Here is a 144,179-nt window from a genome sequence, read left to right on the forward strand (position 1 = left end):
GAGAGAGAGAGAGCCTGGTCCAATGTGCAGAACATGACGATAGGCAGAGAAATGGAAGGAAGTTGACGACCATGGGTTGCATATCAATCAAGGAGGACTGGACCCATTGGCCAAACCTGACCAAAACATGGAGAAATCGGCCATCTAGTTTCCCAGCTCCGCAGTGAGGGTTTGGTGTGACATTTACTCCCAGAAAGGTGCAGAATTTGGGAATGTGTGGGAATTGGTGGCAGATGGTCAATGTAGGGGAATTCAATGCTGGTCCCAGAAACCTTGTGTAGAATTATTTGAAATTAGCTCGGGAGCAGAAATGAATGAACCCGGGCTGTTGGCTGAGCACAATGTGGAGAAATGGTATACTTATTGGTAATTCAGAAGTTCAGATCTTGTAGCATAGATTCAAACCCAGCCATAGTGGTTTGATGGGATTTAAACTCAAATAATAAATGTGAAAGTGTAAACCTCAGTAATGATGAGGCTAATCAGCCCAGCCTGCATCATCCCTGGACACTATGGACAATTTCCCATGGCCAATCCACCCTGACCTGCACACCTTTGGACTGAGAGAGGATACCGGAGCACCCGGAGGAAACCCACATAGACACAGGTAGGACATGCAAAAAAAAATCTGGTTCACCCAGGGTACAGGAAATCTGATGCCCTGATCTGGTCTGGCCTACGTGTGATTCCTGACCCACAGCGATGTGGTTGATTGTGAAATGCCCCAGGGAGCTAAACAGTCCACGGGCAATTAGGGACGGGCAGCCCAGGATGATCTCACCAATGATGCCCATATCCTGCAAAAGAGAAAAGGAACTTGACCATGTGCGCGTATTTCTGATTCAACGTTTCGGGCATAAGCCCTTCTTCAGGAATGAGGAAAGTGTGTCCAGCAGGCTAAGATAAAAGGTAGGGAGGAGGGACTTGGGGGAGGGGCGATGGAGATGCGATAGGTGGAAGGAGGTCAAGGTGAGGGTGGTAGGCCGGAGTGGGGTGGGGGCGGAGAGGTCAGGAAGAAGATTGCAGGTTAGGAAGGTGGTGCTGAGTTCGATGCGTAGAGATGTTAGGATTTTAAAATCCAGTGACAAGCAGCTTCATACCCATGGAAGGAGACAGATTTTTTCTTCTTGGCAAAGAGCCATTTCTTTTCTCTTCTTGCGTGCTCCATGTTGCTTCCCGACATGTCTCCTTTGCATCTGATCCGCTCCTGGCTGGGATTCTGGAGTCGGCTCAGCTCATCCGATTGCCAGATTGTTTTGAAGACAATCTCAGTCATTGTTCAATGGCAGCCTCACCCTGTCTCGATGGCAGAACTGGGTGAGAGCGAGGTGGCTGCTGGGTTAGATGTGGACACGGTGGGGGACAGTAGTTGCCAGCTAGCTCGATGGACTTGGTGGAGGAAGAGATTAGCTGAATTTAGTCAGTGGGGTACATTGCCTCACATTTTCTGTATTTGCTCTGACAAAACGTGGCCCCATCAACAGAATCCCCTCTAGCCCAGGAGGATAAACGATACAAAGAGCAATAGATCAGTAGTAAGTTTCATTAATTGTATAAAAGAACACAGCAAATCATGTATTATGAGCAACTGAGAAGTGAGGCATCACCATAGTAACACAGGAAATGAGGTGTCACAATGGTGCAAGAACACAGGAAATGAGGTGTCACAATGGTGAAAAGAACACAGGAAATGAGGTGTCACAATGGTGCAAGAACACAGGAAATGAGGTGCCACAATGGTGCAAGAACACAAGAAATGAGGTGCCACAATGATGCAAGAACACAGGAAATGAGGTGTCACAATCACGTAGAAAATACACGGAATGAGATGTCACAACAGTGTAAAAGAAACAACAAATTATGTCTTTAGAATGGGCAGACCTCCAGTTTGTCCTGATAAGTCTGGCTTCATTATATCTAGATAGTGTCCAGTTCCAGTTAGATTCACATCTACTTGGTTAGTAAGTTTGCAGATGACATCAGAATTGGCGGTGTAGTAGACAGCAAGAAGGGGTTACCTCAGAATACAATGGGACCATGATCAACTGGGCCAATGGACCAAGGCTTGGCAGATGGAGTTTGATTTAGATAAATGTGAGGTGCTGCACTTTGGAAAAGCAAATCAGGGCAGGACTTATACACGTAATGGTAAGGTCCTGGGTAATGTTGCTGAACAAAGAGACCTTGGGTACAGGTTCATAGTTCCTTGAAAGTGGAGTTGCAGGTAGACAGGATAGTGAAGAATGCATTTGGTAGACTTGCAATTATTGGTCAGTGTGTTGAGTATAGGATTTGGGTGGCCATGGTACAGCTGTACAGGACAATGATTAGACAACTTTTGGAAATTCTGCATTCAATTCTCATCTCACCACTATAAGAAAGATCTTGTGAAACTTGAAAGGGTTCAGAAAAGATTTACAAGGATGTTGCCTGGATTAGGAATTTGAGTTATAGGGAGAGGCTGTTTTCCCTAGAGCACGGTGGCAGTGGGCGGCACGGTGGCACAGTGGTTAGCACTGCTGCCTCACAGCGCCTGTAGACCCGGGTTCAATTCCCGACTCAGGCAACTGACTGTGTGGAGTTTGCACGTTCTCCCTGTGTCTGCATGGGTTTCCTCCGGGTGCTCCGGTTTCCTCCCACAGTCACAAAGATGTGCGGGTCAGGTGAATTGGCCATGCTAAATTGCCCGTAGTGTTAGGTAAGGGGTAAAATGTAGGGGTATGGGTGGGTTGCGCTTCGGCGGGTCGGTGTGGACTTGTTGGGCCGAAGGGCCTGTTTCCACACTGTAAGTCTAATCTAATCACAGGCTGAGGGGTGACTTGATAGAGGGGCATGTGGGGCATGGATAGGGTAAATAGGCAAAGGTCTTTTCCTTCAAGTGGGGGAGGTAAAAACATGGGGCAGACTGTTAAGGTGAGAGGAGAAAAGTTTAAAACAGATATGGGGGCAATTGTTTTCCACAGCGAGTGGTTAGTGTGTGGAATGAACTGTCAGAGAAAGTAATGGAGGCAGGTGCAGTTATAATGTTTAAGAGACATTTGGATAATTTCTTGAATAGGAAAGGTTTTAGGGGATGTGGACCAAACACAGGCAGGTGGTTCTAGTTTAATTTGGGAAATTGGTCGGTATGGTCTAGTTGGAACGAAGGGTCTGTTTCCATGCTGGATGACTCTATGACTCTAAATTGTTATAGGAAACATCATGACCACCACTTTGGACAGGGTCTTTGCAAAATGGATTTTGTCAGAAGTTATCAATACAGACAATGGCCCACAGTCAGTGTACAGTATTCCTCGTTAATGATAGAATTCACCACCAGCTTCATACCCATGGAAGGAGACAGATTTTTTCTTCTTGGCAAAGAGCCATTTCTTTTCTCTTCTTGCGTGCTCCATGTTGATTCCCGACATGTCTCCTTTGCATCTGATCCACTCCTGGCTGGGATTCTGGAGTCGGCTCAGCTCATCCGATTGCCAGATTGTTTTGAAGACAATCTCAGTCATTCTTCAATGGCAGCCTCACCCTGTCTCGATGGCAGAACTGGATGAGCAAGGTGGCTGCTGGGCTAGATCTGGACATGGTGGGAGGGGGTGGGGAGTGGGGACAGTAGTTGCCAGCTAGCTCGATGGACTTGATGGAGGAAGAGATTAGCTTTTCAGATCAGACAGTGGAATCGCCCTTTTCTACAGCGTGATAAAGGACAGTCCGAGAATTGGTTTGTCAGAGGGAAGGTCCTTTCTTCCTACAGATCAATCCACCTTTTTCACACAGAAAGACACCAGTCAAAATTGTGATTCATTAACTTTGGCAGGCCACAGGCCGTTCTTAAACCGTCGAATGGGAATGTCAGGGTGAAAGCAGCAGAAATTGTAAAGCATACTTCCCCAGTGAACATGCGCAAGGGAACCACAACGTGAGGTTACAGGTTGGGGTCCTATCACTTGGTGAAATTGTGACCAAAACCACATAGCACTCTCTGTGTCAAAGCAGGTCAACAATTGCTCAGTACCAACATTTAACTGCTGGATGATCATGCAAAATAGAACAGGAAATATTTGGTTGTGAACCGATGAGGACAGTGGTTATGAGGATACATTGAATGGCTGTATTGTTGATCTTTCAGAAAGACCACCTTCAGTTTTCAAACATCAGTGCTGTTATATACAGCCTTCCTACCACAAGGACTGTTTCCGTACTGGTGGATATTGCTTGTTCAATAATACACATTCAATATCTGTGTCATCTGTCGAATATCATTCATTCAATTTCCCAAGCGCTAAACGCCAATTCAATATCAAACCCTCTGGGGGGTTTGAATGGTAAATGGAGAGTAAGCAGTTTGGGCCAATACTCACTAGAAGAATGAGAGGAGATCTAATCAAATTTTATAAGAGGCTAAAGGAGACAAAGTAGATGTGCAGAGGGTGTTTCCTCTTGTGTAGCAATCTAGAACAAGGGATCATTCTTTTAGGATATAGATATAGAAGCCCTACAGTGTGGAAACAGGCCCTTCAGCCCAACATGTCCACACTGACCCTGCAAAGAGTAACCCACGCAGACCCATTACCCTACTCTCTCCATTTACCCTTGACTGATGCACCTAACCAACACATCCCTGAACACTACGGGCAATTTTAGCATGGCCAATTCACCTAACCTGCACATCTTTGGACTGTGGGAGGAAACCACAGCACCCAGAGGAAACCCAAGCAGACTCAGGGAGAACATGCAAACTCCACATGGACAGTCGCCCGAGGCTGGAATCAGGTCCCTGGCACTGTGAGACAATAGTGTTAGTCCCCATGCTGCTCTATTGCTAATGGTTGGCAGATTTAAAATAGCGATGAGGAGGAATTACTTCTCTCAAAGGGTCGTGGATTTCAAAGTGAGATGGATGGCAGAGACATTGAGTAAGTTTAGGGAGGACAGAGGGAGATTTGTAAATAGTAATGGATTGAAGGGTTAAGAAGAGAAGGCAGGAAAGTAGAGTTGAGCCCGTGATGAGGTCAGCCATGATGGTAGAGTCGGCTTGAGGGGCTGAATGGTCTACTCCTGCTCCCAGTTCTTATTAGGAATTCCCAATTCATTGGTACTCTGGCAGATTCTAGCAAAACTAGAAGAAAAAATAGATTTCAATATCGTGTTATCATCTACTCAGCTCTCCTGCCCTGGCTTTACTGTGACCAATGCCTATTCTCCCTCTCTCTCTCAGACTTCCTCTCCATCTATCCACTCACTCCTCCCTCCCCCCAGCCCAACTGCCTGCCATCAGCATGAATCCCACCTTTTCCTGGCTGTTGTCAGAAAGGTCAGTGGACTCAAAATGTTAACTCTTGTTTCTCTCTCTCCACAGACCTGCTGAGTTTCTGCAGCAATTTCTGTTTTTATTTGTTTTAAATCTTCAGCTTTCTTGGTTCTTTGTTTCAAGTTAATAGGCCTGTTGGAAGAATACTTGCAAGGCATGCTGATAAAGTTCTTGGGATAGTTCTATATTCAACCAGAGACATTTAGATTTATAACTGCACCAGACTGTCTCTGCTGGTACAAGTGTATATCAAGCAGATAAAATTCAGAGTACAATTTCTCAGGCATCCCAATGATATCCACACACACCAACATGCCAGAAGAAGTAAATTTACCATGATGAGAGGGTGAGAGCTCAGAAAAGCCTTGTGTTCACTCCATTTTAGACTAGGGCTACTGAGGCCAATGGATTTGTCCCAACATCATCCCAACTGAGATCAGTTAATCCAGCAGGAAGCAGGTTTCAAACACGGATCATGTGTTCTGGTTTCAGTTTTGACTGACCTATTGGGAAACTACACATCTAAATTCAACTTTGATTCGAACAACTGAACTATATGAGGTCTGGCCAACATGGTCAATGTTGGTGTTTGTGTGTTATCTGAGCCTTCTCCACCCGACATCACCTCTCTGTATCAGCATTACTTCAATTCCTTGTATTTATTCTGTTTCACCTTAAATCCATCTATTCATCTCAATTGTGCCTAGTGATAGCGAAATCCACATCCTCACCCCTCTCTGCGTTAATAATGCTTCTGGATATTCTGGATAGTCTTGCTGTACTCCACAATTGATAGTGTCCTCTTTACATACAGCTTATCAACCCTTCAGAATTACTGTCAGCCTCTATCAAGTCCCTCCCTTAACCTTTCCCTTTCTGGAGATAAGTGCCTTGCTTTTGATTTAAATAAGTGTCTTTAATAAATTTTCCAGTGACTAATTTGTTTTCATGTAAGTTAAATTTTAAGTGTACATTACAGATCCATATGGCTAACATTCCAATAATAAGGCATTTCTCTAATATTTTGGGGCCTTTATCAATGTTAGTTTATGACTGCAATGTCAGTTTATTGCTGTGAGATTTTTTTTAACGATGGTAATGTTATCATTTCACCTGAAATTTCATGCATAATTACGCTCTCAACTGGTTACAGATTGAAATGAAGTTTGAACTTCCTGACACATCAAGGCTTCATGTTGTAAGAGAACGTTCACTGCATCAATGACAACAAAATCCCCAATTCCTTCATACTAGTTGATCTTTGAAATTGACAACCAGTCTCCTGGAACCAATCAAAAGTGTTTTTCAGCTCTGAAGAGCCTATTTCTGTTCCTTTCTTTTCCCAAAACTGGATGTAGGCTTGCTCGCTGAGCTGGAAGCTTCATTTTCAGATGTTTCGTCACTGTACTAGGTAACATCTTCAGTGAGCCTCCGCATAAAGCACTGGTGGTATAGCCTGCTTTCTCTTATGTGTTTGGATTGCTGATGTCATTTCCTGTAGTGATGTCATTTCCACTGGCGATGTTATTTCCCGCTCTTTTTCTCAGGGAATGGTAAATGGGGTCCAAGTCAATGCATTGGTTCATAGAGTTCCAGTTGGAATGCCATGCTTCTAGATTAGATTCCCTACAGTGTGGAAACAGGCCCTTCGGCCCAACAAGTCCACACCGACCCTCTGAAGAGTAACCCACCCAGACCCATTTCCCTCTGACTAATGCACCTAACACTATGGGCAATTTAGCATGGCCAATCCACCTGGCCCGCACATCTTTGGACTGTGGGAGGAAACCGGAGCACCCAGAAAAAACCCACGCAGACACAGGGAGAATGTGCAAACTCCACACAGACAGTCACCTGAGGCAGGAATTGAACCCGGGCCCCTGATGTTGTGAGGCAGCAGTGCTAACCACTGAGCCACCATTCTAGGAATTCTCGTGTACGTCCCTGTTTGGCTTGTCCAAGGATGGATGTGTTGTCCCAGTTGAAGTGGTGCCCTTCCTTATCTGTATGTAAGGATACTAATGAGAGTGGGTCATGTCTTTTTATGCCTAGTTGATGTTCATGTATCCTGGTGGCTAGATTAGATTAGATTAGATTAGATTTACAGTGTGGAAACAGGCCCTTCGGCCCAACAAGTCCACACCGACCCGCCGAAGCGCAACCCACCCATACCCCTACATTTACCCCTTACCTAACACTACGGGCAATTTAGCTTGGCCAATTCACCTGAACCGCACATCTTTGGACTGTGGGAGGAAACCGGAGCACCCGGAGGAAACCCACGCAGACACGGGGAGAACGTGCAAACTCCACACAGTCAGTCGCCTGAGTCGGGAATTGAACCCGGGTCTACAGGCGCTGTGAGGCAGCAGTGCTAACCACTGTGCCACCATGCCGCCCCCTAGTTTTCTGCCTGTTTGTCCAATGTAGTGTTTGTTACAATTCTTGCACGGTATTTTGTAAAGGACATTAGCCACCCTCCCCTACATCAAAGACATCTCGGAAATGACTGCCAGACTACTCAGATCTCTTGGCATCATGGTGTCCCACAAACCCACCAACACACTAAAACTGCAGCTAATGAACTTAAAAGATCCTATACAGCCAACAAGCAAAACTAATGTCATTTTCAAAATACCGTGCAAGAATTGTAACAAACACGACATTAGATTAACAGGCAGAAAACTAGCCACCAGGATACATAAACATTAACTATCCACAAAAAGACATGACCCACTCTCAATAGTAGCCTTACATATGGATGAGGAAGGACACCACTTCGACTGGGACAACACATCCATCCTAAGACAAGCCAAACAGAGACATGCATGAAAATTCCTAAAAGGATGGCATTCCAACCGGAACTCTATCAACAAACACATTGACTTGGATCCCATTTACTACCCCCGAGAAAAAGAACTGGAGATAACATCACCACAGGAAATGACATTACCAACCCAAGGAAACCCAAAAACATATATAGAAAGCAGGCTATACCACCAGTGCTTTATCTGGAGGCTCACTGAAGATGTTACCTAATATGGTGACGAAATGTCTGAAAATGAATCCTACAGCTCAGCAGACAAACTTTCTTCCAGAACCTCTACCTGAGCTACAAATCTTCTTAAAACATGCTTTTCCCAATACTATGTTCCACTGGCAGAATGTTTCTGGGGAGTCTTCCTCCAGCTTCAGTTAGGCAAATCATCCAGCCTTGTTTTGACTCTTTGCAAACTCTATCTTCAAACTGAGTACATTCTTCCTACAAGCATTCTAGCTGAGGAGCAGGCCTGGGTAACATCTCTCTCCTTTTGTTCTTCTCTTGGCTGCAGATGATCAAAGATTAAGCTGCAATTGCCTTGTGTCTGTGAGATTTCTGGAGATGTTTAGGGAAGCCTGTAACCTGATCTCAAAATGGCTTCCTCTAGCCTCCTCTCTATGGCAATGGGAAGCACACTAGCTTCGTATCTAATTAGAAATCACCCATCTCTGATCACAGCTGCAATAGAAGAACATGTTCCAGCATAACTATTTACGCTTGACAATGATCATGTTTTTCCAGGTCTTAGAGTTTTCTTGTGGATTCAGAAGCAACTGTCACTGTATCTGGGAGTAAACATTTAACATTTGTCCTTTATTAACAAAATTTACATTTTCTTCTGATCTTTAGCAATTAAACCTCCTATGTGTGCTGTCTGATAAACTTGTCATTTAGCTTACATTGACAGATACAGTTACAAATGTTCTAAAGTCCGTGTCATTTTGTTTTTCAGTCATTTTAATTGTGGATTGAAATGGGAAAAAATAATTGTTTTAAAGCTAAAGATTGCTGAAGGATTGCTGCATGTTATGAAAGCAACCCTCCGTGTAAGTACTGTTTACACAGCTGCAGCAGTCTCGTTTACAGCTGAGCTGGCACCAAAACGTTGAGTTCAAATGGACTGTTGAAAATGTGGTGCTGGAAAAGCGCAGCAGGTCAGGCAGCATCCAAGGAGCAGGAGAATCGACGTTTCGGGCATAAGCCCTTCTTCAGGAATAAGGAAAGTGCGTCCAGCAGGCTGAGATAAAAGGTAGGGAGGAGGGACTTGGGGGAGGGGCGTTGGAAATGTGATAGGTGGAAGGAGGTCAAGGTGAGGCTGATAGGCCGGAGTGGGGGTGTGGGTGGAGAGGTCGCATTTCCAACGCCCCTCCCCCAACTCCCTCCTCCCTACCTTTTATCTTAGCCTGCTGGACACACTTTCCTCATTCCTGAAGAAGGGCTTATGTCCGAAACATCGAATCTCCTGTACCTTGGATGCTGCCTGACCTGCTGCGCTTTTCCAGCAACACATTTTCAGCTCTGATCTCCAGCATCTGCAGTCCTCACTTTCAAATGGACTGTTGGTTGGTAATGAGGAGCTGACTGGTTTGTGAGCTGGTGACCAGTTAACAATAACGAAGCCCTTCTGCCTGACGATAGCTATGCGATCAGTTTGCAGATCACTGACGGGATTGGGAGTGTGAACAAAATAGTGAGAAGCCTCAGACCTCCTCGGCTCAGGAGCTCTCTTAGTTTTTGGCAGTTTGAGCCTGAAGAAAACCAGTTCATTTTTCTTCCAGAGGTTGCTGAAGGCTCAGCCTTTTAACAAATAGGTCAGGTGTCTTTAATTAGTGTGAACCAGCCACCCTGTAAACTAGTGAACGCTTTCAGAGTACGAAGGCTGAGAGGCGACATAAGAATTATCTCAGCAATCCCCCATGAACAGGAACCACTAGGCTGTCTTCCCAGTGTTTGCCACCACCCCCCCCCCCCATAACACCCAGTTTTCTTTCCCCTGCCTGTGTCTATTTGTATGAGAGTGTGTGTGTGAGTGTGAATGTGTGTGAGAGAGTGTGTGTATGTACGGGTGTCAGTGTTTGTGTCTGCGCGTGTGAGACTGTGAATGTTTGCAATTTTGAAGAATGTGTATATGTGTGTATGTATGAGTGAGTGTGAGTGAGTATGAATGTGTGTGTGTGGCAGTGTATGTGTGTGTGAGTGTGTGTGTGTGTGTGTGAGCAAGAGAGTGTGAGAAAGCAAGAATGTATGAGAGAGAGAATGTGTTTTTGAGAGAGTGTGTGTGCGTGTGTGAGAGACAGAGAGAGAATGTGTGTATAAAGGGGGAGTTTAAAAGACGGTTAGAGTTTTAACTGGTAGAATTATATGTCGATGGCTCACAATTGTATCCGCAATCCAATTATCTGTAATAAATAACGATTTTCATTAAGGACAGGAATCTGGTATATGCTTTCTCTGAGCTGGGTCTGAAGTCAGGGTATCTAGGCAATTTCTGCATGCTTTTTAAATACCTTAACTTCTGTGATCAGTTTGAAATGACTGGTTTTCAGCCCAGTGAGGTGTAACACCATGATAACCTAATAAACCAAAAGATATAAACCTAAAACATACTAATCCTATAACCTTCACGGTTGTAACAAAGAGCAGATCCGAAAAAAACCTGGGAAACTGGAAATGTCTGGAACCTGCCATCACTCAAAGGGTTAAATTGTCAGAACTTTCAGTGTATTTCATTCCAGTTGGTCAAAAGAAAATTCCAAGATTAAACACCTGTACAGAGTCAAATGATGCCCATTTGCCCATTGTCTTTATACTGCCTCTTTGTTCGAGCATTGAGAACTGGCACCATTTCTCTGCCCCATGGGTACAGAACATAATAAAATCTCAATTACAACTGTGGGCTTCCAACTTCAGAAAGAAGATGCCATTTGGGATCATTAGCTCCAGACTCAGTCCCGCCGGACCTGAAGTTACTCTTGGCTTGTCATCCACAATTGGAAGGCAAAGTGAAGGATTGTGATATTCACGGTGCGGGCTAGCGTTGCTGAGGCAGTTCTCATTTTGAATCGCTACGGCCTGCTGTCCTTTTTCGATGAAGGGTCTGGAAAAGAGGAATCATTATGAATACATCTTGACAGACTTTTGTTGAGTGAGGTTGATAGTACTAAGGTGGGCAGATGGAGTCACGAAAGCGGTCAGGGCTAGCAGAATAAGCTCGAGGGACTGAATGGCTTCTTACGGGGGCATCTCAGGATGTTCCATGGGTGGGACATCTCATCAGAGATGTGAGGTGGCATCAATGCCAAGTGTGCCCGGTGGGTTGGATAAGCCACCTCTGCTTGTTCCATTCTATATGGCAGCCATTGTTAAACTGCCAGTCCCACACTCGGGTTGTGTACGCACCGGGGAGGCTGTTGTCACTTGATCTTTCTGTGCCCTGTCTCCATCTCACACTCAGACATACGCCATTGGTCTATCCTCCAGCCGACACTCCCTTCCCACAGTAATCAGAAAGGTAACGGGCCCTTGCTAATCCAATTGGATTAATCTCGTCTGTTTCACAGTTTATTTTTGTAAACTAATAAGTCAAGGCAGGTTTGGAAAATTACTTGACGTTTCAATAAACCATCTTGCTCTCATGCCAACTTTTCAGTCCAGACCTGTTGCAAGATTCCAATGAGATGCAAAGCAAGTTGGAAGAAGAACACTCTCATTCTCCACTTTGGCATTTTACAGCCTCAAGCTCTCAATACTTAGTTCAGTAACTTCTGAAACTAACCGTTTAACTGACTGAGGCAGCACAATGGTTAGCACTGCTGCCTCACAGCACCAGAGACCCAGGTTCGATCCCAGCCTCAGGGTGACTGTGTGGAGTTTACGCATTCTCCCCCCGTCTGCGTGGGTTTCCTCTGGGTGCTCCTGTTTCCTCCCACAGTCCAAAGATGAGCAGGTCAGGTGGATTGGCTGTGCTAAATTACCCATATCATCCAGGGATGTGCAGGCTCAGTGGATTAGCCATGGGAAATGCAGGATTATAGGGTAGGGTTGTGGGTCTGGGTGTGATGTGTTTCAGAGGGATGTATGGACCTGATAATGAATTGCCTGTTTCCACACTGTCAGGATTCTATGACTATATTATGTCAGTTCTCCATTTTTGCTACATTCTCTCCTTCTCTTCTTGTTCCTTCTTCTTTGCCTTGTCTTGTTCACTTTGTTCTCCAGCTACCTGATGAAGGAGCAGCGCTCCAAAAGCTAGTGCTTCCAAATAAACCTGTTGGACTATAACCTGGTGTGGTGTGATTTTGAACTTTGTCCACCCCAGTCCAACACCAGCTCCTCCACATCACTTTACGCTCAGTGGAGAGGACCCATTCTCTTCCTTTCACACCAAGATTTACATACATTTTACGTCTTTTTAAACTCTTTCACCACCATTCACCACTCCTTTGTTTTTTGCAACAGAAACAGAAATTGCTGGAGAAATTCAGCAGGTCAGGCAGCATCTGTGGAGAGAGAAGCAGAGTTAATGTTTTGGGTTTAGTGACCCTTCTTCAGAATTTTCCTAGCAATTGTTGCTCTTGGGATTCTTTTCCCATGTAACATCACTTCCCATTGCTTGCCCTCAATCTCTGTCAAAAATATATGTAAGAAAACTATTGTCCAACATCTACTTCTGAAGAGAAGTCACCCTGGTAGGCAGCACAGTGGTCAGCACCGCTGCCTGACAGTGTCAGGGACCCAGGTTTGGCTACAGCCTTGGGTGGCTGTTTGTATGGTGTTCACATATTCTCCCCGTGTCTGTGTGGGTGTGCTGTGGTTTCCTCACAATTCAAAGATGTGCAGGTCAGGTGGATTGGCCATAGTGTCCAGGAATGTGCAGGCTAGGCGTGTTAGCCATGGGGAAATGCAAGGTTACAGGACAGGGGGGAATGGGTCTGGGTGGGATGCTCCTTGGAGGATTGGTGCGGATGCAATGGGCCAAATGGCCCGCTTGGAGAAAGTGAGGACTGCAGTTGCTGGAGATCGGAATCGAGAGTGTGGTGCTGGAAAAGCACAGCAGGTCATTCTCTTGCTCACCCGATGCTGCCTGACCAGCTGTGCTTTTCCAGCACCACACTCTAAACAAATAGCCTGCTTCCCCACTGTAGGGATTCTATGTCTTTGTTTAACAGATTCTACTTACATTTGCCTTAGAAATATTCCAACGGGGGAGGATGGGGGATCAAAAGCTTATTCGAGGTAAGTAGGAATGGAGAGTTTATAATCAGATCAGCCATGGTTTTATTAAATGACAGAGAAGGTTCAATAGCCTACAGCTTCTCCTTGTCTGTATGCTGAGTCTGTAAGTTAGCTCGCTGAGCTGGAAGGTTTGTTTTCAGACGTTTCGTCACCATACTCGGTAACATCATCAGTGAGAGTCTCTGGTGAAGCGCTGATGGTATGTCCCACCTCCCCATTGATAAGTCTTGGTTTCTTAAGGTGGGTGATGTCACTTCCACTTTTATTTTCCCAAGAGAAGGTAGATAGGATCTAAATCGATGTATTTATGTCTGGATGTTGGTTTGTTATTGTCGTCACTCTATGGACAACCACAGAGAATCCTGGAATAAGCAACTGAGTCCGACCGGAACCATTTGAGAGGATGCTGTTTGTTATAATGTTGACATTACCTGTAAATGTGGGTGGGGCTCTGGCATTCCTGATGAGGTCACTTTGCAGCAAGGATTCCACTAACCACTGGAAGGCTTCGGTGCAATAATCCATCTACAACAACAACAACAAGTTTCATTTACAGAGCACTTTCAAGGCAGCAAAGTGGCAGCTACTGGTTCTCAGAGTGGACTTGACATGGATTGGGTTCAGGATATCGGTTTTAAGGAGCCACTGAAAGAAGGTTAGGGAGAAAGGCAATGAGGGAAAGAGTTGCATTTACACGGTGCCTTTCCCAAAACCCGTTACAGCCAAGGAAGTACTTTTGGAGGGTCCTCACTGCTGCAATGTAGGGAATGCATTGGACAATTTGTGCACAGCAAGCTCCTATATACCCTTCCGTCTTCTCAACAATAACAAGGCATGAATTGAGAAAGAGCAAGCAAGACCTACACTCCTCCCCTCCCCTTCCCCCATCCTGGTTGCACTGGCCAATACTTCTCCTTCAATCGACAGCTTCGAGAATCAATTGGCTGATCATGAACACATTCGATTTTTGAGGGAACTTGCTGTGAGCAGATTGGCTGCCAGATTTCCTCCGTTACGCCATCACCTCTACTTCGGCAGTTGTGAGGCACCTCTGAGTTTGCTTTGGCCAGGATACCTGGTGGATCTCAAATGCTGGATATCCCATCACAGGGACGGCACCTCAGACAGTGCAGCACTTCCTGAGTACTGCACTAGATTGTCAGCCCGGATTGTTGTATCCAGGTCCTGGATTGGGACTCAGACCCGCAGATTTCTGACTCAAGCTGAGAATTGGTTATTGCTTTCTTGCCTATGAAAGAATTTGAAGTTTAATCCTTATTATCAGCTTCTACCTCCCACCATCCTTAATATTTTTGTTCAATACATCGAGAGGCCCCGTTGGGTGAGTCTAAAACTGTGAGTAGTTCCCAAGTTCTATGTCTGCTCTGAATTGTCAAAACTCTTCGCACCATCACCCACCCTAACAGTGATGATGGTGTAGTGGCAATGCCACTGGACTAGTCATCTAGAATCCTAGGTTAATATTCTGGTGATGTGGGTTCAAATCTCACTAGGGCAGACGGTGAAATCTGAACAATAAAGGTCTTTCAGGGAAAGCTAGCCCGAATGGTGACTGTGTAACTGCTGTGGATTGTTGCAACATTCCAGGCTAAAGATCACAGTGTTGTGAATTGAACATGCTCTCATTCAGAGAACTGAAGACTCTCTATCAAGAAAAGATCTGAGAGATCATGCCAACTGGGAGCATTCAGGTTTTCAGTCAGAGGCCTCCAGGGCTGAACAGGCTGACACACGCATAGGTGTACACACACCCACACACAGAGACAGACCTCGATGAGAGGAAACACTCAGGGAGAATGGAGAAATGGCTGTTGCAGTAAATTGGGTGCATGTGGCACATGAGTGCGTGTGGGTGAGAGTGAGAGAATGTGTGTGTATGTGAGAGAAAGTGAGTGTGTGTATATGAGAGAATGTGTGTGTTTGTGAGAGAACGTGAGTGTGTGTATATGAGGGAATGTGTGTGAGTGTGCGTGTGTGTATTTGAGAGAACGTGAGTGTGTGTATATGAGGGAATGTGTGTGAGTGTGAGTGCGTGTGTGTGTATGTGAGAGAACGTGAGTGTGCGTATATGAGGGAATGTGTGTGAGGGTGAGTGCGTGTGTGTGTTTTAGCAATTCAGTGGAGAGGGCTCCTGGCTTTTTCCTGTGCGCTTGATTAAAGGAGGAATTTGCTGTTTCCACGGATCAAACGTACCTGTTTCTCGATTACCTTCAGCCGCCGGTCATGCTCCCTGATGTCAGTGATGTAACTCAGAACACTGTCAACCCTAAAACACAACATGAAATGTCAAGCAACAAGAAACTGGAACTGATCCCCTCTCTGTTCCACTCATATGGGCATCTGTCACAGTCACATTCCATCTGTCATTCCTTCCATTGGAATTCTGCCTCTCCCTCACTCCCTACTGGGAATCCTGCTTCTTCCCCCACCTCCTCTGGGAATTCTGCCTCTCCCACATTCCGTCCTGATCTATATCTTGGCTAAGCCCTCCTATTGCTTGCTGTAGTTCACCGTCCGAGACTTTTGTTCTAATTTTTTTGGCTCTCCTCTAGAGCAGGTGGGACTTGAATCCAGGCCTCCTCAACCAGAGACAGGGACATTTGCCACTGCGACACAAAAACCCGAAAACAGTGAATCCCAAAGTGCACTCAGAACTGAGGCAATTTCCAAATTTGTTAAAAAAATCACACGACAGCAGGTTATAGTCTAGCAACAGCTTTTGGACCACGGCTTCTTCATCTGGTGAGCACAACCACCTGGTGAAGGAGCAGCGCTCCGAAAGCTAGTGCTTCCAGTTAAACCTGTTGGACTATAACCTGGTGTTGTGTGATTTTTAACTTTGCACACACCAGTCCAACATCGCGTCTCCGAATCCAAATTTGTTGTTCTATCCCCAATCAGACTTTCTCAATGACCTGAAATTGAACCCTCTCCTCTGGCAAGCTACCTGAGGAAGGCTGAAAAATGCCAATCACTCTTCCCAAATATACCGATGTAGAGGGGAGACCCTCATTAGACCTTCATTGGAGTGTGCTTATCCTGGCCGGAATGGCCCAAAATTCAGCCCTGTTAAAATTTTAATCCTGAGATCTCCACAAATCTTTAAAGGAGAAAGTAAGGACTGCCGATGCTGGAGATCAGAGTGCATTTGGGTGGCACTGGAAAAGTGCAGCCGGTCAGGCAGCATCCGAGGAGCAGGAGAGGCGATGTTTTGTGCGTAAGCCCTTCATTAGGAATGTCCGAAATGCCGACTCTCCTGCTCCTCGGATGCTGCCTGACCGGCTGCGCTTTCCCAGTGCCACACCTTTCGACATAAATCTTTAAAGGTTGCGGGTTCCCTTTAAGGAGGATTATTGATCTCAGAGAGAGGGCACTAAGACATCCATAATGAATTTCTAAATATTATTTAGGCCATTTTTGGGAAAGCTAAATTCATTGTTTCCACTGGTTAAACAACTTTGTAATCTTCAGCCAAGGCATGATCCTCTTGGGAATGTAAGAGGACATTTCACACCGAGGGAAATTCAACCTTGGAATGATTCAGCCCAAATGAGTCAGAGATTATAACACTTTTCCAAAAGGGACTGGGTGAACAATTTGAATCAAGGAGATTAAAAATGGATAATTTCAAACAACTGCAACAATTTATACTGTAGGAGCTGATTGGTTAGCAAATCACTTCTGATTGGTCAAGACGTTGCCATGGAGAAAGTAGTGGGGAACTATAGGCCCCCTAAGCCTTGGGTGATCCAATAAATGACTAACTAGTTAGAAGTGAGAAATAGGTAGCTCTGGGGAAATTAATGGGCCAAACAGCCTCCTTCTGTGGTGTAATGCTTTAATTGGTTTCTCAACTAGGGTTGGACTGGGACGAGATTTATTTATAATGCGTTTTTTTAACCATTTTCCATCCCGTTGACCTTAATGAGACGGTCGAGAATCCGTGACCTCACTTTTGCGCGGTCCTCTTCAGTCGTTCCATGTTGCTCTCTCGTTTAATTCGGTTGCGGGACAGTAGGTAGTTCTCTTTCTGCACCGCCTCCCACGTCATCAATCTATTGGCCACTGCCTCCGATAGGTCTGTTACTGGAATGAGGATGAGACCATTAATGCGTTCTGTCTGAGTTGTGGATCAATGAGAGTCAGGCAATGGCCATCTGCTCAACCAATCAGACCTGGTCTTAAAGGTTTATTGACGACCAATTTCAAAATGACCATAATGTGGCAGATTGGCATAATGACACCTTATTGTCGAGATACCATCATCACAATGTCCACAATGACTGTCTATAAATGCACTATAGAAAGCATTCTATCCAGATGGCAGCACGGTGGCACAGTGGTTAGCACTGCTGCCTCACAGCGCCAGGAGACCTGGGTTCAATTCCCGACTCAGGCAACTGACTGTGTGGAGTTTGCACGTTCTACCCGTGTCTGCGTGGGTTTCCTCCGGGTGTGCCGGTTTCCTCCCACAGTCCAAAGATGTGCGGGTCAGGTGAATTGGCCATGCTAAATTGCCCGTAGTGTTAGGTAAGGGGTAAATGAGGGGTATGGGTGGGTTGCGCTTCGGCGGGTCGGTGTGGACTTGTTGGGCTGAAGGGCCTGGTTCCACACTGTAAGTAATCTAATCAGATGCACCACAGCTTGTTCTGGGAACGGCTGTGCCCAAGACTGCAATGAAACGCAGAGAGTTGTGAACACAGCTCAGTCCATCATGCAAACCAGCCTTCCATCTATTGACTCCGTCTATACTTCCCATTGCCTCGGGAAAGCAACCAACATCATCAGAGACCCTCCCACCCTGGCTGTAATCTCTCCCACCCTCTTCCATTAGGCAGAAGATATAAAGTTGAAAACATGTATCAACAGATTCAAGAACAGCTTAAACAGAAGCAAATTACTGCGGATGCTGGAATCTGAAACGAAAAGAGAAAATGCTGGAAAATCCCAGCAGGTCTGGCAGCATTGGTCAGGAGAGATGCTGCCAGACCTGCTGAGATTTTCCAGCATTTTCTCTTTTGGGTTCAAGAATAGCTTCTTCCCCGCTGTTATCAGATTTATGAACCTCTCATATATTAGAGTTTGATCTTTCTCTGCACCATCTCTGTGGCTATAACACTATATTCTGCATCCTGTTCTACTGCCCTGTTGTACTAAATGTAAGGTATGATTTGCCTGGATAGCACACAATGCAATACTTTTCACTGTAATCCGGTACACATGACAATAATAAACCAAGTCAAACCAAAATCAAATTGTGTCTTATTTTCACATGCGATGGGGAAAGGGAGGGTGGTGCCTGATTGTTGGTGGAAGATCTAACCCTTTGTTTCCCCAGATTCGCCTTGAATTTTGAAATGGCCGTCAAAACCTCCTCCTGTTTTCACTTGTCGGAATCCATTTTCAGTTGTGGGTGGGGAGCTGGAGACAGCACGGGTGGGCAGGTTAGAGGAGTCAGTGATGAGGAACAACTAAGCCCCACCTTCCCCCCTCCGCTGCCCAACATCCCCCCCCCACCCACCCCTAACAGACCAATCTGTGTCAATTGAAAACTGTTCACGAGGGACAATGAGCACAACTCAGGGAACAAGCCTGAACCATTCCGAACCCACTTGGCTCCGTTTCAAGCCACACAATGCACCTCACCCGGGGGGATCTGCGGCTCTAATTGCCAGTATTCCTGGCTTGAGATACGGCTACTCATACTCTCTGAGGGCGTGGTCTTACTGAAGAGTTTGCCCTTCACCGTGGGGACCTTCCGGATGTTTCTTTTGATGAAGATGTGGATGTGGCTCAGGATTATGAAGGGAGGAGCGAGTGCGGGCCGCTTGTGATATTCCACGACCAGATTGTAGCGTTGGAATTTCCAATAGGTGTCACTCTTCTCCTGGACTTTGTTGAAGGTGTAGCTGGGGGGTAGAGAAAAAAGAGGAATGGAGGAATGAGACTAGAGAAGAGGAACAGTCAGCCCAAATGGTCCATGCTGGTGGTTTAATGCTCTTACCAATCTCAACATCATTTCCTTCAATTTCTTTCTGTCAGATTCACCTACAATACTCCCTGTGACAGTGATGCCTACGTTTCCATCACTCTCTGGGACCAAGATGTTTCTGCTGAATTCCAGTTAAATCAAGCTTACAATCTTTGGCTTTTCCCATAATTACTATGTTGGATTGAAGTGACAGAAAGAGTCCTTCCCTCCCAGAATTGCTTCATTTACTTTATTTGATGCAGAATCTCACGTTAGCCAGATGGCACTTTTAGCTATCTCCTGACAAAATAAGTCATCTGTCGCCACCGGCAACCTAGCAAAGAATGATGGGACTTTACAGCAGAGAGCAAGGCCACCTTGTGCCTGTGCTAGCTCTCTGAAAACAACAACCAACAATTTCACTCCCTCCTCTACTGACACACAATGCTGCAGGATACACTGCATCGAGTCTCCCTTGACAGCACTTTGCAAACTCCCGGCCCCTACAACCTGTCAAAAATTGGGAGCACCACTGCCCACAACTACCCCTCCGAGCCACACATTGTCCTGACTTTGGGGTATAGGCTGTGGCTTCTGTAGCACTGGGACTCCTCCGCCATTGGGGGTGGACAAACCTTCCACACATCACAGCAAGAACCCACCATCTTCTGAAGGGTGAGTGTGGATGGGCAATAAATACTGGCCTGGCCAGGGATGTCCTCATCAATGAAAGAATAACAAAGAAGCCCTTTGAATCTCTTCCCTGCTGTTCAATTTGATCAGGCTTGACGTCTGGTCAAGCCCCTTAGCCCCACCATTGCCCCATGACCTTTAATACAGCTGGCTAACAAAGATCAATCAATCTCAGATTCAAAATTGACAACTGATCCAGAATCAAGTGCCACTTCTGGAACTGAGTTCCAAATTTCCACCGTTCTGTGCGTGAAGAAGTGTTTCCTCATTTGATTCTCAAATTTTAGATTATAGCCCTAGTTTGAGACTCCTGAACCAGCTAAAGTCATTTCTGTTCAACTCGTACCAGGTCCTGACAAAGGGGCAGTGCTCTGAAAGCTTGTGATTTCAAATAAACCTGTTGGACTGTAATCTGGTGTCGTGTGACTTCTGACTTTATCCACCCCAATCCAACACCGGCACCTCCGCATCAGCTTGTCAGCAATAGAGCTGGACAGTCATAGAGATGTACAGCATGGAAACAGACCCTTCAGTCCAATCCGTCCATGCTGACCAGATGTTCCAACCCAATCTAGTCCCATCTGCCAGCACCCGGCCCATATCCCTCCAAACCCTTCCTATTCATATACCCATCCAAATGCCTCTTAAATGTTGCAGTTGTACCAGCCTCCACCACTTCCTCTGGCAGCTCAATCCATACACGTACCACCCTCTATGGGAAAAAGTTGCCCTGTAGGTCTCTTTTATATCTTTCCCCTCTCACCCTAAACCAATGTCCTCTAGTTCTGGACTCCCCAACCCCAGGGACAAGACTTTGTCTATTTACCCTATCCATGCCCCTCATAATTTTGTAAACCTCTATAAGGTCACCCCCTCAGCCTCCGATGCTCCAGGGAAAACAGCCCCAGCCTGTTCAAGCCTCCCCTTATAAGCTCAAATCCTCCAACCCTGGCAACATCCTTGTAAATCTTTTCTGAACCTTTCAAGTTTCACAACATCAATTGGAAAGATGTTGTGAAACTTGAAAGGGTTCAGAAAGAGCAAAAAAAAAGAGAAGCCAGTAGCCAGTTGGTCTGAGGTAATATTCCAGGGACTGGCCCATTGTGTGGTACAATTAAAACAAAAGAATGCTGAAAATCAGTAACAAAAACAGAAATTGCTGGAGAAACGCAGCAGGTCTGGCAGCATCCGTGGAGAGAGAAAGCAGAGGTAACATTCCAGTGACTCTTCCTCAGAGCTGATGACAGCTGAGAAAAGAATAAGAACATAAAAAAAAAAGAGCCTGCTCTACATTTCTCCTCAGCACAGTCTTAAATGGCCTACCCTATATCCTTAGACTGTGACCCTTGGTAGCAGACTCCTCAGTCATTGAGAACATCCTTGCTGCATGTATCCTGTCTAGTTTTTGGGGGTTTCTATGAGACCCCATCCCTCATCACTTGAGGTGATCACTTCATTTTGGACATTTGAATTCACTAATTAAATACTAAGTGGAGAATAGGGTTGGGTAGCAGTGCTCAGGGTAGCAGGCACAGTGGCTCAGTGGTTAGCACTGCTGCCTCACAGCGCCAGGGGCCTGGGTTCGATTCCCGCCTCAGGCAACTGTCTGTGTGGAGTTTGCACATTCTCCCCGTGTCTGTGTGGATTTCCTCAGAGTGCTGCAGTTTCCTCCCACAGTCCAAAGATGTGCAACTCAAGTGAATTGGCCATGCTAAATTGCCCATAGTGTTAGGTGCATTAGCCAGGGGTATATATAGGGCAGGCGAATTGGTCTGGGTGGGTTGCTCTTCGGAAGGTCGGTGTGGACTTGTTGAGCCGAAGGGCCTGTTTCCACACTGTAGGGAATCTAATCTCATGCAAGGTTAGTGAGTTAGCGATATCCTGAAGCACTAATTGCTACATAACAATAGGCAGAGGCCATTCATCCCCATGAGTCTCTTCTGTCCACCCCTCAGTTTGATCACAGCTGACCTTACTAGCCTCGGTTCCAACACCCACATTCAAATGAAATACCTTTAGCTGATGCCAGCTACTTTGGCGCTGGTGGGCATTGAAACACAATGGGTCAACAGTTACCTGAACATGGCGATGAGCAGATTGACTAGCAGGATGTTGGCGATCAGGAGGAAGATGGTCAGGAGCAGGATGACCAACCAGTTGGCATAGGAGTTGGTGCAAGTAGACAGTTCCTCCTCTGAACCCTCGGTGAGATTATCCGGGCACCTGAATGGAAAGCGGGTCGCTGCCGGAAACAGAGGAATGGACGATGTTTAAGGGTTGAGAGCAAGGAGGGGACATAGGAACACGAGTAGGTTGTTCAGCCCTCAAGCCTGTTTCACCATGCAACTAGACCTCAGCTTGTTTCCTCCCACAGTCCAAAGATGTGCGGGTCAGGTGAATTGGCCATGCTAAATTGCCCATAGTGTTAGGTAAGGGGCAAATGTAGGGGTATGGGTGGGTTGCGCTTCGGCGGGTCGGTGTGGACTTGTTGGGCCGAAGGGCCTGTTTCCACACTGTAAGTAATCTAATCTAATCAGTATCTTAATGACATTTCCTGATCCTGGATCCAAACGGCTTCAGCCTCTCACTGAATACCACCCTGCCAATCCTCCCTTTGACATTTTCAATTGTACCCCCACAAACTGGGAATGGGACAGATTTCTGCCACCCTATCCATAAGGAACTACTTTCTGATGTTACCCCTGAACAGTTTAACTCTCTATGTTAATGTCCTGTGCTCCTCCACCAGCTGTGCCCATACCCCCAAGCTCCTCTGATCCTACACTTCCTCATGACTAAGAAAGCTTCTTTCTCTGGGTCCCAGCAGAACCTAAAATCACCTTAAGCTCCTCGATTTATACTCAGAGGAGTATCAGCCGAGTTCCTGTGACCAATCACCCTAATTTAACCCTTTCAGCGCTGCTTTCATTTGGATGAATCTGAATGACCCCCTCCACAACCAACACATCCACGCCCTCATCTCTACCCTACCCCTGAGGTGTGGTACCCAGAACACAACGCATTATCTACATCACCCCCACCCTTTTACTAATCGATGTTTACAATGGAAAATGAGGCCATTTAGCCCATTGCATCCATATCAGTCAACAAGGATCTGACTACATTACTACCATTTTCCAGCCCTTGGCCCATAGGTTGTGAGGCTATGACAAAGCAAGTGAATACTGTATCTAAATGCTGTTTTAATGCTAGGAGAATTTCTGACTCAACACCCTTTCAGGCACTGAGTTCCAGACTCCCATCATTCTCTGAATGAAAACCTTTCTTAACTTTCCGCTGAGCATTCTATCTTATCCCTAAAATCTATGTGTCTGGTCATTAACCCCTGCCCCACCCACTCCCCACCACCCCCCTCCTCCCACTAATGGAAAAAGTGCTCTCTTATTCACCCTGTCTATGCCTCTGATAATCTTATATATCTCTAGCATAATCTTATATATCATAATCTTATATATCTCTTATATATCTCTGTCTATGCCTCTGATAATCTTATATATCTCTAGCAGGTGCCCTCTCACCCTTTGCTACTGGCTTGGTTTGAGATTATGGTCTTCATGGCTGGACCAAGGGGTCTGTTTCTATGCTGTATGACTGTATCCAATCAATCCCCGTAACTCAGACCCACATTCTGGGAAAACCCTCTCTCGTGCAAGCACATCTCACTCTGTCTCTCACACACACACATACAAATACACACACACATATTTGCACACACTCTCTCTCACGCACACACACAACACACACATATATACTCTCCCTCACATGTACACACACATATACTCTCACACACTGACATACATTCTCACACACACTGTCACACACTCATTTCCTCTCACACACACTCTTACATACATGCACACTCTCATACACATACACAGAAATACAGACACACACACACTCACACACGCTCTCTCTCTCACACACATGTACTCTTGATTTCTCTGTCATGTACACACACATATACTCTCACACACTGACACACACACACTCATGCTCTCTCACACAGATTTACATATATGCACACTCTTACACACACACAGAAATACAGACACACACACATACACATGCAGACACACACACACATATACTCTCTCTCTCATGTACACACACATATACTCACACACTGACATACTCTCACACATTCTCACACACATACTCTTACATACATGCACACTTTCATATGTACATACACACAGAAATACAGACACACTGACACACACTCACACTCATTCTCTCTCACACACTCACTCTTACATACATGCACATTCTCATACACATACACAGAAATACAGACACACACACAGACACACACACACATATACTCTCTCTCTCACGTACACACATATACTTTCACACACTGACACACACTCTCACATACATGCATACTCTGATATATGCACACAGAAGTACAGACACACACATATATACTCTCTCTCTCACGTACACACACACACTCATGCGCACACTCTTACATACACACACACATACACACACACTCATTTTCTGAACTACCATCAATTCAGAAGGACTGGAAACATTAGCTCAGTTTGTCTCTTCACTGCTGCTGCCATACTTGCTGAGATTATCTAGTGCTTTCTGGTTTTGTTACAGAAACAGGCCATTTGGCCTATCAAGTCTATACTGATGATTCTACCCCACATGACCATCCTCATACGATCTTCATCTCAACCTATCCCTTGATGCCTGCCTGTGTTTGTCAGCTGACCACCACTGAACCCCACTGGGAAAAAGACCTCTGTCATGTGCCTCCATTAATGATGAGTTTTACATTCTGTCAACTCTCTGATTAGAGAGGAATCTCCTGAATTTCTTCAGGGATTTATTAGTAACTATCTTATATTTACAGTCACTAGCTCTGTTCTCCACATTGTATTCCAATGGTCACTCCTGACAAGATTAATCTCTTACCGTCCAGTTCATCGAGTGGAATCTGGCCGAAGATCTGTAGGTAGGGTCGGTAGAAGACCCTGCGAAAGATCCAACTGGGACGGGTCTCAACATGATACAGGAGGCCCTGGGTGGCCACTCCGTACGCCATCAACCAGACCCCCAGGAAGAACAGAAAGAAGAACACATCTTTGATCTGCAAAATCAATAAATACTTTAGCTCAACAAGTACATCCCAACACCACGCTCTGTGACACTCTGATATACCCCACACCCCTCGCTATAACAGTCTCTGATATACCTCACATTCCTCACTGTAAAACTCTCTGATTATATGTCACACCCCTCACTGTAACACTGATATACTCCACACCCCTCACTGTAAAACTCTCTGATATACTCCACATCCCTCACTGTAACACTCTCTGATATACCCCACACCCCTCACTGTAACACTCTCTGATATACCCCACACCCCTCACTGTAACACTTTCTGATATACCTCCCACCCCTCGCTATAACAGTCTCTGATATACCTCACATTCCTCACTGTAAAACTCTCTGATTATATGTCACATCCCTCACTGTAACACTCTCTGATATACTCCACACCCCTCACTGTAAAACTCTCTGATATACTCCACATCCCTCACTGTAACACTTTCTGATATATCCCCTACCCCTCGCTATAACACTTTCTGATGTACCCCTCACCCTTCACTGTAACACTCTCTGATGTACCCCACACCCATCGCTGTAACACTCTCTGATACACCCCTCACTGTAATATTTTCTCAAACACCCCTCACTGAGAGACGCTCTGACACACCCCTCTCTCTGACACACTCTGATATACCTCCCACCCCTCACTGTGACACTCACTGATACACCCCTCACTGTGACACTCTCTGATATACACCCCACCCCTCACTGTAACACTCTCTGATGTACGTCACACCCCTCACTTTGAACCTCTGATATTCCCCAGAACCCTTGCTGTAACACTCTGATATACCCTGCACCCCTCACTGTAATACTCTCTGACTTGCCCCTCACTGTAACACTCTCTGATATACTCCACACCCCTCACTGCAACACTTTCTGATATACCCCTCATCCCACACTGTAACACTCTCTGATATACTCCACACCCCTCACTGTAACACTCTCTGAAATACCCCACACCCCTCACTATAAAACTCTCTGAAATACCACACACCCCTCACTGTGACACACTCTAATATACTCCATACCCTTCACTGTAACACTCTCTGATGTATGTCACACCCCTCACTTTGAACCACTGATATTCCCCAGAACCCTTGCTGTAACACTCTCTGATATACCCTGCACCCCTCACTGAAACACTCTCTGATATACTCCGCACCCCTCAGTATACCACTCTCTGATACACCCCTTCCTGTGACACTCTCTGATACACCTCTCACTGTGACACTCTCTGACACACCCCTCACTGTGACACTCTCTGATATACACCCCTCACTGTGACACTCTCTGACACACCCCTCACTGTGACACTCTCTGATATACACCCCTCACTGTGACACTCTCTGACACACCCCTCACTGTGACACTCTCTGATATACACCCCTCACTGTAACACTCTCTGACACACCCCTCACTGTCACTCTCTGATACAACCCTCACTGTGACACTCTCTGATACGCCCCATCCTGTAATACTCTCTGATACACCTCTCACTGTAACACTCTCTGATACGCCCCTCACTGTAACACTCTCTGATGTGCCCCTCCTGCGATGCCCCTCACACCCACAGTCTCCCCCTCACCATCTTGCCGACGATGATGATCTTTGGCCCCAGCTCCTTGTGGACAGCGAAGATGTGAACCAGCCGAAAGCAGAAGACCATGAAATCGAGGCAGAGAATGACCCGGCCCACCTCGTACCACAAGTTGGTCATCCTGCAGGAGGAACACAGTGAAACCCAGGAGTGGACCTCTCACTGACCGGGTATACACACACTCCGCAATCACTCACCGGGGCCTACATGGTTAGAGGGATCAGATGACCCTTTCTTCAACTCCTCAGCCAATTGGAAGTTAGCTGGTCTTAATAGGAATTGGAATCCCAGTTAGCTATTGGACCACCTCTCCCACTCACCCACCACCGTAATCTCACATTTACCATGGTTACCCCACTTGACTAGCACATCACTGGGCAATTATCCATGGCTGATCCACCTGACCTGCACATCTTTGGACTGTGGGAGGAAACCCACACAGACATGGGGAGAATGTGCAAACACCACATAAACAGTCGCCCAAGGGTGGAATCGAACCAGGGTCCCTGGCACTGTGAGGCAGCAGTGCTAACCACTGAGCCATCGTGTCATTTTCCAAAGTTTCCAATTCAATAAGGCCAAAAGGTTGGAGGGGAAAGCCCTTCATAGGGCAGTTATTGGCAACGTTGGGTGTTGGCACAAATGGGCAGAGGAGGGCTTTTCTCACTTGATGGAGCATTTCCCTCACACTCTCCACCACCTCCTACCCGCTCCCTTTCTCCACAAACCCCCACCTCCACCAATCTATCAGTGAGAAGATTTCCAGCACTCCCTGCTGGGTCTTGGTGAAAGTGGTAGGCCAACTGGAAGATTCCAAATGGCTCAACAGACCCTTGGATTGGCCTACATGGGTAAAGCCCAATTGTGGAGCGGTAGGTGTCACCAAACCCTTCCTCCTCAACTGCACCCCCCCTCCCAAGTTGACCTTCCTCCTGAACACCTCACCAATCCTCTCTGAATAAAAATCCCCCCTGACAGTACAATGGTGGGAGACAGGGTGGCCAAGTGTGTGGCAGGAAATGACACGCTGGCCTGGCGCTCCAGTCTCTCGCCTCCAATCTGTCCCCAGTCCGTCCTTCTAACTTCGAAGGTGCTGGAGCTCACCATCCCCAAAGGGAGGGGCTGTTTCCTCTCATTCTCGCTGACCCGCCCCTTCCCCAACAGACAAAAATGGCCACTGACCTGCCCACGACCCCGGCGATGAACATGAGGATGGCCAGAACGTCACACTTGTTCCACATGTCCTGATAATACAACTTCACCTTCTTCCTCAAGGGGATGTTCACGCTGACAAAGAAGGTCTAGGAAGAGACCAAAGAGGTCAGTGTAACAGGAGAAACAGACCTCCCCCATCGTATGAGGGCCCACTGCTGACGTCACCATGGAGAATGGCAGCATCGGATTATTGACTCGTTCACAGGAAGTGAGTATCACTGGCTGGGCCAGCATTTATTGTCCATCCCTGACTGCCCTTGGAAAGGTGGCGGTGAGCTGCCTGTGGTAAACAGAGGCATTGTTCGTGACTTGGAGACGTGAGTTCAAATCCCAACGAGCAAACCAAAGATAGTGTGGGATTCCAAAGTGAATCGATTTAAATTCATTTCAAAGGATTAATGAAATCTGGTGTGAAATCATTTGGCTTGGCAATATTGACTGCAAATCTATTAATGTTTGTTGCTGAAATTTGGCCCTTAGTGCTCTTTCTGGAAGGAAACTAGCACTTTTCCCAGTTCTGCAGTAAATGTCACTATGGGCTAAAGGTCCCTTTATCATGCTATAAAACCTCCAAACTACCCTCCAAAATGGCCTTGTCAACCACTCAGTTTAAAGGCAGTTAGGAATGGATCCCCCCCGGAAAAGATACTGCAATTCTGTCTCCAAAGGCTCCATGACATGTCCTGACTGTAACATTCCCTCTCCCTATCTCTGGAATCTCCTCTGAGATCCTTCTACTCTACAAGTTCTGGCATTGTGTCTACCACGGACAACTGAATGGAATTCAATTCCCTCCTTAGGCCTGTCTACTGCTGTCCTCCTCACACAGGAAGCATAGAGTGATGCAGTTCTGGTCACTGTATTCCATAGAGGCCACTGGAGGGGCTACAGAAGAGGTCTACAAGGAGAATATGCTGGGAATGTGTGGGTTTACACATTGGGAAAGGATTGGTAGTCTGGCTCTCATTTCTCTTGTCCAAATGAGGAGAGACCTAATCAAGGGCTTTAAAATTACAACAAGAGTGGATGCAGAGAGATTGTGAGATTCCTCTTGTGGGGAAAAGCAGACCAAGAGGTGGTCAATGCAAGACTGTCACCAAGAAATCCAATGGGTAACTCAGAAGACACCCCTTCACCCAGAGAATGGGAGACCTCGTGACTGCAGGGAGTGTTGGAGTTGGTTAGCTCAGTTAGCTCAGTGATGCTAATAAAGAGTCATAGAATCATAGGGATGTACTCTTTGGTCCAATTTGCTCATGCCACTCCGATCTACTCCCACCTGCCAGCACCCGGCCCCTATCCCTCCAAACCCTTCCTATTCATATACCCATCCAGATGTCTTTTAAACGTTGCAATTGTACCAGCCTCCACCACATCCTCTGGCAGCTCATTTCATACTCGTATCACCCTCTGTGTGAAAAAGTTGCCCCTTAGGTCTCTTTTATATCTTTCCCCTCTCACCCTAAACCTATGCCCTCTAGTTCTGGACTCCCCGACCCCAGGGAAAAGATTTTGCATATTTACCCCTCATAATTTTGTAAACCTCTATAAGGTCACCCCTCAGCCTCCGATGCTCCAGGGAAAACAGCCCCAGCCTGTTCAGCCTCTCCCTGTAGCTCAAACCCTCCAACCCTGGCAACATCCTTGTAAATCTTTTCTGAACGCTTTCAAGTTTCACAACATCTTTCCGATAGGAAGGAGACCAGAATTGCACACAGTATTTGAACAGTGGCCTAACCAATGTCCTGTACAGCCGCAACATGACCTCCCAACTCCTGTACTCAATACTCTGACCAATAAAGGAAAGCATACCAAACGCCTTCTTCACTATCCTATCTACCTGCGACTCCACTTTCAAGGAGCTATGAACCTGACCATGGCTGCTACTCTCTGCCCATGGCTGTCATGGTACCAGCTTGGTGCCAATGTTAGCAGAGGATAGAGAGGGACTGAATGGTCTGAGGGAAACAGGAAAAAAAGGCCAGTTCCACTCCTGTTGTTTCCAATGGGTGGTCCTAGAGATCCTCCCCGAAATGGATTTGGGTTGGACCAATCCCAATCCCATCAGGGACAGACCAACCCCAATCCCAACAGAGAGAGACCAACCACAATCTCAACAGGGGAGACCAATTCTAATCCTAGCAGAGGAAACCAACCCCATTCCCATTAGGAAGTTACCAATCCAATCCCAACAGGAGAGACCAACCCCAATCCCAAAAGAGCTATACAAAATCCAATCCCAACAGAGGTGACCTACCCCATTCCCATCAGGGAGACACGAATCCCAATAGGAGCGACCAACCCAATGCCAACAGGAGAGACTAACCCCAATCCCAACAGGAAGAGATCATCCCTATTCTCAACAGGAGAGATCAACCCCAATCCCAATAGGGAGAGACCATCCCCATTCTCAACAGGAGAGACCAACCCCAATTCCAACAGGGAGAGACCATCCCCATTCTCAACAGGTGAGACCAACCCCAATTCCAACAGGGAGAGACCAGCCACAATCTCAACAGGAGAGACCAATCCCAATCCCGACAGGGAGAGACCAAGCTCAATCCAAAAAGGAGAGACCAACCTAAATTCCAAAGGGGAGAGGCGAAACCCAATCCCAATGGGGAGAGACCAAGCTCAATCCCAAAAGGGAGAGACCCGCCCCAATCCCAACAGGAGAGAGCAATCCCAATCCCAACAGGGATATAAAAAACCCAATCCCAACAGAGGAGACCAACCCCATTCCCAACAGGGAGTTACCAATCTCAATGCTTAAAGGAAAGACCAGCCCCAATCCCAGCAGGGAGAGACCAAACTCAATCCCAACAGGGAGAGACAAATCCCACTCTCAACAGGGAGAGACCAACCCTGTTCCCAACAGGGACAGAACATTCCCAAACCCACCAGGGAGAGACCAACTCCAATCCCGACAATGAGAGACCAATCCCAATCCCAACAGGGAGAGACCAACACCAATCTCAACAAGGAGAGGCCAATCCCAACCCCAACAGGGAGAGACCCTATCCCAATCCCAAGAGGGGAGTCCAAACCCAATGCCAACAGGGAGAGACCAACCCCAATCCCAACAGGCTTTAAAACAGACCCTAGCTTGGAAATCACTCTCTGCTATATTTCTTTGCTTCTCTCTCTATTTCTTCTATCCTCACCCTCTCTCTCTCTTCCTTTCCCCCTCTCTTCCCACCTCCTTCTCCACCTCCCTTCCCCACTCCTTCTCCCCTTTCCATTCCGCTGTCTGTCTTTCTCTCTCTGTGTCTCCCCTCCCCATCACTTCGCTGCCCACCCCATGCCTTTTCTCCCTCTATTCCACCCACCTCTCTCTCTCCCTCTCTCTCCCTGTCTCTCTCTCTCTCTGACTTCCATCTCTCTTTCTCCCTGTCTCGCTCTGGGCCATTGGATTGGTGTGGAAACTGGGGAGAAGGCTCCAATCCGAATGTGTGCACATTAATGTCGGGAAAGTTGAAGACAATTTTCTCAGCTTCAGTACCAGAAACAGAAAGCGTTCTCGTTTTTAATTTTAATATTTGAATTAGGAGCAGCAGTAGGTCTTTCAGCCCTTCAAGCCTGGTCTGCCGTTCAACAAGAACATGGCTGAGATGTTTGACTTTTGAATTCCTCTTCCCCACCTGGCCTCGATAATCTTCGATTCCCTTCACAAACAAGAATCTATATGCACCATTAAAAAAAATTCAGTGACCTCCAACTCCACTGCTTTCAAAGGCGGAGAGATGTTAAATCTCACAATCTTCTGAGAAAAACCAATAAAATTCTCTTCCTCTCTGTCCAAAAAGGGAGGCTCCTAATTTGAAAACCGTGCCCAACTCGTGCTGAACTCCCCTAGAAGAGGAAATATCCTTTCCACATCCACCTTGCCAGAAAGTAATCAAGATGTGGTCTCAAGCAAAACCCTCTTTAACTGAGGCATAATATCCTTATTTTTATTCCTGATGAAGGGCTTTTTGCCCGAAACATCGATTTTCCTGCTCCTCAGATGCTGCCTGACCTGCTGTGCTTTTCCAGCACCACTCTAGAACATAGAACATTAAAAAACTACAGCGCAGTACAGGCCTTTTGGCCCTTGATGTTGCGCCGACCCAAGCCCACCTAACCTACACTAGCCCACTATCCTCTATATGCCTATCCGATGCCCGTTTAAATGCCCATTAAAAGGGAGAGTCCACCACTGTTACTGGCAGGGCATTCCATGAACTCACGACTCGCTGAGTAAAGAATCTACCCCTAACATCTGTCCTATACCTACCTCCCCTTAATTTAAAGCTATGCCCACTCGTAATAGCTGACTCCATACGTGGAAAAAGGTTCTCATTGTCAACCCTATCTAAACCCCTAATCATCTTGTACACTCTAATCTTGACTCTAATCTCCAGCATCTGCAGTACCCATTTCTGCCTAGTTCATCCTTATTTTTATGTTCAATTCCTCTCCAAATATAGGCTGGTATCCCATTAGCCTTCTTGATTATGCACTGTACCTGTCCACCAACCTTTATTGGCTCATCTTCTGAACACATAGTTCCCTCTGCATTTTGGGGGTTTTGTTGTCATTCTCTGCTTAAGTAATATTCTACCTGTTCACTCTTCCTTCCAAAATGAATGGCTTGACAGTTTTCCACATTGTACTCAATTTATCAGATTTTTTGCCACTCCTGTAGTCTGTCTACACCCTGTCAAAGAATCATCACAGAATCCCTACAGTGTGGAAACAGGCCATTTGGCCCAACACATCCATACTGACCCTCCGAGGAGTAACCCACCCAGAACCATTCCCTCATCCTATTACTCTACATTTATCCCTGACTAATGACCAATCCTACACATCCCTGAATACTATGGGCAATTCATCTAACCTGAACATCTTTGGATTGTGGGAGGAAACCGCAGCACCCAGAGGAAAGCCACACAGACACGGGGAGAATGTGCAAACTCCACACAGACAGTTGCCCCAGGCAGGAATCGAACCTGGGACCCTGGCGCTGTGAGGCAGCAGTGCTAACTGCTGAGCCACTGTGCTGCCCTCACCTTCACGATATACCTTCCTCATATTGGAAACAGAATTCACCAATAATCACTCAGTCACGCAACACTTGAATCTTGTTGAAAAGATGGGCACATTACCAAAGTCTTTTGTATTGCCTTAATCAGGACACCAGCAAGAATGCCCAACTTCAAATGAGCGCAATAATTTGTACTACAGGGGGACAGGGTGCTGACTGTTTGGCAAGTCGGCTCTGATTGGTCCAAGATGGCGACAGAGTAGAGCACTTTAGCCAGAGCTCGTCCATTACATACATTTACTTTTCTCTTTTTTTTCAAATATATTTCAAACATTCCTTTGAAATCAGGCATTCTTGCTGGTGTCCTGATGGGTACACGGCTGTGGCTCTTTTCAGCGAGATTCAAGAAGTCACAAAGTTCAGTTTTCGTTTTGAGGAAGGGAGCGTGGGCTGATTTCATTCCGAATGGCATTTTCCTGTGTACCTGTCGGATCTCCTCGAAGGCAAGTGTGAGGACCCAGAAGTACAGGATGAGCTCCGCTATCGATGGATTCTTCAGAGGCAAATCCAGGATCAAGACGTAGGCAAAGAGGAACAGGAAAGCAAAATACATGATGACATTTCCAAAGAACGAGGTGACAGGAGCTCCCCAGAACTGCTTCCATCGAATCATCCAAAATGGCCGCTTGTTGCCAGATGACACCCTGACATCAGCTTCACTGTCACTGAGGGGAACAGGAAAAAGGAACAGATTTAGAGCTGGAACCGAGTGATAGTCAGCCACAGTTCATTGACAAGTACCGCAACTGGGATGGGACCTTCTCAAGGGCAACTTGGGGTGAGCAATAAACGTTGGCCCACCCAACGACACCCATGTCTGATGAGTGAATTATAACAAAGGACAGATCACATTGCTGTAGGTCTGGAGTCAGTTGTAGGCCCGACCAGGCAAGAATGGCAAATGTCCTTTCCTAATGGGCATTAGTGAACCAAACAAACCAGAGTTTTTTAACAATCAATGAATCATGGTCACCAGAGAATTGCGATCAATTTTATCTTTTTATTGGTTTTAGATATGGAGAAAGGTTAGAGAATTTAAGCTTGTTCTCCTTGGAGCAGAGAAGATTAAGAGGTGACCTGATTGAGTTGTTCAAAACTCTGAACAATTTGGACAGGGTAAAGAAGGATATTCTGTTTCCACTAGCTGCTATGTTATCATCAACGGTTACACTTTCAAGATTGTCAGCAATAGAGCTAGGAGTGAGATGAGGAGAAACTTCTTTACTCAGAGTTTGTTAGGTTTTGAATGCGCTGCCTGGGAGACTGAGGGAGGCAGATTCCATAGGAAGTTTCAAAAGAGAACTGAATATATAGTTGAAGGGGATAAAGGTAGAGAGTTATGGAGATCGGTCTGGATCGTGGGACTAGCTGGGTAGCTAGAGTAGATTAGCTTACTTACAGTGTGGAAACAGGCCCTTCGGCCCAACAAGTCCACACCGACCCACCCATACCCCTTACCTAACACTACGGGCAATTTAGCATGGCCAATTCACCTGACCCGCACATCTTTGGACTGTGGGAGGAAACCGGAGCACCCGGAGGAAACCCACGCAGACACGGGGAGAATGTGCAAACTCCACACAGACAGTCGCCTGAGTCGGGAACTGAACCCGGGTCTCAGGCGCTGTGAGGCAGCAGTGCTAACCACTGTGCCACTCTTTCGGGAGCCAGTGCATACAAAATGGGCCAAATGGCCTCCTTCTGCATAACTGAATTTTTAAATTAATTGAGTATTCCAACAGCTCCCATGGTGGGCTGGGTAATAAATACTGGCCTTGCCAGTGATGCTCTCATCCAACAGGCAAATGCATGAGGAAGAAGACAGCCTCTTACTTTTGGTCAGAAATCAGAAAATTAGTAAGATATTAAAAAGTTCCACTAACTGATAGACGTCAGATTTGTGAAGCAATAAATCACCGTCAATACTGTCCAGATCAGACATGCTCTTCTCTGTCATGTGTTCTTCTCTGCTGTTGCTGTAAATGAAACAGGAATGTCAATGCAGCTGGTGAAACATTTCCCCACGCCCAGTGTTGGGTTTGACTGCCATCATTGGTTGCCAATTTTGTCAAATATTTTACCTCTTCAGAGAAAGCTGGCGCCCTCTAGCAGCAGGAGGAGGATACGTCCAGCTCAACCCTCTACGAGCATCCTCCTAAGATTTCGAGATGCTGGTGTTGGACTGGGGGTGTACAAAGTTAAAAATCAACGAGGTACACCAGGTTATGGTCCAACGGGTTTAATTGGAAGCACACAAGCTTTCGGAGCGACGCTCCTTCATCAGGTGATGGTGGAGGGCTCAATCGTAACACAGAATTTATAGCAGAATGGACCTTGGGTTTATGTCACATTACAGGTGATCACCAATGCACTACACACACACATAGATATTCCTACACACACACACACACACACACACACACACGCTCTCACATACACATGGACACAGGTACACACAGACGCACACACAGACACCCACACACACCCTTATAGACACACACACTCCCACACTCACACATGCACTCCCTCATAGACTTAAGACGCTCTGCACTCACCACACACACACACACTTTCTCACACTCACCAACCCCCACCCCAGACAGACAGACACACACATACAAAGACCCACATGCACACACATATTTTGTGGGGTGAATTTGTACTTGCAGAGTTATATTGCACTTTGCTCAAAAACAGCATACATTCATGTAGAACTCTGAGCTCAAAAACTGCATGAATTTATGTAAAACTCTGTTATTTCACTTCTTAGATTAGAATCAATCTAAACATCAGGTCACAGACAGAGAACACAGGGGGCTAACACCTTCAACATATTGTCTAGCTATCACCATTGTTAACAGCTAACCCGAGAAAGCAACTTTAAAAAAAGGTTTTGTGATTTACACATGAAAGAAGTGAAACTATCACTGTATTCTAACAGATGAAAGGCTGAACAGACAATCAATTTTTCAGTGTATAATTTCAGTTACATCACACTGCAAATTTTTGCTATAAATTCTATGTTACAATCGAGCCCTCCACTATCACCTGATGAAGGAGCATTGCTCTGAAAGCTAGTGTGCTTCCCATTAAACCTGTTGGACTATAATCTGGTGTTGTGTGATTTTTAACCTCCTAAATGATGGCAGTGAAGGTTCTCATGAAAGACCCTCCTCAAACTCCCCTCACCAGAGGTGTGGTGATCTGCAGGTTAAACCATTGTCTCTCACTATTGAGAGAGCAGCCCTTTGGTCTGGCAAGATACTGGCAACTCTATCATGAGGGCTGGTTAGCTGGATAACTGGTCTCTAAATCAAAGTGACACCAATAGCATGGGTACAATTCCCACACTGGCTGAAGTTACCATGAAGGTCCCTCTTTCTTCAGCCAGGGGTGTGGTGACCCTCAGGTTAAGTCACCACCAGTTTACAGAATCCCTACAGTGTGGAAACAGGTTCTTCGGCCCAAGTCCACACCAACCCTCTGAAGAGTAATCCACCCAAGCCTATTCCCCTACATTTACCCCTGGTTAATGCATCTAATCTACACATTCCTGAACACTATGGCCAATTAAACATGCGTGATTCATCCAACTTGCATATCTTTTGTATTGTGGTCGGAAACCGGAGCACCCAGAGGAAAGCCGCGCAGACCTCGGGAAAATCTGCAAACTCCACACAGACATCTCTCTCTCTTGGACAACACCCGGACTATGACTGGGGAGCGATTGCACAGATTGTAGCTGCTCCCTGGTCCTGCAGTGGAGGGGGAAGGATCCCACTCACCTCACGGCCAGGCCACCAGAATTCTGTCCATTTGCATATATACATTTTGATCAAAAAGACAGAGTACTTGAATATAAAACTTCTGAGGCTCTATAAGGCTCTGGTCAGGCCGCATTTGGAGTATTGTGTGCAATTTTGGGCCCCATACTTCAGGAAGGATGTACTGACCCTGCAGTGTATTCAGAGGAGGTTCACAAGAATGGTCCCAGGAATAAAAAGCTTAACGTATGAGGAACGTTTGAGGACTCTTGGTCTATACTCAATGCAGTTTAGAAGGATGATGGGGGAGGGTGCGGGGTGAGGGGGGTGTAATCTAAATGAATCTTATAGAATCCTCAATGCAGATGTTGGGAAGATATTTCCATTGGTAGGAGAGACTAGGACCCAAGCGCACAGTCTTAGAACAGAGACAAAGGGAAACGTCTTCAGCCAGAGAGTGGTGACTCTATGGAATTCATTGCCACAGAAGGCTGTGGAGGCCAGGTCATTGAGTATATTTAAGACTGAGGTGGATAGGATCTTGATTGTCAAGGGGATCAAGGGTTACAGGGAGAAGGTGGGAGAAGGGGGATGAGCAATTTATCAGCCGTGATTGAATGACGGAGCAGAATCGATGGGCTGAATGGCCTAATTTCTGCTCCTATGTCTTATGGTCTTAAATTAGGCTCAACATCCCTTTGCTCTTATTACCCAATGGACTATGGGCGCTGCTGGCAAGGTCAGTACTTACTGAGTGCTTTTTATTATCCCTTGAGAAGGTGGTGGTGAGCTGCCTTCATGAACCACTCAGTCCACATGCTGTAGGCACACCCACAAAGCCCTAAGGGAGGGAATTCCAGAATCTTGACCTAGCGAGACTGAAGGAAAGGCAATATATTTCCAAGGCAGGATGGAGAGAGACTTGGAGGGGAACTTGTGGATGTTGGTGTTCCCATGGAACTGCTGCCATTGATCTTTTAGGTCATTGAGGTCGTAGGTTTGGAAGGTGCAGTCTTGCTAAGTTGTTGTAGCACATTTTGTAGATGGTACACACTGCTGCTACCGAGCATCAGTGATGGAGAGAGTTAATGTTGAAGGTGGTTGATCCAATACCAATCATTTAAGCTACTTTGTCCTGGATGGTGTCGAGCTTCTTGCTTGTTGTTGGAGCTGCACCCATCCAGGCAAGTGGGGAGTATTCCATGACTTGTGCCTTGTCAATGATGGACAGTGTCTGAGGAGTCAGGAGGTGGATTATTCGCTACAGGATTCCTCACCTCAAGCCTGTCCTTACAACCACATTGTTTATATGACAGGTTCAGTTCAGTTTCTGGTCAATGGCAACTCACCGCTACAAGATGATAATGGTGGGGGATTCAACAATGGTAATGCCTTTGAATGTCAAGATTGATTCTGGGGTGACCAACTGCAATGCCAGCTGTCATCCGGAATGCCAACCAGCAAGGTCTGGGGGCTATCTAACACTGACAAATGATTCAGTGCATTTCATTGCACCCTTCCCAATGACAATTCTCAGGCAGTTCACAGAATCATTTTCCAGCCTGGGGCCTAATGGGGAAAATGAGAGGGTGGAAAAGGGGGAATGAGGATCGAGGGCAAGTGGGCAGGAACTGTCCCTTTATCATCATCGTCAGAAGTCAAAGGAGCTTTACCTGAACTTGATGAGGTTGCTGTATATGAAAAGTGGGCAGAAGAAGGCGATGCACAGCTTCCAGGTTTCTGTGTTCCTGTCCATCTCCCCCCACCAGATCTGATTCAGCAGAGCCTGTGGAATAAAACAAAGAATAGCACACAACAGCCCCAACTTACTCTCACCCATTGCGTTTTCCTCCCCCCACCCCTCCCAATCTCGCCCAACCCCAATTTTAGAGACACCCTTGACAGTTCACTTTCTGATATTCCTCAACATATAACCTGTCCAGACTGATGAGGAAGGGATAAACCTTTTCCATTTACATCTAGCCTTGTCAAACTAGCTCTGGCTATTCTATTGCAGCCATTCTGAAGGACCTTTGCAACAACTTAAATTGGCGTCGCAGCCATTTGCTGCACAGCATGATGCCACAAACAGCAACAAAATGTTTTCAGTGTTTTCAGGAAGGGGTGTGAGGTGCTTTTTGGCCTGAACACTATGACAGCAATGGGTCCTCTGATTGTTGTCGGTATTTTATTTAAACACTCCCACCCTGTTGCAATAGTTCATTAGCACACGGACTGCAGCGAGTCTGGGAGGAAAGGCCACCATTTTCTCAAGGGAACCCAGGGACAAGCGATAAATGTTGGCTCCGCCAACAACACCCCACGTCCCACGCAAGAATAAAACTAATGTTTTATTATCACTATCATTTGGGAACGTGAACTCTAAAGTGAACAGAAAATGGGTTTTAGCTTTTTGGTTTTGTGAAGATCTGACCTGTTCTTTTCCGAAAGGTCAGGCGGTCATTTTGAACTTTGAACTCAAAGCAGCAACTACTAGAAGTCATAGAGTCATACAGCACGGAAACAGACCTTTTGGTCCAACTAGTCCACACCGACGATAACCCCAAATTAAACTAGTCCCACCTGCCTGTGTTTCACCCATATCCCTCCAAACCTTTCATATTCATGAACTCATCCAAATGTCTTTTAGATGTTGTAATTGTACCTGCATCCACCATGTTTTCTGGCAGTTCATTCCAGACACAAACCACTCTGTGTATAAATGTTGCCCCTCACACTCTTTTTTAAATCTTTGTCCCCTCACCTTAAAAATATGCCCCCTAGTTTTGAACTCTCCCACCCAAGATAAAAGACCCTTGTCCCTCATCTTATCTATGTCCCTCGTGATTTTATTAACCTCTATAACGTCACCCCTCAACCTCCAACACAGAAAAAACATGAAAGAAGTCCAAGTCTTTCCAGTCTACTTCCATATCTTAAACCCTCCATTCCCAGCAGCATCCTGGTAAATCTTTTTCGAACCCTCTCCAGTTTAATAATATCCTTCCCATAGCATGCCGAGCAGAACTGGACAGAATATTCCAAATGAGGCCTCACCAATGTTCTGTACAATTTCAACATGACGTCCCAACTCTTATACACAAAGGTCTGACCAATGAAGGCAAGCATGCTAAATGCCTTCTTAACTATCTCGTCTACACAAATTTTAAAGGACTATGTACTTGAGCTGCCAGTTCTCTCTGTTTGGAAATAATACCCAGGGCCCTACCATTAAATATATAAGTCCTGTCTTTGTTCGTTTTACCAAAATGGAAGACCTCACATTTATCCAAATAAAACTCCATCTCCCACTCTTTAGCCCATTGATCTAATTGATTAAAGTCTCGTTGCATTCTTTGACAATCTTTTTCACTACACATGGACAAGAAAGCAAGTAGGGATGTGCATGCAAGGTAATTACAAAGGATTAAAAAGATAGGTTAAGTGAGTGACTGAGCAAAGATGTGGCAAATAGAGTATAATGTGAGAAAATGTGAAATTGTTGAGCTTGGCAGGAAGACTAAAAAAGAAGCATATTATCTAAAACGACATTAATCCATGTAAGATTCTGTAAATCCCTTTTTTAGATTAGAATCAGTCTGAACATTGGGACACAGACAGCCTCACACAGGGCACCTCACACCTTCAATGCATTATCTGATCTGACATGGCACCTTTTGTTAAAGTTCACTTGAGAATGTAACTTTAAAAAAAGTTCTGGGATTTACATATGAAAAAACAGAAACCAACATGGTCATTCTAAAAGATGAGAGATGTAACAAACAACCCAGGTCTTTTTCAATGTATCATTTCAGTTTCATCACACTGTAGACATTTGCTAAAATTCTGCGTCTTATGATTTTATACTCCACAACCACGTGATAAAGGAGCAGCACTCCGAAAGCTGGTGCTTCCAAATAAACCGGTTGGACTATAACCTGGTGTTGTGTGATTTTTAACTTTGTCCACCCCAGTCCAACACCGGCATCTCCAAATCATTATCTAAATGGGGAGAGATTGCAGAGTTTGGTGATGTTGAGGGATCTGGGGTGGCTTCATGTATTAAATACAAAAGGTTAGCGTGTAGGTACATCAAGTCATTAGGAAAGATAATCACAGGTCATCATTTAATGTGAGGAGAAGTGAATACAAAAATAAGGAGTTTTACAGGACACTGGTGAGACCTCGTCAGGTCTATTATGTCCAGTGCTGATCTCCTTATTCAGGGAAAGACATAAATGCATTAGTGGCAGTTCAAAGGTTTACTAAATTAATGTTATGGACCAGACCAAACCCACTCAAAATATTCAGAAGACCCTAACTTTTTCTTATTTTAAAGGCAAAAGTAAGGTGTTGCATTCCAGATGCGATTTGATTGGTCAACTAGCAGATTTAAAGCAAAATACACCGTATTCATCCACTAAAGTTAAAGAAAGAAAGAATTGGAATAATTTAACTCTACTGGAAAACTTAACAGAACATTAGATACAGTGATTGTTACTAATTAACTGTTCCAATATAGTAACATCCCATAAGCATAGCCTGGGCAAAAGGCAAATTCAGAAAATAGATTGTCTCACATGTAACCCATATAAGTAGGAAGATAACTCCCCCAGTTTTTGGCCTTAACAAAGAGAGGGAAAAGAATAGCTACCACTTCTTCAAGACCCCAACAGTAACTGCAGCTGGAAAAAACTAAAAATGCTGGATCTGAGAGAGCTTGATCACACCCATTCAGGCTGCTTCTATTGTTCCAAATTTTAAGAAACAACCTAAGGCCTCCCAAACTGTTTACTCAGGTGGTTCTGGTAGACTATTCGGAATGTCTGCCTTAAAACACCTCTTCAAAAAAAAGGACAAAATAACCTCTTAAAGCCGCAGCATAGGCACAACTAGTCCCTGGAATGGATCAGTTGGTTTATGAAGAAAGGTTGGACAAACTAGGCCTCCATTTCCCTGGAGTTTGGAAGAAGAAGAGGTGACTTGATTAAAATGCACAAGATCCTCAGGGGCTTTGACTGGATAGATACGAAGAGCAATAGGGGAGTATGGAACTAATGAGTCTCTCTTTAAAAATCAAGGTCGGGGCCTATTCAAAACAGAGATTAGGTGAATTTGTCAGAGGGTTGTGGGTTTTTGGAACACTTTCCCTGAAAGGGCAGTGGGAGTTCAGTCCTTGAATAGATTCTTGTTAAGCAAAGGGAATGAAAGGTTAGCAGAGGTAGGTGTGCATGTGGATTTAAGATTACAATCAGATCCCATGACCTTATTGAATGGCAAAGCAGGCTTGAGGGGCCGAATGGCCTTCTCCTTCTCCTGATTAAATGCTTGCGGCTTTAACTCCACTTTTCCGCCTGTCTCCCATAACACTTGAACCTTTCTCAACTAAAAATCTATCTCAGTCTTAAACATCTTCAACGATCCAGCCTCCAAAGCGCTGAGGGAGAAAATCGTGACACGGTGGCACAGTGGTTAGCACTGCTGCCTCACAAGCGCCAGAGACCTGGGTTCAGTTCCTGCCTCAGGCAACTGACTGTGTGGAGTTTGCACATTCTCCCCGTGTCTGCGTGGGTTTCCTCCGGGTGCTCCGGTTTCCTCCCACAGTCCAAAGATGTGCAGGTCAGGTGAATTGGCCATGCTAAATTGCCCATAGTGTTAGGTGAAGGGGTATGTGTAGGGGTATGGGTGGGTTGCGCTTCGGCGGGTCGGTGTGGACTTGTTGAGCCGAAGGGCCTGTTTCCACACTGTAGGTAATCTAATCGCAAACACCCAACAACACTCGGAGAAGACATTTCTCCTCATCTCTGTGTCATAGTGTTTGACGCAATCTAAAACAGAGTGGGGTTTTTTTAACAGAAATCGATGACCGTTGTTACGGTCCTGAGAGTTTAAGGTGATGGTTCTGAAGGCATTAACACTCATATTACATTGAACTCCACCCAGTTGGATATTGTCCCATGTAGACATTGTGGGAAAAAGGTAAATTCTCCACCAGCCTTCACAGGATATTCTGCATAGCCCTCAAGAGTCCTAATAAATACCTCACCCCAAAATGTAATGTAAGTTGTATTTATTGATACTATGAAACAAATTATCTTGTTAACTAAAACAATTACATTGTCTGTTTTGATTCAAAAGTAGTCTGTCCTCTACCACTGATCATTAGACAGGACCTATATGAACAAAGGAGCAAATCACCTCAAACAATCCCCACCATGCGCCACATACTGGCAGTAGTGACAGATGCCCTGAGATGCCAGCAGTGGCAATCAGGGTAATGCCATAATCACCAGGTTTTTTAAATTGAATTTTAAAACCCACCAGATGCTGCAGTGGGATTTGAAACTTTGTCCCTCAGGTTAGAGCTTGGAAGAGTTTGGGTAAGTAACTAAAGAGACTGTTGGTAGTTGTCCCCATTTATTTAACATTCTGTTAAACATTTTCATTCTTCAACTTAAAATAAGGCTGTACACAACCATCTCCCTCTAGAGTCGGCTGTCACTATGATGTGGGCTGACTATTACATGCTTAAGAGGTAACCCTTTACTCTTCAGTTTCCATGGCCATTCATTTAGGCATCTGGGTTACCAGGCAAGGCCTATGGAGGCGATCATCTCCGTGTGGTTTCAATGTGGATAAACCTCCGTCCCTCAGAGATCACCCTCTATGTTTCATGTTTAAGTTCCGATCCTTACAGTTATTGCTTTCAAAGCTAACCATTAATCATCAGGGATCTCCCGGATCACAGGGTGAATATTCCTAACTGACCTGCACTCCGTCGTGAGCAAGAAAATTCCGGGCATCCGCCTCGTTGGCGAGCTGTAGGCAGGTGGCACTGCCCCACAGTGGGCACTGCCGCACCAGCAGACGGAATGCACGCTTCTCGTTGTGACGGTAACACTGGTTGAACACATCTGTTGGCACAGGATAAAGACAGGGCATCAATGCTGGCAAGGTGTATGGGCAAGACAACTAACTATGGGTATCAGACTACCAGCCAACCATGCATGCATGCACACACACACACACACACAGACAGCATGGACACAAACATGCGCACACACAGACACGCATGCGCACAGGCACAGACACGCACACAGACACAAACATGCACACATGTACACACACAGACACACGCACACACAAACAGACACAAACATGCACGCACATAAACACACACACATACATGTACACACACACAGACACGTGCACAGACACAAACATGCACAGACAGACATGTACACGTACACACACACAGACACAGGCACGCACACACAGACACACACAAGACACAAATATGCATGCACATAGACACGTGTATACACACACACATGCACATACACAAGACACATGCACACATGTGCACACACACATATACACAATGATTCAGAAAAGATTACGGTGCAAGTAAAGGCCTTTGGGCCCATCAAGACAGAACTGGCAAATTTCTGAGCGGGTTTGTAGGCTGTGTGGGGGCGTAGAGTTGGTAGCATGGTCTCTGGTATAGATTTGGGAGTGGGGATGATCATACTGCACACACAGTGTAGACTTTATTTTGTAGTCGGGGTAGTCAGGATGGTTGGGGGGTATGTAGAGGTGGGGAGTCTGATGGCTAGGGGTGTGTGGAGGGGAAGTCTGGATAGTTGGGGGAGTAAGTGGGGGTGAGAGTCTGGATGGTTGGGGAGGTGTGTGGGGAGGGGGTGTCTAGATAGTTAGGGGGGTATGTGGGGCGGGGAGTCTGGATGGTTGCAGGGGTGTGGGTGTGGGGTTTCTGGGTAGTTACGGGGGTGTGGGTGTGGGGTGTCTGGGTGGTTACGGGGGTGTGGGTGTGGGGAGTCTGGGTGGTTAAGGGGGTGTGGGTGTGGGTAGTCTAGGTGGTTACGGGGATGTGGGTGTGGGGAGTCTGGGTGGTTAAGGGGGTGTGGGTGTGGGGAGTCTGGGTGGTTACAGGGGTGTGGGTGTGGGGAGTCTGGGTGGTTACAGGGGTGTGGGGTGGGGAGTCTGGGTGGTTACAGGGGTGTGGAGTGAGGAGTCTGGGTGGTTACAGGGGTGTGGGGTGGGGAGTCTGGGTGGTTACGGGGAGGTGGGTGTGGGGTGTCTGGGTGGTTACGGGGGTGTGGGTGTGGGGAGTCCGGGTGGTTACGGGGGTGTGGGTGGTTACAGGGGTGTGGGGTGGGGTCTGAGTGGTTACGGGGGTGTGGGGTGGGGAGTCTGGGTGGTTACGGGGGTGTGGGTGTGGGGAGTCTGGGTGGTTACTGGGGTGTGGGTGTGGGGAGTCTGAGTGGTTGGGGTGTATGTGGGGGAAGAGTCTGGATGGTTGGCCGTATGTACGATTGAGTTTCTGGTTGATTGGAGGGTACGTGGTTCGAGGTATTGGGCGTTTAGGAGGTATTTGGGATTGGGGCTTTGGGTGGTTTAAGGGGTTTCTAGAGTCTGTTCGTTTTTAAGCGATTAGGCAGTGAGTGAAGTTGGGGTTTTGTTGTTGTTCAGAAGGGACGTGGGGTTATGTAGCGCATCGATAAATCTGGGGGATTACAATGAGGTGAAGCTTCGTTCACCCTTCAGCAGAACAGTTTAGTTCATTCCTTTGAAACAGCTGCCCTAGGTTTAGCTTCTCTGTCTCTGGGCCGTACCTAGTGACAGTTGAGCAAACTTTGCTGCCATCTCCTTCATGCGTTGGGCTCCTTCTGCTTCTGGCTGGTATCGAGCCATTTCCCTCAGAATTCTACAGGCCACAAGACCAGAAGATACTGACTCTCCACCCTGCGGGGGAGGGGGTTGGAGAGGACAAGTTAAAGAGGAAACGAGAAGATATTACTTTAACCTCTTCCATTACCTCCAATCTGCGTTCAACCCATCAGCATTGTTAGAAATCTGTCAATGCTTCTGCACGGTGCTGTGTGAAGATTTCCAGAACATCTTGAGAGATATTACGGTTGCAGACTGTTGGAAAAACAAAATTGTCTTTGTCTCCCCTCCCGTGGGATGTGGGCATCGCTGACATGACCAGCCTGACCCTAATGGCCCCTGAACTGAGTGACCCATTCAGCCACTTTAGAGGACGGCTAAGAGTCAACCGCATCACTGTGGGGTCTGGAGTCACATGTAGGCCAGACTGGGTAAGGACAACAGATCTCCTTTCCCAAAGACTGAATCCCTACAATGTGAAAAGAGGCCATTCAGCCCATCAAGTTTGCACCGACCTTCCAAAGATCATCCTACCCAGACCCAAACCCCCTCCACCCTACAATCCCATATCTAGCCTACACTTCCCTGGACATAACAGGCAATTTTTGATTAGATTAGATTCCATACAGTATGGAAATAGGTCCTTCGGCCCAACAAGTCCATACTGACACTCCGAAGAGTGACCCAGCCAGACCCATTCCCCTTATTTACCTCTGACTAATGCAGCTCACACTATGGGCAATTTAGCATGGCCAGTTCACCTGACCTGAACATCTTTGGACTGTAGGAGGAGACCTGAGCACCCGAAGGAAACCCACACAGACACGGGGAGAACATGCAAACTCCACACGGACAGTCGCCTGAGGCTGGAATTGAACTCAGCTCCCTGGCACTGTGAGGCAGGAGTGCTAACCACTGAGCCACCCACGAAGTTAGCAAACTGGCTAATTATTTTACAAATAAAAATGCCAGATGCCACTGTCACCATTAACAAGGCTAGCTTTCATTGCTGATTTTTAAAATTCACTAAATTTAAATTCCACCAGTTGACAGAGGGAGACAAGGAATTTTAACCTAAGTCCCTTACCCTTTAGTTGGTGCCTTGTGAATGATGACAGTACCACACCCAAATAAGGGCGAGGGGTCCCAGACTATTATGAATGATTAGATTAGATTACTTACAGCATGGAAACAGGCCCTTCGGCCCAACAAGTCCACACCGACCCGCAACCCACCCAGACCCATTCCCCTACACCTAATACTATGGGCAATTTAACACAGCCAATTCACCTGACCTGCACATTTTTGGACTGTGGGAGGAAACCAGAGTTGTTAGAGGAAACCCACGCAGACACGGGGAGAATGTGCAAACTCCACACAGTCAGTCGCCTGAGGCGGGAATCGAACCCAGGTCCCTGGCGCAGTGAGGCAGCAGTGCTAACCACTGTGCCACTTATTCAATGTTTGAACAGGTGAGCAACTGCATTAGATTACGAAGCTACAGAATAAAGGATTGCGTAGGAAAATATAAATACTACCAACACAAAGAAAAAATATGAACAGAGGGTTTGGAATCCCCTCAGTTTAGGGCACTACCTCTGTGAAAAAGAAATAAAGGACTGCATCTCTTGTGGTGCAGTGGTAATGTTCCACCCCTAGACCAGGAGGCCCAGGATCAAGTCCCACTTGCTCCAGAGCTGTGCAATAATATCTCAGAACCAGCTGATAAGGAAAAATAAGTTAAAAATTAAGGGATCGTGTTAGCACCGTCCTTGTGTTGTCTGCTTCTATTAAATCTCCCATTTCCTCCACCCTCCAAGAACTCAGCATTAATCCAATTCTCATCTCTGCTCCATCCCTATTCTCCTTCACCCGCCAACACACCTTGTTTTGGAGTCCCATCCCGAAACCTTTCCCCCACGACATCCCTCAGGAAAAGATCTTGACATTAAACTGAGGTTTCTCTCTCTCTCTCTCTCTCTCTCTGTCTGCCTCTCTCTCTGCCTGCCTCTCTCTCTCTGCCTGCCTCTCTCTCTCTGCCTGCCCCTCTCTCTCTGCCTGCCCCTCTCTCTCTGTCTGCCTCTCTCTCTCTGCCTGCCTCTCTCTCTCTCTCTGCCTGCCTCTCTCTCTCTCTTTCTCTCTCTCTGTCTGCCTCTCTCTCTGTCTGCCTCTCTCTCTGTCTGCCTCTCTCTCTCTGCCTGCCTCTCTCTCTCTGCCTGCCTCTCTCTCTGCCTCTCTCTCTCTCTCTCTCTGCCTCTCTCTCTGCCTCTCTCTCTCTCTATCTCTCTGCCTCTCTGCCTCTCTCTCTCTCTCTCTCTCTCTGCCTCTCTCTCTCTCAGGTGGAAAACCTGAATCTTTGACTGAACTTTGTGTCAACTTCCTTTACCGCGGCTGGGCATCGAGTTGTGTCTGATCCTGTGATGCAGGGCATTTCTTTAGAGACAGAGAGAGAGTTTCTAAGGTGCGGGTATTTGGCGTTGATGAAGAAAGGGGATAGGATCTCTGATGGAGTGAATGCCCAGCTCTCACCATTTCCCAGAAGTAGGTGGACATCTCATCGCGGCTTTGCAGGACTGCCCAGATGAAGAGGTCTGTCCAAGGAGTGGCACATTTTCTCGTCTGATAGGAGAGTTCCTGAGGTTTCAGTAACTGAAACAGGGAGATGTGATGATTATTTGGTGATATCAGATTCACACTTAACTCAGTTAGGATCAAGCTGAATCCCCAAGGCTAGCAGGTTCTGAGTTCCCAAAGGCCCTCCCTTGGAAGCTCTGTGTTGTGGGTGCCATCTATCGTCCCATGTTCAACTTAAAGCCCTGAGCAAAGTTCAAACCCTGAGACCAACTCGATTCACTGCTTATCCACCTCATGGCAGCTTGTTAAACCGTAGAGACCTACGGTAATATACAGTCATTCTACAAGGAAACAGACCCTTCACTCCAACTCAATTCGACCTGCCCTGATTTGCCAGCACTTAGCCCATATCCCTGTAAACCCCTCTTATCCATATACCCATCTGGATGCCTTTTAAATGTTGTAATTGTACCAGCCTCCACCACTTCCTCTGGCAGCTCATTCCGTACACGTACCACCCTCTCAGTAAACCAGATGCCCCTCAGGTCCCTTGTAGACCTTTCCCCTCTCACCTTAAACCAGACCCTCTAGTTTTGGACTCCCCTGCCCAAGGAAAAAGACCTTGATTATTCACCCTATCTGTGCCCCTCATGATTTTACAAACCTCTATGAGGTCATCCCTCAACCTCCGACACCCCAGGGAAAATAGCCCTAGCCTATTCAGCCTCTCCCTAGAGCTCAAATGTTCCAATCCGAGTAACATCCTTGTAAACCTTTCCTGCAGTTTAACAACACATTCCCTATAGGAGGGCAGCCAGAATTGAACTCAGTTTTCCAAAAGTGGCCTCACCAATGTCCTGTACATCCACAACATGACCTCCCAACTCTGATTCTCAATGTTCTGACCAATGAAGGCAAACATTCCAAATGTCTTAACTATCCTATCTACCTGCCATTCTACTTTCAAGGTAGTGTACCCCAGAGGGTCTTTGTTCGTCAACACTCCCCAGGGCCCTACTATTAACTGTGTAAGTCCTGCCCAGATTTGCCTTGCCAAAATGCAACATCTCACATTTATTTAAATTAAACTCCATCCGCCACACCTATCACAAACACATAGAATCCCTACACAGTGGAAACATACCCTTCAGGTCCACAGCGACCCTCTGTAGATTAATCCACCCAGACCCTTTCCTCTACCCTATATTTACTCCTGACTAATGCACCTAATCTACACATCCCTGAACACTAAGGGCAATTTAGCATGGCCAATTCACCCTCACCTGCACATCTTTGGATTGTGAGAGGGAACCAGAGAAAATCCATGCAGAAACGGGGGGAATATCCAAACTCCACACAGACAGTCGCCCGAGGGTAGAATCGAACCCTGGTGCTGTGAGGCAGCAGTACTAACCACTGAGCCACCCTGCCGCCCCTCAGTGCAGCACTTTGGCATAGGCATTTCAACTCCATGCGCCCCCACCTCCCCCCAGCACTGAACAGCCAGTGGAGTAGCTTTGAAATGCCATCATGACTATAATGTAGGAAATGGGGCAGCCAAGGAGCACACAGCAAGCCCCCAGACCAGCAATGACCCAGGTACTGTGTTTTTGTCACATCCATTGAGGGGTGCATACTGGTCAGGGCCTCAAGGAGAACTCCCATGAGATCATTTATGCAGAGAGAGGTCGGGGAAGGGGCTCAGTTTAACCCCTCACCCAAAAGGTCAGCACCGCTGACAGTGCAGCACTCTGGCACAGGAGATTTACTTCGACGAGCTCATAGGAATGAGGAACGGGCGCATGATCTTTCTGACTCAAAGGCGAGACATCTTTCTCTCAGCAGTTGACAGGACAGGCTCAGGGGGATGAATGGCCTTCGTGTTACTGAATAAGCTGTGCTCCCACAGACTTTGGGCCGGAGTTGGGGGTGGGGGAGGGCGGAAGAGTTTGCGAATGAAACGCACGATGCTAACCGTACCCGGTCAGCGCAAATCCAAAACCGCGGAAGCAAACCCGAAGTCCGACTCTTACTGGCTTGTTCCTCTGAGAGTCAGCCTGCTTGAAGAGTTGTCCATACATGGGCTCGCAAAAGTCTCCCATCAGGTCCTTCAGCACCTTCAGCACCTCGAGGAGCGTGTAACTCTGCTGAGCCCCGCTCAGGTTCGGGTTGTCGGGCAGCAGCGCGGACTCCTTGCCCCCTTGCAAGGACCTCCTCTCCTCCTTCTTCTTCTGAAGGAAGCTGTTGAGGAGGGAGTTGCCCGCCACTGTGTTATAGAGCTCCTCCAGGCGTCGGTATGAGAGGTATTCCACCATGTTTAACCCATTGTCAATGAACAGCTTCACAAACTCCGTCTTGTTGTTCACCAGGGCAGCGGTCATGGGGTCCTCCAGGTCACCAGACTGCAGAGGATGCAAGAGAGGATCAGTCCCTCGGCCTGTTCCTACTGTCTGCTCCTCATCTCTCCTGATGGGACTCTCCAACGTAGAGTCATACAGCATACAAACAGACCCTTCGGCCCAACTCGTCCATGCTGACAAGGTTTCCCAAACTAAACTAGTCCCATTTGCCTGTGTTTGGACCATATCCCTCTAAACCTTTCCATGTACCTTTTAAATGTTGTAACTATACCTGCAGGAGAAAGTGAGGACTGCAGATGCTGGAGGTCAGAGCTGAAAATGTGTTGCTGGAAAAGCGCAGCAGGTCAGGCAGCATCCAAGGAGCAGGAGAATCGATGTTTCGGGCATGATTTCTGAAGAAGGGCTCATGCCCGAAACGTCGATTTTTCTGCTCCTTGGATGCTGCCTGACCTGCTGCGCTTTTCCAGCAACCCATTTTCAGCTCAGTAACTATACCTGCATCCAACACTGCCTCTGGCAGTTTGTCACACACAAGAACCACTCTCTGTGTAAAAACATTGCTCCTCAGGTCCCTTCTAAATCATTTCCCTCTCACCTCAAAATTACACCCTCTAGTTTTGAACTCCCTCGCCGTAGGGAAAGACATTCGCTATTCACCTTATAAATGCTCCTCATGATTTTATTGATTGATTTGATTGATTGATTTATTGTCCCATGTACCAAAGTATAGTGATAACCTTTGTTTATGAGCAGTACATGCAGATCATAGAGTCACACAGTCATAGAGATGTACAGCACTGAAACAGATCCTTTTGTCCAACTCACCCATGCCGACCAGATATCCTACACTAATCTAGTCCCATTTGCCAGCGTTTGGTCCATATCCCTCTAAACCCTTCCTATTCATATACCCATCCAGATGCCTTTTAAATGCTGTAATTGTACCAGCCTCCACCACTTCCTCTGGCAGCTCATTCCATACACACACCACTCTCTGCAGTGAAGGTCCCTTTTAAATTTTTCCCCTCTCACACTAAACCTGTCCCCTCCAGTTCTGGATTCACCCCCACCAGGAAAAGGCCTTGTCTATTTACCCTATCCATGTCCCAACTGCAAGGATGTACAAATCAAAAAGACTTAGACAGAGGCATACAAGATACATAAATCTCTATAAGGTCACCCCTCAGCATCCTGCACACCAGGGAAAAAATTCCCAGCCTATCCAGCCTCTCCTTATGCCTTAACTCCTCCAGACCCAGTAACATCCTTGTCAACGCTGTTGCTGTGGCGCAATTGGTCAGCGCGTTTGGCTGTTATCCGAAAGGTTAGTGGTTCGAACCCACCCTGGGATGCTTAGTTCGCTTGGCTTCGAAGCTGTGTGCTTTTACAGGATAGCTAGGTGGCTCCATGGTTAGCACTGATGCCCCATAGTACAAAGGTCCTGGGTTCAATTCCACCCTCTGAAAAATGGGTGGCATGGTGGCACAGTGGTTAGCACTGCTGCCTCACAGCGCCAGAGACCCGGGTTCAATTCCCGACTCAGGCGACTGACTGTGTGGAGTTTGCACGTTCTCCCCATGTCTGCGTGGGTTTCCTCCGAGTGCTCCGGTTTCCTCCCACAGTCCAAAGATGTGCAGGCCAGGTGAATTGGCCATGCTAAATTGCCTGTAGTGTTAGGTAAAAGGGGGAATGGGTGGGTTGCGATTCGGCGGGTTGATGTGGACTTGTTGGGCCGAAGGGCCTGTTTCCACACTGTAAGTAATCTAATCAATCTTTTCTGCCCCTTTATAATTTAACAATATTCTTTATGGTTACTTCAGTTTTTGTAAAGGCATCATGCTCGGCTGTACCACACCCAGGATTCAGACACTAACAGGCCTCAGTCTCCTTGCTCGGTTAGGCTTGGACTTTGCCTGCTAAAACAGGCCATGTGAATTTCTGGGCCTAGCTGCAGAATGAAATTCTGGGATTGTCCTGATGAGGCTGTACTGGATCTCCATTTTGAAGTAGACAAGACAACTTGGACCAATATGTAAAGATAAACAAAGAACTGCAGATGTTGGCAATCAGAAACAAAAACATAAATTGCTGGAAAAACTCAGCAGACCTGGCAGAACCTGAGGAGTGAAAACAGAGATCACATTTTGGGTCCAATGACCCTTCTTCAGAAAAATGTACATTGTTCACAAATCTTACTGGTTTTTCCTCAGAGTCCTCCAACTACAGGCCTCGTTGGCTGTATTAGGGCCATGGGAAAAAACAATAAAGTTATGTATGGATCGTACAAGTGTTCTATTTTCAGGTATGCAGAACAAGTTGGACCAGTTTACATCATTTTCCAGTTCCACTGGATTTTTCTGAGGTTTAGAGGCCTCGGCAATAGGCCTCAGTGTTGCTAGGCAGCAGCATACAGGGCCAGACTATTATAAGACTCAGTGAAATTGCCAGGCTGTAGATTAAGTTAGGACCCAGAGATCTCCTATAATAAGTCTCAGTATTGCTAGGTTGTAAATAACAAGGCTGGGTTTTAGAGGCTATTAGAAGTGCTGCTAGTTTTTTACAGTAGAGGACTTCTACATGCAAGTCTCAATTTATGAGACTGCATTGGGTCAGTACAGACCTCATTCCTATTGCAGGTTCAATATGTTGCAGAGAATGGGATGTTGCTAACATTGCTACATTCTTGGAAGAGTAATCATCTGAGCTCTGAACCATAAGTTTATATGGGCGTATATATGAAGCTTTCATTTGTTCATGGGATGTGGGCATTGCTAGTTAGATCAGGATTTATTTCCCATTCCAATTAGACTCCTTACAGTGTGGAAATAGGCCTTTCAGCCCAACAAGTCCACACCAATCCTCCGAAGAGTAATCCACTCAGAACCATTTCCTTCTGACTAACGGCACCTAACACTATGGGCAATTTGCCATGGCCAATTCACCTGACCTGCACATCTTTGGACTGTGGGAGGAAATGGGAGCACCCGGAGGAAACCCACCCAGACACGGGGAGAATGTGCAAACTCTACACAGACAGTTGCCCCAGCAGGAATCGAACCTGGGACCCTGGTGCTGTGAGGCAGCAGTGCTAGCCACTGTGCTGCCCCTTGGAGAAGGTAGTACTGAGCTACCTTCTTGAATCATTAGAATCTTTGCGACCTAGGGATGACCACAGTGTTGTGAGAAAAGGATTTCCAGGACTCTGATCCAGTGACACTGAAGGAACAGCAATATATTTCCACGTCAGGCTGGCGGGTGGCTTAGAAGGGGGTTTGCAGTAGTGGTGCTCCCGTGTGTCTGTTGTTGTTCTTCTTCTAGATGTAGAGGTCATGGGTTTGGAAGGTGCAACCCTTGGTGAATTTCTGTAGTTCATCTTATGGATAATACACACTGCTACTACTGTGCATTCCTGGAGAAAGGGGTGAATATTGAGGGTAGTGGACCAATGAAGTGAGCCATATTGTCTTGGATGAAGTTAGATTCTTGAGTGCTGCAGAGGCTCACCCATCCAGGCAAATGGGGATTATTCCATCATGTTCCTGACTTGTATCCTATAGATGGTGGACAGGCTTTAGTCAGGCAGGAGGTGAGCTACTTGCCTCTGAATTCTAATTGTCTGGACCAGTCACAGCGTACAGCTAGTCCACTTCAGTTTCTGGCCAATGTTAAAATGGGGGATTGGGCCATAATAATGCTGGTGAACACCAAGAGACGATGGTTAGATCCACTTTTGTTAGAACTGGTATGCTTTCCTTTATTGGTCAGAGTATTGAGTACAGGAGTTGGGAGGTCATGCTGCGGCTGTATAGAACATTGGTTAGGCCACTGTTCAAATACTGTGTGCAATTCTGGTCTCCTTCCTATCGGAAAGATGTTGTGAAACTTGAAAGCGTTCAGAAAAGATTTACAAGGATGTTGCCTGGGTTGGAGGATTTGAGCTATAGGGAGAGGCTGAACAGGCTGGAGCTGTTTTCCCTGGAGCATCGGAGGTTGAGAGGTGACCTTGCAGAGGTTTACAAAATCATGAGGGGCATAGATAGGGTAAATAGGCAAAGTCTTTTCCCTGGGGTTGGGGAGTCCAGAACTAGAGGACATAGGTTTAGGGTGAGAGGGGAAAGATATAAAAGAGACCAAAGGGGCAACGTTTCCACACAGAGGGTGGTATATGTATGGAATGAGCTGCCAGAGGAAGTGGTGGAGGCTGGTACAATTGCAACATTTAAAAGGCATTTAGATGGGTATATGAATAGGAAGGGTTTGGAGGGATATGGGCTAGGTGCTGGCAGGTGGGACTAGATTGGGTTGGGATATCTGGTCAGCATGGATGGGTTGGACCGAAGGGTCTGTTTCCATGCTGTACATCTCTATGACTCTATGGTCACTGCCCGGCATTTGTGTTACTTGAGTGCTACTTATTATGCCACAATCTTGAATTTTTTTTTAAATGAGTAAGGTTGGTGATTCAAAAGAATGAAAGTCAATCTTTCTTCCCTATTGGGTATTTTAGTCAGGGCAGCGGTCTGAAAATACATCTTTAATTCCTGAAAGTTCCAAGCCTTTCCTGGAGAATTGGTGACCCTTGCTGCACAGTATAAAGAAATTCACTGGGAATTTTCTATTCCAATCACTAGATAGTGATTCCCATTGGAAACAGGTGTGTGGGCTTCAAGGTGGGATTGGGATTTACTGCAAAGTTGATCATGTTGCTCCATGTCTAAACGCCGTTGTGATGCTGGGTATTGGTTGGGGTCCTCAGAGAGTGTCCTTGAACAATGGCCAGGCTAGAAAATGGAGGGGGTTAGTGCAGGAGGGATTGTAAAAAAGGTTCTATTTTTACACTCTTCAACCCTTCCCGTATCCACTACATTTATATAACACCTTGAAAGTCGTTAAACTCCCAAAGACTAATAGGGGTGAATGATATTGATTTGTAAACTTAACAGTTTGTTCTATCTCACAGCTGTAGCCATCCAGCTCCAAGCCTTTTTTGATGTCAACACACACATACACGTATACACACACACACAGACACACAGGCACACACACACACACACAGTTACATAGGCACAGGCACACTCACACAGACGCACACATATGCACACACTGTCTCTCACACGCACACACACACACACACACAAATGGCATGTACACACACACACACACACACACACAGTTACAAACACAGGCAAGCACCTACACACACAGTCATAAACATACACACACAAACACACAGGCACAGGCACACACACAGGTGCATGCAAATGCACACACTGTCACACATACACGCATGGCATGTACGCACACACACACAGTTACAAACACAGGCAAGCACCTACATACAGTCACAAACACACACACAAACACACAGTCTCACACACACACAAACACTGTAGCAAACACACACACATACATTCACATCGATGCATGTACATACACACCCACACGCACACACACAGTCACACACTGTCACACATACACACAGTTACTCACAGACACACACACACAGACACACAGATGGACAGATATAATGTCACAAACACAAACAGACACATCCAGACACTCTCAGACTCACATACACACACACACTCACACAGAGTCACATACACACCTAGACTCTCACACAGACACACCCACATCCATTCTTACCTTCCACTCGATTTCTCCATTAAATAACTGGCTTTTGGCAATATCCACTCGGCTCCACGCCACTGCCAGTTTTAGCTCATCGAGGTAACTCTGGGCATCAATTCTCTCCTTCTTACAGGCTGTGAAGACACAGAGAGCAGGGTTCAATATCTGAGGAACCCCTTGACAAGACTCCCCCACCCCCACCCCCAGCCATTGTACACCCCAAACACACTACTCCAAGAGTTAGTCCTGGCAGTGATCGATAGTGGGAGAAATTAACCTGGAAATGATCCGTAAATACAACTGTCAGTTCTTGGGATAGTCTAAAATAGACAGTTCAGACCCAAGGAGGATCAGTCCTGTGGAGGGTCAGTCATGAAGAATGTTAGACCCAATGAGGGTCAGGCCTGAGGAAGATCTGTCCTGAGAGTAGTCAGTCCTGAGGAGGGCTAGTACTGTGGTTGATCACTTTTGGCAATAGTCAGTATGGAGATTAGCCAACGCTAGGAATAAACACAGTGAGACTGAGCAATGCCAGCACAGAGCAGTGCCAGAATTGAGCAGTGCCAGGTTTGGATAATGCCAAGACTGAGCAGTGCTGGATTGAGCAGTGTAAGGATTGGGCCATGCCAGGACTGGGCAGTGCCGAGTTTGGACAATGCCAAGACTGGGCAGTGCTGGGATTGAATAGTGTTGGCATTGGGCAGTGCGGATTGAGCAGTGTCGGGATTGGGCAGTGCCGAGACTGGGCAGGCCGGAACTGGACAGTGTCAGAATTGGGCAGTGATGGGTTTGGGTAATGCCAGGATTTTGGGCAGTCCCGAGACTGGGCAGTGCCAGGTTCGAGTAGTGCCGAGATTGGGCAATGCTAGAACTGGACAGTCAGGATTGGGCAGCGCTGTATTGGACAGTGCCGAGATTGGTCAGTGCCGAAACTGGGCAGTGTTGCGTTTGGGCAGTGCCAGGTTTGGATAATGCCAGGATTTTGGACAGTGCCGTGATTGGACAGTGCTGGAACTGGGCAGTGCTGGGTTTAGATAATGCCTGGATTTTGGGTAGTGCTGGGTTTGGGCAGTGCCAGATTTGGATAATACTGGGATTTTGGGCAGTGTCGAGATTTTGGGCATTGCCGGGATTTGGCAGTGCCGGGATTGGGCAGTGCCGGGATTGGGCAGTGTCGGGATTGAAAATATGTTGCTGGAAAAGCGCAGCAGGTCAGGCAGCATCCAAGGAGCAGGAGAATCGACGTTTCGGGCATAAGCCCTTCTTCAGGAATGTGGAAAGCGTGCCAAGCTGGCTAAGATAAAAGGTAGGGGGGAGGGACTTGGGGGGGGGGGGCGATGGAGATGTGATAGGTGGAAGGAGATCAAGGTGAGGGTGATAGGCCGGAGCGGGGTGGGGGGCGGAGAGGTCAGGAAGAAGATTGCAGGTTAGGAAGGCGGTGCTGAGTTCGAGGGTTGGGACTGAGACAAGGTGGGGGTAGGGGAAATGAGGAAACTGAAGAAATCTGAGTTCATCCCTTGTGGTTGGAGGGTTCCTAGGCGGAAGATGAGGCGCTCTTCCTCCAACTGTTGTGTTGTTATGGTCTGGCGATGGAGGAGTCCAAGTACCTGCATGTCCTTGGTGGAGTGGGAGGGGCAGTTAAAATGTTGAGCCACGGGGTGGTTGGGTTGGTTGGTCCAGGTGTCCCAGAGGTGTTCTCTGAAACGTTCCACAAGTAGACGGCCTGTCTCCCTAATATAGAGACTTGCGCCCACACCTCCGCCCTTACTTCTCTCCAAGGCCCCAAGGGATCCTTCTATATCCACCACAAATTCACCTGCACCTCCACACATCATTTACTGCATCTGCTGCACCCGATGTGGCCTCCTATATATTGGGGAGATGGGCCGCCTACTTGCGGAACGTTTCAGAGATCATCTCTGGGATCACCCGGACCAACCAACCCAACCACCCTGTGGCTCAACACTTCAACTCCCCCTCTCACTTCACCAAGGACATGCAGGTACTTGGACTGCTCCATCGCCAGACCATAACAACACGACGGTTGGAGGAAGAGCGCCTCATCTTCCGCCTAGGAACCCTCCAACCACAAGGGATGAACTCAGATTTCTCCAGTTTCCTCATTTCCCCTACCCCCACCTTGTCTCAGTCCCAACCCTCGAACTCAGCACTGCCTTCCTAACCTGCAATCTTCTTCCTGACCTCTCCGCCCCCACCCCATTCCGGTCTATCACCCTCACCTTGACCTCCTTCCACCTATCACATCTCCAATGCCCCTCCCCCAAGTCCCTCCTCCCTACCTTTTATCTTAGCCTGCTTGGCACACTCTCCTCATTCCTGAAGAAGGGCTTATGCCCGAAACGTCGAATCCCTGCTCCTTGGATGCTGCCTGACCTGCTGCGCTTTTCCAGCAACACATTTTCAGCTCTGATCTCCAGCATTTGCAGACCTCACTTTCTCCTCCAGTGCCAGGACTGGGCTGTGCTGGGATTGAACAGAACTGGGACTGGAAAGTACGGGAATGAACCTTTTATCTACTGCTGGCATTGTAACAATGTTCAGGTAAAGACTTAAATGATGTTCTCCTCCATAAAAGAATGACTGATTTGCATCCCTATAGCATCTTCCAGAACTCCAGGTTATCCCAAAGCACATTCCAGCCAATGGTGTATTTTTGCAGTTTAATCTCTATTGCAATCCAGGAGACATAGCGGTCGTTGACACGCAGCAAGCTCCCACAGTGATGTGATAATCACCAGATCATTTCAATGATGTTGGCTGAGGGATAAATATCACCCAACCTGTGTGAAGTTTGCATGTTCTCCCTGTGTCTGTGAATTCCCATAGTCCAAAGACGTGCAGGTTAGGCGGATTGGCCAGACTCAAGTGTTCGTGATAGAACTTCTACAATCTTCGCCAGAACAATGCTATATCTTTCACACTCACCCACGAGGACCGGCAGGGCTATGTTTTAATATCACATCCAAAAGACGGCAACTCCGAACAGTGCAGCACCACCCCAGCTTCCACCTCCATTTAGTGTTTAGATAGAGTCATGGAGTCGTACAATACGGATACAGGCCCTTCGGTCCAACCACTCCATGTTGACCATGTTCCCAAACTAAACTTGTCCCGCCTGCCCACATTTGGCCCATATCCCTCCAAATGTTTCCCATTCATGTTCTTTTCCAAATGTCATTTAAACGTTCTAACTGTACCCACATCTATCACTTCCTCAGGCAATTCATTCCACACCCTAACCACTCTCTTGTGTAAGAAAGTTGCTCCTTGTGTCCTCTTTTAATCTTTCCCCTCTCACCTTAAAAATATGTCCCCTAGTTTTGAACTCCCCTCACACATCATTCACCTTATCAATGCACCTCATGATTTTATAAACATCTATAAGGTCACCCCTCAAACTCCAACACACTAGTGAAGAAAGTCCCAGCCTCTCCTTATAACTCAAGCCCTCCATTCCCGGTAACATCCTGGTAAATCCTTTCTGAACCCTCTCCAGTTTATTGAAATCCTTCCTATGACAGGGTGACCAGAACTGCACACAGTACTCTATAAGAGGTCTCACTGATGTCCTGCACAACCTTAACAAGACATCCCAACTCTTCTACTCAAAAATCTGAGCAATAACATGGTCTTAACCTGTGACACAAATCGCAAAGAATTACTGAATATATCTGTGCATAGGTCGAATTTTAAAGATAGTGTTTTTTAAAGCTGAAATTATGGGGTTGACTAATACATGGGCACAAGTTTGGAAGGGCCATAATTCATGCTGCACTTTTTTAACTTTTGGATGTATAGTGAACGAAGTGCGTTAAGTAGGCAAAACTGAGGACTGCAGATGCTGGAGATTAGAGTCGAGAGTGGGTCCCGGGACCAACCTCGAGTGACTGTTTGTGTGGAGTTTGCACAATCTCCCTGTGTCTGCGTGGGTTTCCTCCGGGTGCTCTGGTTTCCTCCCACAGTCCAAAGATGTGCAGGTCAGGTGAATTAGCCATGCTCAAATTGTCAATTAGGTGCATTACTCAGAGGGAAAAAGGGTTTGGGTGGGTTAGTCTTCGGAGAGTCGGTGTGGACCTGTAGGGCCGAAGGGCCTGTTTTCACACTGTAGGGAATCTAATCTTATCTAATCTAAAAGTCAGGCAGCATCCTAGGAGGACAGTTGACGATTCAGGCAAAAGCCCTTCATCAGTAAGTGCGTTAAGTACTAATAGACTTCATTCCAGTCTGAATGAATGAATGAATCAAAACGTGCTGCAGTAAACCAAGTGTGGTAAATAGAGTTATGAATAGTGATGCGATATAGTAAAAAAAAGAGCAATTAATAGAGTTACCCATAAGAATGAATGCGATTTAATGCGATATAGTAGGGTTTATACACAAGATATCTGGAAAATACAAGATATTTTGGCCAAATAAAAGGGGTTTACTTATACATGGGATTGACCTATACATGCGTATATACAGTATGTACCTGTACCCCTAGGTCTGGAGTTGGTCTTGAGCCCAGGCACTTTAGGCTCATAGCCAATGGCACTACCGACTGAACCATGAAAGGCCAGAGCAAATGTAGACTGGACCTTAGGCTCTGCTGCTGGGTCAGTTTTAATCTTGTCAGGGTGCCAGATACTGAACTCTGATTGACCTCAATGACCCCGCTGGAGGGCAGGGTATAAAGCAGGCCAGGGATCCGAGGCCTCTCCTATCCATCACCTTCGAATGTCTGTGTCAGCTGAGGGCAGAATCCTTCAAACAGTGACTCCCGGGATGAGGGTATTATCCAATGGACAAAGGTTGTGCTTTTAGGAGAAAAATATGTCTTCGGTCACAGAGCAGGGAGCCTGTGGAATTCTCTGGAAAGTGGTCGGGGCCAAAACACTGAATGTTCTTAGAATGAGTTAGATACAGCTCTTAGGGCCAAAGGGTATCAGGTGGATTGGCCATGCTAAAACAAAATGCCCCGTAATTTCCAACAATGTGCAGGATAGGTGGATTAGCCATGGGAAATGAAGGGTCACAGGGATCAGAGAGAGGGGCAGGTCTGAGTGGGAAGTTATTTGGAGGATCAGTGTGAACTCGATAGGCTGAATGGCCTCTTTCTGCAGTGTAGGAATCCTATAATTGTAAGGGCACTGGGCGAAAGTGGGAATGGGGTACTGTGCTTGATGATCAGCCATTGATCATATGGAATGATGAAACAGGTTCAAAGGGCCAAATAGCCTTCTCCAGCTCCTATATTTCTATTCGTTGGAATTTCAAAGAACCAAAACGTGACTTGACTGAAATATCCAAGATCCTGAGGGGTAAAAGGCAAGAGGATGTTTCCACTTGCGGAAGAGATTAGAGCTAGGGGACACACCTAGATGTCTCGCTCTGAAGACGGAGATGTAGGGATTTTGTTTCTCTCTGAGAGGTTCATAAGTCTGTGGGATTCTCTGCCCTGGAGAGTGATTGGACACATGACCATTGAATACCTTTAAGAGAAATGTAGAGAGACTCTTGATGGGCAAAGGAGTCAAAGGGGATTGTGGGAGGTAAAAGTGAAGCCACAATCAAATCAGCCATGATCTTATCCAATGGCGGCACAGTGGCACAGTGGTTAGCACTGCTGCCTCACAGCGCCAGAGACCCAGGTTCAATTCCCGACTCAAGCAACAGACTGTGTGGAGTTTGCACGTTCTCCCCGTGCCAGCGTGGGTTTCCTCCGGGTGCTCCGGTTTCCTCCCACTGTCACAAAGATGTACGGGTCAGGTGAATTGGTCATGCTAAATTGCCCGTAGTGTTAGGTAAGGGGTAAATGTAGGGGTATGGGTGGGTTGCGCTTCGGCGGGTCGGTGTGGACTTGTTGGGCCGAAGGGCCTGTTTTCACACTGTAAGTAATCTAAATTACTTTAAATCTAAGTAATCTAAATTACTTTAAAAGGCAGAGCAGGCTCGTGGGGCTGAATTCACATGTGCAAGTGATGCCTTCCAGAGTCGAATAGATTACTGCATTGTGTTGGCTCAAAGGCCATAGCTGTCAACTCCATCCTAGTCGGGTATACGCCATGAAGCTGAAGGGAGGGAGCAGGCCAGGGATTGTTAACAATTTATTCTGCTTGGACATTACCTTTGAAGAGTGCCTTCAAAATCATTGTATCGAACTCTTCCGTCCCATCCAGATCTGCCCTATAGACCGTTATTAAGTGCTTGTTTTCAAAAATCCTCTCCACCTACAAGTAAACATGTGAGGACATGTAAACATTGTGCGGTCAATAAGGTGAAGACTAATTAAATATAACTGATTGGCAACCATCAGCACCCAAACATGGCTGACTAACACAAGGAGGGAAGAAAGAGGGAGAGAGAGAAAAATAGAGAGAGAAATGGAGAGACAAAAAGAAATGTGCTCAGTAGTAGTATCCATGTCTCTGAATAGGAGCACAGAACCCCTACAGTGCAGAAAAAGACCATTCAGCCCATCAAGCCCACACCAACCCTCTGAAGCACATCCCACCCAGACCCAACCCCACATTTTCCACAGCTAATCACCCAACCTGCACATGCCCGGACACTTTAGTATGGCCAATCCACCTAACCTGCACGTCTTTGGACTGTGGGAAGACACAGACGCAGGTGGAACATGCAAAGTTCACACAGACAGTCACCCGAGTGCAATCGAACCCAGATCCCTGGTCCTGTGAGGCAGCAGTGCTAAGCACTGAGTCACCATGCCACCCCATTGTGGGTCCATAGATACATAGGAGACTTCAGTACTTATACCCTTCTGCAGCACTAACAGAGTACTATATTGTCAGGGGAGATGACGGCATTGTAGGACTATCCCTAGTTTATTAATCCAGAGAGTCAGGCAATGTCCTGCAGAGTTAGGTTTGAACTTAAATGGTGGGATTTGAATTTATTTAAAAATCTGGAATTGAGAGTCTAATCATGGCCATAAGACAGATGCCAATTGCTGGGGAAAACCCAGCTGTTTCGCTAATGCCCTTTAGGGAAGGAAACTGCTACATTGTCCAACCTCCAGGTGACACCAGGCACTATGTGGCTGACTCTTAACTGCAATTAGGGATGGAGTATAAACCCACAATTCCACATCCTGTGAATGAATCAAACAAAAAAAGGGGGTTGGATTTGAATATCAGAGGCTCTGCTATTCCCTCAGGTGAATGTGAAAATTTTGAAAAGGAGCATGGTCTGTATCCAATGGTCTTGGCCAATACTTATCCCTCAATCGACATTCGAAAAAAGTCTATGAAAGTATCTGGTTATTCTCACATTGTTGTTTGTGGGCGCTTACTGTGAGCAAATTGGTGGCCACATTTCCTTCACTCCAACAGAGACAATATCAGAAACAAGAATAGAAGTTGCTGGAGAAACTCAGCAGGACTGGCAGCATCTGCAAGAAGAAAGCACAGTTAATGTCAGGAGACGCTTCCTCAGAACCATGACCTGAAACGTTAACCCTGCTTTCTCTCTCCACAGATGTGGCCAGTCCTGCTGTGTTTCTCCAGCAATTTCTGCTTTTGTTTCATATCCCCAGCATCCGCAGTTCCTTGATTTATTTTAGTGATGATAGCTGTGACATGATTCGGGAATTTATGAGGTTGGGACAAGTGGTGGGTGAACGCAAGAGGGACTGTCCCCCATCCCATTCTTGCAAAGGTGCTAATAGATCTTTCAAGCTCACTCAAGAGAGGGCTTAATGTGTCGTGTGAAAGCCAATGTCTCTGACAATGCTGCTCTCCCTCAGTACTGAGTATCAGGCTAGCTCATGTGCTCATGTCTCCGATTGAGGCTCCTGAGAATAACTGTGACCCAGAAGGTGGCACGGTGGCTCAGTGCTGTTGCCTCACAGCGCCAGGGACCTGAGTTCGATTCCAGCCTCGGGCGACTGTCTGTGTGGAGTTTGCATATTCTCCCTATGTCCATGTGGGTTTCCTCACACAATCCAAAGGTGTGCCGGTTAGGGTGAATTGGCCATGCTAAATTGCAGATAGTGTTCAGGGATGTGTATGTTAGGTGCATTAGTCAGGTAAATGTAAAGCAGTAGGGGAGGGGAATGGGTTAGGGTGCATTACTGTTTGAAGGGTCGGAGTGGACTTGTTGGGCCAAATGGCCTATTTCAACACTGTAGGGATTCTATGATAGGAAGAGCTGTTAACCCAGCTCAGGCCTTAGAGGTATTTAACGTTTCAGTTCTCTCCTCAGCCCAGATCAGCTCCCTCACTGCTCCGTACACTCACCAGCTCGACCAACCTCTGGATGTCTTCGGAAGGGAAATGCTTTTGGATCTGCACTTCCACTTCCTTCTTCAGGGTTTCCGGCGTGAAGGATTCCACCATGACCTCAGCCAAGATGTCCGCCAGCCCTCCCGTCCCCGACAGGATGAGCCATGGGATGTTGTTTGTCGTAGCTTTGTAAATTCTCTAAAAAAAGCCCAGGAGTGAACAGCACAGGTTAAAACTGCTCGCCCCAAACAGAACCCAGTCCCTCTGAGCAATGGCTCAATTTGGGGGTCACGACCTTTAAGGCAGCAATGGCTGAATTTGAGGGTCACAACCTCTGAGGCAGTGATAGCTCAATTTGGGGGTCACGACCTCTGAGGCAGCAATGGCTCAATTTGGGCGTCATGACCCCTGAGGCGGTGATAGCTGAATTTGGGGGTCACGACCTCTGAGACAGCGATGGCTCAATTTGGGGGTCATGACCCCTGAGGCAGATGTCCAGCTCTCACCCGATGTGTGGAAAAGCACATCCCATTTAGGTCCTGGTGTTTTTATGTCATGCTGGGGTTGGATCTCTGAGGTCGGATTCCAGCTTCAGAAATGTCAAGGTGTAGCTAGATGACCTTTCAGGACTCTGAGAATCAAACACTTTGCTTCACCCTGCCACAGGCCTCACAACAGTGCCCCACCCCCCCACACCCCCACCCACTCCATTTTCCTACCAGTCGGAGGGTATAAAAACAAAAACAGTCATCCTAGGGAGCAGAAGTTCTGCTCTTATAGAAGTTCCGTTGTGAAGTTACAAGGTGATTTGGACCAGGGTGTAATCATTCACACATTTTACTGGTTTATAACCATTGTGGGGTCATGGCAAATTTCAAATCTTGCAACACAGGGTCATGGTGGGGAAGAAAATATATGCATCCATTATAAATTAGGTGACCTTATCAGGATCCCTTGGAGAAAGCATATCTCAGTCATCGTCACTCAATGATGAATGACTTCAATGAAGACAATTGAAGCAGGAGTAGATCTTTGTTGTAGATCTTTAGCCCTTCAAGCTATTCAGTATGATCATGGCTGATCATCCAACTCAGTATCCTGCTGCTGCTTCTCGACCCCTTCCCTTTGATATTTCTCGTCCCAAGAACTACATCCTTCTTGGAAACATTCAATATTTTGGCCTTAACCACTTTCAGTAGCAGAGAATTCCACAGGCTCTCTGGGTGAAGATATTTCTCCTCATCACCTTTAAGGACGGGATCTCCTTAAAAAGGTCATCGCTTGGGCCATTGGGAACGGGACATCTTCCAGTTATTGGGACAGGTCTGATTATTGGACCTTTGCCACCAACTAGATACTGAGGACTGTTAGTCCCTGCTGGAAGTGCCCAGTCACTGCGGACAGAAGGCCTCACTGCTCACCATACATTCAGATAGAATGGCCTCAATCGACTGCTCACCTCCAGCATGTTGGGCCCCCCTTGGATCAGCATGCACAGCACAGGGATCTCAATGCTTCCTCTCCCTGCAGGCAAGGAACAGAGTTAAAGCACAGTCCTCAATGTTAACGTGAGTTTTTGTCAGTTTGTTTGTGCCTGAGTGCCTCTCTGTACAGTGGTCGGTGCATTATTCTACATCAGAACATAAGAGATAATGGGGAGGCTATGGCCTAATGGTTTTACCACTTGGTTGTTAATCCTGAGACCCAGGTAACACACCAGGGATTGATTCCCACCATGGCAGGGTAGAATTTGAATTCAACAGATATCTGGAATTAAAGGTTTAATGGCGACTGCGAATCCATTGTTGATCGTCAGGAAAAACCCATCTGGTTCATCGATGCCCTTTAGAGAGGGAATCTGCCATCCTCACCTGGTCTGGCCTATATGTGACTCCAGACCCACAACAATGGGGTTGACTCTTAACTGTCATTTGGGAAATTAGGGAGGGGTTAATAAATACTGGCCGAGGCAGCGATGCCCTCATCCTATGGATGGATTTTTAAAAAAGCAACAGTAGGCCTTTCAGCCTTTTAACCTGCTCCACCATTCAACAGAACATGGCTGATCTGACTGCGGGCTTAACTACACCTTCCCCCACACCACCCTTTTCCTGTAACCTTTGACTGCCTTGTCAACTAAAAATCTAACTCAGCTTTGAGCAAACCCAACAATCCACCCTCCCACTGTTCTGTAAAAGAGAATTCCAGAGATTAGCAACCTTCTACGAGGGGCATTTCATAGAGTCATATAACACAAATGAGACCTTTCGACACCAACCCCATCCACACTCACCCCACCTTCTTACATCTGACCCATAGCCTTGGCTGTTACGATATTTCAAGTTCTCATCCAAAGACTGAAGTTTCCTACCTCAACTCCAGTCCCAGGAACCGCATTCCAGACACCCCCACCACCCTCTGGGTGAAAAAAGCCTTTTCTTAAATCCCCTCTAAACCTCTTACCTCTCACCTTCCCATTTCCTACTTAAACAGAACATGCATTGTTGTCAAATTTGACAGAAACGCACGCTCCTGGCTCACTCCCAATGTAACCGCTGGGGTGGCACAGTGGCTCAGTGGTTAGCACTGCTGCCACACAGCACCAGGAACTCGGGTTCAATTCCTGCCTTGGGCAACTGTCTGTGTGGAGTTTGCACATTCTCCCCATATCTGCGTGGGTTTCCTCCCACAATCCAAAGATGTGCAGGTCAGGTGAATTGGCCATGCTAAATTGCCCAAAGTGTTAGCTGCATTCGTCAGGGGGAATGGGTCTGGGCATGTTACTCTTCAGAGGGTGGGTGTGGACTTGTTGGGCCGAAGGGCCTGTTTCCATACCATAAGAAATTTAATCCAATCTAACACTTTCACCTTTCACTTGGGTGGGTTTCCTTTGGGTGCTCCGGTTTCCACCCACAATCTAAAATATGTGTGGGTTAGGTGAATTGGTCATAATAAATTGCCCATTGTGTTCAGGGATGTGTAGAGCAAATGCATTAGTAAGGGGGAAATTTAGCACAATAGGGTAGGGGAATGGGTCCGGGTGGGTTACACTTTGATGGGTCAGTGTGGACTTGTTGGGCCAAATGGCCTGTTTCCACACTGTAGGGGATTCTATGACTTATGGGGTTGAAGGAAATGTTTGTGGGGGAGCAAAGACAAGACCAATGCCTCATGGTGGGTAATAACTGAAAACCAATCATAGTGACTCTCCCAGACTGTTTTAAACAAGGGGACGTTGGGTCAACAACACTCTATAGGCTTGATGCCAGTCAGGACAAAGCAGCCTGTTGTTCCGGTAATACACACCTCCGATTCCTGTCCTCTGTGTCAATATATGTTGCTCCAATTGTGCTTGGAACTGAATTTCTCCTCCCATCCGATTGTTCGTGCCATCATCCACCAGCAGGAAGGCAGAGTAATTATCATCCAGCGTGTACTCTTCCTCTTTGTCACTACTTATTGTGTATTCAACAGGGAAGGAGCCCTGACCAAATGCAAACAGGCGAGTAAGAATCAAATCTGGGCCTACAGACGCATGCCTCACACACACATTGTTACACATACTTTCTCACACACATACACTTTCACACAGGCACACACTCGCACATATATTTTAGTTTAGATTATTTTAGGTTATTTTAGTTTAGATTAGGAATAGTGTTCGACACAACATGATGGGCCAAAAGGCCTGTCTTGTGCTGTGCTTTTCTAAGTTCTACGTTCATATTCACACTCACACAAACACGGACATACGCACAAGTTCTCCCTAAATAAAACTACAGGGAGTCCCTCGTTTACGAACGTCTGATTTATGAATGTTCATACTTACAATCGCAATCCCCTTCCAGGGGTGTAATGTTAAAGATCTGGCACACATTTCCTGTACTTACGAGCAGCTATTTTATATTGTCCTGCATTGTGTTCCAACTTGCATGCAACTCAACTTGCAAACATGGTCAGGAACAGAACCTGTTTGGAACCCAGGGACTGTCGGCATACAAATAACTTTGCTGAAATATGCACATTTAAACAAACATACAGATGCACACCTACATAGATGCAAGACCCACATGCATAAATACAGATACACAACAGTGATAAAAGCTTGATAATAATGGCTCTTTAGCAAAGCAAATTTAAACATAGAACATAGGACCCCAATAGTGCAGAAGCAGGCCATTCAGCCCATCAATCCTCTCCCATCCCAACTTATCCCTATAATCCTGCATTTCCCATGGATAATTCACCCAACCTACACATCTACGGACTGTGGAAGGAAACCAGGAGCAGCTAGAAACTGTAAAGTCTTTGAATGCACAAAAGATAAAAGCAGAACCAGAAATCAGAATCCATCAAGTATAATTGTTAGTATTTATTAAATCATTTAGCAGCGACTGGGCCATCAGATTGAAAGAGCTATGATCAGGGTTGTTGTTATGTTGGCGCTTAGATATGACATCCAAATCTGTCAATGCTGCATTTAATGTTCACTTATAATTTGATTCTGTGTGCGCATCTGGTAATAGTTGTTTAAATTTGTACAATATTTCATAATCACTCTGTACACAGTGATGATATTTATACAAGAATCCATTACACACTTAAAAAGCATGCACTGTCTCACTGACGCGCACACTCATATACACACACACACTTGTACAACACACATTCATGCACACACACACAATCTTATTCTAACATGTGTCAAGTGTAGTCCTTGTATTTGCATTTGTATGTGAGTCTCACAAGGCAATTCACAGCCACCACTAACTGCGTTGAGAGGGAGGTGGTGGCGACTTGCTGCAGTCTGTATGGTTTGGGTGCATCCAATATATTCTCTCTTACAGTTTGCTGGCATTGCCAGTCTTACTGCATCATTTCAAAGGGCAGAGAAGAATTACCCACATTGCTGTGGGTCGAGAGTCACATGAAGGTCAGTTCAGGTAAGGATGGCAGATTTCCTTTCCTCAAGGGATATGGGGGAACCAGATTTTTTTTACAACACTCTTGTATTTTTTCTAGAATCCCTACAGCATGGAAACAGGCCCTTTGGCCCAACAAGTTCCCCCACCGACTCTCCGAAGAGTAACCCACCCAGACTCCTACATTGGCACCCAACCGACACATCCCTAAACATTCTGGACAATTTAGCCTGGCCAACTCACCCAACCTACACATCTTTGGACTTTGGCAGGAAACCAGAACAAACCCGCACAGGCAAGGGGAGATCGTGCAACCTCCACACAGTCAGTCGCTGAGGCTGCAATCAAACCTGGGTCCCTGGCGTTATGAGGCAGCAGTGCTAACCACTGAGGCACCGTGCCACCCTAGATTGGGAGATTCATGGTTGTTGTTCGGATTTATGACTTGAATCTAATTACTCAGGTGTTGTTAGGAATTGAGCCCATGTCTCCAAGTAATTAAGCCAGATGTTCAGCTTATGAGTCTAGAACATTCCAATTCAGCTATCGTGTCCCCAGTAGACACTAATGATGATCATATACCATCCTGCCAATAATATCCCAGTTGACTGGGATGAGGAGATTTTCTTTCTCTCTTTACTCTATGGAATTATCTTTCCCAAAGAGTAGTAGAGTCAGGGTCCTTGAGTCTGAGTTAGGTAGATTTTTGATCAAATGAAGTTAAGGGTTATATGAATCAGGCAAAAAAGTGGCTTGAGACCACAATCTGATAAGATATGGCATTATTGAAAGGCAGACTAAGTCCCTAACCCAATAGCAGTCCAATGGGCTATATGGCCTTCCCCCTCCTCCATGTTCTTATATATAAGCATATGAAGTCACCCCGACTCTTACAAAGCCCCCATCTCTGCCAATCTTACCTTGGGGTTCACCAGACGCTCTTTCTCGTATACTATTCCCCACGGTGCTATCCCCATGGCAACCACCTTGGCAGTTGACCGTGTGTTTGCTGTAGCATGGTCACGCACCGCCTGACCAACGTACTTGCCAATACCAACTTGTAGTCCACTCGTCATAATCCAGGCACCTGTGAGAAGGATCAACATGAACATGATAAACCTGAGACCTGGGAGGTTCAGTGAGTGACGGTTATCAGTGGTGGTGCGGAGGAAAGTAGATTTCAATAACAACAAGTAAAGGGTTCAATCTGAGACTGTTCATAAGAGCAAAGGGAATTGGATGTATATGTGCATTAAAGATGCAAGACAGGTTGAGAGAGTGATTAACAGTGTCCTCTGCACTCATGTGGGCACAGCAATACAGAAAAGGCATGTATGCAATGGACAGACTGCTGAAGCGATTCACAAGTTTTGGTTCCAGGGATGAGAAACTTCAGTTATGAAGACAGTTACAAGATTGAAGAATTTGAGACTCTTCTCCTTGGAGAGAAGAAGAGATGGAGTGGAGGTGCCACTGTTGGACTGGGGTGGACAACATCAGAAGTCACACGACACCAGGTTATAGACTGATAGGTTTATTTGAAATCACAAGCTTTCCGAGCACTGCTCCTTAATCAAAAGACGAAAGAAGAGATGGGGAGGAGATTTGAGAGGGGTTTTCAAAATCCTGAACAGGTTGGAGAGAGTACATAGGGTGCAACAGTTCCTGCTCAGAGAAATGGGTAAACTCAACAACTTTTGATCAAAGGTTGAAACTTTGCAATTGCAGCTGTTTCTATAACTTGTGAAACATAGAGGGACCATGGTTTTCATTTGAATTATGAACCATAATGATATTAGAAAGGGATCATATTGGTCACCCCTCATATCTATGATTGACTGTCATTTCCATAATTGTCAATATAAGGGAAAATCATAGAGTGTACAATCGGGGGTCAAGAGATTTAATCATTTATTTTCCTCATCTTAGAGCAGTGCAGTGATAACACTGGATTATTGATGTTCAACACCTCTATTTACAAGAATGTTAAAATACCCCTGTAATACAAAATACCTGCTTCATATTGCATCTGGTTTCTATTTTGTTTGAAGTCAATGACCAGATGTAACCAATCAAGCACAGTAAGCATAGATCAATTACCAGACTCATGTAACCAAACATAGGTCAATTAAACCATTGACCTCCACATCTGGTCTTGAAAGTTATTAGCAAAAAAGAACAAAAATGGAAGATAAGGAAACAGTGAGATGTCGTAATCTGGAACCCGCTGTCCAAAAGATTTGGTCGTAAGTTCCAAAACAGAATCAGATCAGAACTTAATCAGAATTGTCACTCTCTGGGGAAAGAGCAAAGGGGCATTCGACTATTTGGATTGTGTCAGAGAGCTAGTTCAGACACAGTGGGCTGAATGGCCTCTTAATGATCTCTGTCTTTTACTTTTAATCTTTTAATTTCTTCCCTAATAAAATTTACTTTGAAGATAATCTTTATGAATCTAAAAAACACCACACCTGGTTCAATGCTGCCCATTTTCCACCATCATATAAAGTAAAAATTAACTCCCTTATGTATTTGAAGAATGAAGTAGTCAAGGTCAAAGTATTGTATGATTTCAAGGATCTAATGTAGCACCTGGGACTTAAGTGACCAAGGGCATGGATTGAAAGGTCAGTTGATTCGATGATCAACCATGATCATAATGAATGACTGAGCAGGCTTGAAGGGCCTTCATTTAAAGATTACCTGAGTGAACTTGAACAATTGTACATCCCTGTCTGGCGTAAGAGTCAAAAAAGGAAGGTGGCTCAACCATGGTTAACAAAGGAAATCAGGAGTCATGTTAAATCCAAACAAGAGGCATATAAATTGACAGCAAACCAAAGGATTGGGAGAAATTTTAAAATCAACAGAGGAGGACATAGGGTTTAATTCAGAAATATGAAAGTAAGCTTGCAGAAAACATCAAAACTGACTGCAAAACTTTCTATAGATATGTGAAGAGAAAAAGACTGGTGAAGACAAACGTAAGTCCCTTGCAGGTGAATTCATAATGGACAACAAAAAGATGGCAGAACCAGTTGAATAAATACTTTTGGATCTGTTTTCACTAAGGAGGACCCCAATTACCTTCAGGAAAAGCTCGGGACAGAGGGTCAAACGTAAAGGAGGAACTGGAGGAAATCCTTTTTAGTCAGGAAATGGTATTGGGGAAATTGATGGGATTAAAACCCTATAAGTCCCTATGGCTCTGCATCCCAGAGTACTTAAGGAGGAGGCCTTAGGAATAGTGGACACATTGTTGCTCATTTTCCAGTACTCTGTAGATCCTGGAAGAGTTCCAATGGACTGGAGGGTAGCTAATGTAACTCCACTCTTTAAAAAAGGGAGAGAGAGAAATGGAGAATTATAGGCCAGTTAGCCTGACATCGGTGGTGTAGAAAATGCTGGAATCAATCATTACGGATGTAAATAACTGAACATTTGGAAAACAGTGACAGAAAGAGTCCTAATCAGCATGGATTCACTAAAGGGAAATCATGCTTGACAAATCTTCTGGAACTCTTTGAGGATACAACCAGTAAATTAAACAATGATCAATCTGTATTGTGTATCTGGACTTTCAAAAGGCTTTTGACAAGGCACCACACAAGAGATTAGTAAGGAAAATTAAAGCTCATAGTATCGGAGGTAATGAATTGATGTGATTGAGAACTCATTGGCAGACAGGAAGCAGAGAACTGGAATAAACAGGTCCTTTTCAGAGTGGCAGGTAGTGATGTGTGGGGCACTGCAAGGTTCAGTGCTGGGACCCAAGTTTTCACAATATACATTATGGTTTGGACGAAGGAATTGAATGCCATTATCACTGAATTTGCAGGTGACACTAAGCTGGATGGCAGTGTGTGCTGTGAGGAGGATGATAAGAGGCTGCAGGGTGACTTGGACAGACTGGCTGAGTGGGCAAATAGTTGGCAAGTGCAATATCATGTGGATAAATGTGCGGTTATCCATTTTGGTTGCAAAAACAGCACAGCAGATTATTATCAAAATGGTGGCAATTTAGGAAAAGGTGATGTGCAATGAGACCTGGATGTCATGGTGGAACAGTCGCTGAAGGCTGGTATGCAGGTGCAGCTGGTGGGTGGATATCAAAGTGGAACATGGTCACTGAAAGTTGGCATGCAGGTGCAGCAGGCAGTGAGGAAAGCTAATGGCATGCTGGCCTTCATAATGAGAGGATTTGAGCATCAGAGTAGGGATGTCTTGCTGCAGTTATACAGGGCCTTGGTGAGGCCTCACCTTGAGTATGTGTGCAGTTTTAGTCTCCCAGTCTGAGGAAGGACATTCTTGCTATTGAGGGAGCTCAGTGGAGGGTCACCAGACTGATTCCCCAGAATGGCAGGACTGACATACGAGGAAAGGCTGGGTCAACTGGCCTTACATTCGCTGGAATTTAGAAGAATATGGGAAGATCTCATAGAAACATACAAAATCCTGATGGGATTGGACAGGTTAGATGCAGGAAGACTGTTCCCGACAATGAGGAAGTCCAGAACTAGGGGTCACAGCCTAAGAATAAAGGTGGCCATGATGTGGAGGTGTTGGACTTGGATGGACAAAGTTTAAAATCACACAACACCAGGTTATAGCCCAGCAGGTACATTTGGAAGTACAGGCTTTCGGAGTGCTGTTCCTTCATCAGGTGACTAGTTACCTGACCAAATAGCAGCACCCCCTAAGCTTGTACTTCAAAATGCAACTGTTGGACTATAACCTGGTGTTGTGTGATTTTTAACTAAGAATAAAGGGTAAGCCATTCAGGACTGAGATGAGGAAGAACATCTTCAATCAGGAAACTGTGAACCTGTGGAATTCTCTCCCACAGGAAACTGTTAGGGCCAGTTTGTTAGATGTATTCAAAAGGGAGCCGGGCGTGGTCCCCTGGAGCTAGAGGGATCAAGAGGAATGGAGAGGAAGGGAGAGTGGGATACTGAGACTGCATGATCAGCCATGATCATATTGAATAGGGGTGCAGCATTGAGGGGCTGAATGGCCTACTACTGCACCTATTTTCCATGTTTCTAAAGTATACAGAAAAAAAACATGCTGAAAGTACTCAGCAGAACTGGCAGAGTCTGTGGGGAGAGAGGAAAAGGGTTAATTTCTTCAGATTTGAAGAGTTATGTTGGATTTGAAATGCTGACACACTGTCTGTCCACGGATACTGCCTGACACACCGAGTGCTCCCAGCATTTCCAGCTTTTATTCCAGATTTCCGACGCTTTAATGTAAATGCAGACGAAAGTCGTGCCACACTTGTTACCCAGGGGTTTGGGCAGGGGTTGGGGTGTGGGGAACCTCACCTGTACTTTGTGCAGCTTTGACCAGTCCCCGGCGGAGAATGTCCTTCAGCCAGGTCTTCATCTTTAAGCTCCGTTCCCCCCCGACAACGGACACCACCAGGTTGGGAGGCGGGATCCCCCAGAACTGGGTGATCAGAGTGTAGACGATGGCGGGTTCGGTGTCTGAAGACAGTCGGACAAACTGTCAAAGGGAAGAACCTGCATTTACGTGGCACCGTTCACCAAGCGCTTTGCAGACAATCAAGCGCAGCTGCCGCCGTAACGGAGAAGATCTGACTTGCGCACAGTAAGATCCCACAAACATGGCCAAGTCAGCTGTTTATGAGGTTAGTTAGTTGTCCGCGACCAGGCAACTCCCCTGCTCTTTAAAATAATGCCGTCAGATTTTTAAAAAATCTTCCCGAGCTGGGAGGTAGAGCCGCGGTTTAATACCTCACCCAAAAGGCAGAATGTGTTTGCAATCAGCAGAGATCTCTACACTCAAGCCAAATTTGAACCTAGGACTTCCTAACACCTTTGTTTATTGACTGATGGATGTGGTTGCCATTAATGTGAACACTTTAGTCCCCTGATGATTTGAGACTCTCTCTCTCTCTCTCCTCTGTTTGTGAAGCATTGAAGAGGGCACTGGATGCTAATGGTGTGCAGGGTTTGGGGAAATTGGCACCAGGCAATACCGCCAGTGCAGACACAAAGGGCTGAATGGCCTCCTTCTCTATCATAATAATTCTGTGACACAAACCCACACTGCTAGCAACAGACAGAATTGTTCATAGAATCCCTCCAGTGCAGAAGCAGGCCATTTGGTCCATCAAGTTCCACACTGACCTTCCAAAGAGCATCCACCTCGGCCCACCCCTCTATCCTATTCCCGTGGTTCTGTTCGCCGAGCTGGAAGTTTTTGCTGCAAACGTTTCGTTCCCTGGCTAGGGAACATCATCAGTGCTATTGGAGCCTCCTGTGAAGCGCTGCTTTGATGTTTCTTCCGGTATTTATAGTGGTTTGTTCTTGCCACTTCCGGGTGTCAGTTTCAGCTGTAGTGTTTTGTATATGGGGTCAAGGTCCATGTGTCTGTTAATGGAGTTTGTGGATGAATGCCATGCCTCTAGGAATTCCCTGGCTGTTCTCTGTCTGGCTTGTCCTATGATGGTAGTGTTTTCCCAGTCAAATTCATGTTCCTGGTTGTCTGAGTGTATGGCTACTAGGGATAGCTGGTTGTGTCGTTTTGTGGCTAGCTGATGTTCATGGATGCGGATTGTTAGCTGTCTTCCTGTTTGTCCTATATAGTGTTTTGTGCAGTCCTTGCATGGTATTTTGTAAACTACGTTAGTTTGGCTCGTGCTGGCTATTGGGTCATTTGTTTTAATGAGTTGTTGTCTGAGTGTGGAAGTTGGCTTGTGTGCTGTTATGAGTCCTAAGGGTCGCAGTAGTCTGGCTGTCAGTTCTGAGACGCTCCTGACCTATGGTAGTGTGGCTAGTCCTTTTGGTTGTGGCATGTCCTCGTTCCGTGGTCTATCTCTTAGGCATCTGGTGATAAAGTTGCGTGGGTATCCGTTTTTGGCGAATACCTTGTATAGGTGTTCCTCTTCCTCTTTTCGCAGTTCTGGTGTACTGCAGTGTGTTGTGGCCCTTTTGAATAGTGTCCTGATGCAGCTTCGTTTGTGTGTGTTGGGGTGGTTACTTTCATAGTTTAGGACTTGGTCTGTGTGTGTTGGTTTCCTGTGTACCCTTGTGGTGAATTCTCCGTTGGGTGTTCTCTCTACTAACACGTCTAGGAACTCCCATGTGTTAGTAGAGAGAACACCCAACGGAGAATTCACCACAAGGGTACACAGGAAACCAACACACACAGACCAAGTCCTAAACTATGAAAGTAACCACCCCAACACACACAAACGAAGCTGCATCAGGACACTATTCAAAAGGGCCACAACACACTGCAGTACACCAGAACTGCGAAAAGAGGAAGAGGAACACCTATACAAGGTATTCGCCAAAAACGGATACCCACGCATCTTTATCACCAGATGCCTAAGAGATAGACCACGGAACGAGGACATGCCACAACCAAAAGGACTAGCCACACTACCATACGTCAGGAGCGTCTCAGAACTGACAGCCAGACTACTGCGACCCTTAGGACTCATAACAGCACACAAGCCAACTTCCACACTCAGACAACAACTCACTAAAACAAAGGACCCAATAGCCAGCACGAGCCAAACTAACGTAGTTTACAAAATACCATGCAAGGACTGCACGAAACACTATATAGGACAAACAGGAAGACAGCTAACAATCCGCATCCATGAACATCAGCTAGCCACAAAACGACACGACCAGCTATCCCTAGTAGCCATACACTCAGACAACCAGGAACATGAATTTGACTGGGAAAACACTACCATCATAGGACAAGCCAGACAGAGAACAGCCAGGGAATTCCTAGAGGCATGGCATTCATCCACAAACTCCATTAACAGACACATGGACCTTGACCCCATATACAAACCACTACAGCTGAAACTGACACCCGGAAGCGGCAAGAACATCCATCAACAGACACATCGACCTGGACCCCACATACAAACTACTACAGCTGAAACTGACACCCGGAAGCGGCAAGAACAAACCACTATAAATACCGGAAGAAACATCAAAGCAGCGCTTCACAGGAGGCTCCAATAGCACTGATGATGTTCCCTAGCCAGGGAACGAAACGTTTGCAGCAAAAACTTCCAGCTCGGCGAACAGAACCACAACAACGGACACCCGAGCTACAAATCTTCAACCAGACTTTATCCTATTCCCATACTCCCCACAGCAAATCCACCTGACCTACACATCTTTGGACTGTGGGAGGAAACCGGAGCATGCGGAGGAAACTCACACAGAGACTGGAAGAGTGTGCAAACTCCATACAGACAGTCGCCCGAGGCTGGAATCGAGGCACAGTGCTAACCACTGAGCCACAATGCCATCCCAGGCTATGGTGTTGTAATAGTGGAAAAAATGGCTCCTCGGAGGGAGGATTGGCAGGACAATGGGGAAAGTGAATATGGAGAGTTGAGTTACTCAGAGCGACCTTCTAAAGAGACAGCGCAGCCACCATGGACTGCGTCTTCCTCTGTACGGTAAGATTCTGCAATGCTGCTGATTATTTTCATTAATCTGGGGAGAGGATTTCTTATCCCTAACCTTTGAAATAAGCCCAAGCTACTCCCACCTGCAATATTTGACTCAAGGAACAATGGTTTTGCAAAAGGGATAGAAGCAGCCAGAAAGGACTCTTGTGGCACAGTGGCAGTTTTGATCTAACTGGCTGACCATTAATCACAGAATCACGGAGTTGTTACTAAGCTACTTGGCCCGTCATGTCTGCGCTGAAATGAGACAACACAGAAGGAGGTTATTTGGCCCATCTTGCCCATACTGACCCAAAGACACCCAGGCACTCTTTCTAACCCTGTACCCGGCCCATAGCCCTGCAGCATTCAGCACTTAAGGTGCAGATCCAGGTACCTTTGAAAAGATGTTAGCGTCTCTGCCTCCACCATCAACTCAGGCAACAAACTCCAGCCACCCACCACACTCAGGCTTCCTTCACATCCCCTCTAATCCTGCTGCCATTTCACTTGAATCCATGACCCTTGGTTTTCGAACTTCCTGCCAAAGGAAACAGCTTCCTCCTGTTTCCTCTATCTCCACCCTCACACTTTTGTCTACCCCGATGATGTCAACCATCAGCCTTCTCTTTTTTAAGGAAAGTAACTGCGGCCTCTCCGATCTCTCCTTGTAGCTACAATTCTCCCGCCCTGGCAACATTCTGGTAAATCCTCCCTGCACTCTCTCCAGAGCAAGCACGTCCGTGCTGGAACATGGTGACCAGAACTGCACACAATACTCCAGTTGTGGCCTCACCAGTGTCTGCTACAGTTTTAAAAACCGAAAGAACTGTGGATGCTGTAAATCAGAAACAAAAACAGAAGTTGCTGGAAAAGCTCGGCAGATCGGGCAGCATCTGTGGAGAGAAATCGGAGTTAGCATTTCAGGTCCGGTGAGGACTGAGTTGTAAGGAAGAATGGCAAAAGTGAGGACTGCAGATGCACAGCAGGTCTGATTAGATGAGATCCCCTACAGTGTGGAAACAGGCCCTTCAGCCCAACAAGTCCGTACCGACCTTCCGAAGAGTAACCCGCCCAGACCCATTCCCCTCCTCCCTACTAACACTATGGGCAGTTTAGCATGGCCAATTCACCCTAACCTGCACATCTTTGGACTGTGGGAGGAAACTGGAGCACTCGGAGGAAACCCACACAGACACAGGGAGAATGTGCAAACTCCACACAGACAGTCGCCTGAGGCTGGAATCGAACCCAGGTCCCTGGCGCTGTGAGACAGCCATTGAGTCACCATGCCAACCCTTCGGGCAGGAGCCCTTCATCAGGAATCCTGTCTGAAATGTTGATTTTCCTGCATTTTGGATGCTACCTGACCTGAAGTGCTTTTCCAGCACCACTCTAACCCTGACTCTAAGGAAGAGTGACCCGGCCCGAAATGTTAACTCTGATTCCTCTGACACATTTCATCCTTATGTCCCCATTTTACCTCATTATCCAAATGACCATTTTGAAACAGTGCGATTCTCTCTTTTCCCTCTAAGCTTGCACATTCTTTCTTTTTAACTAATTGTTCAACATTGACTGGAGTGTTTTGATTGAACCTGCCTCCACCACACCTCCAGGCAGAGCGTACCTGATTAAATTACTCGCCACGTGAGAATGGTTTCTCTCACACCGCGTTTAATTCTTTTCCGAATGGTTTGCACCCCCGTTTCCAATCCTTGTCCAAGCAAGAACAGCTTCTCCCTATCTACTCCATCTAGACCTCTCATGACTTTGCAAACAAATCTCTTCTTAGCCCTCTCTTATCCAAGGGGAACATTCCCACCTTATCCAGTCTTGTTTCTTATCTGAAGGTCCTCATTCCAGGAATCATCCTCATAAGCAATTAGCCTGAAGGATTGGAAGTTTCTGCCTGGCGCAGAGTGCCTGACCATTGCACTTGTCATAACAAGTGACCCTTGCTGGAGTCAGAAGGTCATGGGTTCAAATCTCACACTGGAGGGTTTAGGGAATTAAATTTAAGTTGAGATCCCAGTGCGGTTCTAAGGGAGTGCTGCACTATTAGAGGTTTTTCTTTCAAATTATTCTTTCACTGGATGTGGGTGTCAAGGGAGGGTTAGTAATTTTTACCCACCCTCCCGTTGTCCTTAAAAGGAATGGCTAACCAGACCATTATAGAGTCGTTAGTCTGGAGTGACATCTAGAGAGTCAAAAAGTGTGGTGCTGGAAAAACACAGCTGGTCAGGCAGCATCCGAGGAGCAGGAGAGTCAACATTCCTGAAATGCCCGAAACATTGACTCTGCTGCTCCTCGGATGCTGCCTGGCCTGCTGTGCTTTTCCAGTGCCACACTTTTTGACTCTGATCCCCAGCATCTGCAGTCCTCCCTTTCTCCTGGAGTGACGTCTTATCTAGATTAGGGAAGGATAGCAGACTTGCCTCCCTCGAAGGCCCTCATCGATCAGATGGTTTTTATTTGGTAACGGTGATGATAGGGCATGGTCCCTCTTACTAAAAGCACCTCTCAGCTCCTGATTGTGTTGGTGTGGTTGGATTTGAACCCTTACCTCTAGGGGAATTAGCCCAGGATGCCTGCTCAATGACATCACCAATCCCAGCATCCTTCAGATGAAAACTGAGGCCCTATTGCAGCTAGACATTAAAGATCAAGCCGAGCTATTTGGAAGGAGAGCTGGGAATTCCAGCTGGAGGTGGATAGCTCTTTCAACGAGGACAAGACGGGCTGAATGGTCTCCTTCTGTGCTACCGTTTGACCGATGATTCGGGGCCACCTTCACTGAGAGGGGCACCGCTAGGTTCACGAGTGGATGTGAAGGCCCACTCGCTCCTACCTTGCCTTGCCTCCTGCCTTTCCTGAAAAACTCCACGTCTCCAAACGCATCGGTCGGCTCCTCCGTCGTGTGATCAACCGCATTCCACCTGCTGACCACAGCAGCCCCGAAGTTGTCCTCCATTGCCACCTGGTTGTGGCAAGTCTTGGGATAGCCACATTGGCAGAGCTGGTGTTTGCTAAAGAGATTGAGGGATATTAGCCAAACTGATCAACTGAGAGACAAGGAGGAACTTTGAGTTTCCTACACTCCTCAAATTCTGGCTTCTTATCCTGTTCTAATTTCCTTCATCCCTTGGCAGTTCTCTATGTCTTTTGCTGTCTGAAGCTCTAAAGATTCCTCCCCCTAAACCTCTCCACCTCCCCCTCTCCTCCTCAGGAAATTTCTTAAAATCTATCTCTTTAACAAAAAGGTTAATACTTGGGGCAGAAGCAGACTATTTGACCCTTCAAGATTAGAGTGGTGCTGGGAAAGCACAGCAGGTCAGGCAGCATCTGAGGAGCAGGAGAGTCGACGTTTCAAGCAAAAGCCCTTCATCAGGATTCCATCAAAACGTCGATGTTCCTGGTCCTTGGATGCTGCCTGACCTGCTGTGCTTTTCCAGCACCACTCTAATCTTGACTCTAATCTCCAGCATCTGCAGTACCCACCTCTTGACCCTTCAAGGAGAAAGTGAGGACTGCAGATGCTGGAGATCAGACCTGAAAGTGTGTTGCTGGAAAAGCGCAGCAGGTCAGGCAGCATCCAAGGAGCAGGAGAGTTGACGTTTCGGGCATGAGCCCTTCTTCAGGAAGAAGAAGGGTTCATGACCGAAATGTCAACTCTCCTGCTCCTTGGATGCTGCCTGACCTGCTGCGCTTTTCCAGCAACACATTTTCAGCTCTTGGCCCTTCAAGCCTGCTCTTCCATTCAATAAGATCACAAATGATCTGACTGTGGTCTCAACTCCACTTCCATTTCTCTCCCCATAACCCTTGACTCCTTTCTCAATCTAAAATCTGTCCAACTCAGCTTTGTATATAGTCAGTGACCCAACCCAACTGCATTGGGGAAGAAGATCCCACTGACTAATGATCTTCTGAGGTAAAGACATTCTCCTCACCCAAGTGTCAAATGGAAGACCCAAAATGGTGTTCCGTCATTCTAGACCCCTTCCACAAGTGGAGACATCTTCTCAGCGTTCACCTTATCAAGTACCCGCAGAATCTCATCCATTTAAACTCCAATAGGTACAGCCTCAACTGTTCCTCATAAGCAAACCCCTGCATCCCAGAATTCCTACAATGGGGGAAGCAGGCCATTTGGCCCATCGATTCCATACTGACCCTCCAAAGAGCTTCCCACTACCCCCTTATCCTATCCCTGCATTTCCCATGGCTGACCCACCTAGCCTGCACATCTCTGGACACTATTGGGCAATTTAGCATGGCCATTCCACCTGACCTGCACGTCCTTGGACTGTGGGACGAAGCTGGAGGACACTCACACCGACACAGGGAGAACGTGCAAACTTCATAGACAGTCACCCAAGGGTGGAATTGAACCCAGAACCCCAGAGCTGTGAGGCAGCAGTGCTAACCACTGAGCCACCATGTTGCCCAGTCAAGTGTGCCTTCTCTGAGCTGTTTCGAATTCAATTCCGTCATCTCATAGAAGAGGAATTTCTTCAGGCAAAAGGTGGTGAATCTGTGGAACTCATTACCACAGAGGACTGTGGAGGTCAAGTCATTGACTGTATTTAAGACAGAGAGGTTCTTGATTAGTAAGAAGATCAAAGGTTACCGGGAGAAGGCAGGAGAATGGGGTTTGAGAAACATATCAGCCATGGTGGAGCAGAAGAATGGGCCAAATGGGCTAATTCTACTCCAGTATCTTACAGAGACCAAACCAAACATAATACACCAGACACAGGCTTGTGCAGTTGCACCAAAACCTCCCTATTTTTATACTTGATTCTCCTTGTAACAAAGGCTACTATTCCATTTGCATTGTTAAACACTTAATGCACTTGTAAACCAAATTTTTGTGATCCATGCATCACCTGTTCCTTTTGTGGCTGAGTGTCAGATTTTGACAGATTATTTTTTATTAGATTCCCTACAGTGTGGAAACTGGCCCTTCGGCCCAACCAGTCCACACCAACCCTCCAAAGAGTAACCCACCCAGACCCAACTCTGTGCAACTCTCTGGGATGACTTACTGTGTTTAAAACATTGTGTAAATACAAGTTGCTATGGTCGCACATTGTTGGAGGACCCTTTCACTAAACTCAGAGCGATTATTCTTTCCCTTTTTCTGTATCCAACAATACATTTCTATCTATGTATCCCAGACTGTGCACTCTCTTTCTATTCCCAAGTATTATATTACTCATGGCCTGAGTATCACCTAGTTTCCTGTAATTAACCTCCCTACTTCTGTCTTATCGATTCTCTTCATAATTTGATATGTTTCTGTAAGATCCACTCCCCACCCCCAAATTCTTCTAAATTCCAATGAGTATAGTCCCAGTCTACTCAATGTCTCCTCCTAAGCCAACCCCCTCAACTCTGGAATCAACCTAGTCAACCTCCTCTGCACCCTCTCCAGTGCCAGTACATCCTTTCTCAAGAAAGGAGACCAAAACTGTACACAGTACACCAAGCTGTGGCCACACCAGCATCCAACACAGCTATAGCATAACCTCCCAATGTTTAAACTCCATCCAGCTAGCAATGAAGGACAATATGCAAGATTTGTGAAGGTTTGTAGCTCTGGTTGAGGTTTAGGGTGTAGGTTTGCTCACTGAGCTATAGGTTTGATATCCCCATGGAGTTCCCCATCCAGGACAAACATATAAATAGAAAGCAGGAGACAACAGCTTCGCTTCACTTGGAGGTCGCCACTGATGATGTTACCTAGCCAGGTAATGAAACGTCTGGATATCAAACCTACAGCTCAGCGAGCAAACCTACACCCTGAAGGACAATATTCCATTTACTTTCCTAATTACCTGTTGTACCTGCAAACCAACTTCCTGTAATTCATGCACAAGGACACCCAGGTCCCTCTGCACAGCGGCGTGCTGCAATGCTCTTATCTTTACAAACATAGTGCAGACAACCAGCTAAAGAAAGATCAAATGTTTCAAATTCACCATCAAAAAGTACAGCATCATCGACTGCGGCCACAGACATATTTTCAAAATCTGCTCAATGCAACAGTTTCTAACTCTTCATGAGTGATGGATCAGAGCAGACCACAACATATTGTCATTTGTCAGGTGAGGCCCGATCCTAGCCCATCAATCCTTCTAGATTATCCTTTCTACTGTGTTTCCTATTCATCCTTTACCTTTGGGCAGTTGTATCCTCGAGGAAGGTGGAACAGATTTTCTTCTTGATCACCTTGGGGATCCAACTCTGTTGAACAGAAATACACCAATATTCACTGAGTTAGTCCCACACTGCATCCTTCATACAATGAACAGATACTGTGATGAGACTGGCAGTCAATGTAGTTACAGCTGGGATGAGAGCGCGATCTTTTAATAAGGGGCTGATTAAGTTGAATCCATATCTCTTGGAGTTTAGAATAGTGATAAAGTTTATTAGATGTCCTGCTGCTAGAGCTCCTCGATTCACTGGTAGTGAATGATGCTGTTACTACGCCCACAGTGGCAAAATCATCAAATCTCTATCACTGCATTGACGTAAGTCATAGAATCCCGACAGTGTGGAAGGAGGCTGTTTAGCCCATGCTGATCCCCCAGAGAGCATCCCATCAGATCCACTCCCCTATCCTTGTAACCCTGCATTACCCATGACTAATTCACCTAACCTGCACATCTTTGGATTGTGGGAGGAAACCAGAGCAAGCCCACGTAGACACGGGGAGAACGTGCAAACTCCACACAGTCGCCTGAGGTGGGAATCAAATCCCAATCCCTGGCACTGTGAGGCCACCACTAAACCACCATGCCACGCCCAACCAGTAATTTCTATTCCTTCTCTTTCAGCCTGGAGATATTCCAGATGCTGAAATTTACTGGATTGTCTGTGCCCCTCGAACGCTGGTTCGAATTTGGTTAAGTCTGAAGAGTTGATGAGAATTGATTTTCAAATGAATATTGATTCTTGATCATCACAGTGTTGTCCAAAGGGAAATCTTGCTGATTTCTTTGTCTCATTTGAGGAATACATTCAGGGGATCCAACATCAATGACCAAAGGACTGATTACCAATTATCTTAATTTTGGGGTTAAGACCCAAAAAAAACGTCACTTAGGCAACTGATTGTTAAGATGTATGATTGCATTGTCTGCCTTTATTGGTCAGTGCATGGTCTGGAAGAGCTAGGAGGTCATGTTGTGGCTCTACAGGACATTGGTTAGATCATTTTTGGAATACTGCATTCAATTCTGATCTCCCCGCTACAGGAAAGTTGTTGTTAAACTAGAAAGAGTTCAGAAAAGATTTATAAAGATTTTGCCAGAGATTGGAGGGTTTCAACTACAGGGAGAGGCTAAATAGGCTGGGGCTATTTCCCCTGGAGTGTCGGAGGCTCAGGGGTGACCTTATAAAGGTTTATAAAATCATGAGAGGCATGGATAGGGTAAATAGACAAGATCTTTTTCCCAGGGTAGGGTAGTCCAAAACTAGAGGGCATTGGTTTAAGGTGAGAGAGGAAAGATTTAAAAGGGACCTAAGGGCAACTGTTTCACTCAGAGGGTGATATGTAATGAGCTGCCAGAGGAAGTGGTGGAGGCTGGTACAATTACAACATCTAAAAGGCATCTGGATGGTATATGAATAGGAAGGGTTCAAAGAGATATGGGTCAAGTGCTGGCAAAGAGGATTAGATTAATTTGGGATATCTGGTTGGCAGGGACAGGTTGGACTGAAGGGTCTGTTTCCATGCTGTACATCTCTTTGACTCTCTGACAGAATGATGGATTCAGAAGGTGCTTTCAACAGAGATACATAGAGAGCAAAATATACAGGAGCATGGGGAATGAGTGGGGGTAATGGTAATAATATATTGTCCTTTGAAAGATCTGTCACAGGTTTGTTGGGCCGAAGGACTTGCTGCAATACTGTACTATTCTTTCATTCTCAGGAGAGTCGATCTCATCAAGACATACAAGACTCTGAAGGGAATCAACAGAGTCAACGCTGAGAAACATTTCCCGCATGTCTTAGGGATCTAGAACATGGGGCACAGTTCTAGGACTGAGATGGGAGGGGGGTGATGTTTATTCACACTGAGGGTTGTGAATCTTTGGAATTCTCTATCTCAAGGGGTTGAGGATACTCCACCATCGCAAATATTGAAGGTTGGGTGAGATGGAATCTTTTGAGATCGATCTCAGCAACCCATGGAGGGGGGAATAGTTGGCCTGAACACCTAAAATCATCCATGATCATAATGAATGGTAGAGGAGGCTCCATGTCCCAAATGACCTACTGTGCCATCATTCCTTATTAAATAATTCTTATTGTTTCCTAATATTAACAATCCATAAGGCACAACGCAAATTATGATGATATGATGACACAGTGATATTGTTACCTCTTTCGTATTAAGTTCAAGGTTCAAGCCCCTCATCTCAACAGCGGGCAGAATTTATACTCAATTTTATAAATCTGGAATTAATATCTCATCTTGATAATGATTGTTGTGAAACTATTGTCAATTGTTCTGAAAGAACATCTGGTTCGCTAATGTCCTTTAAGGAATGAAGTCTTACCTGGTCTGGTCTACATATGATTCCAGACCCACAGCAATGAGATTGACTCTTAACTTGCTTCTGAAATGATTAGATTCCCTACAGTGTGGAAACAGGCCTTTCGGCCCAACAAGTCCACACTGACCCTCCAAAGAGCCACCGACCCAGACCTATTCCCCTCTGACTAATGCACTTAACATTACAGGCAATATAGCATGGCCAATCCAGCCGACCTGCACATCTTTGGATTGTGAGAGGAAACCCATGCAGACAGTCACCTGGGGCTGGGATTGAACCCGGGTCCCTGGGCACTGTGAGGCTGCAGTGCTAACCACTGAGCCACCATGCCACTCTTAAATGGCCCTAAAAACGTAACATGCTGTCTGGGGAAGAGAAGACCATAGGCTTACAAACCTCAGGGAGAGAGAAATTTCTGTTCATCTCTGTCTTAAAAGGAAGACCTCTTATTTTAACACTGTGTCTCCTAGTCACCCCCACAAGAGGAAGCAGCTCCATGGTAACCATCCAATCTAAAATACTCAGAATCTTCTATCTTTCAATAAGATCATTTCTCATTCTTGTAACCTACATTGGATAAAGTCACAACCTACAAAGAACAGTGCAGCACAGGAACAGGCCCTTCGGCCCACCAAGACTGTGCCAACACATGATGCCTTTCTAAATTAAAAACCCTTTGCCTCTATGTCCCTCTATTCCCTCCCCATTCATATATCTGTCAAGATGCCTCTGAAATGTTGCTATTGTGTCTGCCTCAACCACCTCCCTCTGGCAGTGCATTCCAAACATGTACCATCCTCTTGTGTAAAATACTTGACTCTCACATCTCCTTTAAACCTATTCCCTCTCACCTTAAATCTATGTCCCCTAATAATAGACATTTCTACCTAAGTAAAAGACTCCAACTATCCATTCTATCTGTGTCTGTCATAACTTTGTAAACTTTTGTCAAGTCACCCCTCATTCTTTGATGTCCAAGTGAAAATAATCCAAGTCTGTCTCTTCTCATAGCTAATAACCCTCCAAGCCAGGCAACATCCTGGTAAACCATTTGACTTAGATTACTTACAGAGTGGAAACAGGCCCTTCGGCCCAACAATTCCACACTGGGAGGAAACCGGAGCACCAGGAGGAAACCCACGCAGACACAGGGAGAATGTACAAACTCCACACAGACAGTTGCCTGAGGCGGGACTTGAACCCAGGTCTCTGGTGCTGTGAGGCAGTAGTGCTAACCACTGTGCCAACATTTCTGTCCCCTCTGTAAAGCCTTAACATCCTACAGGTAGGATGGTGACCAGAACTGCACACAATATTCCAAATGTGGCCTAACTAAAGTTCTATATGGCTGCAACATAACTTGCCAATTTTTCTATTCAATGCCGTGACCCAATCATGCCATATGCCTTCGTGACCAACTTATCCACTTGTGTTTGGACATTCACGGACTCTAGACCTGAGTGTCTAGGTCCCTCTGTATGTTAATGCTACTAAGGGTTCTTCCATTTACTGGATACTTCCCTCCTACATCCCATCTTTTAAAACGGGTCACCTCGCATTTGTCTGGATTAAACTCCATCTGCCATTTCTTCACCCACATCTCCAGCCCATCTATATCCTGCTCGATCCCCGGCAATCCTCCTCACTACCTGCAGCTCCCTCAACTTTTGTGTCATCAGCAAACTTACTAATCAATCCACCTACATTGTCTTGCAAATCATTTACACATATTACAAACAACAGGGGGGATCTAGCAGTGACCATTACAGAACATAACTGGTCACAGATCACCAGTCAGAAAAATGCCCTTGACCGCTCTGTATTCTATGATTAGAATACCGTCTCACCAGCTGACCATGGATCCCATGTGATTTCACCTTTTGTAGCAGCCTACCATGAGGGACTTTGCCAAAGGCCTGCTAAAGTCCATATAGACAACATCCACCACACTGCCCGCATCAATCATCTTTGTCACTTCCTCAAAAAGCTCCATCAGGTTTGAGAGACACAACCTTCCCCACACAAAAGCAATAATCACTAGTAAGTCCACATTTTCCCAAATCTGAGTAAATCCTACCCCCAAGAATATTCTCCAATAGTTTTCCTATGAATGATGTAAGGCTCACCAGTATGCGATTTCCTGGATTATCCCTGTTGCCCTTTTTGAATAAAGGAACAACATTGGAGATACTCCAGTCCTCTCCTGTAACTAAAGAATACACAGCCTCAGCAAATTCCTCAACTGCCTCGAATTGAATTGAATTGAATTTATTGTCACAGGTACCGAGGCACAGTGAAAAGCTTTGTCTTGCGAGCAATACAGGCAGCTCACAGAAATAAACAGCATTCTGGGATAGATCCCATCAGGTCCTGGAGACTAGTCTATCTTAATGCTTTTTAAAACACCCAACACCTCCTCTTTAGTATTGACATGCCCTAGAATATCAACATAGCCCTCCTGAGACTCACCACCCATGATATACTTCTTCTTTGTGAGTATTGTTACAAAGTATTTGTTAAGGACCTCACCCACTTCCTCTAGCTCCATACTTAAATTCCCTCCTTTATCCAAAAGGAGAGATGTTCTCCCAGCTCTTGCTGTTATGTGTATATGAAGCGTTTTAGGATTTTCATTAATCCTGTTTGCCAAAGGCATTTCACAGCAGTGTAGTTGACTCTTAACTGCCCTCTGGGCAATTAGTGATGGGCAATAAATGTTGGCCTAGCTAAAGATGCCCACTTGCCGATACCTTGCTTGAGTTTTTTCCTGCTATCTGTATATTCTTTAAGGGCTCTGTTATGTAAATGCCTCCTTATCCTTTTTGACTGAGCTCTCAATTTCTCTTGTCATCCAAGGTACTTGAATCCTTATCCTTCATTTTCACAGGAACACGCTTGTTCCGAACAGTAATTAACTCGCCTTTCAAAGATCCTCACATACCCTCAACCTGAATTGAATTTAATTTGAATTTATTGTCACATGTACTGAGGCACAGTGAAAAGCTTTGTCTTGTGAACACTACAGGCAGATCACATTGTTAAGTAGAATAAATTGTAAATAATAGGTAAATAGCAGCTAAAACAAAAACACAGGTACAGGCAAATGTTAAGAGTTTGTCAGTCCATTCAGTATTCTAACAACAGTAGGGTAGAAACTGTTGCAAAACTGACTGGTGCATGTGTTCAGGCTTCTGCACTTCTCCTCTATGGTATAGGTTGTAGAAAAACATTGCCAGGGTGGGATGGATCTTTGAGAATGCTGGTGGCCTTTCCTTGACAGCGGGACTGGTAGATGGATTCTATAGATGGGAGATTGGGAGCTTTTGCCAGTCTTAATTTACCACTTCCTGCCTATTTTTATGGTAGCTAGCCTTTTCCCCATTTTAGTACTTTCACCCAAGAACTACTCTTATCCTTATCTATAAGTAACTTAAAATGTAAAGAATTAGGGTCACTATTCCCAAAATGCTCCCTCCCTGAAACTTTGATTGCCTGTCTGTGCTCAGTCTGCGATACAAGGTCTAATTTGGCCCCTTCCTTAGTTGGACTATTATCATATTGTCTCAAAAATCCATCTTGGACATACCTAATACATCCACCAACCACTCCCCCCATCCAAGGTTCCTAGCATTAAGTGAGTCCCAGGTAATGTCAGGGAAGTTAAAATCACCCACCACAACTACCCTGTTGTTTTTATGTTTTTTCATAATCTGCCCACACATATGTTCTTCAATCTTCCATTGGCTGTTGAGAGGTCTGTTGAACAATCCCAGTAAAAGTGATTGCACCTTTCCTAGTCCTGAACTGTACCCATAGGGCCTCGCTGGATGAGCCCTCCAACGTGTCCTCCCTCAGTGAAGCTGCGATATACAACCTGTTCACCCTTTCTTCAGAAGACAAGCTCTTCATCCCTGGAATGAGTCAAGTGAATCTTCTCTGAACTCCTTGTAACAGGGAACAATGGACAATCATGGTCACTCCTTCCTTGTACAAAGGAATGATGGACAATCATATTCAATTCTCATTCAGAAAAGCTCTTTCATTCACTCTTCACTATGCCTATTGACACCAGTGTGTCCGTCAACCAGTTGAATGGCCTGTGCCCAAGGCAACTTTCAAAAATTTACTCATGGGACATGGGCATTTCTGGCGGGGCAAGCATTTATTGCCCATCCCTAATTGCCCAGAGGGCAGTTAAGAGTCAACCGCATTGCTGTGGGTCTGGAGTCATATGTTGGCCAGACCAGGTAAGGATGGCAGATTTCCTTCCCTAAAGGATATTAGTGAAGCAGATGGACTTTTCCTATCGATAATGGTTTCACAGCCGTTAATAGACTCTTGGCTCCAGGTACTTTATTGAATTCAAATTCCCACCATCTGCCTTGGTGGGATTTGGACCCAGGTCCCCAGAACTTTAAGCTGAGTTTCTGGGTTAATAGGTGAGCAATAATACCCCTAGGTCATTTGCCTTCCCCATCCTACTCATGCTTTGAAGAAGGGAATGATGCTTATTGCATTCATCAGTGCATCATATCTGGGAAATATGTTCTGCAAATTAGTCGATCACCAGTGTTCATCTCATCATGTCTTAAACCCTGTATGTTTATCCTCTGTTTGGCACAAGTCATGAATCTTCCAACTTCTCCTCCTTGTGGTATCTGCCCTTTCTTGTGTGTGACCTTCTATAAGCTCAGTTAATTAGCAGTACCTGTGACAATGTGCTCAGATTTTGAAAAGTTACATAATGGAATTACACAAACTTGGCTTCCCCTTAAACATTTCTTAAATCAACCTGCCCCGGTAGCAATTTTCACATTCAAACCATTTCTTGGTAAAGCCATTTATTCTGAATTCTTCACTTGAGCGGAAGTCTTATATTCATGAGCCCTAGTCTTGAAGTCACAGTGGAAACATTTTCTCAAAGTCTACCCAGTTGGGATCTTCTGTCATTTTAAAGAACTCAATCAAACCCCACTCTCAGCAATCGCTTTTCTGACAATTATAACCGTTCAGATCGATTATTATTCTTGAAAATTGTTCATGAGCTTTGGGCAGTGCTTCAATTAGCTTTTTTTCATTTCTGGAGATCAGAACTACGCACAGATTCCGGGAAAGTGAAATAAATCTGAAAGGATATGAAGTAAGGACCAGGAAATGGGACTCAATTACAAAACCCTCTCAGAGAGCAAACACAGCTGCAATGGGCCAAATGGCCTCAAACTGCTATCAAATGTTTCTTAATAAAAAGCTTGTACAATTTGCACATCTAAAATATATCCTCTTGAAGAATAAGGGGATTAATCTTTCGATCCACAATATAAAACAAAATAAGAGTAAATTGTCTCCAGCCAACTTCCAAAATTTATTGATGATTAACACTTAGGCATTAAATCCTTTCACTGCAGCCCTCTCCACCATCTCCAAATGCCTTTATCCTCTTGAGGTGACTAATGTTTGCAATAAGGTACAATGCAACCCACGCATAGCAATGTACACACTTATGGCAAACTTGTCCAAACACATAACAGAGTTGTGGAGAAAATCTATCTCCGGACCAATGTTACTGAGAATGGGACAGATATGGTCCAAAGCTTTGAACTGTACAAAACATTGTCCAACTTGGTCAAAGTTTATGACTGATTTAGAGCAGGGTGGGGCATAATGTGTAAAAACACAAATTGCCATCACCAATACTTTAACTCCAATATAGCTGATCAAACAGGGACTCTGTACTGTGACACTGCAGGAGGTAGCTATCTGAATCCATGCAGTTCAGTATGGTCCACCCACCGATCATAGGGTGTGCTGCCCTTATGTACCTCACTGAATCAACAGGAACTCTGAAAATAAGCAAACAGTGAGAAACTCTTATTCTCATGGACCAGAATAAACCCTGTCAGTTTAAAATGGAAATCTCATCCAGTTACACAGAGAATCCTAACTCTGCTGAACAGACAGCACCTCTGTCCATTTACACAGAGAAACCCTACCCTGCTGAATAATTTGAAATTTTGTTCAGTAACAGACAGAATCCTCACCTTGCTGAATAAATTGTAATTCCAGATTGTTGTTGAAAACAGGAAAGCGTATTGTCACAGCTTTTCACCTTGCACTCTTCAGCATAGATGCAAGAATGTTCAAAGGGAGCTGCAATTCATGCAGCGTGATGATTGGTTGGATGGTCAACTCAATTCTGATTGGGCAAAAGTGAGGACTGCAGATCTGGAAGCCAGAGTTGAAATCAGAGTGGTGCTGGAAAAGCACAGCAGTTCAGGCAGCATCCGAGGAGCAGGAACATTGACGTTTCAGGCAAAAGCCCTTCATCAGGAATAGAGGCAGGAAGCCTCCAGGGTGTAGAGATAAATGGGGGGTGGGGGCTGGGGCTGGGGAGAAGGTAGCAAAGAGTAGAATAGGTGAATGGGGGTGGGGATGGAGGTGATAGGTCAGAGAGGAGGGTGGAGTATTTAGGTGGGAAGGGAGATTGGCAGGTAGGACAGGTCATGGGGACGGTGCTGAGCTGGAAGGTTGGAATTGGGTAAGGTGGGGGGAGAGGAAGTGAGGAAACTGGTGAAGTCCACATTGATGCCCTGGGGTTGAAGTGTTCTGAGGTAGAAGATGAGGCATTCTTCCTCTAGATGTTGGGTGGTGGGGGAGCAGCGGTGGAGGAGGCCCAGGACCTGCATGTCCTGGGCAGAGTGGGAAGGGGAGTTGAAATGTTGGGCCACAGGGCGGTGGGGTTGATTGGCGCGGGTGTACCTCACTTCTGATTGGTCAAGGGTTCCCTGTGGATTATACACCAGGGGGCAATTGTTGCCCAAGCTCCTGCTTAATTCAAACTGACTTGTTTCTTAGACATGTTCTTTTTTCTTACGGGGACAGGCCCTGCAGCTGAATGACTATAGCTTCCAGCAAGACACTGATGAGAGTTCATTCAATTAATAAATATGCCAAATAAAGCTAGTCCCAGTAATGGTGACCTTTAAACTATCATCCATTGATGTAAAAACCCATCTGCTTCACTAACATCTTTTAGGGAAGGAAATCTGCCATCAATGAGATTGATTCTTAACTAACTGCTGAAATGCTAAGGTACTTAGGTCAAGGGAGGGCTGGTACAATTGCAACATTTAAGAGGCATTTGGATGGGTATATAAATAGGAAGGGTTTGGAGGGGTATGGGCCGGGTGCTGGCAGGTGGGACTAGATTGGGTTGGGATATCTGGTCGGCATGGACAGGTTGGACCGAAGGGTCTGTTTCCGTGCTGTACATCTCTATGACTCTATCATAGACAACAAATGGTAGTCTTGCCAGCAATACCTATACCTGGGCATAAGCTGTACCCAGTCACTTGATCACTGGCACTGTCTATGGCAGGGAAAAGTTTTCCCAGTCTCTAGACACCACCCTCATACAGTTTTTTTTTCCTTTGTTTCATGTGTTTGACAATGGAAGTTAAACAATGTTTAAGAAAATAGTTCATGATTCATGACTAAGATATATCCTAGTCAGGAAGCGGGATCCTAGGAAGGGTATAAACTAACCAAAGAAGTTAACAATTGTACAAAAGTTAAAACATTCAATGTGGAAAAGATTAGTGGGAAGCCAAAGGACTGGGAAAGTTTTAAAAACCAACAAAGGTGACCAAAACATAAAAGATCATAAACTTTGAGGATAAATTAACAAGTAATTTTGAAAGGATTGTAATAACTCTATTATATACATGAAAAGGGAGAGCGAGAGAGACCAAAGTGAACATAGGTCCTGAGAGCTTGAGGCTGGGGAAATAATGATAGGGGACCAGGAAATGGTAAAGGAGCCCAGTCACCTTATAAATACTCCAGCTGCAAGAGCAGGTCAGAGGGTAGGAATACTGCAGCAAGTGACTCACCTCCTGACTCCGCAAAGCCCGACAGGCTTGGGCTGATAAATAGCAAGTAATATTTGTGCTGCACAGGTGCCTCTCAGTGAACATAAGAGAACCCAACCATGTCCCTTTGACGTTCAATGGCATTCCCATCACTGAATCCCAAACTACCAACATCCTGGGGATTACCATTGACCAGAAACTCAACGGGACTCACCACATAAATGCAGTGGCTACAAGAGTAGGTCAGAGACTCGAATTATTGCAGCGAGTAACTCACCTCCTGGCTCCCCATATTGTGTCCACCATCTAAAAGGCACAAGTCAGGAGTGTGATGGAATACTCCCCACTTGTCTGGATGGGTGCAGCTCCAACAACACTCAAGAAGCAGCTTGATTGGCACCACATCCACAAACATCCACTCCCTCCACCCCTGATCCTCAGCAGCAGCAGTGTGTACCTTCTACACGATGCACTACAGCAACTCACCAAGAATCCTTAGGTAGCACCTTCCAAATTCACCTCCACTTCTGTCTCGAAGATCTAGGGCAGCAGATACATGGGAACACCACCCATGCAAGTTCTCTCCAAGCCACTCACCATCACGACTTGATTATACTCGTTCAGTGTCGCTGGGTTAATATCCTGGAATTCCTTCCCTAAGGCCATTGTGGGTCAACCTACAGCACATGGACTCCACCTCAACACCAATTTCTCAAGGGTAACTATGGAATCAGAGAATCCCAACAGAGTGGATTCTTGGAGTTGAGGGGGTTGGCCCATCGAGTGCACACCGATCCTCCCAAGAGCATCCCACATAATCCCTATAATGCTGCATTTCCCCTTGCTGATCCACCTAGCCTGCTCATCCCTTCTCACTTGGGTAATTTAACACGGCCAATTCCCCCGAACCTGCATATCCTCATTGTGGAGGAAACTGGAGCATCAGGAGGGAACCCACACGGACACACAGGGAGAATATACGAACTGCACACAGACAGTTGCCTGAGGCTAGAATAGAGCCCAGGTCCCTAGCGCTGTGAGGCAGCAGCGCTAACCACTGAGCCACTGTTCCGAGGGACGGGGAAAAATGCTGACCCAGCCAGCGATGCCCACCACCCACTAGTAAATTTTTAAAATGTTGAATAAATATTTTGCATCAGTGCTGTGGCCACAGTTATTTACAAAATATGTTGTTAATGATTCAAATCAGGAAAGTGAATGTATTATTGCCAAGTTCATGGGCGGCACAAAAATAGGTGAGAAGCCAAGTGATCAGGATGGCGCCAAAGAGTCTGCAGAGGGCTACAGACCCAACTGAGTGGGCAACAAACTGGCAGATGGAGTATAATGTGGCAAAATGTGAGTTTAACGGCAGAATAAAGGAGCCGAATATTATTTAAATGGGGAACGAAAAACTGCTGCAGACAGGGATTTAGGAATCATTGTACATAATTATGGAATAGGAGAAAGTGAGGACTGCGTATGCTGGAAATCAGAGCTGAAAAATGTGTTGCTGGAAAACCGCAGCAGGTCAGGCAGCATCAAAGGAGCAGGAGAATTGACATTTCGGGCATAAGCCCTTCTTCAGGAATGTTTAATTACGGAATGTCAATCTCCACGTTCAGCAGGTAATAGGGAAGGCACATGGAATGTTGGCCTCTCTTTCAAAGGGAGCGTCATTCAAAAATAAGGAAGTCTTGCTAAAACTGTGCAACGCACGAGTTGTGGTCCCCTGATCTAAGGAAATGGAGGCAATCCAGAGAAGTTTGATTCTGGGTATGGAAAGATTGCCTCATTGGAGTTTAGAAGCATGAGAGGCAGCCTTATTGAAACATCAAGATTTTAGTGGGTTTGACAGGATAGATGCTGAGAGATTGTTTCCCATTTGTGGGACGTCTAGGACCAAGGGGTATTCTCTCAGAATAAGAAAATGGGAATAAATTTCTTGTTCCAGATATAGTGAAGCTGTGGGATTCTTTACCATAGAGAGGTGTCAAGGCAGGCTCATTAAGTCTATTCAAGGCTGAGATAGGCAGGTTGGGGATTTTTCAGATTAGTCTTAATTCCAATGGCAGAGCTGTCAAAGGGACTGAATGGTCTACTTCCATTCCTTTGTGTTATGGTTTTATGGACACTTCCTGTCAATCCTGTCCCAATAGGTAAACCCACACATTCCCAGGAATCACGTCTGCTTCCCTTCCAATGCTCCTATACCTTTTTTGGTAACAGTCTAAGGGTGCAGAGGAGGTTCTCTAGGTTGATTCTGGAGTTGAGGGGGTTGGCTCTTGAGGAGAGACTGAGTAGATTGGGACTATACACATTGGAATTTAGAAGAATGAAGGGGGAGGATCTTTGAGAAACATATCAAATTATGAAGGGAATAAATAAGATCGACATAGAGAGGATGTTTCCACTGGCAGGTGAAACCAGGACAAGAGGGCCTAGCCTCGCAATCAGGGGGATCAGGTTTAGGACTGAATTGAGAAGGAACTTCTTCACCCAGAGGGTTGTGAATCTGTGGAATTCCCTGCCCAGGGAAGTGGTGGACGCTATTTTAGTCAATGTTTTTAAAGCTATGATAGTAATTTTTTGAACAGTAAAGGAATTAAGGGTTACATTGAGCAGGTGGGTAAGTGGAGCTGAGGCCACAAAGTGATCATCCATGATCTTACTGAATGGTGGAGCAGGCTTGAAGGGCCAGATGGCCTACTCCTGCTCCCAGTTCTTACTTCTTTTTATATAGAATCCGGACAATGTGGAAACAGGAGATTTGGCCCAACACGTCCACATCAACCCACCAAAGATATCCCACCCAGATCTATTCCCCAACCCTACTCTACATTTACCCTGGACTAACCTACCTATGCTGCACATCCCTATACATTATAGGGCAATTTAGCGTGGCCAATCCACCCTAGCCTGCACATCTTTGGACTGCGGGATGAAACCAGTGTACCTGGAAAAAACCCAGGGAGAATGAGTAAGCTCCACACAGACAGACGCCCGAGGCTAGAATTGAACCCAGGTCCCTGGCACAGTGAGATAGTAGAGCTAACCACTGAGCCACCGTGGCATATTCATATTATGCTCTTATCAATAAGGTATAAGCTACTCAGGATTGAGGTGAGGAGGAATCTTTTCACTCAGAGAGTTGAGAACCTGTGGAATTCTCTCCCACAGGAAGCTGTTGGGGCCAGTTTGTTAGATATATTCAAAAGGGAGCTAGATATGGTCCCTGTGGCTAAAGGGATCAAGGGGTCTGGGAAGAAAGGGGAGTGGGATACTGACATTGCATGATCAGGCATGATCATACTGAATGGTGGTGCAGGCTCAAAGGACTGAACAGCATACTCCTGCACCTATTTTCTTTGCTTCGATAATATTGTGACCAGAACAGTATACAATATTGCAATTGTGGTCATTCCAACATTGGATAAACATTTAGAATAGCTTCCTGACTTTCAAAATCTATTCTTCTCGGAATAAAACCGAATGTCTTGTTTCCTTTATCTTTCGCACGGCCTTGCTAACCAGGGGTTAGAGATTCACAGCGATTGTTATCTTTATTTTGTGAGATCTTGATGTTAAATGGTCTACTACACTTGTAGATGAAGAGGATGTAGTGACTGTAACGAGGTCAGCTAGCTGAACCTCATAAAATATGAGCTCGCTGATTGGGGCTGTTAATCTGGTCCAATCAGGGAGCCCTGGCTGACAGATATAAACAGGAGTATCTACATTAGAGCCCGGGTGTCTCTGGAAAAGGAGCACACGGTGGCCACCAACACCCTGGAGTTGTTCAGGGAGAGGTGGGCGCCGCAGGGATTGGAGTGCATCATTTCCCCCTCCAACTCTATTTTGATTTAGTCCCTGCCCTCCCCTTCACTGTTTTGATCACACAGCATTGCCCTTTGATGTGAAGGGCACTGCTTGTCACAGGCCACTCGGGTGTTTTCCTACTTTTCCTGGTGGTGGGAATTGAATAAAGATTTGTACACTTTGTGTCTCTCACCTGCACACACACACCATGGGTGCTGGGGATAAAAATAAGCACTACCGCAGTTAGGCGGTAGTGTGGGGGTTAAAAAAAAGAAAAAAAAAGAAAAAATAAACAGGAGATTACACCTGAAGAAAAAAAAAATAAACAGGAGTATCTACATTAGAGCCCGGGTGTCTCTGGAAAAGGAGCACACGGTGGCCACCAACACCCTGGAGTTGTTCAGGGAGAGGTGGGCGCCGCAGGGAGTGGAGTGCATCATTTCCCCCTCCAACTCTATTTTGATTTAGTCCCTGCCCTCCCCTTCACTGTTTGTTCGCACAGCATTGCCCTTTGATGTGAAGGGCACTGCTTGTCACAGGCCACTCGGGTGTTTTCCTACTTTTCCTGGTGGTGGAAATTGAATAAAGATTTGTACACCTTGTGTCTCTCACTGTGTCTCACACCTGCACACACACACCATGAGAGCTGGGATAAAAATAATAAGCACTACCGTAGTTAGGCGGTAGTGTGGGGGTTAAAGAAAAAAAAATTTAAAAAAATAAACAGGAGTATCTACATTAGAGCCTGGGTGTCTCTGGAAAAGGAGCACGCGGTGGCCACCAACACCCTGGAGTTGTTCAGGGAGAGGTGGGCGCCGCAGGGAGTGGAGTGCATCATTTCCCCCTCCAACGCTATTTTGATTTAGTCCCCGCCCTCTCTTCACTGTTTGATCACACAGCATTGCCCTTGGATGTGAAGGGCACTGCTTGTCGCTGGCCACTCGGGTGTTTTCCTATTTTTCCTGGTGGTGGAAATTAAATAAAGATTTGTGCACTTCGTAAAACAAAAAAAAAGAAACATTGCCCTTTGATGTGAAGGGCACTGCTTGTCACTGACCACTCGGGTGTTTTCCTACTTTTCCTGGTGGTGGATGTTGAATAAAGATTTGTGCACTTTGTGTCTCTCACTGTGTCTCACACCTACACACACACACCATGGGTGCTGGGGAAAAAATAAGCAGAAAAAAAGAAAAAAAAAGAAACAGGAGAAGTATTGCCCTTTAAAAAAAAATTACAAAAAAATAAACAGGAGTATCTACATTAGAGCCCGGGTGTCTCTGGAAAAGGAGCACGTGGTGTCCACCAACACCCTGGTGTTGTTCAGGGAGAGGTGGGCGCCGCAGGGAGTGGAGTGCATTATTTCCCCCTCCAACTCTATTTTGATTTAGTCCTTGCCCTCCCCTTCACTGTTTTGATCACACAGCATTGCCCTTTGATGTGAAGGGCACTGCTTGTCACTGGCCACTCGGGTGTTTCCTTTCTTCCTGGTGGGGGAAACTGAATAAAGATTTGTGCACTTTGTGTCTCTCACTGTGTCTCACACCTGCACACACACACACCATGGGTGCTGGGGGAAATATAAGCACTACCGCAGTTAGGCGGTGTGGGGGTAAAAGAAGAAAAAAATATTTTTAAAAGTAAACAGGAGTATCAGGTCCCGGCAGCGGGATGTGGAGGGGTTCGTTATGGCCAATTGCCTGCCCTTCTCCTGTGTTTATGTGTGTGCTCCGGTGTCTCTGGAGAAGAAGCACATGGTGTCTACCAACTTGCTCGAGCCATTCAGGGAGAGATGGGCACCGCAGGGAGCGGAGCATATTATTTCCCCCCTCCAGGTCTATTTTGATATAATGCCTGCCCTTTCCTTCACTGTTTGATCACGCAGCATTGGCCTCTGAGAAGGGCATGGTTTGTCTCTGGCCACTCGGATGTTTTCTTTCTTCCAGGTGGTGGAATATAAATAAAAATTTACAAACTTGTTGTTGTTCACTTTTCACTCTGACACCTACACACACACACACACACACAGACACACACACACACAGACACACACACACAGACACACAGACAACACACACACACAGACTCTCACTGGGGAATGGGCTCACACACACACACAGACTCACTGGGGTACGGACTCTCACTCACGCACGCGCACGCGCGCACACACACACACACACACATGACATGGGTGCTGGGGAAAAAATAAGCACTACCGCAGTTAGTGTGACGAGAAAAAAGAAAAACAATCAGGAAATTTGAAAACAGAACAACAGGAGTGTCAGAGATGCTAACACCCTGATAGCTATGTTGTGGAGGTGCTGATGTTGGATTGGGATGGACAAGGTCAGAGGTCACGTGACACCAGGTTATAGTCCAACAGGTTTATTTTAAATCACAAGCTTTCAGAGCGCTGCTCCTTTGTCAGGTGACCGAAGGAGCAGCGCTCCAAAAGCTTGTGATTTCAAATCAACCTGTTGGACTATAACATGTGTGACATCTGATTCTGAATGAGTTGATCTCGGTCTTGGTCTCTCTCTCTCTCTCGCTCGGTCTCTCTTTAACACTAAGGCAGTGTTAAAGTCAAGAACTGTTCATGTGTAAATAAGGGGTGACTTGGTGACAGGTACTGTTGTCCGCAGAGTTATTTCAGAGGGGAAGTTCCGCAGCACTCCCAGACAAAAATCCCAATGCTAACCCACTGCAGACAGATCTGCATCTTTGACTTACAATACTGTAGGATGGGCTGCCATAAGTTGGTTCTCTTTAGCCCCTATTTTGCATTTTGACACATACTTGTAACTACTTATCTACTTCAATGTCCACAGCCATACAACCATTTTCTTATTTTGCATTTTGATTTTACGATATAAATTGAAACCATTTCATAGATTGCGACTACTTGTTTTATTTGAATTGCCATCACAATTCGTTTTTTTAATAACCCAATTATTCTTCCATTCGTCTTTCTATCCATCCAACCAGAAACAGACTCACAGCATGTACCATTGACAGTAGGGGCTCTTTGTGGTGCATGGTAATGTCAGTGCCTCTGTACCTAGGAGGCCTAAGTTCAAGAACTACCTGCTCCAGAGGTGTGTGGTAACATCTTCAAACAAGCTGGCTAGAAAATATCTACCGTCTGGGCTCCACACATTTATTGTGATTATTTTTAAAAACGTTGCTGAAATATTTTCTACACATCAGTCAGATTCCTCACTTTGTCGAGAAAACATTATTATGGCCAAGTCATTCACTGCATTCAAGACAGAGATAGATGGGGTCTTGATTCATAAGGAGCTCAAACATTAGGTGGAAAACACAGGAAATGAGGTTGAGAAACATGTCAGCCATGATCAAAAGGCAGAGCAGACTTGATGGGCCAAATGGCCTAATTCTGCTTCTATATCTTATGGTCTTATATAGTCACCAATAAGTAGCTTTTTAACCTTGTCTCCAGGGAATGGCAATTTTCTGGCCACCTCGAGGGTCCTTCACTGTGGACTGTCCTACACAGAAGCTTTCTCTCACCTGGGATTAGTCATGAGTCTTTGGTTTCCTTATCAGGTCACACCCCTTGGACTCACTGGCTCAATGAGTGTGTGAATCCACTCATCGCTTGTTTGCGATTCAGGCTAGTTTTTGGCCTTCCGAAATGTTGAGTCAGTGAACAAAACAGAAAGGTTTATGTTTAAGCTAAAACTCCTTTCCTCTCTGAAAGGAATGGCAACATGAGAAGCTCTGTTTTAAAGGAGTGCTCCACAGTGACACTTTTCCCTTTAAAGGCGGTGGGGGGAGAGGGTGGGTCAGCCACAATCGTTGTCTTGAGCACTGACCTCTCCTTTTATTAATAAGGTGTCAGGGAATCTTCCAGAAGCACTTGACCTGGGTAAAGGACGTCTCAGTTTCATGTCCATCTTGAACAACACCTCCAGCAAGCCGGCCCGCCCTCAGTGCTGCCCTGGGAACCTCAGTGGGGAGATCAGGCTCATATCTCCAAAGTGGGGCTTGAACTCACAACCTTCGGGCTTTGAGAAACGCATATTTCCCTCGGAGTCACAACCATCAGAGCGGGCTGGGGAATGAGAATGGCAATAGGGAAGTCTGTGCTCAGAGCTAGGCAGGCGCCCCCTCCACAGCTTCTCTCTACAAAATAGGGAAATGTCTCCTGACTTACACATTCCTGCTGACCGTAACTTCCTGCCGTCTACTTAGAGACAGCTGTTTGCGTCTAATACAAGAAATGGAATTCAAATGAGCCCTGGTTGAATGCATCTGGTTCAGGAATGTGCCCTGACTCAAGTTGGTGTGTGAACTGAGCATGCCCAGGGCTGTATGCCATTTTGAAGCACTCAGTGATTGTGGGGAGCTGATGGCCTGATGGCTTTATCACTGTGCTTATTTAATCCAAAGGAGCTGTGGTTCAATCCCACCATGGCAGATAGTAGAATTTGAATTCAATATGAAGAAAAATCTGTAATTAAGAGTCTAATGAAATGATTGTCATAAAAATCCATCTAGTTCACTAATGCCTGTTAGGGGAGGAAATCGGCGATCCTTACCTGGTCTGGCCTACATGTGACTCCAGACCACCAGCAATGCGGTTGACTCTTAATGCCCTCCGGGCAATTAGGATGACCAGTGAAACACACCCACCCCCCAAATGAGTTAAAAAAAGGACAGGTTTTATGCCCCAGTCAGGTCTGGGCTCATAGCTGTACCTTTGGAATGATACTCTGAGAAGGCAGGGGATGGTGACTGAATAGTCCATGTACTTAGTCGCCTGGACAAGACACAGTTGTGGGATCCACAACAACAACACTACATCAACTCAAAGGACATGTCACAGAACGGGCTCATGCATGGGATTCTGCACTGTGCCAGCCTCCCAGTGAGCTACTGCCATTCTGTTAATATACCCTCAAGGGACTGTGCCTCAAACTGCTGTCCATCTCTACCCACCGCAAGACAGGATGTGACGTACAACCAGGTGAGAACCCCCATCCACGAGCAGTCTTCCAGCTTAGACATGTCTAAACTTCCTCCTAGTTACCACTTTCTGCATAACTCTCATCTTCAAATAAGCCCACAACACTGTGTTTGCCTTGTGTTGCATTTGGTATGGCTGTGTTCAACCAAAGAACACACCCCTGAGTGCAGGGACGATATATTCTGCAAAGTTGATCTGTTAAATACAGAATAGGACCTACGAGACCTCAAGGATAGAGTTTGTAAGTCAGCATTTAAATGATGTTCCACTCTGGGATCAGTTTAAAACCTACTCTGCATTTTACACCAACAACAATGGAAGAATATAACAGCAGAAACTTTCCACAGAGAAAATCCCTTGAGGGAAAAGCAGGATTAAACAGGGGATAGAGATCTTTTCTAAAGAGTTGCGATGGAAATGGAGTAATTGTCGGATTTGAGTGCTGGCATTTCTCTGCCTGTTGGTTTCAAGCTCAGTCATTCCTGAGCAAGTTGAAACAAACTCCACGGTTTACAGAGAGACTCTTATTTGTATGCTAGCCGTACCTGATCATTCTCCAATGTGCTGTCCATGGTTTCAAGGAGACTGCTCAATGGTCTCTTAGTCTGAGGCTTTCTTGAAGAGGGAATGGTCGGCTGTCGCTCACTGACAGAGGTGGCAGTGATTAGTTTGTGTCTGAGTGTAATCACGACTGAGAGAAGCCAGCACTAGCCACACCTGAGCTGTGTTCCAACCTGTCTGACTGTGAGTAACAAATGTACATTTCTGCAAGAGCTGTTGGGCAAACAAGACTGAAACGTGATAAGAGGGTGACAGAGGCCACAGGCGGGAGGGAACGGGCAGAAGAATGCGAAGCTTCAAGAGCAGTAAATATTACGCGGTGAATTTAATCAAACTCAACATTTATCATGCCCAATGTCAAAATGGAACCTTAATCTCATTGCAGGAGAGCACCTCCGGAAGTATGACTCAACCTTTCTGAATCTGATTTTTTTTTTCTCCCTGCTTTTAAGGCAGTGCCCAAAGCCGCTACAACTGGTGGGAAATTCGACCTGTGGTCTTTGTGTGGATGGCTACCTCATGTTTTGTCATTACTGAGGATGTTAGGTGGCACGGTGGCTCAGTGGTTAGCACTGCTGTCTCACAGTACTAGAGACCCGAGGTTCATTCTCCCCGTGTATGTGCGAGTGTGCTCTGGTTTCCTCCTACAGTCCAAAGATATGCAGGTTAGGTGGATTGGCTGTGGTAAAAGCCCCTTGCAGTGTTATGGGGGTGGGGTGTATCCAGGTGGGATGCTCATCAGTGTGGGCATGATGGACTGAATGGCCTCCTTTTGCCCTGTAGGGACTCTCTGAGTGCACCAGGTTTTCAGTTCTGTCACTTCCAACTGTCTACAGAGCATTTATTTATTTCCCTCCTTTTCTGCAGCGATTCCCATTCCAAATCTTTGACCAGGTGAGTCTGTGTCTAGGAAGCTAGGAGTTCCAATCTGCTTGGTAGGGCACTGGGGATGGTAGCTCAAAGTTTGTGAGAAGATTTGTAGCTCGGGTGCTCGTTGTTGTGGTTCTGTTCGCCGAGCTGGGAGTTTTTGTTGCAAACGTTTCGTCCCCTTTCTAGGTGACATCCTCAGTGCTTCGGAGCCTCCTGTGAAGCGCTTCTGTGCTGATTCCTCCGGCATTTATACTGGTTTGAATCTGCCGCTTCCGGTTGTCAGTTGCTGTCCGCTGCAGTGGCCGGTATATAGGGTCTAGGTCGATGTGTCTGTTGATAGAACTTGTGGATGAGTGCCATGCCTCTAGGAATTCCCTGGCTGTTCTCTTAATGGTAGCCTTTGAACGATAATTGGACCAACACTTGCATTTTGTGGATTTGGTGATGTGTCATGCGGTGGACTTGATTAGGGAGCTGAAGGTGAAGGAACCCCTAGGTATCAGTGATCATAACATGACAGAATTCGCAGTTTGAGGGCAAGAAGTTGGAATCAGATGTAACGGTATTACCCCTGAGTAAAGGGAATTACAAAGACATGAGGGAGGAGCTGGGCAGAGTCTATTGGAAGGGGAGCCATGCAGGGTAGACAGCAGAGCAGAATAGCAATAGTTTCTGGAGGTAAATTGAGAGGCACAGCAGAAACTCATCCCAAAGAAGAAGGAACAGACTAAGAGGAGGATGAGGTAAACATGGCTGACAAGGGAAGTCAGGGACAGCATAAAAGATAAAGGAAAAGCATACAATGTGGTGAAACCAGAGGGTTGGGAAGCCTTTAAAACCCATCAGAGAATAACTGACAAAGCAATAATTGGGCAGAAGATGAAATATGAGGGAAAGCCAACTAGTAATATAAAGCTAGATTACAAGAGCTTTGTTTGGATATCTAAAAGGTAAGAGAAAGGCAAGAGTGGACATTGGAGTGCTGGAAGATGAGGCTGGAGGAGTAGTAATGGGGAATAAAAAAATGGTGGAGGAACTGAACAGGTACTTTGCATCAGTTCCGACAGAGGAAAACACCCAGCAACATGTCAGATTGTCAAGAGAGTCAGGAGGCAAAGGTAAGTGGAGTTGCCATCGCTAAGGAGAAGGTACTAGGGAAGTTGAAAAGTGTGAAGATGGATAAATCACCCAGACCAGATGGACTACACTCCGGGTTCTGTTGGAGGTAGGTGAGGAGATTGTAGAGGCAATGGTGATGATCTTTCAGGTATCACTGGAGTCAGGGAGGGTCCCGGTAAAGTTCCCAATCAAGATCGTGGCTGAGTAGGGCTTTTTGCCAGAGCTTTCGTCCACTCTTCCCACTTCTCTTTCTTTTCTTTCTTCTCCTTTCTTCGTGTCTCACTTTTTTCTCTTCCTTCCCTTTGAATCCTTTAGTCTTTCAAGCTGACGGGTGGAGGTGGCGATGGCAGCAGCTGCAGGTCCTTGATGGTCAGCCATGAAGCTGCAGTTGGTGCCTTCATTGATATCCAAGGCGATACCAGAGCGGCCCTCTGCAGCTTAATGTGGCAACGGAGCGTGGCAATAGCCAATGCCCAGTGCGGGCTCCGATGGACAAGAGCAGCCATCGCTCATGAAGCAGCGGTCACAGCCGAAGCCTTGCGAGCGGCGATGAGGCCTGGTGTGCCCACTGAAGGTCTGCAGTGGTCAGTGGTAAAGGCAGCTGGCGAACACAGGCAGGTCATAACCCAGCGTGGGAAATCATGCCCATTGCGGGAAAACATGCCCAGTGTGAAAAATTATGCCCAGCGCGGGAAATTATGCCCAGTGCAGGAAAGCATGCCCAGTGTGGGAAAACATGCTCAGTGTGGGAAATCATGCCCAGCGCGGGAGAGAGTAAGCCCAGTGCGGGAAATCAAGTCCAGCGCATGGAAATCATGCCCAGCGCAGGAAATCATGTCCAGCGCAGGAAGGCATGCCCAGCGCGGGAAATCATACCCAGTGCGGGAAATCATGCCCAGCGCAGGAAATCATGTCCAGTGCAGGAAATCATGTCCAGCGCAGGAAATCATGTCCAGCGCAGGAAATCATGTCCAGTGCAGGAATCATGTCCAGCGCAGGAAATCATGTCCAGTGCAGGAAATCATGTCCAGTGTGGGAAATCATGTCCAGCGCAGGAAATCATGTCCAGTGCAGGAAATCATGTCCAGCGCAGGAAATCATGTCCAGTGCAGGAAATCATGTCCAGTGTGGGAAATCATGTCCAGTGCAGGAAATCATGTCCAGCATGGGAAATCATGTCCAGTGCGGGAAATCATGTCCAGTGCAGGAAATCATGTCCAGCATGGGAAATCATGCCCAGCGCAGGAAATCATGTCCAGTGTGGGAAATCATGTCCAGCGCAGGAAATCATGCCCAGCGCAAGAAATCATGTCCAGCGCAGGAAGGCATGCCCAGCGCAGGAAATCATATCCAGTGCAGGAAATCATGTCCAGCATGGGAAAGGATGCCCAGCGTGGGAAAGAACAGCTAGCACGGGAGAAAATGCCCAGCACGGGAGAGAGCAAGCCCTCTTGGGAAAAGCCTTGAAGTATCTGCAGGCCTCTGTCTTAAGATAACACAGCAATGTTTGATTTTTTTATCTTCATTTTATTATTTCCCCTCTTTTATACTAAGACCATTGTGTGGAACCTTTCAATCTATATCTTTACTTTTACAGTTCTGCAACTAAGATTTTGCACCTGGGTATCTTTTCACTGTACTTTGTACCCCAACTGGCTCATAGGTAGAAGGCAGAGGGTGGTGGTGGAGTGTTGTTTTTCAGATTGGAGGCCTGTGACCAGTGGTGTGCCATAAGGATCGGTGTAGATCCACTACTTTTCGTTATTTATATAAAGGATTTGGATGTGAACATAAGAGGTATAATTAGTAAGTTTGCAGATGACAACAAAATTGGAGATGTAGTGAACAGCGAAGAAGGTTACTTCACATTACAACGGGATCTTGATCAAATGGGCCAATGGGCTGAGAAGTGGCAGATGGAGTTTAATTTAGATAAATGCGAGGTGCTGCATTGTGGGAAAGAAAATCTTAGCAGGACTTATACACTTCATGGTAAGGTCCCATGGAGTGTTGCTGAACAAACAGACCTTGGAGTGCATGTTCATAGCTCCTTGAAAGTGGAGTCACAGGTAGATAGGATAGTGAAGAAGGCGTTTGGTATGCTTTCCTTTATTGGTCAGAGTATTGAGCACAGGAGTTGAGAGATCATGTTGCGGCTGCACAGGACATTGGTTAGGCCACTTTTGGAATATTGCATGCAATTCTGGTCTCCTTCCTATCGGGAAGATGTTATGAAATTTGGACGGGTTCAGAAAAGACTTTAAAGGATATTGCCAGGATTGGAGGGTTTGAGCTATAGGGAAAGGCTGAATAGGCTGGGGCTGTTTACCCAGGAACATCAGAGGCAGAGGGGTGACCTTATAGAGGTTTATAAAATCATGAGGGACATGGATACGATAAATAGATAAGGTCACTTCCCTGGGGTGGGGGAGTCCAGAACTAGAGGGCATAGGTTTTGGGTGTTAGGGGTAAGATGTAAAAGAAACCTAAGGGACAACTTATTTTCACAGAGGGTGGTGCATGTATGGAATGAGCTGTCAGAGGAAGTGGTGGAGGCTGGTGCAATTGTAACATTTAAAAAGCGCCTGGATGGATATGTAAATAGGAAGGATTTGGACAGGGTGCTGGCAGGTGGGGCTAGATTGGGTTGGGGTATTTGGTCAGCATGGATGAGTTGGACCAAAGGGCCTGTTTCTCTATGACTGTATGACTTCAGTACACGTGACAATAAGAGCTAAATCTAACAAAAAGTGGCTAAAGTAACACTCCTGTTTAAGAAAGGCCAGAGGCAGGAGACAGGAAATTACAGGCCATTTAGCCTGACCTCAGTCATTGGTACAATTTTCAAGTCCATTATTAAGGAAGAGATTGTGGCGTATTTGGAAGAACATGGTAAAATAGTGCTGAGTCTGCATGGCTTCATCAAAGGGAAGTCATACCTGACAAATTTGTTCGAATTTTTTGCTGAGGAAATGAAAACTTAGGCAAAGGAGAGCCAATGAATGTGATCTATTTGTATTTTCAAACGGCCTTTGACAAGGTGCCACACAGGAGGCTGCTAAATGAGAAGGTGTTGGGGCAAGGTGCTGACATGGACGGAGGATTTACTGACTGGCAGCAGGCAGAGAGTGGGGATGGAGGGGTCTTTTTCAGGAATGGCGGCCGGTGACTAGTGGAGGTCCACGTGGGTCAGTGTTGGGACCATAACTATTTCTGTTATACATTATCGATCCGGATGAAGAAACTGAGGGCATTGTTGGTAAATTTGCGAGTGACACAAAGCTAATGGAGGAACAGGTAGTGTTAAGGAAATGGGGAGGTTACAGAAAGAGTTGGACAGGGGGGCAAATAAATGGCAGTTGGAATGTGTGAAGTTAGTGGGAAGAATAGAATCCCTATAGTGTGGGAGCTGATCATTTGGCTCATCAAGTCCACACCAACCCTCCAGAGAGCATTCGAACCAATCTTTGTAACCCGACATTTCCCATGACTAAGCCAATATATCCTTAGGCATTACAGGCAATTTCTCACGGCCAATCCACCTAATATGCACATTTTTGGGCTGTGGGAGGAAACCCATAAAGACACAGGGAGAATGTGCAAACTCTCCACTAATGGTCACCTGAGGCTGGAATCGAACCCAGGTACCTGGCACGGTAAGGCAGCAGTGCTAACCATGAAGCCGCTGTGTCACCCCTGAGAAAAGTGGGAACAACAGACCTTGCTTGGATAATGAGGGAGCAGCTCTATTTCTGTCCAGTAGCATGCGAGTCGAACATGATAGCCACTACACAAACACCTAGAGAGGTAGACTATTTTCTAAATGTGAAGGGGGTTCAGAAATCTGAAGCACAAAGGGACTTAGGAGTCCCAGTTCAGGATTGTCAGAAGGCTAACAGGCAGGTTCAGTTGGCAGTTAGGAAGGCAAATGCAATGTTAACATTCATTTCAGGAGGGCTAGAATACAAGAGCAGAGATATACAGAAATATATAAGACTCTGGTCAATCCACGTTTGGAATATTGTGAGCAGTTTTAGCCCCCAGATTGATGTTGGCGGGATCTGGGCAAGAATGATCCTGGGGATGAAGGGCTCGTCATATGAGGAACAGATGAGGACCCTAGGTCTGGACTTGATGGAGTTTAGAAGGATGAGGGGAGGTTTGATTGAAACTTGCAGGATACTGAGAGGGCTGGATAGAGTGGACCTGGAGAAGACGTGTCCGCTAGTAGGAGAGACAAGGACCTGAGGGCACAGTCTCAGAGTGAAGGGACAACCCTTTAGAACTGAGGTGAAGAGGAATTTCTGCAGCCAGAGGGTGGGGAATCTGCGGGACTGATTGTCATAGAGGGCTGTGGACGTCAAGTCATTAACTGTATTTAAGACAGAGATAGAGAAGTTCTTGATTGGCAAGGGGATCAAGGGTCATGGGGAGAAGGCAGGAAAATGGGATTGAGAAACATATCAGCCATGATCGAATGGTGGAGCAGGTCTTAATGGGCCGAATGGCCTAATTCTGCTCCGATATCATATCTTTGCAGTACCGAGGGAATGATGTACTTTGAAAGGTGACAATTTACAGATACAATGTGCAACTGAGACTCCGTCTGCCTCTCAGATGGGAATAAAAGATCCCATGGCCCCCATTTCAAAGGAATTCTCTCCAGTTCATGCCTGATAGTAATGCCTCCAACAGCATAAAAACAAATCGGTTGCAGGAGCTTGTTGTGCACAAATTGACAGTTACATTCCCTCCATCCCAACAGCAATGACACCTCAAAACGTACTTCATTGACTTTAAGTACCATTTTTACTTATTGGCAATCCCTAATTGCCCAGTGGGATTGTGGGTCTGGAGTCACATGTAGGCCAGACCAAGTAAGAATGGCAAATTTCCTTCTCTTAAAGAACACCAGTGAAGCAGATGGATTTTAGAACAATAATTTCATAGTCATCATTACACTCTTATTCCCAGGTTATTATAGAAGCAAGGCAGTCTTTGTGTAGAGCCGCAGGAGAAAGGGGAGATACTAAATGAGTATTTTGCATCAGTGTTTACTGTGGAGAAGGACATGGAAAATATAGAGTATAGGGAAATAGATGGTGACATCTTGAAAAATGTCTATATTACAGAGGAGCAAGTGCTGGATGTCTTGAAAGCATAAAAGTGGATAAATCCCTAGGACCTGATCAGGTGTACCCGAGAACTCTGTGGGAAGCTAGGGAAGTGATTGCTGGGGCCTCTTGCAGAGATATTTGTAAGATCAGAAGTCACAGGTGAGGTGCCGGAAGACTAGAGGTTGGCAAACGTGGTGCCACTGTTTAAGAAGGGCGGGAAGGATAAGCCAGGGAACTAGAGACCAGTGAGCCTGACCTCGGTGGTGGGCAAGTTGTTGGAGGGAATCCTGAAAGACTGTATGTACATGTATTCGGAAAGGCAAGGACTAATTAGAGATAGTTAACATGGCTTTGTGCATGGGAAATCATGTCTCACAAACTTGATTGAGTTTTTTGAAGAAGTAACAAAGAGGATTGATGAGGGGAGAGCAGTAGATGTGATCTATATGGACTTCAGTAAGGCGTTCAACAAGGTTTCCCAGGGGAGACTGGTTAGCAAGGTTAGATCTCATAGAATACAGGGAGAACTAGCCATTTGGATACAGAACTGGATCAAAGGTAGCAGACAGAGGATGGTTGTGGAGGGTTGTTTTTCAGACTGGAGGCCTGTGACCAGTGGAGTGCCACAAGGATTGGTAATGGGTCCACTACTTTTCATCATTTATATAAATGATTTGGATGTGAGTATAAGAGGTATAGTTAGTAAGTTTGTAGATGACTCAAAATTGGAGGTGTAGTGGACAGCAAAGAGGGTTAGCTCAGATTACAACGGGATCTTGATCAGATGGGCCAATGGGCTGAGAAGTGGCAGATGGAATTTAATTTAGATAAATGTGAGGCAGGGCATATTGGGAAAGCAAATCTTAGCAGGACTTTTACACTTAATGGTAAGGTCCTCGGGAGTATTGCTGAACAAAGAGACCTTGGAGTGTAGGTTCATTGCTCCTTGAACATAGAGTTTCAGGTCAATAGGATAGTGAAGGCAGTGTTTGGTATACTTTCTTTTATTGGTCAGAGTACAAAGAACAAAGAAACTTTACAGCGCAGGAACAGGCCCTTCGGCCCTCCAAGCCTGAACCGATCTAAAACAACTGTCTAAACCTATCGCCCAATTCCTAAGCATCTGTATCCTTCTACTCCCCACCTACTCATGCATCTGTCCAGACGCATCTTAAATGAATCTACCATGCCTGCCTCTACCACCTCTACTGGCAAATGCCCACCATCCTCTGTGTGAAGTACTTGTCACGTGTATCCCCCTTAAACTTTCCACCTCTCACCTTCAAAGAATGACCTCTCGTTATTGAATCCTTCACCCTGGGAAAAAGTTTGTCTCTATCCACCCTGTCTATATACCCTTCATGATTTTGTAAACCTCAACCAAGTCCCCGCTCAATCTCCTTTTTTCTAATGAAAATAAACCTAACCTATTCAACCCCTCTTCATAGCTAGCACCTAGTATTGAGTACAGGAGTTGGGAGGTCATGTTGCAGCTGTACAGGACATTGGTTAGGCCACTGTTGGAATATTGCGCGCAGTTCTGGTCTCCCTCCTATCGGAAAGATGTTGTGAGTCTTGAGCTATAGGGAGAGGTTGAATAAGCTGGGGCTGTTTTCCCTGGAGCATCAGAGGTAAGGGGTGACCTTAGAGAAGTTTATAAAATTATGAGGGACATGGATAGAATAAATAGACAAAGTCTTTTTCCTGGGGTGGAGGGATTCCAGAAAAGAGGGCATAGGTTTAGGGTGAGAGGGGAAAGATATAAAAGAGACCCAAGGGGCAACTTTTTCACGCAGAGGGTGGTACGTGTGTGGAATGAGCTGCCAGAGGGAGTTGTGGAGGCTAGTACAATTGCAACATTTAAAAGGCATCTGGATGGGAATATGAGTAGGAAGGGTTTGGAGGGATATGGGCCAGGTGCTGGCAGGTGGAACTAGATTGGGTTGGGATATCTGGTCGGCATGGACGGGTTGGACTGAAGGGTCTGGTTCCGTGCTGTACGTCTCTGCGACTCTCTGACTCTAATTCAAATTCCCACTATCTGTTCTGGCAGGATTTGAACCTAGCTCCCCCTGCCCGCCGGGCCATTTCTTGGGCCTGAGGATTAAGAGTCTGGCAACACTAGCCACTGTTGGCCATCATCTACCTCTTGAGATCATGATATATTGCAACTCTTTTTGCTTTAACCCCAACAGCTTAACTTATTCCTTTTTCCCTCATATCTTTCCCCAGTTTTCCCTTAAATGTATTTCTGCCATTCACCTTATTCACACCGTGTGCCGGGAATTCTATACCCTCCTCATTCTCTGAATCCTGAATTCTGTCAAATGACTTGTTGGTGAGTCTTTGATGTTCTTGGCCCCTGGTCAATTCACTCATTACAACTTGTGCAGTATCCCTGGGTCTCCTTCAAAACAGAGAGAGCTATAAAGTTAAAAACAAGTCCTCATTCACAAAATAAAAAAAAACTCATTTGTTTCCCCCTCAGAGGTGTTGTCTAAAATTGGGATATGGTGTCCCCTGCTGTCCAAAGTTTGTAATTGGTTCAATTTCAAAATAAAGCTTTCAATACAGAATGACTAAAAGGTCACAAAGCATGTCCGCATCTCATCTTCAATGTATGCCCCCTAGTATTAGACATTTCAACTCTGGGAAAAAGATTCTGACCATCAACGCTATCTATGCATGTCATAGTATTATAGACTATTATCAAGTTTCCACTCAGCCTCTGTTACTCAGAGAAAACAGCCAGAGATTTTCTAACCTCTCCTTATAGCTCATACCCTGTAATCCAGGCAGCATCCTGGGAAACATCTTCTGCACCCTCTCCACATCTTTCCTACGATGTGGCGACCAGAGTTGAAGGCAACACTCTAAGTGCAGCCTAACCAACGTCTTATTAAGCTACATTCATGGAAGTGATTGTGGTCCCAGCACTAAATTCATGACTCCTTGTCAATCATAAATGTATCTAACTCAGCCTTGAATAAATCCTGTGAGCCAAGGACTAATTTCCGATCACTCATCTCCGTGCTCGATGCACTTATCTAGTCCAGCAGAACTTTATCTTGCTCTAGTCTCCCGCAAGCTAGGTTATGATCTCTGACTGATTGAGTGCCGGACTCTCAGATCCAGACATGCAGCAACACCCAACGTCAGCACGAACCAGGATATTTAGTAGACATTGCATCGAGAGGTAGTCCTATGAGCTCAACAAGTTGCAGCATGCTGGAAGTAACCAGCAGGGAATATCCATCAGCAGCGACTGCTGCCAAGTCGCATGATGTTGTTGTGATGTTATTGGAATTCAGAAACTTTCAAACGTAGGCTTCTCCTGGTTCAAGTTTCTATCCCCCAGCAGTTTCTCATCAGAAAGCAGCCAGCAACGTGGAAATCCACACACACACACACACACACATACCCACACACAGACACAGACACAGACACACAGAAAGACACACACATACACACACACACACACGCACACACACACACAGACATACCCACACACACAGACACAGACACACATACACACACACACAAAGACATACACACACACAGATACACACACACACACAGACATACCCCCACACACACATACATACCCACACACACAGACACAGACACACACAAAGACATACACACACACAGATACACACACACGCACACACACTCTCTCTCACACACACATACAAAGACATACACACACAGATACACACACACACACACTCTCTCACTCACACACACACACACACACACATACAGACAAACACACACTCTCTATCATACACACATGGGCGCTCTCTTTCACACACACACATACAAACACACAGACACAATGTGTCTTTCTCTCTCACATGCACACAGACATAGACACACACACAGACACACACCCACACACACAGAGGCACACACACAGACAGACACACAGAAACACATCCACACACACACAGACACTCACAAACACAGACACACGCACAGACACAAAAGCTTAGACACACAACGACTCAGACACACATACACACTCAGATACAAGGAGACAGTCTCCTACACCCACAGTCATATACAAAACGCTCGGACGGACACACACTGACACAGATGCAAACAAAGACAATCTCTCACACACAAACACACAAACTTACTCTCAGATACTCAGATACACACAGATGCAAATACTAAGACACAGAGAGACACACAGATATAGGCACACATATACAGACCGACACATGCACAAACTCTCAGACACACAGATACACACAGACACACACGTTTAGACACAGAGACACACAAGACATAGACACACAATACACAGACACTTACACATAGAACATAGAAAAGTACAGCACCATACAGCCTTTTGGCCCTCAATGTTGTGCTGACCCGAGCTACTCTAAGATCAAACAAACCTACATACTGTACTTTATACTATCATCCATGTGCCTATCCAAGAGTTGCTAAAAGTCCATCATATATCTGACTCTACCACCAACACTGGCAGTGCATTCCACACACCCACCACCTTCTGTGTAAAGAACCTACCTCTGACATCTCACCAAAACCTTCCTCCAATCACCTTAAAATCAGGCCCACTGGTGATAGCCATTGCCATCCTGGGAAAAAGCACCTAGCTATCCATGCCTCTCATCATCTTGTCCACAGAAATAAAGTTGAGGGAGGACAAACCATGAAAGATTAGACACTCCAGATGGGACTCAAACCCACAATCACTGGCTTAGGAGGCCAGTGCCTTATCCATTAGGCCACGGGAGCTACAGGTGCACCATTGGCCACAGACACACACATATATACTGACAGTGACACACACATATACACGGATACAGACACACGGACATAGACACACATACACACAGACATGGGCTGACACAGACTCGAACAAAAACACGCACACAGTCACTCAGACACATACATTATCAAGTGCTCAAGCAGCATTAGCATATTTTAAGAGTACAATGCTCAATATTGGAAACTTGTTAAAACTGCAATTCTGTTCAGAGAACATAGGACATAGAACATTTCAGCGCAGTACAGGCCCTTCAGCCCTCGATGTTGCGCCAACCTGTCACACCAATCTGAAGCCTATCTAACCTACACTATTTCATATATGTCCATATGCTTGTTCAATGACGACTTAAATGTACTTGAAGTTGGTGAATCTACTTCCGTTGCAGGCAAAGCATTCCATACTCTTACTACTGTTCAGTTTAATAACTGCTCATGTGTTGCTTTGTCAATAAAATTGAGTGAATGGCAGCCTCTGCAGAATGTCTCTTAACCCTAAACTGGGAAAGTCGATTGAGCAGATGTAGCTCACTCTCATCCTGGTTTTGAACCTCTCGATTTCCTTGCCTTCCTCCTTCTCTCTACCCCCCATCTTGCCCTCCATGCTGTCTCTCCCCCCCCCTTTGCTAGCCTCGAACCATGCTTTTATCACTGCCCTGTCCTCAAATCCCCTCCTCTGGCTCAGGGTCCATTTTGTTTTTGTATGCTTACAGCTCACGACCCCCATAGAGGCTTGGGACTCCATGTTCCATCAGAGGTGCCATGTGATAATGCCAATGATGGTGTGGATCTCAAGGGAAAGCCTTGGTTATGGAATGTAGCTGGAGCTGGGATCAAATAAAGCAGGAGCCTTGACAGGGTCTTTCGGAGTTTGCAAACCCTGATGCCAGGGGCTTAAAAACCCACTGACCCCACCCCAACTGCCGTCTGCCTCACCTAATATCCCATAGTCCATAATCCTGGAATTCTATAATCCATAATCCTGGAATAGCCACAGTTCACAGTCCTGAAATTCTCCCTAACTGACAGTCCTGGAATGCCTGGAGCTAATAGTCCTAGAATTCCGATAGTTCATTCTCTTGGAATTCCATAATCGATAATCCTAAAATTTCCAAAATCCATATCCTGGAATTCCCATAGTTCCTATTCCTGGAATGCCGCAACTGAAAATCCTGGAATTCATACTGTTCATTGTCCTAGAATTCTCATAGATCATAGTCCCGGAGTTCCATAATCGATAATCCTGGAATTCCCATAATCCATAGCCTTGGATTTCCATAATCCTGTCTTGGATTTCCATAAATAATTTTCCTGCAATTCCCCATAGTCCATAGTCTGAGAATTCAATAGTCAATAGTCGTGGAATTCTGCAATCCAGCATTCAGGAATGCACCCCCAAAACCCAAAACCCTGATCGCAAAAGAGGGCTGGAACTTTTGGAATATTGACTACAAAAGTTTTATCTCTCCAAAGGACATAGTTCAGTCCCATATAGATTACGTCTCATTATTCTGTAACTTAACCCGTGCTGATAATCAATTCCAATGTCACCAGTAAGAGCTTTGAGTTCAATTCTTTGAGGCAAATCAAAGGGGGAAGCTGATTCGTAGTCTCTGGCTCCTCTTACACGCACACACAGACACACACACACACACACACAAAGACACAGACACGCACGCGCACAGACACAAAGACACACACACACAGATGCGCACACACAGACACACGCACATATACAAACACAGGCACACGGACACGCACTCAAACATGCACACAGACATAGACACACACAGACAAACACACACCGAGGCACACACCCACACACATACACACACTTACATACACACACACGCACAAACACAGACACACACGCACACTCACAGAGACACACGCGTATACATGGACACACACACACACACATACACAGATGCAGACACAAAGACACACACACAAACACACACAGAAACATGCACACAGACACACACAAACAAACACACACCAAGACACACATCCAAACATGTACACACACTTATATATACACACACAGACAAACATACACCGAGACACACACCCTCACACATACACACACTCACATACAGTCACAGACAAACGCAGACACACACACAAACACAGACACACACACACAAACACACATACAGCATTCAGGAAAGCACCCTCCAAAACCCCCATCCCCACACCTACACCCCTCAGCCACTCCCGGTGCCACCCCCCCGCCCACACACACACACACACACACACGCACACACACACACACACACCCCAGTGGCACTGTGGATCGCCCTGCAGCAAACAGACTGGAGCATTTAGAGACAGCAGCTCTCCACCACCACCACCATCTCAAAGGCAACTGGGGACAGACAAGAAATGCTGCCAAATATCAAACTCATCGGCTTGAATGAGGGGCACCTGAAACCAAACAGTGACAGAACTGGAGGTCTCTGGGTTAAGGTTGGGACAAATTTGGAGGAGTTTCATCCTCATCGGAAACACTCCGTTTGGGGGAATGGGATTGGAGGGGGGTCAGGAATTGGAATTATTTTGAAATCCGCAGTACTGAGAACGTTAATGACACCACCCAAACTCTGAAGGAGCTCCAACCCTAAAAGGGGCTGGAACTTTTGGAATATTGACGAGAAAAGTTTTATCTCTCCAAAGGACATAAATTACTGCCATATAGATTATGTCTCATTGTTCTGTAACTTGGCCCGTGCTGATAGTCAATTCCAATCTCACCAGTAAGAGCTTTGAGTTCAATTATTTGAGGCAAATCAAGGGGGGAAGCTGATTTGCAATCTCTGGCCCCTCTCTCACACACACACGCGTGTGCACACACACACACAAACACAGACACAGGCACACAAACACAGATACACAGTGACACACACACAAATGCAGACACAGACACACACAAACACAGACAGAGACACATACAGAGGCAAATACAGGCACACAAAGACAAACACAGACACACAGAGACACACACACACACACAAACACAGACACACACACTCTCACACGTGCACACATAGACAAACACAGACACACACACAAACAGGCACAAATAGAGACACACACACACACACATACACACACACAAACACAAATAGAGACACATACAGACAAACACAGAGATACACACTGACATAAACACCTTCATGCCCGTGCACACACACAAACACAGATTCACAGTGACACACACACACACACACACAAACGCAGACACATACTCATGCACACACACACACACACACACACACACACAAACACACACAGACAGAGACACATATACAGACAAACACGGTCACATAAAGACAAACACAGACACACACACAAACACAGACACACACAGTCTCATACACACACACACAAACATAGAAAACATAGACACACAGGCACACAAACACACACACAGACACACATACATGGAGACACACACACACACCCACATACACATACGTGCACGCACATACACGCACTCACACAAACACAGACAGAGACACACACAGACAAACACAGACACACAGAGACACACACACACAAACACAGACACACGGAGTCACACACGCAAACGCAGACACACAGCAACACAGACACACACACACACAAAGACACATAGATACACGCACTCACATGCACACAGACACACACCCACACACACATGCACCCATGCACAAACTCATGTGCACTGACTCACACATACACACGCACAGAGTGTTGATTGTTGTTGCAATGGTGAGAGGTGGGCTGTGCAGTTTGAAGGGGGAGGGGTGTGCTCTGACTCCCACACAGACACACACACACACAGACACACACACACACACACACACACACACACGCACAGAGTGTCGACTGTGAGAGGTGGGCTGTGCAGTTTGAAGGGGGAGGGGTGTGCTCTGACTCCCTGGCAAGTTACAGAAACTTTCACAAATGGAAAGGCTTTTAATATCGGGCCAATAGCAGAGTGACACAGTTGCTATTAAAGACACCGGAGCTTGTGTGAATGACCTCTGGCTGGTTTGGACGTTCAAATATGGCAATGTGATGCCACAGCCATGTCAGGGAAGACTTTATTAAAAGCATCCCATGACTCGACAAAGGATTGATTTGCAACGGTGATTGGACAGAAGGCATCGCAAGCAAAGGAGCACCTGGTGTTATCAATCAAGCGGGTCGATCATTTTGTGAACTCCGGTGATCCAGAGGAGCTGCTTTAGTTCAGAGCCTGACTGTCCTCAGTACTTTCTCCCGTTTTGGATTTGTCTCCTGTTATTTCTACCCATTTCTTTCTACCCCACCTCAACCAGCCCAACAGGGAGGAATTATCTTTGTTGCCTTGGAATTTAAGTTGCCGATACCATGGCATCCCAAAAGGCTTGGCTTTTCTGCCTGTTGTTGACTTTTGTGTGTTCTCTTCACATCAATGTCATCCCTGGGATTGCTGCTACTCAAGATGACAATGATGATGATGATGACAATGATAAAGAACATGGAGATTTGAAGGATGACGATCATGACAACAATGACAAAGACGACAATGATGATGACGATGATGACAAAGACGACGACGATGATGATGATGATGAAAAAGATGACGGTGATAAAAATGATGATGATGAAGACGATAAGGATGACGATAATGAAGATGATGATGATGAGGATGATGACAACGATGATGACGATGATGAAGGTGATGATGACCATGACGACAATGATGATGATGATGATGATGATGATGATGACAATGACGACAATGATGATGATGATGATGATGACGATGATGACGACGATGATGACGATGACAATGATGACGACGATGATGATGATGACGATGACAATGATGACGACGACGATGATGATGATGATGATGATGATGACAACAATAAAGGCCATGACAACAATGATGGTGAAGATGATGATGGTGATGATGATGATGATGATGATGATGATGATGATGATGAAGATGATGGTGACAACAAGCATGACAACAATGAAGATGATGAAGATGATGATGGTGATGATGACCATGACAACAATGATGATGACGATGACGATGATAATGGCGAGGATGACCAGGACAACAATGATGACAATAAAGACCATCACGACAATGAGGATGATGATGATGATGATGATGATGATGACGACAAAGAGCATGACAACAATAAAGATGATGATGATGATGATGATGATGATGACAAAGAGCATGACAACAATAAAGATGATGATGATGATGATAATGACGATGACGATAAGAAAGAAGATGAGGAAGGTAATTAAATAAGAGAAACAAAACACTTTCACTTTGAACTAGTGATAGTTGCTAAGTTCCATCTTTAAGAGCAGTCGTTCTGCTGATAGATGTTCCATTAAACCACTTCTGTAATGAATGGAAGCATCACCCTAGCAACACCAATGGAAAATAAGGGAGTGATGGCTTTAACAAATTTTCTGAATTTTTTTTGTGGAATCTTGCAGTTCACAATCCCAAGTGTGAACTCCTGTGACACTAGAACACCTTCTGATCTGGATACAATCTGTGGTACCCAATACTTTACCAAAGTCACCTGAATGAATAGGGATGTCATCTACTGTAATATTGGTCACAAACAACAATTGGTCTGTATGTTCCTTGGTGTCAGAAGTACAAATTTTAGACTCTGCAAAAATTTTGTGAACGTTTTTTTTTAAATCAAATGAGTTACAATAAAACAAACTTAAGAATTTGAAGTGGTCACTCCAATTTATTTCCTGCCACGTTAGTAGGGTGCATTAAATTTGGTCTTAGGGAAGGCTGTGTGGGTGAAGGAGTGGAGTTAGTTCTCTTTGTGAAGTTAGGGACTGGATGTATTACTGCTCTCAGTTTGAGAAACTTGAAGGAATCCTGTTCAGAGAATCAAAGGGAGATGCTGGAAAATCCCAGACAGGGAACTTCTTCTGACTTATTCCCTGCATTTTAAATGATAAAAGCAGATTTGTTGATTCTTGAAATGGTTGTTGTAAGGGGAATATGATGTGGCAGGTCCTTTATTGTCTACATAGAAGGCAAGGTCACTTTTAGAAGCAACGACTCCTCCCTTAAATTGTCATACGTCCAAGTGCCATCTGCCACGAATGATAGTGTTGTACAAGTAGTCCTTCTATAATATGATGGTCGTGTTCTTGTGCAACCCCACATTATCGAAAGATCGCACTTTAGAAATAACGCTTAAAGTGTTGGTGATGTAATTGCGTTACAGCCAACACACGTTTTAAAGAGTTAGAAACAGTGTCCCCAGTTTGTCAATTGTATTAAAGGAATTTGTGGTAATGAAACGCATGTTATAGCAGAACGACCTGTAAATGATAGTCCCTTTGAGAAAGAATCGGAGGGGATCCAGCCACAACATAGAGCAGTTGTTGGAGCTGAGATTAAGCAGTAGGGTTTCTGTGGTGCAGCAGTAATGTCTCTACCCTTCAACCAAGTGACCCAGCTTCACGTCCCATCTCCTCCAAAGGTGCGTATGTTAGCACCTCTGAACAAGTTGATGAGAAAGGCTGGGATTTTAGTCCCGTCCCTCTCTATTCCTATCTTTCCCAATTGTAGATTTGTTACACATTTAGTTGGTTTAATTAGTTCATATAGTGGTGCGTCTACAAAATGGACCCAATGCCTTTAGCAAAAGATGTACACCATGGAGGCTGAAGTGCATTATTTCCACCAACTCCATTTTCATTTAGTCCCCTTTCTACCTTACCCTCACTTTTATTAGAGTTGTTGGTTCCACTTTGTCGTTAGAAACAGGAGTGATGCGGGACTTGGTGAGAAACAACATTCAATAATGTCCCTAGGCAGAAAAAGGCAAGTTACATGTAGCTGTGTTTTTGTTTGTAGTTTAATTAAGTGGATTACTTGACAAATTGGTGGTGGGTTTTTAAAATATATTTAAAAAAATCATTTGGCTGGGTTTTTCACAGAAGGGGAGGTGGTCAGAAAAGAGCAGGAATAGACTACAAAACATGAAAAAAAATTGTTGTGGAAGACTGACTACTTCAGTGAGTGAATGATTTTGCAATGGAATAATTGCAAGTAGGGTGGCACAGTGGCTCAATAGTGCCTAACAGAGGCAAGGGACCCGGGTTCGATTCCAGCCTCAGGTGACTGTGTGGGGTTTGCACATCCTCCCTGTGCCTGTGTGGGTTTCCTCCAACAATCCAAAGATATGCAGGTCAGGTGAATTGGCCATGCTAAATTACCCATAGCGTTCGGTGCATTAGTCAGAGGGAAATAGTTCTGGGTGGGTTACTCTTTGGATGTTCGGTGTGGACTTGTTGGGCCAAATGGCCTGTTTCCACACTGGAGGGAACCTAATCTGTTTGGTTTGGTTTGTCCAGAAGATCTCTGAGCTGTTGGGATTTGCATTGCATTGGGTCACTGTGATGTTCTGTAGCTGTTCTTAGCAGCTATATTATTTGTCGAGATGTTCAAGCAGATATATCCATTTATCCCCACTCCAGTGCATTGCAGTTCTGTGCACGCCTGAGTTTATCGGAGCATATTTGATGAGGTTGAGGCTACGGGGATAGAGGCTGACTAAAACCAGTTGGTGCTCTGGTTAAGGTGGCTCACGCATTCCGATAATGGATTCTGCTGGAGCTCTCCCTGGATGGTATTTCCTGCAATGCAGCAGAGATGACTTGTTACTGCCGACGTGAGACTGTCTTGGTGCCGACCACATACCGTTACGTTCAGTTGGGTTCTGTCCATCCGCTCAGTTACCAGGTTATTTAATCGCCTGCCCTCAGTCTTGGTTAGAGTCAAGCAACGCATGGTGAGAATTTCCTCAGGTGACCTTCACTTCCCAGAGAGAAAACTGATGGACAACTCAGAGAAAAGCAAATTTCCCAGTTGATTAGCAGAACAGCAATGAATAGTAATTGGGGGTAGAGGCTAATGTGATGGTGAGGTTTTGGTGTAGTGGTTATGTCACTGAGCTGGTAATCTAGCGCACACCCCCCCCCCCACCCCCCCCCCCCCCTCCCCATTTTATTAGACATGGGTTCAAATCCCACCCATGGTAAACTAGAATTCAATTTTTAATGAAATCTTGAATTAAAACCGATGACCATATCAGCACGGTTGATCCTTATGAAGGAAAACCTGTCTGGTTCATCCATGCCTTTTTGGGAAGAAAATCTGTCATCCTTAACCCGGTCAGACCTACATGTGACTCCAGACCCACAATGATTTGGAATGATACCGTACAGAAGGAGGCCATTTGGCCCATTGTGTCTGCACTGGCTCCCAAAAGAGCTGCCCAGCTAGTCCCACTCTCCAGCCTGATCTCCATAACCCTCTAAATTTATTCCTTTCAAATATATATTCAAATATATATTTGAAACCTCCAAAGGAATTCACCTCCACCAGTCTCCCAGGCAGCATATTCCAAATCCTAAAAACTCCCTGAGTAAAGACATTTCTCTTCATCTCACTCCCAGCTCTGTTGCTGACAATCTTGAAACTGTGACCCTTAGTGACTGACATACCAGCGAGTGTAAACAGAACGTCCTTCTTTACCCTGCCCAAATTGTTCCTAATTTTGAACTCCTCAATAAGGTCACCTCTTTATTTCTCTGCTCCAAGGAGAATAAGCCCAATCCCTCTCACCTTTCCTTGTATCTAAAATCTTTCATTCCCAGTGTCATTCTCGCAAATCTCTTTTGAACTCTCTCCAGGTCTTTAGCCCTCTGTAGTTGACTGTTAACTACCCTTATGCAAAGAGTGGTGGGTAATGAATGTGAATCCTGCCAATGATGCCCATATCCTGTAAACGTATTTTTAACAAAATAGTGGTAAGGACACTGGACTAGAAACCCGAGGGTCCTGTCCAATGCTCTGGGGTGAGGTCAGATTCAATCCCCCACCATCTGGTGGAATTTAACTTCCATTGATACTACTAAATTGGAAGCCAGTCTGTGATGGGGGAGGGTCTGTGAAACTACCATTGATTGCTATCAACTAATGTCCTTTAGGAGAGGAAATCTACCCTCCTTACCTGGTCTAGTCTACATGTGACTCCAGACCTATACTAATGTGGGTGCCTCTCAGTTGCCCTCTGAAGCAAGCTAACAGGGCACTCAGGTCAATCAGGGATGGTCATCACTACCCACCACCCCCATGAGAGAATAAAGGAGAAATATGGGTCAAAGAAGGGCATAAGGAATTTGGTTGCAAATCAGCAATGATTGCATTGAATGACTTGAGAGGCTGCTACTATTTACACATAAAGGTAAAAGCACCAATAGTCCCAGAGGTTTGCTGTCTTGTTAGAGAGAGATGACTGGTGGTGAGAGTCACCACAGCTCAGGCAAAGGGCACATTGACCATAGTAACCGTAGCCAATGCAGGAATTGGACCCACACTGTTGACATCATGGAGTCATCCAGCACAGAAACAGACCCCACGGACCAACCAGTCCAGGCTGACCATGTTCCCAAACTAAACTAGTCCCACCGGCCTGCTCCTGGCCCATATCCCTTCAAACCTTTCCTATTTGTGGACTTATCTAAGTATCTTTTAAATGTTGTAACTGTGCCTGCATCCACCACTTCCTCAGGAAGCTTATTCCACATGCAAATCATCCTCTGTTTGAAACATTTGCCCCTCATATCTTTTTAAATTTCTCTCCTCGTACCTTAAAAATGTGCCCCTTTGTCTTGAAATCTCCCAACCCAGGGAAGAGACGATTACCATTAACCCTAACTATTCCCCTCACTGTTTTATAATCCTCTATAGGATCAGCTCTCAACCTCCTACGCTCTGGTGAAAGAAGTCCCAGCCTATCCAGCCTTTTCTTATAACTCAAGCCTTCCATATCGCGCAACATCCTGGGAAATCTCTTCTGAACCCAGTCTAGCTGAATAATGTCCTTCCTATAACAGGTCAACCAGAACTAGACCCAGAAGGAGCCTCACCAACACCCTCAATCTGCATTGCAAACCAGCCATCCGACCAACTTAGCTAACCGACACATCACACTCCCCCCACACCCCTCACCATCCTACAACAATCCATCTGGCATGAGAGACCCCTTGGTTAGGAATGGGGCAACCTGACATTCAAACAGCACGTTATACATGAAGTATCAGCTCAGCATTGTAACTTCCTATCGGATAACCTACATTCTTTTTAAAAACACAGGCCTCAGAGGCGGTGAGGTAGCACAGAACGAAATGAGACAGAGACTATCTTTTGACAAGAGGCCATTCAGTCCATCAGCCAATAGCCTATCTCCATATCTGTTAGAACAGAAGCTCTGATCAACCCAAGAATCTCCTGTGCCAGCTTCTTCCAATGTTTCCCTTGTCTCCCTCCCATTGGTTATTCAAGTAAACCAACTATTACAACACAAACGCAAACTCCTGCAGATGCTGGAGATCTGAAATGAAGTGCTAAAGAAACTCGGCAGGTCTGGCAGCATCTGTGGAGAGAGAGAGAGATAGACAATGCAAAGGTTCTTGTGATATAACAAAGTTCTCAGGTTTGACAAAATTACAATAGTTTACATTGATATAGTGCCTTTAGAACCTTGAGGATGTTTACATCGGAAAATATTCTTTTAATCCATTCCTGGGTTGAAGGTGACACTGGCTGGGTCGGTATTTATTGCTCATCCCCATTTGCCCTTGAGGAGGTGGTGGTGAGCTGCCTCCTTGAATAGTTGCAGACCTTGGCCGGTAGTGATGCCCATAATGCTGTTAGGGAGGCAGTCTCAGGATAATGACCCAGTGATACTGAAGGAATGGCAGATATGTTTCCACATCAGGATGGTGAGTGGCTTGGAGGGGAACTAGCAAGTGGTGGTGTCCCCATATATCTGCTGCCTCTGTCCTTATAGATGGTAAGGCTGGTGGATTTGTAAGGTGCTATCTGAGGAGACTTGGTGAATCTTTGCAGGGTAATGTGGAAAGATTTGCTGTCAATTGCTGGAGGGAGCTAACGTTGAAGGTGTGGCATGGCGTGCCAATCAAGCATGTTGCTTTGGCATGACTGGTCTCCAGGTAAAAAATGAGGTCTGCAGATGCTGGAGATCAGAGCTGGTTAAAGCACAGCAGGTTAGGCAGCATCCAAGGAATAGGAAATTCGACGTTTCGGGCATAAGCCTGATGAAGGGCTTATGCCCGAAACGTCGAATTTCCTATTCCTTGGATGCTGCCTAACCTGCTGTGCTTTAACCAGCAACACATTTTCAGCCATGACTGGTCTCCAGTTTATTAAGTGTTGTCAGAGCTGCTGAGGTGAAAGGTGTGTGTTGAAATAAATCTTTTCCAGAGTTTGGATTTCAAACTAGTAGCATATGTGATTTTTTTTTTGGAAACGTGTTTACTATGAACTAGTTGACTAAACTAATTAACTAATAATTTCTGAACATGATTATAAGCCATTATGTATCAGAGAGCTGATGACAATCACAGCCTCTGGAGGGTTAGTGAAAGTTTGACTATATTATGGGATTTTTTAGCAGTAGAAGTCTTTTAAAAAATTAACCCATTAACTTAGTAGCAGCTGGGAAGAGCAATAAATTTAGTTAAAACATTCTGGACTTAGTTCAAAGGAGACCTGACTAAAGTCTCATATACAAATAGTCCCTCTTGGGAAAAAAACAAGTTTGTTCAGAGAAGTTACAGAAATATGTTACCTCAAGTTTCTTAGTTGTGTGAATCAAACAAGAAGACTTTGCAGTTAATAGGCCAAGTTTAGAATGGAGGGAAAGTAGCAATTCATTCAGACCCACAGCTAGAACACTTCTCTGAGGAGCTGATGCAGAGATACCCTGGAGCTGAGATGATTGACCTCCAACAACCACAGGCCAATTTCTTTTGTGCCAGGTATGACTCCAACCAGCCGAGAATGGTTCCCCGTGATTCCCATTGACTCCAGTTTTGCTTGATGTCTCACTCAGACAAAGGACAGCCTGGATATCAAGGACGGTCACTCTCACCTCACCTCTGGAATTTAGCTCTGTGATCCATGTTTGAACTGAGGCTGTAATGAGGTCAGGAGCTGAATGATCTTGGTGGAACCCAAACTGGGCATCACTCAGTAGGTTATTGTTCACTAAATGCTAGTTATCAACTCCACCTCCATTATGTACTACGAGTCAGCTATTACGAGGGGGCATAGCTTTAAATTAAGGGGTGGTAGGTATAGGACTGATGTTAGGGGTAGATTCTTTACTCAGCGAGTCGTGCATTCATGGAATGCCCTGCTAGTAACAGTGGTGGACTCTCCCTCTTTATGGGCATTTAAATGGGCATTGGATAGGTATATGGAGGAAAGTGGGCTAGTGTAGGTTAGGTGGGCTTGAATCGGCGCAACATCGAGGGCCGAAGGGCCTGTACTGCACTGTATGTTTCTATGTTCTATGTTCTATCTATCATTAGAAATAACAGCTTAGTGCTATTATTGCTGGACTGTCAATCCAGAGACCCAGGTAATATTCTGGGGGACCTGAATTTGAATCCTGCCATGGCAGATGGTGGAATTTGAATTCGATAAAAATCTGGAATTAAGAGTCTAATGATGACCATGAATCCATTGTCAATTGTTGGAAAAACTCATCTGATTCACAAATGACCTTTAAGGAAGGAAACTGCTATCCTTACCTGGTCTGGCCTACAGGTGACAGCAATGTGGTTGGCACTTAACTGCCCTCTGGGCAATTAGGAATGGGCAATAAATGCTGGGCCAGCCAGTAACACTCTCATCCTGTGAATGAATTTGTTTTTAAAAGTTGCTGATGAACAAGAATAGATCGATGCAGACAATAATTGTCTGGGTTGGATTTGTCATGACTTTTATGAGCATGGTACATTTAGGCTATTTTACACAGTGCTGGGTGGATGTTAATGTTGCAACTGTACTAAATCGTCCAGGCTAGAGGCGCTGGAGCACAAGTTTTCAATAGTATTCCTGGTAGTTGGCAAGACCTATGGCCTTTGCTAGAATCCAGGGCCTTTGGTCATTTCTGAACATTGTGAGAGATGAACCGAATTAGCTGAAAGTTTGTATCTGTGATGTTGGGAGACTTCAAGAGGAAGCTGGGATCATCTGTTCAGCACATCTGATCTAAGATTACCTTGTGAATATTTCAGCCTTGGCTGCCCCATCACCAAAGGCAACCGCAGGACATGGGCAGACAAGCGGCAGACAGAATTTAATATGGAGATTTGCGATGTGATGCATTTTGGAGACATGGGGGCAGCCAGTATAAATTTAATGGCGTGGATCTTACAAATATGCAGAAAGAGGGGGGGGGTCATGTATATTGATTTTTGAAGGCAACAAGACACATTGAGAGAATGGTGAGCAGAGGAGAGTGGGATTGTGGGCTTCAGAAATAGGGGAACGAAACATAGGCACATGCTCAATGCTTAGAAAGCTCTGGTTAGACCCTAACTAGAGTACCGGACCCAATTCTGGTCACCATCCTTTAGAAAGGATTGCAAGAGTCTTTAAGAGGGTGTGGAGAGAGATTTCCCAGAATGGTTTCGGTGATGAAAGGTTTTAGCTATTAGCTTTGTTCAGAGAAGCCAAGGCTGTTCTCTTTGGAGAAAGGAGACTGAGAGGAGTTTTGATGGAGGTGTACAAAACTATAACAGGTTTGGATAAGGTCAGTAGAGAAAAGCTGCTCCTATTAGTTGTCATGATGTGGAGGAGCCGGTGTTGGACTGGGGTGGACAAAGTTAAAAATCACACAATGCCACGTTATAGTCCAACAGGTTTATTTGGAAGCACTAGCTTTCAGAGCGCCGCTCCTTTGTCAGGAAGTCGATAAAGGAATGGCTCTACAAAAGCTAGTGCTTCTAAATAAACTGGTTGGATGATAACGTGCCATTGTGTGATTTTTAACCTACTGGTTGTGTACAAGACGAGGCGAACACAGATTTGCAAGAGATGCAAACGATTATGAAGATGTGATCCCTCTCACCCCAGGAATTAATCAAGAGATCTTTTGAGCAAATATTTGCTTCAGTTGATGATGGTGATGGGCAGACTCTTGCTGAGGTGTCAGAACTCTTGCTTTACTTGCTGAAGAGCTCTTTCAAACAGCACACCAGTCAGAACCACCAGAATCAGACCCTGCAGGTAGATCTGAGGGAGATCTGAGCAGATGTTCAGGAGCATCATAGAGGGGGCTGAGTCTACTGCCTTAAGGACCCCAACCCCAACACCCCCTGGTATCCCAGGATCACAGAGGCTTAGGCCAGCGACACATCGCGTGCAGTGGGAGCGATGGGGAATGGAGATTTATGTTTCTAGGAAAGCCCCTTCCTGACATCCAGTCCCTCCATCTAAACGGGATGGCCTGTGATTAAAGGACCCTACCCACTCTCGGAGTTAATAACTCAGGCAGTTATGGAACACCCTACCTGGAAATTTGGTGGAACCACGTTCAATTGAGGCATTCAAGAGGGGCACGGGTTGGTTATTTGGTGTGCAGGGATAAGGGGAAAGGGCAAGAGATTGACATTGAGTAATAGAACTGGCACAATGGGCTGATTGGTCTCTTTCTGCACTGTAACAATTTTACAATTGTGGGTTCACATATCAAGACTGGCATGTGGCAACAGTTGGGTTAATGCCAGGGCAACTGGGACAAGGTCCCTAATTGGTTTTTAATTAGTTCTTAATTGGTCTTTAACTGGTCCTTAATTGGTAAGGGCCCTCAATTGACAGTGCAGTAAGAAGACCAGTCATGTGTCTTACAGCCCAGAATGGAACTCTGTTGGAGACAGTGAGGGGCTGTGTTTGGCTACACCACCCCATTACCTGCTTCAATACCCTCCCCATCTACAAGCTCCAACCTCCAGGAACACACATCCTCTCAGCAATTAGGAACCACGTGGAGTTCAAATTGAATTCATTCCAACATAGTAAAGCCTGGGGGCCTAGTCACCTCCCTTGGTATTTTGAGTCATCTGAGGTCTTCCCGTTCTCATCGAGACATACACGGAAACAGGCCCTTCGGTCCAACTCATCCATGACAACCAAATTTCCAAAAGTAAACTAGACCAAAGATGTGCATGGATTGGCCATGCTAAAATGCCCATAGCTTCCAGAGATTTGCCGGCCAGGTGGTTTAGCCATGGGAAATGCAGGATTACAGGAATAGGGTAGGGGAGTGGGTCTGGATGGGATGCTCTTCAGAGGGTCGGTGTGGACTCGATGGGCTGAATAGCCTGCTTCAACCTTGTGGGGATTCTACGGTTCTAATCCAACCTGCCTGCTTTTAGTCCATATCCCTGTAAACCTTTCCTATTCATGTACCTGCCCACATGTCTTTTCAAAGTCATAACTGTATCTGCATCTACCACTTCCTCTGGCGGTTCATTCATCACACGGATCACTCTCTGTGTGAAAACAATTGCCCCTTAGGTCCCTTTAAAACCACTCCACTCCACTCCACTCCACTCCACTCCCCCCTCGTCTCTTAAACATACTCCCCATTGTTCTGAACCCACCCAACCTGGGATAAATCTCTATAAGGTCACCCCTCCGCCTCTTCCACTCCATTGAAGAAGGTCCCAGCCTATCCAGACTCTCCTTATAACTCAAGTCCAGGTAACATCCTGGAAAGTTCTTTCTGAACCCTCTCCAATGTAGTAATATCCTTCCTGTGTGCAGCTCTTTGTTGGTGTTGGAGCGTTCCCAGGCTGAGGGGTTCCCAGTGACCAATGTGAATCTGGCTCAGTCAGCATCCATCTTTGGTTCTGAGTCAAAGGCTAGAGGAGCAGATGATCCAGTGCGGTAGGTCTAATCTGGAATTTTATTGAGAACTTCCACTCTTTGAACGAAGTGAAGACAAAACCTGCTCACACAACACGCTCTCGCAGCTGATGTTTGTGCGCAGCACCATCCCACAGGCAGCTGCCAGATGGTGATAAGTTTCAGGGATATTTGTTGAGGGAATGTTGCTCAGGTCTTCCATGGGGGATAAGGGGGTGGGGCCAGGATACCAACAGAGGAAGGGGGATGGGAGAGGGGCTAGTGGAAACAGACCGCAGTGGGAAAGGGGTCCATGAAGGATATTCCCCCTCCATTTCCCACCTGAGGTCCCAGGAATCGTTCGGTTTTCTACGTGTTGCTGACCTTTCCCCATCTGCCAAACCATTGTAGCTGAATGTCAGAAAGAGTGGCCCCCTTCTATTGCCCCATCTCTAATTGCCCTTGCACCAAGTGGCTGGCTAGGGCCATTGCAGGGGGCAGTTAAGAATCAACCACGTTGCTTTGGGGCCTGGAGTCACATATAGGCCAGACTGAGTAAGGATGGCAGATTTCCTTGAAACCTTGCTTCTTACAACAATCGATGCCAAGTTTGTCACCATTACTAAGGCCAGGACCTTTAAACAATTTAAATTCCAGCCCAGTCTGCTGTAGAAGGAGTTGAATGTACAGTCTCTGCCTCGGGTCTCTGGATTATTCATTGGTGTGATACCACCCATTAAGGTCTTCTCTGTTTTAGTTGCCTCTTTGATTTAATCCTTTTTTTTGGGGCAGGTGAGGAAGAAGCTGGAGGATACAAAGACGGTTCCCTGTGCAGTTACTGCACCTTCTGTGAGGTGAGCAGTTTGATTTTTTTTTTGAAGATTGACTTGATCTTTTTGAAGATTGATCAGTTAGATTTCAGTGTCTGGGTGAGAGGCGATCAGAGACACCAGATCAGAACGGTACTCAGATTGGCAACCTGGATATAAAACTGGCATTGTGGGTAAATTGGCTGCCCAAGGAACTGCCTGTTACTCGTTCCCACTGACCAGGGTTCAGAGATGGAAGCTGAAAATGTGTTGCTGGAAAAGCGCAGCAGGTCAGGCAGCATCCAAGGAGCAGGAGAATCGACGTTTCGGGCATGAGCCCTTCTTCAGAGATGGAAGGTCAGCATTCCAACCAACTTTAATTTGGTGAGATCTTCATACAATATGGACTTGGTTAGCCAGATTAACTAGTGCTGAGAGAACTTAATCATCTCAGAGAACATTCAGTTGAGTTTAAAACGAGGCTATGCCTTCCAGAAGACACACACATTCATATACAGAGACCCATTCTCGACAAACATGAGGACAAAGTTTGAATTTCCCAGAACTCCCCTTCATTTAGGGGAGCCATAATTTAGTGTTTCTTCTTCAGAGTTGACTTGCCAACCAATCAACCAATCAGCCCCCCTTTCCTCATGTACTATAAATTGTCGTGAAAGTTTGAAATTTGGTATTCTTGCGTCTGTCCTGATGAGGGCAAAACACAAATCTTCTACACATTGCCTCTCTTCTCAGTAAAGTTCCTCAGTTTCTCTTTTGGGTGCTTTTTGTTATTTCATTTTCCTTTAATTATTTGTTCATGGGTTGTGGCAGGGGAGACATTTATTGCTGCCTCCCCTAATGCCCTGGAGATGGCAGTAGCGAGCATCTTCTTGAACCACTGCAGTGCTTGGTGTGTGCACAGTGCTTTTGACTCAGAGAGACAGTCACATTAGGCTTTTGAAGGTTCTTATGTTAAACACCATTTCCGTCTGTCCCCACAGCACTGCGATGATTGTGATAAATGCCCTTGTGAGGAAGGAGACAAGAGCGAGCACTGTGAGGATTGCAAGGTAAGAACTTTCACAGGCATCACAGCAACACCAGCCAAGCCTCGGTCCCAGGATCACACTGGGAAAGACACTTCTGGTCTAGGTTTCTATTCATAAAACTCTGGGCTAAAGACTCATGTATTCCTGGCACATACCAGAGCTCCATAAATTGGGTAAGTCAGCTCAATGTCCATTTAGTTATTTCTTGTTCTTGAATGTTTTAACAATACAGTTTTCTCCATTTCTATGCCTTCACTACATGTATCCAATGTCTCTATTATGCCAGTCTCTGGACCGATTCCAATCCTTCAGAATATGATGTTGTCTCTGTCTCCAATGCACAAGATACAAACTACCCCTCCCAGCCCAGTCATAATCTCTTCCAACCCTTTCCAACAGACAGAAGAATAGAAAGCTTAAACACGTGTACCCAACCCATTCAAGAACAACTTCTTCCTTTCTATTATGAGACTTGTGAACGGACCTCTCAAATTCTAGGTTTATTGTTGATCCTACTCTGTGCATCTTCTCTGCAGCCATAACATTGCATTCCTCACTCTGTTCAGTCACCCTTTGTATAGTATGATCTGCCTGTACTGCACACAAAACAAAACTTTTCACTGTACCCAGGTACACGCGACAATAATAAATCAAATCAATATGTATCGCACCTCTCCAAAGTGAATCTTTCTTTGGCCCTTGTAACCTTTGATTGTGGCCAATATTATTTATTGAGATTCTCAGTCTAATCTGTACTCTCCTTATTTTCCCTTCTACAGTACTGTCAGTTCTGTTATGTGTGCCCCGTAATATGTGAAACAGTTTGCAAACCAGGTGGGTAATGGTTGGAACTTTCTATCTAAGTCCTGTTGTTTAATGATTAGATTCCCTGCAGTGTGGAAACAGGCCCTTTGGCTCAACCGACCCTCCGAAGAGTAACCCACTCAGACCTATTTCCCTCTGACTAACGCACTTAATACTATGGGTAATTAAGCATGGCCCATTCACCTGGCCTGCACATCTTTGGATTGTCGGAGGAAACCAGAGCACCCGGAGGACACCCACGCTACACGGGGAGAATGTGCAAACTCCACACAGACAGTTGCCTGAGGTAGGAATTGAACCTGGGACCCTGGTGCTGTGAGGCAACAGTGCTAGCCACCCCTCCCATTCCCTATAACTCTGCTGCACTCAGAGCTATACTATATTGGTTGGTATTGATGGTATAATGCCACTAGACTGGTAACCCAGAGAGTTAGGTTGATGTTTGGGAGGTATGGGTTCAACCTTACCAATTTTTACAGGTGCACCAGAGAAAACATCCTATCCAGATGCATAATGGTATGGCAGCTGCTCTACTCAGGACTGCAATGAGTTCCAGAGATCTGTGAACACAGCCCAGTCCATCACACAAACCAGCCTTCTATCCACTAACTCCGTCTATACATCCCGCTGCTTTGGGAAATCAGCTAACATCATCAAAGACCCCTCCCACCTCCTCATTATACTCGCTTCCACACTCTTCCACTGGGCAGAAGATATAAACGTTTGAAAACAGATTTAAGAACAGCTTCTTCCCCGCTGCTATCAGACTTAGGAACAGACCTGGGTGGATGTAGGTATTGCAGATGCTGGAGATTAGAGTCAAGATTAGCCTGGTGCTGGAAAGGCACAGCAGGTCAGGCAGCATCTGAGGAGCAGGAAAATCGACGTTTCAGCAAAAACCCTTCATTAGCCCTGATGAAGGGCTTTTGCCCGAAACGTCGATTTTCCTTCTCCTCGGCTGCTGTCTGACCTGCTGTGCTTTTCCAGCACCAGGCTAATTATGAACAGACCTGTCTTATATTAGAGTTGACCTTTCTCTGCACCTTCTCTGTAGTTGGAACACTATATTCTGCATTCCGTTCTACGTTACCCTGATGAACTTATGGAAGATAATGATTTGTCTGGATAGCAGGCAAAACAATACTTTTCACTGTATCTCACTACACGTGACAATAATAAATCAAACCAAATGGTAGCTGGAGAAATTTCCATTCAGAGTGAATTAATTCTGAATTTAGAAATAAAACGGTAATGTCATATAAAAACAATTATTGAACCTGCCACAGTGTTGTTTTAAAAACGAAATCTGAGTCCTGGCAGTCCTTTCGGGAGGGAAATCTGCTATCCTTACCCAGTCTGGCCTACACGTGACTCCAGACTCACATCAATGTGGTTCACATGTAACTGCCCTCTGAATTAGCTCTAGGAAGCCTCTTAGCTCAAGGGCAATTATGGATGGGCAATAAATATTGGTCTTACCAGTGACACTCATATCCTATGAATGAAATAACTTTAAAAATGGCTCGAATAGTGACTACTAAAAGAACATCAGTCCCGGGTTTGATTCCAGCCTCGGGAGACTGTCTGCGTGGTGTTCGCACATTCTCCCCGTGACTGTGTTGGTTTCCTCCGGGTGCTCTGGTTTCCGCCCACAGTCCAAAGATGTGCGGGTCAGGTAGATTGGCCAGGTTAAATTGCCCCATAGTATTCAGAAATATGTAGTTTAGGTGCATTACTTAGGGGTAAATGTAGAGTAATAGGGCAGGGGAATGGGTTTGGATGGGATACTCTTCCAAGGGTCGGTGTGGATTTGTTGGGCCGAAGGGCCTGTTTCCACATTGAAGGGATTCTGTGATCCCACGTGAGGACGAGAGTGAGTACCACAATGTCAAGGTCCTACAGGGAACGGGAGTATGATCAGAGAATGATGGAATAATCAGCAGAGAGTGTTGAGAGAGAGAAAGAGAGAGAGAGAACTCATGGAATCCAGAGAAAGATCTTTCACAGGAGCACAGGCCACTGATGTTGATATATGACTGAGAGAAGGAGTTTGCAGAGTCCCTGTGAAAGAGAATGTAGTTCAGACATGGGGAGGTTAATTCTGGGTGGTATCAAAATGTTGGAAACAACTTGCAAGAGCGGAATTCAAAAATCCTTTGAGATTAGCCGGACTGTCTAATTTTTAAATTCCTACACTTCCTGATGTTCTAGAATAAGTATTTAATTGAGGTATGAATTTCAACAGGATAGGGATCACTCTCTGTGTAACTGTACAAAGCCTATGTGTATTCAGCAGGGTAAGGGTCACTCACTGTGTAACTGTACAGAGTCAGTGTTTATTCAGCAGGGTAAGGGTCACTCTCTGTGTAACCATACAGAGTCAGTGTGTATTCAGCAGGGCAAGGGTCACTCACTGTGTAACTGTACAGAGTCAGTGTTAATTCAGCAGGGTAAGGGTCACTCTCTGTGTAACTGTACAGAGCCAGTGTTTATTCAGCAGGGTAAGGGTCACTCACTGTGTAACTGTACAGAGTCAGCATGTATTCAGCAGGGTAAGGATCACTCACTGTGTAACTGTACAGAGTCAGTGTGTATTCAGCAGGGTAAGGGTCACTCTCTGTGTAACCATACAGAGTCAGTGTGGATTCAGCAGGGTAAGGGTCACTCTCTGTGTAACCATACAGAGTCAGTGTGTATTCACCAGGGTAAGGGTCACTCTCTGTGTAACTGTACAGAGCCAGTGTGTATTTAGCAGGGTAAGGGTCACTCACAACCCCTGTTTATGCTTCTTTTCCAGGCAGCTACGTAGATGAATTCTCATCAACAATATATCAGTGAGTAAAACTGTCCATCGGCTCACAGTATACAGCACAACCCATTCTCAGATAGTTCTCAGGTAGTTTGATGCACAGAATGACACAGGAATGTGTGTGAAGGGATCTGCATAAGAGAGAGGGGTTGAGTGTATAAGGACGAATGAGTGAGAGATAGATAATGGGAGATTGATTGAGACACACTAAGTGAAGGGGGGTTGTGTGAGTATCTTGGGAAGATTAATTGACTGTTGGGGAGTAAATGAATTTGGGGTAGGGAGTGAATGTGGGAGAGGGGGTGAGTATGGGGGAGGGAGTGAATGTGGGAGAGGGGGTGAGTATGGGGGAGGGAGTGAATGTGGGAGAGGGTGTGAGTATGGGGTAGGGAGTGAATGTGGGAGAGGGTGTGAGTATGGGGGAGGGAGTGAATGTGGGAGAGGGTGTGATTATGGGGGAGGGAGTGAATGTGGGAGAGGGTGTGAGTATGGGGGAGGGAGTGAATGTGGGGGAGGGGGTGAGTATGGGGGAGGGAGTGAATGTGGGGGAGGGGGTGAGTATGGGGTAGGGAGTGAATGTTGAGGAGGGAGGGAGTAATAGAATTTGCCTATATCCTGAGACAGTCTTAGTTGATGGTTTGTCCTGGTCTTTGATTGGTCAGCACCATCCCTGTATTGTCAACAGCCTGCGATCTTTCTGATTGGGCGGATGAGGTTTGGATTCATGATCTTTTCTCTTTCAGATCCATCGCAAATGTGTTCGAGCAGTCTGAGCATTAATCGTGTCAGTGTGTGGTCAGAGAAACTGGGCGTTAACACCCACAAACAGGAGCCAAGTCACATCTCTGCACCTCGTGCTTTGCTCTGATGAACTGTGTCGCTGATCGTTTTTCTTATTATTCAAGAAGAATTCGCTTCCATTTGAAAGTCTCCCCAAACGAGCCCCCCTGTCACAAACCAGAATCCATAGGATAACGGAGAGGTGGACGTGGTGAATCCCAATGACCCACAGCCTCCATCCTGTCTCTCCTTCAGACCCATCTTAGAGGCCACTTATCCCACACACCCATTGGTTCACTGCTCTTTCCTTTCAGGGTTGGACTCTTCCTATTCCCAGCCTGACCCAGTCTGGAGACCACACACAAACCCCCCCCCCCACTTAGAGTCAAGACTGGTTGAGTCTTCACTATCCTCCGAAGGGGCCTAGTGGGGCAATGAAGCCTTTGATTGAGCTGGTGAAGAGTTCAGCACCTTACCTGAGTGCAGGGCTTGAGCCTTCAGGGTTAGGCCCCAGGCCTGTTCTGAGTGATTGCGGCGCAAGTCGCTGATGGTTACGGGGAGAGGTCACAGGGTCAAATGTTCCCTTTGATTACGGACAGTAAACCCCGGATGGGTCAAGACTTTAACCCCATCCTGAGCTGGGAAAATGCCATCTCCTAGTTGGGTCACTGCTCAACCCTGACTAAACTATCTCAGTCACATATTCACAGTAATCCTTTCCCCACTGCTGCCTCCCTCTCCCGAGGGCACAGGCTCAGAGTCCTTTCTAGAACCTTCCATGCTTCAAACATGATTGGGTTCCATGGTCAAACAATCAGCCAATTCTAAATTCTTCCTGTGACCCGGACCTCCTCGATCACTGACTCCCTTTCCCTCGATCATGTGAGGCTTTGACCCCAAATTGTAAAATGCTAAGAGTCCGGGGGGATTGCTGTCTGACCTCTGACCCTTGCAGTCAGTAATCTGGGCCCCCAGCCCGTTGGATCAAGTCAAGGAACTAAAATGACCACGGTGCATAAAAGGTGTGGGGGTGACCACACAGAACCCTTAAACATTGACAACACCCTTTTCCACCAGGAAATCACACCTCCTATCTCCTCAGCAGTGCCTGTTTCCATAGCGATCAGATTCTGGCATGACCCATCATACTTTGGGAATAATCAGCGACCCATTCCTGAGCTTTGGAGTCTCCCAGATTCCACTAAAAGCTGCCCGGTTAGAATGAATTGTTTTGTTACTTTTTTTCTCTCTCTCCGCGACCCCATTTCTCTTCTTTCCTCGTTTCAGTATTTATTGATAGATGCTCATTTGTTTTATTAAAAATGGACGTACCTTTGCCTACTTCCCCCACTATCCCACGCTGTCTGTTTTAGTGAGGGGAGGGGGACGTGGTGGTCCATTTAGAATATGATAAATTATTAAAGTGTGGGAGCACTAGGAAAATCTCCCTTTTGTTCTGGTTGTGTGACACGTGGTTATTTCTGTTTTGTACAGCCCTTACCAGATTCCGTCTGCTCCCTCCCTTACCTGAGACCACAGACCCCACTGTTGAGTTACAGCCTCGCGAGTTTAATACATCTCCATGACCTCAGCTCTAACTGTGCATAAGAGCTGGTAGTAGGAGAGGCCATTCAGCCCTTCAGGCCTGTTCCACCATTCGATACTATCAGGATGGGCCTGACTGAGGCCTCGATTCCACTCTCCTGCCTGTCTTCCGTAAGCAGGGCACTTAGAGAATCCTAATGCTGCCAGGCAGAGTCAACATAGTTTGGTGAAAGGGAGGTTTGACTGATTTATTGAAAATTGTGAAGGAAGTAACAAGCAAGGTCAGCACTGACCCTCCGAAAGTGCAGCACTACCTCAGTACTGACCCTCCGACAATGCAGCACTCCCTCAGCACTGACCCTCCGACAGTGCAGCACTCCCTCAGCACTGACCCTCCGACAGTGCAGCACTCCCTCAGTACTGACCCTCCGACAGTGCAGCACTCCCTCAGTACTGACCCTCCAACAGTGCGGCACTCCCTCAGCATGACCCTCCAACAGTGCGGCACTCCCCCAGTCCTGTCCTTGGAAGGTCAGGATGGAGAAACTCAGCAGGTCTAACAGCATCTGTGGAGAGCGAAGCAGCGTTAATGCTGACCTGTCAATGATTAGCGTGCACGGATCCCTGTTGGAAAGTATCATTGTAGTTACATGCTGCTGTGTTTCTGCGTTTTCATGTGTTTGTCATTTGAGTGTGGCTGAGTGTTGGACATGTGTGCATGTGTATAATCAAACCAGTGAATGCATGTAATCACTGAATGAGAATACACTTGTTTGGCAGCTTACACGTGTTTGTATGTGTCTCTGTTAGTGTGTATCTGTGAGCTTTGTGTGTGCATCTGTATGTGGCTGTGTGTGTCTGGAGTCTGTGTATTTATGTGCATATGTAACTGTGTATCTGTCAGTCTATGTGTGTGTCTCTCTAAGTATGTCTGTCAGTCTATGTGTATGCATGTATGTTTATGTGTGAGTTTCTGTGTGCCTCTGTATCTGTCAATTTGTGTTTCTCTCTCTCTCTGAACCTGCCGGTATGTATGTGTGTGTTTCTCTCTGTGTATCTGTCAGTCTGCATGTGCATCTCTCACTCTCTGTCTCCATCTGTCTGTGTGTGTCTCTCCCTCTCGCTCTCTCTGTGTATCTGTGTGTATGTCTCACTCTTTTTGTTTATCTGTGTGTGTGTGCCTCCCTCTGTGTGTATCTGTGTGCCTCTCTCTCTCTCTCTTGCTCTCTCTCTCTATGTATCTGTATGTCTCGTTCTCTCCCTCGGTATCGCTGTGTGTATCTGTGTGTCTATCTCTCTGTGTGTATCTGTATGTGTATCTGTCTCTCTCTGTGTATCTGTGTGTGTCTCTCTCTCTCTCTGTGTATCAGTCAGTGTGCATGCGTGTGTCTCTCTCTCTCTGTATCTGTCTTTGTGTGTGTGTCTGTCCAACTATATCCCTGTGTATCTGTGTATGTGTGTGTGTGTGTGTGTCTGCATCTGTCTCTCTCTCTCTCTGTATGTGCCTGTGTCTGGGTGTGTCTCTGTGTGTAACTGTATCTGTGTATGTCTCCGTGTGTGCCTGTATCTAGGTGTGTCTTTGTGTGTGCCTGTATCAGTCTGTGTCTCTGTATCAGTGTGTGTCTCTGTGTGTGCCTGTGTCTGGGTGTGTCTCTGTGTGTGCCAGTATCTGGGTGTATCTCTCTGTGCGCCTGTATCAGTCTGTGTCTCTGTATCAGTGTGTTTCTCTGTGTGTGCTATATCTGTGTGTGTCTCTGTATCAGTGTGTGTCTCTGTGTGTGCTGTATCAGTGTGAGTCTCTGTATCAGTGTGTGCTGCTGTGTGTGCCTATGTCTGGGTATGTTTCTGTGTGTGCCTGTATCTGGGTGTGTCTCTCTGTGTGTGCTTTTGTCCTGGTGTGTCTGTGTGTGTGTCTGTGTCCTGGTGTGTCTCTGGGTGTGCCTGTCTCTGGGAGTATCTCTCTGTGTGCCTGTATCTGGCCGTGTCTCTGTATCAGTGTGTGTCTCTATGTGTGTCCGTATCTGGGTGTGTCTTTGTGTGTTCCTGTATCAGTGTGGATCTCTGTAACGGGGTGTGTCTTTGTGTGTTCCTGTATCAGTGTGGGTCTCTGTATCAGTGTGTTTTTCTGTGTGTGCCTGTATCTGGGTGTGTCTTTGTGTGTGCCTGAATCAGTCTGTGTCTCTGTATCAGTGCGTCTCTGTGTGTGCGCCTGTATCTGGGTGTGTCTCTGTATCAGTGTGTGTGCCTGTAACTGTGTGTGTCTCTGTATCGGTGTGTCTCTGTATGTGCCTGTATCAGTCTGTGTCTCTGTATCGGTGTGTCTCTGTATGTGCCTGTATCAGTCTGTGTCTCTGTATCAGTGTGTGTCTCTGTGTGAGCCTGTATCTGTGTGTGTGTCTCTGTATCAGTGTGTGTCTCTGTGTGAGCCTGTATCTGTGTGTGTCTCTGTATCAGTGTGTGCCTCTCTGTGTGTGCCTGTATCTGGGTGAGGTAGGGTAAATGTGTTGCTGAGCAGTGAATAAGGTCAGATTCTTCATTCTGACCCCCACCTACACGCAGCCTCCCCCCACTAGCCCGTCCTGGGGGTGGGGGGGGTGTGGGGGGGAGAGAACTCAGAGACAGCAGGGGATGCTCTCGAGGGGTTAGTTTATCTGCGGGGTGGAGTTGGGGCAGTGGCTGGAGGATTGTCGCTGGGAGGCTGAGTCTATATTTAAGTTGGAGTTCAGACAGCTGCACATTGCTGGGTTTCAGCAGCAGCCGCTCGACACTGAGAAACTAATCCACCTGCAGCTATTTATAGAGAATCTCTCCTCTCCCAGCAGCCCCCAGTGAGTGAGGGACTGACCTCTCCCAGACAAACTGCTGACTGAGTGGAAACACCTTCAAAACCGCACTCCTCCTCCTGCTATTCCATTCTCCACCCTCTCCTCTCTCCCCTCCCTCAGAAGGGTTTGGTCTCTCTGTCAGCCCCTGATATAGCTGAGCGTGACCAATCCACAGTGACCCCCTTCCCCCCTGCTGCAGGATGGTGCTGAGGGAGTGTCAGACTGTCAGAGGAGCCATCTTTAAGATACGGGGTGGGGAGGGGGGAGCTTGGATTGAGATCCCATCTTCCCTCCCTGATGGGCAAGGATCCTGTCTGAAGGACAACAGGGAAATCCTCCCTCAACTAACAGTCACTCACACAGATGGTACAGCGCCAGTGGGATCTTGCTGTACTGCCACATTTTACTCATTATGACAAGGTCTGTTTAAAACTAGAGGTGGAGGTGTTGTTCAGAGTAGAGGTCTTTCTCCTCTGCATTTTATTTTAAGCTCTGAGTCAATATACATATCTCCCCAACACACTGGTTACTCATTCCTCCCCCTCCCAAACACACACACACACACACACACACACACATACACTTACACACACACACACCCACACACACACCCACACACACACACCCACACACACAGACACCCACACACACAGACACACACAAACACACACAGACACACATACACCCACACACACACATACACCCACACACACAGACACACATATACACATACATTCACAGACACACACACACACATACACCCACACAGACACACATACATACACAGACACACAGACACCCACACACACACATACACACACAGACACACATACACCCACACACACATACACCCACACAGACACACATACACACACAGACACCCACACACACACAGACACACATACATACACAGACACACATACACCCACACGTACACACACAGACACACACACACAGACACACACAGACACACAGACACACACACACACACACATACACACAAACACACATACACATGTACGCGCACACACCGAGGAAAATTGATGAACAGCCTCTGCCGGAAATGTCAATTTTCCTGCTCCTTGGATGCTGCCTGACCTGCTGTGCTTTTCCAGCACCACTCTCTCGACTCTGATCTGCAGTCCTCACTTTCTCCCAAAACTCATGCTGAGGTCAAACAAGTATCTTGTACAAGTTCAGCAGCACCTCCCTGCTCTTGTACTTGATGTCCCTATTAAAACTGTTGGTGAGAGATCTGTCTGAGTTTGTAACTATCTCAGTCATTGACTATCTTCCTCTGTACCTCTTCTGTCTGTCACTGCCTGTCTCCCTCAGTCTGTACCCATCTGCATCTGTCCCCTTCTCCCTGTCTGCCTGAGGCTGCTTGTTTCAATCTCAGTTATTTCCCCTCTGCTTGCATCTGTCTGGTTTCCTGCAGCTTTCTTTCTCCCTGTGAAGTTCTGTTTCTCCCTTTCCCTGTTGGTGTCCCAAGTCTTCTCTCTCTTTTTCATTTTTCTTCCCTCGTTCTCTGCTGTTTGTCAGTTCCTGGCTCATTCACTCCCTCTCCATCAGACTCTCTACATACTCTTTCTTCAGTTATCTCTGTCTCTCTATTTCTCCCCTCCCAGCCTCTTTCTTAGAATGGCCTACAGTCGCTTTTGGAATATTGCATGCAATTCCGGTCTCCTTCCTATCGGAAAGATGTTGTGAAACTTGAAAGGGTTCGGAAAAGATTTACAAGGATGTTGCCAGGGTTGGAGGGTTTGAGCTAAAGGGAGAGGCTGAACAGGCTGGGGCTGTTTTCCCTGGAGCATCGGAGGCTGAGGGGTGACCTTATAGAGGTTGATAAAATCATGAGGGGCATGGATATGATAAATAGATAAAGTCTTTTTCCTGGGCTGGGGAGTCCAGAACTAGAGGGCACAGGTTTAGGGGGAGAGGGGAAAGATTTAAAAGAGACCTAAGGGGAGACATTTTCACACAGAGGGTGGTATGTGTGTGGAATGAGCTGCCAGAGGAAGTGGTGGAGGTGGTACAATGATAGCATTTAAGAGGCATTTGGATGGGTATATGAATAGGAAGGGTTTGGAGGGATATGGGCCAAGTGCTGGCAGGTGGAACTAGATTGGGTTGGGATATCTGGTCGGCATGGACGGGTTGGACCAAAGGGCCTGTTTCCATGCTGTACATCTCTATGACTCCCCAAAGAGCATCCCACCCAGACCCATTCCCCGACCATACCCCTGTAGCCAAAACCGTCCCATGGCCAATTCATCCTGACCTGCACATCTTTGGATCGTGGGAGGAAATGTGCAAACC

General features: G+C 46.0%; 2 protein-coding genes across 6 annotated transcripts; one reads left to right on the forward strand and one right to left on the reverse strand.

Moving 5' to 3' along the window:
• Nucleotides 1-9,630: 9,630 nt before the first annotated feature.
• Nucleotides 9,631-103,709, reverse strand: trpm4a (transient receptor potential cation channel, subfamily M, member 4a). 5 transcript variants are annotated; one of them, XM_060849265.1, is made up of 26 exons: nucleotides 103,531-103,709; nucleotides 83,920-83,987; nucleotides 80,587-80,764; nucleotides 74,611-74,791; nucleotides 70,207-70,373; nucleotides 67,671-67,848; nucleotides 65,824-65,888; nucleotides 64,380-64,562; nucleotides 62,246-62,348; nucleotides 56,134-56,252; nucleotides 50,161-50,529; nucleotides 48,083-48,202; nucleotides 45,499-45,628; nucleotides 43,634-43,779; nucleotides 38,539-38,651; nucleotides 34,985-35,077; nucleotides 33,526-33,766; nucleotides 27,980-28,098; nucleotides 26,786-26,918; nucleotides 24,997-25,171; nucleotides 22,123-22,288; nucleotides 19,110-19,291; nucleotides 17,336-17,468; nucleotides 15,576-15,648; nucleotides 13,793-13,886; nucleotides 9,631-11,223 (listed from the first exon to the last, which is right to left on the reverse strand). In XM_060849265.1, exons 1-26 carry the CDS (start codon nucleotides 103,555-103,557, stop codon nucleotides 11,192-11,194), a joined length of 3,588 nt encoding a protein of 1,195 aa, XP_060705248.1. In that variant the 5' UTR covers nucleotides 103,558-103,709; the 3' UTR covers nucleotides 9,631-11,191. The 5 variants fall into 5 exon arrangements, with proteins under 5 accessions (XP_060705248.1, XP_060705249.1, XP_060705251.1 ...); XM_060849266.1 differs by lacking the exon at nucleotides 50,161-50,529; XM_060849268.1 differs by lacking the exons at nucleotides 83,920-83,987; nucleotides 103,531-103,709 and having other exon boundaries at nucleotides 74,611-74,772; nucleotides 80,587-80,652.
• Nucleotides 103,710-119,586: 15,877 nt separating this feature from the next.
• LOC132831359 (protein PFC0760c-like) lies at nucleotides 119,587-138,947 on the forward strand. Its single transcript, XM_060849451.1, has 6 exons — nucleotides 119,587-120,742; nucleotides 132,011-132,072; nucleotides 133,029-133,097; nucleotides 133,856-133,910; nucleotides 136,699-136,735; nucleotides 137,454-138,947. Exons 1-6 carry the CDS (start codon nucleotides 119,830-119,832, stop codon nucleotides 137,488-137,490), a joined length of 1,173 nt encoding a protein of 390 aa, XP_060705434.1. The 5' UTR covers nucleotides 119,587-119,829; the 3' UTR covers nucleotides 137,491-138,947.
• Nucleotides 138,948-144,179: the final 5,232 nt, after the last annotated feature.

Source organism: Hemiscyllium ocellatum, chromosome 33 (assembly GCF_020745735.1).
Source record: "Hemiscyllium ocellatum isolate sHemOce1 chromosome 33, sHemOce1.pat.X.cur, whole genome shotgun sequence".
NCBI classification, from domain to species: Eukaryota; Metazoa; Chordata; class Chondrichthyes; order Orectolobiformes; family Hemiscylliidae; genus Hemiscyllium; species Hemiscyllium ocellatum.

What these genes read in the sequence shown, in the direction of transcription:
- LOC132831359 (XM_060849451.1), top strand. Translation starts at nt 119,830, where the DNA reads ATGGCATCCCAAAAGGCTTGGCTTTTCTGCCTGTTGTTGACTTTTGTG. An exon ending in TAAGAAAGAAGATGAGGAAG is followed by an intron (nt 120,743 to 132,010) that starts GTAATTAAATAA and finishes TTTTTGGGGCAG; the next exon opens with GTGAGGAAGAAGCTGGAGGA. An exon ending in TTCTCATCAACAATATATCA is followed by an intron (nt 136,736 to 137,453) that starts GTGAGTAAAACT and finishes TTTCTCTTTCAG; the next exon opens with ATCCATCGCAAATGTGTTCG.
- trpm4a (XM_060849265.1), bottom strand. Translation starts at nt 103,557, where the DNA reads ATGGACAGCACATTGGAGAATGATCAG. An exon ending in TCCAGAGGTTGGTCGAGCTG is followed by an intron (nt 62,349 to 64,379) that starts GTGAGTGTACGG and finishes GTTTACTTGTAG; the next exon opens with GTGGAGAGGATTTTTGAAAA. An exon ending in CTGAAGAGGACCGCGCAAAA is followed by an intron (nt 15,649 to 17,335) that starts GTGAGGTCACGG and finishes GTTGTGTTTTAG; the next exon opens with GGTTGACAGTGTTCTGAGTT.